At 47.3% G+C, this 121,973-nt stretch overlaps 1 protein-coding gene across 2 annotated transcripts; it reads right to left on the bottom strand.

Moving 5' to 3' along the window:
* Positions 1–52,883: 52,883 nt before the first annotated feature.
* UBE2H (ubiquitin conjugating enzyme E2 H) lies at positions 52,884–108,346 on the bottom strand. 2 transcript variants are annotated; one of them, XM_035126686.3, is made up of 7 exons: positions 107,918–108,346; positions 76,984–77,060; positions 75,101–75,175; positions 63,176–63,215; positions 61,849–61,901; positions 60,932–61,060; positions 52,884–57,252 (listed from the first exon to the last, which is right to left on the bottom strand). In XM_035126686.3, exons 1-7 carry the CDS (start codon positions 107,968–107,970, stop codon positions 57,128–57,130), a joined length of 552 nt encoding a protein of 183 aa, XP_034982577.1. In that variant the 5' UTR covers positions 107,971–108,346; the 3' UTR covers positions 52,884–57,127. The 2 variants fall into 2 exon arrangements, with proteins under 2 accessions (XP_034982577.1, XP_088532606.1); XM_088676480.1 differs by lacking the exon at positions 107,918–108,346 and adding an exon at positions 105,442–106,468 and having other exon boundaries at positions 54,741–57,252.
* Between the last annotated feature and the right edge of the window lie 13,627 nt (positions 108,347–121,973).

The following is a 121,973-nucleotide window of genomic DNA, read 5'->3' as shown; positions in this document are numbered from 1 at the left end:
CAACCAGATACCTGTGGGAAACCAGCAAGCAGGATCTGAGCACAAGAGCGACTCTCCCCTCCTGTGGTTTCTTCCAGCAACTGATATTTGAGACACTGCAAATATTGGAGGAAAGGTGGAATAAGTAAGTAGACTGGGGGACCAATTTATTGGCTATTTACAACAACAAACCTCACACACACACACACACACACACCAAAAAAACAACCATTAAATTGACAGTATGGGGTACATTCTTTTCTGAGAAGCTCCTGCGAATCCAGGACATTTAAATAACTCAACGATGGGGTTGGATTGCATGAATCTTCCCCATGCAATTGGGTGTGGAATAAATCATAGAAACATAGAGTTGGAAGGGACCCCGACGTTTGTGCAATGCGCAAACCTGATATCAAGAGTCTCGTGATCCACCGAGTGAACTGTGAAATTAATTGCTACTATTTTATTGCACTATTCTGAATAATGTTTTTTTAAAAAAATAGGGTAGGGGGCTCTGGGGTGAGCATATGGAACCAAGGGAGGGGGCATTGGCCAGAAAACGCCTGGGAACTACTGGTCTGAACTCCTTCCCGTGTAGATGGAGCAAGATTTTAAAGCCCCCCCCCCAAACAAAAACACCAGACTCATCTAAAAGGAGGAAGCCGACCAACACACTCAAAGCTGGAGCTTGCAATCTCCTTCACTTGACTTTGCCTCAGGATTATCCGAGTATTTGTCTGGTTGGCTTAAAAGGAAAGGCAGCCAAGCTGGGCCAACAGCCAAGCTCTCTCTCTTCCCTGCGTCCGCAAGTCTCAGCTTCCTTAGACCATGAAGGCTTAGTGAGATAGAGGTGGTGGTGGTGGGTGGGAAAATATGCGGCCCCTCGCAATGCCGCAGATATCTCCTGGGCGCTTTGGGTTCGATCCTGAGCTGGCTTTCCCACTCCCAATAGCCAACAGTTGGCAACTGTATCCCCAGAGACACTCGGGAAGAGGAATGCCAGGCCCTAGAGAGGTGAAAAAATCCCTGAGCGTCTCAGAGTCTTGGGTGAGATTTGTGGTGCCTTTATCTCAGTGTCCCTGCCTGCCAACGGTGCCCACTCTCAAGCAGGGCATCGTTGTAATATCCATCACCAGTATTTTGTAGCCAGTGACCCTCTTGGCTGTTCCTCTGTCCCCAGGTGCTATGGGGGTGGCGCCCTGGGCAGGTCCTTCTCTATGGTGGCCCCTAAACTGTGAAACTCCCCACAGAAATGCGCCTGGCACCAGTGAATACTATATTTAGCTGAAGGACAGAGAATCAGAAGTCTTATCATCTTTTTTTCCTTTCCTTTTTCCCCCTCTCTCTTTTTCCCTTTCCCCCTTCTTTTTGCTTCTGTTCCTTTTTAGATTCAATTTTTAAAGTGTTTCTTTTTATTCTGGCGCATTTTTTTTTTTAAAGATACTTTGTATCGGGTATGAACTTTTGTAGATCTTTGGATAAGTATAAATACAGGGCCTTTCCCTATGCATCAAGCAAAGTAGCATTTTGTCTACCTTAATAATAATAATAATTTTATTATTTATATGCCACCCATTTGACTGGGTTGCCCCAGCCACTCTGGGCAGCTCCCAAATTTTTTTAAAAACACAGTACAACATCTGTTGAGAGGAGAAGGAAGAGAGTACAGAGGAGAGGTGACATGAAAAACTAGGATGTTCACTTACCTATGGGAATACCTGTATCTTCGCCCCTGCCATAGTAATAATAATAATAATAATAATAATAATAATAATAATAATAATAATAATAATTTATTATTTGCACTGTCTGAGTCTCCCCAGCCACTCTGGGCGCTTCCAATCAAATATTAAAACAACGCAGCATTAAATATTAAAAACTTCCCTAACAGGGCTGCCTTCAGATGTCTTTTAAAAATAGGATAGCTGCTTATTTCCTTGACATCTGTTGGAAGGGCGTTCCACAGGGCCACTACCGAGAAGGCCCTCTGCCTGGTTCCATGTAGCTTTGCTTCTTGCAGTGAGGGGACTGCCAGAAGGCCCTCGGTGCTGGATCTCAGTGTCCAGGTTGAATGATGGGGGTGGAGACGCTCCTTCAGGTATACTGGACCGAGGCCGTTTAGAGCTTTAAAGGTCAACACCAACACTTTGAATTGTGCTCGGAAACATACCGGGAGCCAATGTAGATCTCTCAGGACCGGTGTTATGTGGTCCCGGCGTCCACTCCCAGTCACCACTCTAGCTGCCACATTCTGGATTAATTGCAGTCATCTCCTATTTGACTACCAGAAAGTGTTTCTGCCATTACATCTCTCTTCTTTAGCCAGCTCAGAATGCTTCTGCAAAAACTCTCTCGTTTCCGCCATTATGGTGATGTTCCTAAAACCACCCTGGAAATCAATACCAGCAAATTTCTTCAGTCCTTTTTCGCATACAGGAGTGACCCAACAGATGTGCCGATGTTTGTCCACATCAAACCGCAACATATCTTGATTCATCCCGTTTTTTCAAAGAATTCCCATGCTTCTTTGTTGACCTGACTCAGCAAAGTCAAATTCGCCCACGAGTTGAATCTGGTCAATCTCAACGGGCGAAATGAAGCAGTTTGAACTGGCGCCTGATATTCCTGCCTCTCTGTGGCCTGTATCTCTTCTCATGTCCTGAAGAGTGTCTGTAGCCCAGTCTTCCCCAACCTGGTGCCCTCCTCCTGTTTTAAACTACAACTCCCATCTTCCCTGACCTATGACTTTGCTGGCCGAGGCTGATAGGAGCTGTAGTTCAAGGCAAGAGGAGGGCACCAGGTTGGGGAATTGCTGGTGTAGCGACTTCCTCCTCGACTTCCTCGTGATCTCTCCTCAAACTTCAATTATTTGGCATCGCGTTACTTAGACAACTCTCATAGGATATCCTGCCTATGAACCATCGGGCTAGAAGCATGGGCTAGGATACTTAAACTTAAAAGGTAAAGGGACCCCTGACCATTAGGTCCAGTCGTGACCGACTCTGGGGTTGCGCGCTCATCTCGCATTATTGGCCGAGGGAGCCGGCGTACAGCTTCCAGGTCATGTGGCCAGCATGACAAAGCCGCTTCTGGCGAACCAGAGCAGCACACGGAAATGCTGTTTACCTTCCCGCTGTAGCGGTTCCTATTTATCTACTTGCATTTTGACGTGCTTTCGAACTGCTAGGTTGGCAGGAGCTGGGACCGAGCAACGGGAGCTTACCCCGTCGCAGGGATTCGAACCACCGACCTTCTGATCAGCAAGCCCTAGGCTCAGTGGATTAACCCACAGCGCCACCTGGGTCCCACTTAAACTTAACATTGCTATAAATAAATAGGAATCAGCAGCCTCTGTGCCTAAATGCACCAAAACAGCATCTAATATTTAAAGCAAACACACAGTGCAGAAAATTTTGTAAAGTAGAAAAGATAAGCTAAAAATTCTCACATTGCTGGGGAAAGGAGGTTCAACAGTTTCCCTCCTGTGATTACCATTTCAGCGCGATGGATTTATAAACCAGGGCCCTCCATATGTCACAGAATCCAAATTGTAGAGTTGGAAAGGACCTCAAGGGTCACCTAGCCCAACCCCCTGCAATGCAGGAATCTTTTGCCCAACGTGGGTTTCAAACCCACAGCCCTGAGATTAAGAGTCTCATTGTTCTACTGACGGAGCCACTCTGTCGCTTGAGTCCAACTCCCACCAAGTCCAGCCAGCATGAAGTTTGGGAGCTGTAGTCCCACAACACCCGAGGGGCTGGGATATACCCAACGCTGCTGTAACCTACAGCCTGTGCCCCAGAAACCTTGCTGCGTTATCTCAGGGTTAATTGGCGGGGAAGGAAAAAGCACTCTGCACGTGACTGTGCGCACCCTGTACCGCTTCATGAGATGTAGTGGTGAGCTCTAGCATAGATCCAGGAACAGGCCCTTGGCATGCTCTCCTGGAATCGCAGCTAAAGAAGTCTTGGCAGGTGTTTAAAAGTCTCCAAGGAAGGAGAGTCAGTCCACCACCTTCTGAGGGAGTCTGTTCCACTGCCAAGCAGCTCTTGCCATCATCAGGAAAGCTCTTCCTCATGTTTATTCAGAAACTCCTTGTCAATTGCTCTGCTCCTACCCTCTGGAGCAGCGGAAAATAAACTTGCTTCTTCTTCCTCCTGCTTGGAAGCTTCTCTTGCTACCCATGGCAACCCTGGATATCTATCCCTATCCTCCCTCTTAAATTTTATTTATGCAAGCCAGGGCCAGTGTCAAAGCATCTTTCGTCACAGAATCATAGAGTTGGAAGACTCCAACTCTCTGCAATGCAGGAATCTCAGCTAAAGCATCCTTGACAGGGGGCCGTCCAACCTCTACTTAAGAACCTCACGTAGCAAAACAGAGGGGAAGGTGAGGGTGTATTGCTATGGGGCAGCGAAGGGGGTTCCATACCGAACAGGAGGCACATCTTTTCTCCTTTCTATAGCTTAGGCAAGAAGTTGCTAAACCTCCATCGAAAAACTTGGATAAAATATAAATAACAATTATGGTGCTGGAGGAGACTCTTGAGAGTCCCATGGACTGCAAGAAGATCAAACCTATCCATTCTGAAGGAAATCAGCCCTGAGTGCTCACTGGAAGGACAGATCCTGAAGCTGAGGCTCCAATCCTTTGGGCACCTCATGAGAAGAGAAGACTCCCTGGAAAAGACCCTGATGTTGGGAAAGATTGAGGGCACAAGGAGAAGGGGACGACAGAGGACGAGATGCTTGGACAGTGTTCTCAAAGCTACGAACATGAGTTTGACCAAACTGCGGGAGGCAGTGGAAGACAGGAGTGCCTGGCATGCTCTGGTCCATGGGGTCACGAAGAGTCGGACACGACTAAACGACTAAACAACAACAACATAAATAACAAGTCCAAAGAAGTAGCTTTCCTTGACTTCACTAGGGTGGCACAAATGGAAATTGAAGCAGCATTTTCCCGATAAGGAAGGGCCGAGATGGCGTACCCCCATGGGGAGGGTGGGGAAATACCCATAGGCCATGGTGCAGTGGTAAAACACTTGCTTCGCCTGCAGAATGTCCTGGGTTCGATTCCTGGCACCTCCACATTGGACTGGGAATGACCTCCTGCCACAAGACCTGGAGAGCCTTCGCAGGTCAGGGTGGGGAATAGTGAGCTAGATGAAGCCATAATCTAAGCTGGAAGAAGGCAGATTCCTGCCTCAGAACAGTGTGGACTTGCAGCTGTTTTTTGTTTTTTTAAATCTCTCAAAACAAAAATAACACAGAGTATTTACTTGGCCCTGAAGCCAAATGCATCTAATAGCTCAGATACCGAAGAGTATGGCCCAGGCCATATTATTATCCGCCGTTTGCTAAGGCACACTTAGGGCCAGCGAGAATGTTCGTGGCAGACGCAAATGGGTAATTTGTTCGCCGTCCCTTAGTGGCTGTGTGGCACAAAATCTTGGCAGCCTCTTTCCCCCCCCCCATAAGATCAAAAGTCCATTCACACCAGCATCTTGTGTCCAGCCCTGGCCAGAGGGATGCCCCAGTGGGGAGGCCACCAACAACAACACCAACCCCAGGAAGGAAGCCAGCAATTCTCTCCCACCCTCTACTCTTTTGCCCCGCAGCAACTGCTTTTCCAGGGATTTATTGCCCCTGAAAGCCATATCCCGTGGCACCACCAGATTCCGCAAGTTAAATACAAGGTTTAACCCCATGGTCTTCTCCTGCCCTGAAATCACTGCTGATCCATCAGTTTCAACAGCATGCCCCCCCCCATTCCAAGTTCACATCCTCCAATGTTTCTCCAATGAAAATAGGAATGCCCTATTCCATTTTTATTATTTATTTATTTATTTATTTATTTATTTATTATTATTATTATTATTATTATTATTACCCCACCCATCTGACAAGGTTGCCCCAGCCACTCTGAGCAGCTTCCAACATATATAAAAACATAATAAAACATTAAACATTAAAAAAAACCCTCCCTATACAGGGCTGCCTATGTCTTATAAAGGTATAGTTACTTATCTCCTTATCAGAAACCCGGACGGCTTGTTTAAATCAGGGACAGTCCCTGTAAAATAGAGACACTTGGAGGGTTTGCAAGTTCTAAGTCCTCTTATTTGCTTTTGCTTCAGTGTGCATTATCTTACAGACAACTACGATGTCTCCCCTTAGCTGTCTCTTTTCCCATGCTAAAAGCATTGGGAGTGAAACCTCTGTGTGCAGGATTGGACCTCATCTCACACAACAGGTCTCTCTGCCTTCCTCATCGCCCTTACAGCCCCCCCCCCTGGCCAAAATCACTCCTCCTACTGGCAAACAGACGTGACTTCACGTCACCCATTTCCCATACATACACTAAAAATTTAGTGGATTATAGAACCGGTGCATGTGTGTGTTACTGCATTAAAGATTTTTTAAATCCTCACGGGCCCTTCACTGAGTAACTTTGAACAAATCACTTTCAAGGCTGCCTTTCTGAGCTTTAAGGGGGGGAAAACGAATTAAAAACTGGACCTTAATATCTTCCGTGACCTGTCATTTACAAAGTTGGAAACTGATTAAATGATAACTGTCTTTCTCTGCCCAAATGATAGACTGCCCACAATACAATCATTAACATTATGGTTACTACTTATTAATATTATGGTAATATTAAGCCTAGCTTTATTATTTTATATGCTGGCAAAAAACTTGTTTTTGGCATTTGCTAATTTACCTTTGTTTTATTTATATTTATTTACATTGTTTTGTGTATATCGCTAAAGAGATTTGGTTCTTTTTTTATGAAGCCGTTTATAAATCTCTCTGAATAAATAAATTAAAAAAGCACAATAATAATTGCACGTGATTTGAATCACATAAAAATAATACAGTTGTTACGTCGATAATGGACTTTACAGAGTTCAAGCAGGCAATGAAATCTGCATTTTTGGAAACCAAAACCTTGATTCTAAAGAGCCCCAACAACAACAACTGTAAAAAAAACTCTCACAGAAGGCATAGAAAATGAAATAAAGGCACCATTCTCTCTGTGTGGCTTGAAAAACGACACAAGTTTTCCTGCTGTTCGTCTTGCCAGATGTCACAGTTTGACCTGAACAAGTGGCATTTTTGTGTGTGCCTTTTTTTAAAGCATCGTGAAGGTCTGCAGGCCAAAAATCTATGGTCAGCATTTGGGCCAAGCGACAGCTGGCAATTTTTACCCAGTCCTAAAATCTGGCACCATATGGACCGTCTGCTAAAGGAGCAAAAACTGCCTCAGGAACTCCTTGACACCGTATATGGGGGCCAAGCTGCTTACGAGGTTCCTCTCCATGCCTCTAGGATACACTTCCTCGCTTCCTTTCCTCCCCCCCCATCTTCCCTATCCCCCCCACCCCTTTAAATTCAACTTGGCAGGCACGCAATTGATCCAAAACCCTTTAAAATACTCTAAAGTATTTTGCGGGCTTCTGGCAGAAGCATCGCCACCCATTTCTGCAGAAATCAATCTGGACAGGGTCAAAGGGAGAAGAAAAACAACCGCCCGCCCCCCTTCTCTCTGCCCCCCCCAAATGTCCCGCTTTGTCAGATTACAATCCTCCCTCTCTCCAAACACACTTATTTTCTTGTATGGATCTCCTAAGGGCGCAAGTTGGGGAGGGCGAAGCGGGGAGATCAATTAGAAGTATTATTAATATTTTACAACCTCTAAGCGGTCTGGCCTGCCCAGTTCCCCGGGTGGCAGTCGTGATTTGGGAGCACTTAGATTGATTCAGGGGAAGGAGGGGGGGCTAATGTGCCCCCCTGACACAAATGGGCCCTTGCAACACCCCCCCACCCGCCACTAAAATGCACAGGAGCATCTGTTGGCTCCTCGTGGCTTCTAGATGCTTAGATGGTTACAGGAAGCTCTGCTTGCAACATGGGCTTAAAATCCAATACGTTGCTGTTGTTGTTATATTATTTATATTTATATTTATATACCGCCCATCCGACGGGTTGCCCCAGCCACCCTGGGCGGCTCCCAACTAAGTATTAAAAGCGCAATAACACATCAACCATTAAAAACAGAACAGGCTTGCCTTCAGATACCTTCTAAAAGTCAAATAGTTGTTTTTTCTGTCTGACATCTAATGGGAGGGTGCCACTAGCGAAAAGGCCCTGTTTTCCGATCAACTCTAGGTACGACAAAGCATAAGAGCATGAGAGGGGGCTGCCGGATCAGGCCCATATAGCCCATCTTGTCCAGCACCCTGTTCTCACAGGGGCTGAGCAGTTGCCTGGGGGAAACCTGCAAGCAGGATTCGAACACAAGAGCAACTCTTCCCCCTCCTTTGGTTTCCGGCAACTGGGATTCAGAAGCATTGCTGACTCCAATTGTGGTAGCATTATAGAGCCATCGGAGGTGGTAGCCACCAGGGGCAGACTTTGGTCATCTTGTGTAATAGGGCACCCTATGCATGGCCAAAAATTGGCACCCCCAAAGGGTCCTTCTCGATGATAGATCTTCTCCCTTGGTTGGCACCCTGTGTGGAAGAACCGCCCTAAATCCAAACAGTCCTCTCTTCCATGAACCTGCCATATCCTCTTTTAAAGCCTTTTGGGCTGGTGGCTGTCATTGCCTCTTGTGGCGGGGAGTTCCATGGGTGAATGCTTGCAGGCTCCTCAGAAGAGGATGGATGTTGTGCCGGATGGCACTTTGACCTCACCCATCCTAAGCGCAAGGTTTCATAAACCTTGACTCTGGGCTCATTCATGGCAAAGGAGAGGTCTATCAACATCTGCTAGCCAGCCATGGTGACTTAACAGAGCCTCCTTGGTCCAAGGCAGTATACCTCTGAATGCCAACTGCTGGGAAGCAAGCAGCTGGGGAGATCTGTTGCCTTAATTCCCCCGTTTGCGGACTTCTGCAGAACATCTGCACCCCTTCCAAGTGTTCCTATTTTCCTGGGACAGTCCCAGATTTACAGAAACTATCCCGGTTCCTGATTTGATCCTGGAATGTCCTGCTATTCCTTAGGACATCCCTATTTTCATCGGAGAAATGTTGGAGGGTATGGAGTTATGTGACCCACCAAGTCAAGGAGATAAGTAACTATGCAACCGTTAGAAGACATCTGAAGGCAGCCCTGTATAGGGAAGGTTTTTATATTTAATGTTCTATTATGTTCTTATATATGTTGGAAACAGCCCAGAGTGCCTGGGGCAACCCAGTCAGATGGCGGCATATTTTTTAAAAAAATGTATTATGGAATAGAAAGTCCCTATTTTCATTGGAGAAATGTTGGAGGGTATGCATCTGGTTGGCCACTGCCAGAACCAGCCCTTTGCATGGTCTAACTCAGCAGGGTTATCCATGTCCTTGCCACAGGTCGCAATCCTGCACCATTAGCAAGGACACTTTGACTTCATCCCTTGAGATGAACCTAGCTTGCACGGGTTAACTCAGAGGTTTCCCCCCAATGTATTCACTGCAACCCGATTTCCTTCTCGACAAAGCAAGCCTAGGTAAGCCTACTCAGATGTAAGCCCCATTGACGTCAATGGGATGCATGCTGATGGTCAAATCAGTGTGCAGAGGACTGCAGCCTGAAGACCGTAGTTCTGTATGCAGTTATCTGGGAGAGAGCCCCATTGAAATCAGCGGGGCTTACTTCTGAGTAGGCTTGCCGAGAATTGCATTGTTAAGCAGCACCCCTAGACGCACTTCCACTGGAGTCAATTTCACATACTGTATAATCAAAGGGCCTTGGTTGAAGATTTAGGACAGGGTTCCCCAAACTAAGGCCCGGGGGCCGGATGCAGCCCAATCACCTTCTAAATCTGGCCCACGGGATCCAGGAATCAGTATGTTTTTACATGAGTAGAATGTGTCCTTTTATTTAAAATGCATCTCTGGGTTATTTGTGGGGCATAGGAATTTGTTCATTTTTTCCCCCAAAATATAGTCCGGCCCCCCACAAGGTCTGAGGGACAGTGGACCGGCCCCCTGCTGAAAAAGTTCGCTGACCCCTGATTTAGGATGTAAGAGTGGGACACAAAGCTGCTTAAATCTGGCTAGTCCTGAAGAGTTTGAGAGGTGATGGGGAGGGGGGGGGACTTTAAATTTGCTACCTTCTTCTTGGGAGGCTTCCAGTCACAAGGGCTGAAAAATTATTACACAATTGTGTTTGAACAACTGGATACAATCGTGTGATTTTTTTTTAAGATCTGGAAATGTTATAAGCTGCAAATAAAATATTTTAAATACTTAAAATAAATCATAGCTACAACAGGAAAAAAGGACCTGCAATATTTTTAATGTATGTACGCTGATTTAAACTGTGTTTAATGTTGTGCTGGGACGCGGGAGGCGCTGTGGGTTAAACCACAGAGCCTAGGGCTTGCCGATCAGAAGGTCGGCGGTTCGAATCCCCACAACGGGTGAGCTCCCATTGCTCGGTCCCAGCTCCTGCCAACCTAGCAGTTCGAAAGCACGTGAAAAGTGCAAGCAGATAAATAGGTACTGCTCTGGTGGGAAGGTAAACGGTGTTTCGTTTCCGTGCGCTGCTCTGGTTCGCCAGAAGTGGCTTTGTCATGCTGGCCACATGACCTGGAAGCTATACGCCGGCTCTCTCGGCCAGTAAAGCGAGAAGAGCGCTGCAGCCCCAGAGTCGGTCACGACTGGACCTAATGGTCAGGGGTCCCTTTACCTAATGTTGTGCTTTGATGTCATAACCCGCCCTGGTGAAGGGGGAGGGCAATAAGTAGTATTCATAATAATAATCAGGAGTTGCAAAATGAATAAACAAAACAACAGCACAATCTTATGTATGTCTACTCAGACGTAATCCCCCCATATGCATGCTTACTCAGAAGTAAGGCCTATTGTATTCAATTGGGCTTAAAAGGCAGCTTTGGGCTGCAATCCTAACCCCACTTTCCTGGGAGCAAGCACCACTGACGTCAATAAGACATTGTGTGTGTGTGTGTGTGTGTGTGTGTGTGTGTGTGTGTGTGTGTGTGTGTGTAATTTTCCAGTGTACAAGAGGGTTCTGCTCATTGCCCTGGGTGAAAAGGCAAAAAATCAATTTTCTTTTGACGGGATGGCCAATTACAAATTTAGAAAAATTGATGTGTATAAGGTAATATTTTGGCAGTAGCCTGAGCGGTCGTGCAATGCTGCCATCACAATGGGTGGTATTTCCCCAGTGGACTTGCGTAAATCGAGTCCACGGGTTTCAATAGGTCTACTCCGAGTGTAAAAATGGCTATCACCCAAAATAAATCTAGACATTTGGCGCATATTCTACGGGCAATATTCAGTGCTAAAGCCATACTCCGAGAAGACCCATTGAAACCCAATTGCCTACTCCAAGTGTGGCTTACATGGATGAATTTAATGCAAAATTATTAGAAATGCCTGGATGCTAGAACTTTTTGTTTTGTTTCATTTTAAGCTTGCATTTCAGGCTGGTTTTGTCTTCCCCAGCTTGCCTCTCAAAGCCCAGGCTGACACAAAGCCAGCTGAAATATGACCCACATTTCCCCATGAGGCAGAGCAGCTAATGTTTGGAAGTGACATCATCTTCCGCCAAATCTACTGCATAGGCCTGAACACCCAGTTGAGACTCACAGTGAGGGAGGGAGCCTGAATATTTGACAGCAGATGGGAAATCGCAGGGTGGGGAGGGGGTAGGATTGGGCTAGACAAAAACCCCATCCAAGGATAAGACCAAGCAAGTTGGGGTCCCGTTTAATTCAATGGGAGTTAAGCACCTGCTCAGTGAAACTGAAAGTGCCCTAACCTTATTTCTCTTCGCCTTAAGCATATTCCAAAAGAAACAAAAGGCAAATCAGTTTGATTTTATTTCACATTTTCTCCGTCCTTTGTGCTTTGTTTTGGAGGGAGGGACGTTCTAATAGACAGAAGAACAGCCACTTTAATAGACAGTTGGCTTGTGCAGGTAACACCCTGTTGAAGTCAAGGGCACGGCTCCTATAGACTGAAATGGAACCGGATTACAGTCTTACAAAACAATCCATCTCGGATGAACTAATCATCTTAATAGCCCCAGGAGCCTTGCAAGTCCACAAGCTTCCTCAGTGGCAAGGGAGACCCAAGTAGTCAGTTTCACGACAATTTTTCTCTAGCTATCTAAGGAATCGATGCCGAAACTGAAAGCCTGCAGGATTTATTTTTTAAAAAGTCAACCTGGTCTATTAAAAGAACAGCAACATGGACCGACAGTAATAACAGCAACAACCATTTAAAAAGCGCTACAATGATTTTAATTGCAAAGGATATGTTTTCCTTTTGGGGACTTCACTGATTGAAAAGCAAAGCTGTATCCTTTAAAATGTGCGTTTCCAATTTTTAAAATAGCCCTTTTCATCATTTGGAGATCTAAAGTTACGAAGGGTTTTGTATAGGGACGGAAATATTACAAGTCCTATCATACCAGAGTTTCAAGGTCAGATAAACTGGCAACATTTGCATTATCCATAGCTTCATTTCACCATGAAAGTGTTGAGCCAGACAACGTAAGGTTGCCATCATCTCAGTCAATGTTTTCTGTTTTCAGAGGATTATTTAAAAATAATCATTTTATACTTTATTCAAAATGGATCTACTATTATCATACCAACACCATTAAAAATTCAGTCTCCCAGTATGTAGCAATGCAACTTCTTAAATTCACACTCGAGCCATAAAATATACTCAAGTGTTAGTATAGTTATATAATTTAATATTGCATTTAAACTAAAGAATGGCAAAGCCTTGGTTTGGTAGCTGATCAGATAGATTTGGGTTTCAAAAGCACAGGCTGGAATTTACGTCTTAATATTTAAATCAAACGCTTAAGAATATGCTGCGACTTTCTTTTCGGAACCAAGTTCTTATCTTCTTCCTTGTAGGGCTAAAAAATCCACAATAATTTTATCATGCCAACCTGCCTATTCATTGCAGAGCTAAGAGTTGGACAAAGCTTTGCTCTTCATTGCAACCCCAACCATAAAATGCTTTCTGTAATAAATACACAAAAAGAGAGGCAAGACACATAAAGATTGCTCCAACTGGCTTTTTAAAATGTGGGATTTAAGAGGCTTGCGCTACCGTCTAAGAATGCCAGTTCCTTTTCTCGTAAACACACACCTTTCCCCCCCTCCCCTCCCCAAAACCCACTCTTTTTTTCCCTCCTCCTCCTTCTAGATCTTAGGTTTGATCTGACTTTGACTTTCCGGTCTAGAAAGCAAATACAAGCCAACCTTGGTCTCTTTGCCAGAAGGGTTAAATTCCCCTCCACACACTCAAAATCCACACAAACCCAACATCCCAGTTCCAAACATCTTTGCCCTTAATCGCATTTAACTGGGATTATAATAGGCTCTACTACGCCAGTGTTTTGATTTATTTTTTTTAAGGTGGGTGCTATTTCGAGAGATGGAAAGAGATTTTTGGGTTGGCGTGGAGGAGTGAGGGAGGGAAGGAAGGAAGGTGATAGGAAGCGGGGAGAGCTTGGTTGGAGACTAAAAAGACCTCCGCAGGTACCCACTAACCTTTCAAAGCCAGGAGAGAGAGATGCAGAGAGAGACACACAGAGAGGGCTGGTCAGAGAGGAAGGCTCGTCTGGCAATGCCTACCCCTGGGCTGTTCCACCAGCAAGAAGGCTTGGCTGCGCTCCTCCTGCCCCCATCCACACCCCAAACTCAACTCCACCCTCCCAATCAATCACAAGGAAAAGACGCCACTGCGGTATCTCTCAGGCTTCCTGCAGCATCTTTGGAGAAGCATCTCCCGACGGCAGCAAGGCAAAGGCCCCTCCTCCTCTTCTCCTCCATGCCAACAGCCAGGAGATGGTTGGGTGAGAGGTGACAGTGGGCTATCATTTGCCTGCAGCAGCAGCAGCAGCATCCACCTCCCGCAAAAATAACAATAAAATAAAACAATAATAATAAACCCGCCACCCCGACGATTTCTAGAAGATTGCAACTTGGCCATGGCCACTTCTGGTTCCAGGTCCAATGGCGCAGAAGACTCTGGACAATTTCAACCGGGGTTCAAACAAAGAATCTGGGCGTGGGGGTGGGGTGGGGACACCAAGAATGTCATAGTGGTATTTGCAGCTGGTGACGTGGACTGCAGTCTATGAAAACTTAGGGCACCATCCATAATAGGTCTGCCTTTTGTAAGGTACCATGACAAAACACTACTTATTCTTTTAGGAAAAAAAGAAAAAGCTACAACAGACTTAACATAGGGCCCAACCTTTCTGAAAATCGTTTTCAGTACAGTACAGAGTTGTTCTCTCCTTTAGTCAATTTCAACAGACTGGAGTCTATTGCAAAACGGAAAAGCAATCTCATTTCTTCTGCGCAATCGTCGGGTTAGTTTCTTCCGGCCTTCTCCTGACTCTTTTTTCTTATAGGTCAATCAGAAGAAGATACAACAGTTTTCTACCGCTCTCTTGCCCAGTTTAGTCTAGGCTGGGCTCCTTTTTTAATGCCAACAAAATAGCCCAAGCAGAGACCCGCGTCTACCTAGGAAACAGACACGTGAACCCTTGCCTTTAAATTCTAGGTGGGGGTTGCGCATATTCCATCCTTCTCCACTTTGCATAGCATCAGAGGCACCCATTTATTACTGCAAGCATTGCTGCCTCAACATCCTGTTAATCAGATCAGGTTCCTAAGCTGAACTGTCTCCTTAACATAACTTTCAGGGTCGTTTGTTTACTTCTTGTTTGTTTGTTTGTTTGTTTGTTTTGGCGGGGGAATTAAGTATCTTTGGGGTGCCTCCATAAGCCCCGATCCCCCAACTCCTAGAAATTCGGTTGCTGCGAAGTTATTTTCAAGGTATTTTCTCAGAAACATCCAGAAAATGAGGGGAGAGAGAGAGAGAGAGAGAGAGAGAGAGAGAGAGAGAGAGAGAGAGAGAGAGAGAATGAATGAGATGCGTAGCCTTGAAATGCCTCCAGCAGGCCTGATTCCGCCTCTGAATTAGTAAGGCGAACATTTAATTTTTTGACAAGGACAAAGGGTGCCACAGCGTGGGTATCTTAGCCTATAATCCAGTGTTATATTTTAAACCAGAAAAGAGACAGGCGGAAATCGTGAGGAGGAGGGGGGAAAGATTTGCCTTATTTCATAAAATTTATATACCACTTATTATTATTATTATTATTATTCAAAATTGCCTCGGACCCCATAAAAGAGAGCAGAAACGAAACAAGTTGGGAGCCATCACCGCCCTAAGAAAAGTCTCCCAGCATTATTTGCTAGAGGTAAGGCGCACTGATTTCAATAGGGCTTGCTCCCAGGTAAAGCGTGTGTAGGGGCGTCGCTGCGCTTTGGATCCTAGCCTTGCTAAAGCATCTCCCTTGCCAAATAATATTTCAATGCAGTCTGTGAGTGATGCCTGCGCACAGGCGCATCACAGATACCGGGCGTGTAGTAGGTGGGTGTAAAATATAAACATGTTAGTGGGTATCTTCTGCAGAAGGAACTTCTGCGTGTTCCATTGAAGGAAAGCACTAAAATAAGTTGATCGCCCATGTATTATTATTATTATTATTATTATTATTATTATTATTATTATTATCCTAAAATAAAAACAAAAGCCAGACAGGAGATGCTCCCCCGGCTCCTCTTTGTGCAATTTTTGCAACGAACTTCTGAAGAGAAGGAAATATTTCGTTATGTAATTTGATCTCGGCTGGCGCCCAGGAGCTTCGCTGCTATTTATATACCTTCGCGGTTCAGGCACGCCTGACAAGAACACAATTTCGGTATTTAGAAAGAAGACCGAAGAAGGAGGGAGGGAGGGAAAAGGAAAAGGGAAGAATTCCTCCTCCTTGGATCAAAACCAGAAAGACATCAAGCGAGGGAAATAACCATTATCTTTTTCTCTTTTTTTTCTCTTTAACTGAGTCACTCTATCTAGCGCGGTAGCAGAATTCTGTAATACGAAGCTAATAAAACCACCCCAATAAGAAAAATAGCCTCGACCAGGGATAGATTCCAAGGACGATCACAACACAGAACCTGGATAATTCCACCACATTATTCCCCTGAAATTGACCCGTCTTGTTCTCCTAAACTCATCCCCATTTGGGGTCAATTGGAGAAAGAAAGAAAAAAGTCAAAATATTGTTTTCCGAGACTCGCCATCAAAAAAAAAAAAAACCCCTCCACCAAGAATGTGATCTGGATATGCTGCAATTCATTCACCTCGTTCAATCTAGCTAAATACCCCCCCCCCAAAAAAAAAATTGGAAAGACTCTCTCTGCCCGACACAACAAAAATCTATGGTGGGAACAGAGCGCAGAGAAAGGCAGGTGACCACCTCCCGTGAAGACAACACTATCCAATTCTCATTTATTTCCAAGCAAATATTATTGCCCCCTCCTTTTGCGTGCGCGCGCGCGCACACACACACACACCCTCTGGAAACTCTTACGAAGAAGATGCCCCTCCAATTTCCCAGAAAATCGGGTATAATAAAGAGGTGAGCTTTGCCAAACCACCAACGACGACTTATTTGGAAACACTTTTAAAAAGGGATAATTCCCGTGGTCCCCCACATTCAAAGACCCCCCCCCCACACGCCACGAAAGGCTAGGCGGAGAGAGCCTCCTTCCACGGGGAAAACCTACGCCCAGCGCCGGTCTTCTCGGAAGTAAGCCCCATTTTAAGTTCAATCGGACTTACTCCCTGGAAAGCGCGCGTAACCTGAACTCGGTTAGATAAAATGGGCTCCTGGGGGGGGGATGCGCTTAAAGTCACAATTACCTGCATTTTCCAATTCCCTCCTCCTCTCCCCAAACAAACATAAAGCGGATTTATTTTCTTTTTTTCTTTTATAAAAAAATGAACTTACCAGCTCCGCAAGACGGACCGAGAATCGCCATCCTCCTTAGCACGGGCTGCTGCTACGCGCCTCTGAGAAGCATCTTTCAAAATACAGTAGCTTCTTTTTCAGGGCAAAATTGAAAACGTGTTTATTTTTTAAGGATCTTCTCACACAAGAAAGAGGGAAAGGGGAGAGGCGGCGGTGCGTTCGTGAAACCGACCAGTCATGCTATTGAAGCGATTTCTTTCCCAGCATATAATATTTTGGAGGGAGGGAGGGAGGGAGGGAGAGAAACAAGTACGAGAATTATTCGTTCCCTGGAGCTGAGAGGGAAACAAAAAGGAAGGGAGCGAAGATTCCACAGGTGAGTCTACAAAGGAAAATATGCTCGAGTCCTAACCAAAACAACAACAAATTTTCACATAGCGTCCCCTGGACTCACGCACATCGCTTGCAAGAGAGACTATGGTGTGGTAGTGAGCGGTGGGTTTTTTTGTTTTGTTTGGGGGTGTGTGTTTGAAAATGAGAGATAAAGAAAATGAGCTCTTCAGATGCGCTGACTTCCGGGGTATCAGATGTCAGCTAAAAAGCCCCAGGGCGTGCAAAGAGCCTCCTGAAAATGAGAGGTTGGAGGAGGGGGGGGAGGAAAAGAGGGGTCTGAGGAGTCCGACCCAATATCCTTCCCTCCCTCCCTCCCCTGCTCCCCTCCCCCAGCTTATTCCTCCTCCTTCCAAGCTGACCGACCCTCTTGCACAGAAAGGAGAGGTGGAGGGGCGCACTACCTGCGCCTCTCTCAGGTTCCCCCCCTCCTCCTCCCTTCCTTCCTCTCTCCCTCCCTCCAAGCTGACGACCCCCCCTCCTTGCGCAAAAAGTTGGGGAGGGTCCTATTTCCTCTCCCTCCCCAAGCAGACGCACTTCAAGTGCAAAGCTCCGGCTTGGCTAAATGGAAAGAAAGAAAAAGGGGGTAGAGAGAGAGAGAAAGAAGAAAGAAAGAGAGGCGCGGGGGTGGGTGGGTGGAAAAGCCAGGAAGATAATTAGTTGGTAATCACCTTACCTCCCCCGCCGCGGACATCAGTAATCCAGTGGAGCGTCTCTGGAGGGGGCCTAGCTGGCTTTTGCCATTGGCTCAGGTGCCCGGGGGGCTAGCTGGCTCACCTGTGTGGGGCGGCGGGGTGGGGTGGAGGGGGAGAGAAAGCAGCAGACTCCTCCTCCTCCGCTCCCACGAGGCCGGCGGCCCGGCCCCCTGCATGGCTGGTCTACTCAGAAGTAAGGCAGAGAAAGAGAGAGAGATCTCAACTGGGGTGGAGACCTGGCTTCACCTCCAATTCCTTGATGCTTGCTGCCTGCAAGGCGAGGTGCCTTTACTCTGGAGTAAACGCCGTTGGCTTCAGTGCGAAACGGGCCGAGATTCTGGGGCGCACAGCTGCAGGTTCAGGCCCGAGCGATGGGGGAGCAAAGGCTGTGAGCGTGCGCTGCCCTAACCCGGCCCTTCCTGGTCTGATGTCATTTCCAAAGCTTTTGTTAAGTATTTTTGGCGCTTCCCGGGACTGGGGCTGAGGGGGCCCCAGCGCAGCCCCAACCCCTCCCAAAACAAAAGATTGCTTTTGGACTCTCTCCCTCTTTTCCTTCTGGGGTCCCCTTTCCCCCTCCGCCCCAGGGCCCACCTTCTTCTTCCCAGGTGTGCAGCTCTTTTCATTGTTTGGAAAGCGGTGCCGTTTCAAAGGAGCGCGCTCTCTGCAAAACGCGCTGCAAAGGCAAAGCCAGCAGCAGCCAGGTCGAGAGGAACGACGAGGGGCTGTTTCTGAGCTTCGTGGGGGACAAAAGGACGCCTCGGGCACGATCCACCGGGCAGTTCTCCCACGCAAGCCCGGATCCTTCGAGGCGTTTGCGCAGGAGAATTTCCCCAGGGTGCACATTTTTCCAGTGGAGGTTTTTATTTATTAGATCTTGACACTTGAAATGGAGGGGGGGATACATTCTCGCCTGGGCGATTTCACCTCCAAGTACCCTCCTCATTTGTCTCTCCCAACCTATACCACCATTAAATTTGGTTTGCATAGCACCAAAGGATGCTCGGGGCGCTGCCCACCCCCCATAGCTGCCAAGTTTTCCCTTTTCTCGCGAGGAAGCCTATTCAGCATAAGGGAAAATCCCTTTAAAAAAGGGATAACTTGGCAGCTATGCCACACACACACACACCCGGATGTGGGGCTGGTTGTTCTGTTCAAGGTGTTCGGCTGGTTGATCTTCAGATCACCCCAGACATTTAATTAAGCCGCCACCATCGAAGCTTTTTGCAAATATCTGTGCTCTCGTTAAGTGGGTGACACCACCAACCAGCATTTTTTTCACGTCCCAGCAGGTCTACTCGGAAGCAACCCTTCCTCGCTGCCATGGGGCAGGCTTCCTAGGGACAGCAGCCCTTTCCAAGTCCTACGTTTCGGTTACTTTGTTTTTAAAGGACAAATGAACAAAACAACAAAAACAAAAAACGGGGGGAAGGGTTCACTCGCCTGTTGGAAATCAGGAAGGAAAGCCGAGCTCCGGATTACTTCGGGAGACGAACTTGGGAGAGGAAGATCCAGCCAGGCCGCTTGCTCGCTACCTGAATTCCCCCCCCCTTTTTTTTTGCTCCACAGTGGACAGACAAAGAGCAGTTTTGTGTCTGCAGAATTAGATCTCTCCCTCTTTGCCCCCACCCCCAGCCTTGAACGAAAAGCAGCATATATAGATTGTGTGTGCGTGCGTGCGTGTGTTCTATAAACACACGCACGCACAATAAATAAATGCGCACACACAAAATTAAACAACACATCCCTCTCTTGCCTCTCTTTGCTTTCCCTAAGCGTCAAGATTATAGAGACGGTTCTTCTACCCCACCTTCTCCCTCCCTTGCGCAAAATAAAACCCAAACCCGACCTCGGGCTCCTTTCCCGGTCGCGATCCACGCGCGTCCCCATCCCCACCTCTTCTCGCCCCTTGCGCTCTGCTTCCAGAGCCCGCCTCGCCCCACTGCGCCACCAGTTCCTTACTGGGCTCGCTCGGGCTTACTGGATGCCAGTAATTGCAAAGGGCTTAGCTGGCGTCGTGCCCGCGCCACAGCAGCTGCAGAGGTGGAGGGATTTGGCAGAGCGGGCGGGCGGGGGGGGCAAAGGGAAGGAATTCGCAGGCAGCAACGGATAAGGGCGAGGGAGGTTATATGCCAGAAATAAAAGCAAGTCACCGAGAAATACCGTAATGTAAAAATGAATAAAAAACCCTCATTCACTAGGCTCACCTACATCGGGTCGAGCAGCTCTGATGGGGTAAATCATAATATTGCTACTTTTATTATCCTGTGAAATCCTTTACTGCCGCGTTATTAATTATTTCTAGGGTGACAGTGTCGTATAAAATCTATTATTATTATTATTATTATTATTATTATTATTATTATTATTTTAAAAGTTCAGATAAACGCTTTTGTATTATGATGTGGTTCATGGGGACAGGAGAATGATCCCTTAACATGTCAAGAGGGGGAAAATAAAATAATAAGAAAGATATCGCCATCATCATCTTCATCATCATACTTCCATCTTGGCGTGCTAAGGGCCATTTTCCTTCCCTCTTTTTTTAAACAAATGAAAACCAACCATCCATGAACTAGATTTCTTTCGAATGGAGCAAGATTTGACCAAGGTAATCGCCTTCCCGTTGAGATGGATTTCCAAGGGTCTTTTTCTGTAAAACTAACCTATGGATCGGGCCCTTTAGGTGCAAACATACAGCAGCAGCAGCTCCTAAGTCTTGGAAAGACTCTGATGTGATCCCTCCTTTTATTGGGGGGGGGGGCGCTGCCTTGCAAGCGAGGATCCTTTTACGCCGAGAGGAATCTCCCGTTGCATTTACAGGGGGCCCAAACCGGATGGGGGCACGATCCAGCCAAGCACCAATCCTTTCACGCAATCCGTTCAGTGCAGTGGGAGAGACGGAGGGCTGGGACCCGATCCTAGGTAAGCCTACTCGGGAGTAAAAGCCCCCCCCCCGGGTTCAACGAGGCTTGCTCCCGATCCTGGGCACTGTTTGCTGATTAGCGAAACTCCAGTGAGTCGGAAGAAATTCCCACTGACATCAATGAGAGTGGGGGGGGGCTTACTTCCGAGTAAACATAACTGGGACCACCAGGCTGCTAGTCCTGGGGTGCTTTCCCTCCCAAACCTCAGCCCAGAAGCATTCGGGGGCCGGGAAATCCTATGTATGTTTTATTTATCCTCCGCCTCAATTTTCCCACTTTAATCCCTCTTAGGGGAAACGGACTTCGATGCAAAGAGATGATTAAATTCTGCTCAGACCTCCATTTGCAAAGCGATGCTTTGGGTCTCTCTGCCCGCCTCCCTGTCTCGCATTTAGAGGTACAAATAATGAAGCCAAGGGGCAAATGAATCAAACGCATCGTGATTTCAAAAAATGCGAAATATTCGGATGGTGATTGTGCCGCGCAGCTACTTAGAAGGGGTTAAAGCATTGCATCGTTGATTCTAAGCAATCTATAGCTTGCAAACAAAAACACCCGTCTAAGTACTGTCAGTTCTATCGAAGTAGTCCTCCAGATTGACTCACAATTATTTGGGAATATTCCTTTGGGCTGCAAGACACTTAACTCACCCCCCCCCCTCCCCAACGTCCTTTAGGGGACAGAGCTATTTGCAATAAAAGCTATTTGCAATCAAGGTTTGATAACATTTATAAAATCAGTGCAAGATTTTAAAATAAATGCATAGGTTTTAATTACACGCGAAAATACGTAGGAGTTCCCCCCTCAAAAAAAAAATTGTTACATCACTATTTGCCTAAATGTACACAGACACACAATAATAATTTTGTGTGTGTGTAGGCAAACAGGGATCAAAAGTTTTGTGTCCCTCTTGTAGGAAATGTATACATTTTTTGTGTATTCAGCCCATCCCATAATTATAAAATAAAGTGACGTTTTTCATAACGACTATTACCAATTATATCGCGAGAAAGGCTGAAATCCTATGTATTTCGGAGAGAATACCGTCGAACTCAGGATGGCGTGTAACGTAAGGGTCGGACTCGGGCCGCAAGCTTGTTGGGTTTTGCTAGGTCAACCAAGTTAAGCACCTGCGTAATGGTCCCTCTCCGCCCCTTCTCTCCCTCCTCCTAAACTCCCCTTGGACTTCCAACTGTCTAACCCTGGAGGAAGGAATCCCACCAATCTAGTGGTCTGGGGGGGTGGGGAGGAAGATTTTGGGAGAGGCGACGGGGAACACACAAAAGCGCGCGCACTAAAGCGCCCCTCTCCAAGGGCGCGGGTCCCGCCCTGCCTTGGCCTGGATGCAGCGCCATCAGCAGGCAGCTGGCCCTTTAAGACAGGCTTCCGTCTTCCGGGGATTTAGGAGGCTCAAATAGCAGCAGCCAGGTGGTGGGGGCGCAGGGGGGGGCAGCAGATGAAAGCCGCGCCTTCCCTAAAGCTGGGGCTACGAAATAATATGTTTCAGCTGCAACTCTACCGATAATAATAGTGATTTTAAAAAAATCAGAGTATGTATATTTATTATTTTGATGCAGTCATTTCTAGAGTCGCCGTCATTAATGCTTTGGGCGCGATCCAGTCAGAACATCTAGCCTAGTAGCATCCTGTTCTGGCCAAGGAGAAACGCGCTAGCTGTGGTCCGTGCGCAAGAGCAACGACCTCGCCTCCTGCGGGTGTTCAGAAACATTGCTGCTGCCTCCAGCTGTGGAAGGAGAGCGCAACCATCGTGCCTAGGAGGCATCGACAGCCCTCTCGTCCCTCCATGAATTTGTCTGGAGGTTAGTTAGAGGTTAGTCATCACCGCCGCCTCCTGTGGCAGCGAGTTCCGTAGTTTAAAAGACAACGCGAGTGGGAGAGAGGTGCAAAAAAGCGCCCAGTTCTGCTCTGGTTGTCCCCGGAAGCGAGTCTCACAGAGTCCCCCTGAGGACGGCAGCCTCCTGCACAGGCTGACCAGCGGGATCCTCGTCTTGCCTCCTTCCATTGCAGCGGGTCGGGCTAGATGACCCTCGGGGTCCCTTTCCAATTCTACAATTTTACGATTCTATGATTAAGCCCCGATGAGTTCCATCATGGGATTGACTTGCAGACCAGCTTTCCCACAAAAACCACTTGACAGACCGGGCTGAATCTTAATAACAGCATTCCTAAAACATTATTATTAATTGTACAATATTAATACCAAATTATACCAATTAACAGTGGAGCAAGAGCTGTATGATCTATGGAGCAAAAGTCCAGCCGTGGCTACTGGAGATGATGGCGAGATGTGAACCTCCCCCTCCAGTGGCAGTGTACCTCAGAATTCCAATGTTTCGGGAAGGCAGAGAGGGAGAGAGCTGTTGCTTCTGCTTAGCCCCTCTGAGAATCAGGGGCGTCTGATCCTACGGAGATCTCATGGTTATATAGCGGGCATCTAGTCCAACCCCTTGCCACGCAGGAGCTCTTAAAAAATTAAACACTGATACTTCCCACTCCCAGAAGCTTCCACGATTATGCTGGGCTCCAGACCGGTAGATGGGGGGCCTCGACGCCTACCTTCTCCTGGACCCTCATGGGGAGGAGGGTGGAAACAAGGACCTCTTTGGTGGTGAACGAAATGCGATTTAATGGTGTTGTCAGACCCAGGAGAGTTCAGAACCTCTCTCGTGCCAGTGCCACCGGCTACACAGCGTAGGAACCCCAAAGAAAGCAGTTTGGGAACACCAATAAAAGCTGGAGGGGGTTTCAGGTGGTAATGAACGCGGGTCTGCGGGGAACGTGTGAATGAAGGTACCCACACCAAGCTTGCGCTGTTTGGAAAGGAGTCTGCGCAGCGGTGGAGAGAGAAGAAAAGCGGGACACACGCAAACGCACCTCCCACCCCACCCCCAATTATCTCTGCAATAGGAATTAAATCCGCAGCTCTGGAATATCTATTCCGCACAGTGCGCCGGACTGCGAGACCCCTTATCTTATTTCCATGCCTGCCTGACCCTCGTTCACTCCCAGATTTCCTCGACAGTCCCCTTCAGACGTTCAGCTCGCCATTCATGAGAACACGGCTCTCTCGCTACCCTCTCTCAGTACAGGGAAGGAGGGAGCCATCGTGCGCTCTGCGGAGCCACTGTCGCGCGTCCTGCTTAACGAGAAGGGTAGGGCAGCCGTCGCCAACCTGGTGCCCTCCAGATGTTTTGGACTAAAACGTCCCGATCCTTGTTGTCCAGAACATCTAGAAGGCACCCGGCTAGCCTGGCGACGGCTGCGGGTCACGAACGCCTCGCCTTCCCGAACCCTGATGGCTCCATATGGGTTCTGATCGTGTGGAAGCGTGTACACGCGAAGGCTTCTTCCTTCCTTTCAAACGTGTGGCCTGCAGGGGGCGCCCTGCTCGGCCTCGCTCAGGGAACGCGTGTTCTCTTGACTGTGGGGGGGCGCTTTCCACTTTCTTTCCACGCATCCCTTTCTCCCCCTATCTCTCCCGTTTCTCTCCATCCATCTTCTCCAGTCTTCATCCATCCATCCCCTTCCTGTATCATTCCTTCCCATCCTGTTTCACTCCCTTCGTTTCTTCGGCTAACGTTTTGCCCCAACCCACGTGAACTAAAGGCGATTCTCGGAAGTATAGCTCCAGCCTCCAAGCAGGATTTGTCCCGCGCACTCGCTTGGAAAGGACACAGACATTGGCACAGAAGCAGCGCGCGGGGATTATGGGTGGTCACTGCGGGCGCGCGTAAAATGATCCCCAACTCTCTTGCTTTTCTCGCGACGCTGCTTTGTGGGGAGAGACACCTAGTCTGTGCTTTGTTCAAGAGGGGACGCGCTGCGTTAGTTCCTGCTGGTTTCTAGAGTTTATTTGTCTGCCTACTTTACAAAAAACAACAACACAAACACAATGAAGAAGTATACAAAATTATATTTAAACTATCAGCGTACTCGTTCTCTCCCCGTTTTCTCCCTCCTTCTCTGTGTCACCCACCCCACATCCATATGCACCCAAGGGTGCCAATTTGGAGAAAATATGGGGGGGGCAGATAACATCCCCCGCATAATCGATCAGACGCAGCACACACACTTTTTGAATGGCGATGCCTATCAACTTTGGGGTGGGGCGCGGGCCTCAAATTTTTTATTGGGATGGGGGTGCCAAGGGACCTCGGCCCCTAGGAACTGGCACCTATGTATTTACCCGTTTTTTATCCCACGCTTCTCCTTCTCCCCCCGCCCCCTCTCTCAAATACATCTCTCTGTCTCCCTCCCTCCCTCCCTCTCTCTCCCACCCCTTTTATCTTCTTCTCTGGTACAGACAGCAGCAACAACGCGGTCCAGACTCCCTCCCATTTGGCGCGGGGCTCCACGTCACGCCCAGCCCTCCTCCCGCCCCACCTGCCAAGGAGACGACCCCCCCCCCCGGAAGCTGCTCAGGCCCGTCTCTCTTCCCGCTGCTTCCTCCGCTCAGCGGCCGCTCTAAAAGGCCCGGTCCCCAGCCGCCTGCCCACAGGCGGACGCGTCTTACCTGTCTCTGGGCAGGCGCGGGCCGCCTCGTGGCCCCCGCGGGCCGGGAGATGCTGGGCAGCGGATCCAGCGGGTGGCCCCCGAGGGCGGCCCGAGGGGCCCTTGTGCGTGCGGAGGGAGGGAAGGGAGAAGAGCGTGTGTGAGAGAGAAAAGTCAAGGGCCGGAGCCACCTCCGGAACGGCCCCCGACGACCCTTCTTGTTCCTCCACCGCGTCCCCGCGGCTCGCCGACCGGGCTGCCTTTGGGGTTCGGTCCAGGGGGAATTTATACAGCTCCCCAAAGCCCGAGGAGGGGGGCCGCTCCTCCCCTTTGCTCCGCTTTGTGTCCACTTACCTGCTGTCGCAAACCGGACACCTTTGGCAGGAGAAAAGAGATCCCCACGGCAGACACCTGAGCCGGGCGCTTGGCCGGCCCGGCCCGGCGGATCCGGTTTCCTCGACGGGACTGTGGACCACTTTCCGTCTCTTTGGAGCAAAACCGGGGGGCGGGCAGGATGGAAACGAGATCTTCTGCCTCCCCCGTCCTTTTTTTTGGTCTAAAGGGAGCTGTTTAAAAATTTAAGGCTGCCTTCTTCCTACTCTCCACCACCCCCGACGGGTCGGGCAACCTTAGAGGCGGCGCGCCAGGAGGGCGGCTAGGAAAGCGCTGAATATTTCAGAGGCTGCCCGGGCAGCCCCTTTGTCCGCCCCGAGGCGTCGCCAGAAACACGAGCGCACCACCGCCCGTCTGGCCTCGGGACCCCCACCCACCCACCCACCCCCTTTGTTGGGGCCAGGAGGGAGGGGGAGGAGGTGGAAGGTGGGAGGGACGGATGGTGGTGGGGTAGTTGCTGCCGTCGGGCGTGGCGGGTCGCTTCGCACGACCCCCCGGGGAGGGGGGTCGTAGGCGCAGGAACCCGAGGGATGGAGAGGGGCGCGGAGGGGCTGGCGAAAACAGAGGGAAGAGAGTAAAAGGGGAAATTTTATGCATGGGTAAGCGAGGGGAAACCATGTCGAGGAAGAAGAATGAATGAGTATTGCGTGAGAGGGAGAGAGATCATCAGATCATAGCAGATCAGCTGTTGTGCTCTAAAATATCTGGAGAGGAGCCGCAGATATCTACCTATTGAGTCTATGCAAACCCACTCCTCCCCAAATAATAGTTGATTTTGAAAAGTGCCTCTCACTAAACGTAAATTAATTGTGAAAAAGACTCCATGCGTAGAAAGTGGAAACGATAGATGTAGCCTGTCTATACCGGTATCTGTTTTGTAACTTAACAACAACAACAACAACAACATTTTTGAAATATCTAGGAGGCCGCCATCCTATGTCCACATCCCTTCCCTGGGAATCTGGGGCTCAGTTTTGAGTAGTGGTGGAAGAAAGCAAAAACAGCCCTAGAGCCGGATCAGGCCTGTGACCCATGGAAGCCAGCACCCTGCCTTCACAGTGTCCAAACGCCCCAAAGAACCTAGAGATCAAGATAGACTGCTCCTGGACCTGGAGGTTCCTTCAGAAGAGACTGGCCGCTAGATCAGGCCAATCAATTCCCGCCATCCTGTTCCCACAAGGACCAGCCAGATGCCCCCATAGGGGGACCCCCAAGCAGGATTTCTGCCCCACAGCAACTCTCCTCTCCTGTGCTTCCCAGCTGCGGCAGATGTAAGCCATCCTGGCTAGTACGTAGCCCAATTGGTAGCTTTGTCTTCCTCGGGTTTGCCTAATCTTCCCTTTTAAAGCCATGCATGCCTTTTCACTTTCCATTAAATGGGGACCTGTGGTCCGCGGAGGGTGGTCGAGTTGTGTGCCCAGCCCTCAGGCTGACAGACGCCTTGCCTCTCCTGATCTCGCTCATCTTCAATGCAGGACACGCAAACAGCCCTCACTGGTACTGCCACGCACGATCGTGGGGCTGCATCAATGAAACGTGTACGGTTTTGAACGACAGCAGTGGTCAACCACGGATGCTGAGATCTCATACCGAAGTCCTTCATCAGGTCCTTCCGAGGTGAGGAAGGAAGGAGTAAGCCCAGTTGCGTCGGGTGATGGGGTGACTTATCTGACACGGATACGCCTTTAGCCACCCCACCCCACCCCAGCGAGCCGGGGAGCCCAGTACTTCGAGCAAAGGAGGGTTTCCCTTCTCGTTCACGAAACCGGGCCGATTCACACGAGCGCGCATGCAGGGCTCCATCTCGGTGCACGTGTGAATGGGCTGAATTCCAAAACACGGCGCGTGAAGAGAGTTGGACGTTCTCTAAGGTGGCTGCTGTGAGAGAGCCAGGGTGGGACGTGGGAGACTCTGGTTCAAAGCGCCACTCGGCCATGGAAAGCCAGTCACTTGGGCCAGCCTCTGACAGCCTAACCTACCTCACAGCTCTAGTTACAGGTAGGTAGCCGTGTTGGTTTGGCGTAGTCGAAATAAAATTTAAAAATTCCTTCCAGTAGCACCTTAGAGACCAACTAAGTTTGTCATTGGTATGCGCTTTCTGAAGAAGTGTGCATGCACACGGAAGCTCATACCAATGACAAAATTAGTTGGTCTCTAAGGTGCTACTGGAAGGAATTTTTAAATTTTTGTTTCATCTACCTCACAGCTTTGTCGTTCTCCTCTTTTTTATCCTTAAGCTGCTTGGAAGATATAAAAGTGGAACATAATGAACAGCTTCCTATTCATAGAATCATAGAATCATAGAGTTGGGAGAGACCACAAGGGCCATCCAGTCCAACCCCCTGCCAAGCAGGAAACACCATCAAAGCATTCCTGACAGATGGGTGTCAAGCCTCTGCTTAAAGACCTCCAAAGAAGCAGACTCCACCGCACTCCTTGGCAGCAAATTCCACTGTCAAACAGCTCTTACTGTCAGGATTTTCTTCCTAATGTTTAGGTGGAATCTTCTTTCTTGTAGTTTGAATCCATTGCTCCGTGTCCGCTTCTCTGGAGCAGCAGAAAACAACCTTTCTCCCTCCTCTATATGACATCCTTTTATATATTTGAACATGGCTATCATATCACCGCTTAACCTTCTCTTCTCCAGGCTAAACATACCCAGCTCCCTAAGCCGTTCCTCATAAGGCATCGTTTCCAGGCCTTTGACCATTTTGGTTGCCCTCTTCTGGACACGTTCCAGCTTGTCAGTATCCTTCTTGAACTGTGGTGCCCAGAACTGGACACAGTACTCCAGGTGAGGTCTGACCAGAGCAGAACACAGTGGTACTATTACTTCCCTTGATCTAGACGCTATACTCCTATTGATGCAGCCCAGAATTGCATTGGCTTTTTTAGCTGCTGCATCACACTGTTGACTCATGTCAAGTTTGTGGTCTACCAGGACTCCTAGATCCTTTTCACATGTACTGCTCTCAAGCCAGGTGTCTCCCATCCTGTATTTGTGCCTTTCATTTTTCTAAGGTTCCCCTGGCCTCGGATCTCATCGGCTGCAGATAAAATACACACCTTTTATTGTTTGCATTTTTACTGTATATTTTGATTATGTATATATTAATATTTTTGTATATTCTAATTGCGGGTTTGTTTGTTGTTTTTAAAGTTTTTAATTGTCTGTTTTATTGTATATTTGGTCTTTTGTGTATTTCGATTAAGGATATTTTAATGTTTTTGTATATTCTAATTGTGGATTTTATTGCTTTTTATTGTCCGTTTTATTGTATATTTCATTTAAATGTTTTTTATATATTCTAATTATGGATAGATCTTATAGCTGTCAAACGCTTAGGAGCCATGGTTGGTATATAAGCGATATACAAAATAATAACAATGCCAGCAATAACTTTATAAGGTTTCAGTTGCTGCTGCACAATAGGAGAGCAAAAATAACCCGATATTTATTTTAATTATATATTCCCCTTTTTGTCATGGCGTTCATACCAACACTTCGCCACGTGGAACGATTTCCTGCCTAGCTCCTGTCTGTTTCCTGCTTATCATGATTTATGAAGGTTTACATTTTATACTCATTTCGTTCGAGGAACCTGTCTTCGTCTTGCAAAGGAAAACAGTCCCATCCTATCCGCGCCGCCATCCTATGACCCTGCGCAGATTCCACACACCCCAACTGATTTTAGGGGCAGGCTGTGCTTTTTTAACCGATGGCACCCGCGCCCTGTGACCGTACAGAAATGTCCAAATAAAGCAATGTCGGGAACCTCCCCCCCATGACCAAACAAATGTCGAAATAAATAGATAACACCCCCCCAAAAAAGTGCCTATATGAAAAATTAGTATTTTAATAGAATCATAGAGTTGGAAGAGACCACAAGGGCCATCCAGTCCAACCCCCTGCCAAGCACGAAACACCATCAAAGCATTCTTGACATATGCCTGTCAAGCCTCTGCTTAAAGACCTCCAGAGAAGGAGACTCCACCACAATCCTTGGTAGCAAATTCCACTGTCGAACAGCTCTTACTGTCAGGAAGTTCTTCCTAATGTTTAGGTGGAATCTTCTTTCTTGAAGTTTGAATCCATAATAACGATACTTAAAAACATAGAAGTATCTAGATAAAGGATTTTTCATGAGCTCTGTGTTAGCGACGGATAAACCTGAACAAGCAAACAAAAATATATGTATTTTTAAAAATGTAAAATAAATACATAAATATAAAATGAAATGAAATGGAAGGCTCTGATAGATATCGAGGTGTGTGAATCAGCTTCATCGCTTTTTATCTGGAAGAGAATGGATGCGTTTTGGAGAGCTGTCTAGCTAGCCGGGTTGCGCGTCTGTTTGGGTAACGCTTGTGCCAGCCTGAGTGTCTTGTTTGGCCTCTGTCTGTGCGCGCTTGGGTAAGGTTGGGGGACTCGGGGAGAGAGAGGAATATATGGCGGAGAAGAGAACCTGGTTTGTGTTGGTCTCTATAGAAATGTGTCCAGGAAGGCCTTGGGAATTCAGGAAAAGCAAACCAGTCGAACCAGTTACCAGTCGGCGGGGAGAGGCGGCCGCGCTGCCCGAGGTGGGATCGGATTGCTAAAAGCCTGACCTGCCGTTTAGGATTAAAGCGGAAAAGCATCAGACGCGCGCGGGGGGCGGGGGTGGAATCCGCTGCAGAGACAAATAATTCGATTATTTGGGAAGCATATCTCTTCTCTCTCCTCCTCCTCCCCCTTCGCCACTGAAGGTTCATTTGCTTCCTTCCCCTCGAAACACGTTGATGACGTTTGCAGCAGAGGGAATCCAAACAAATAAAATGCTAAAATAAAAATAAAAATAAGAGGCAGAAAAATAAAATACTTTGTAAATGACCTAGATCGTAGTGTAGGAAGGGTTTTTTTTTAAAGTAGTAGCAGCAGCAGCAACAACAACAAAATAAAATAAAATAAAATAAATTCCTTCAGTAGCACCTTAAAGACCAACTAAGTTTTTATTTTGGTATGAGCTTTCGTGTGCATGCACACTTCCTCAGATACAACAAAACAGACATTTATGCGATATTTTTCCCCGGGTGACAAAGAGGTTGATGGGCTTCCGGCTGGAGAAAACTGACCCACCTGTTCGCAAAAATTAAGGAATGATTCCAGTTTTTCTCTATCCTTTCTGGTTGGTATTTGCCTATCACGGCTGTTCAGCTAAGTACAGGCAGGTCTTACTGCGCACTTACCTGGGCGTGTCAATGAGCTCAGAGGGAGCCTTACTCCCGAGGAGACATGCACAGAGCGCTGGTCTCCATTGGTTAGCACATGGTTTGTTTGTTTGTTTGTTTGTTTGTTTGTTTGTTCTCCCTACCCTGATCGGACTCAGGGTGGCTTACACAAAATAAACACAGAAAGCGAAAAACGTATAAAAGATAATTGCTAAAAAGTGCTACTTACAGGTAGGTAGCCGTGTTGGTCTGACGTAGTCGAAACAAAAGATAAAAAAATTCCTTCCAGTAGCACCTTAGAGACCAACTAAGTTTGTCATAGGTATGAGCTTTCGTGTGCATGCACACTTTTTCAGGTATAGTTGGTCTCTAAGGTGCTACTGGAAGGATTTTTTTTATTTTTTTGCTAAAAAGTAAACTGTAAGATAATCAAAACAGTGTTTTGACATCAACATAGGAAATTAAAAATGCAGATGTGTTTGAAGAAAAAACAGAATGAAGGGCAATATCTAAAAGAGAATAAGGGGGACAGAATACGAACTCAAGCAGCCTCCGCCAACCTGGCGCCCTTCATATGTTTTGAACTACAACTCCCAAGGAGGGAGCCAGGTTGGCAAATCTTGAATTCAGGTCTGCAGAGCTGCATTTGCTCACATCCATTATGTTGGTGTCCATAATCCCCTCCCCCTCCCTGCTACTGTTGAAATTCAGATTGTAAACTCCTTGGGGCAAGGACATTTTTGCTTATTTACTAAGTGAAGCACTCTGTGTGTGGGGAGTACTGTAATAATAATCAGAAGGAGAGAAGGCTTGTATGGATTTTTAAAACGTCAAAAAAATAATAATAACAGCAACCATTTATTGAACTCTGAATTGTGTCAGAAGAACACTCATTAAGACTAGCAGGGTTCATGTTGTTTCCAACTCAATGCTCCAGCAATGCATCTTCTGAGGCCACCATCAATCCAACGCTCCTGACCATGTGCAGAGAGCATCATGTGCCAATGTGCGATTCCAGTTTATTTTAGCAGCGCACAACCTTGTCACAAACATGGAGGCGTCTTGGCAAAGGGCAACAGAGGAACTGTTTTGCAGGCAGGTCTCTGGTCCAATGCCCACAGCTGTGAGAAACTCCCCTCCGAAACCCTGCAACGCGTCTGCCAGTCAGTGTAAACAATATTGAGCTCAATGGCCTGACTCAGTAGAAAGCAGCTCCCTGCGTTCCTTATTGAGCAGACCATTTATTTGTTTAACTTAGGGGTCAGCAAACCTTTTCAGCAGGGGGCCGGTCCACTGTCCCTAAGACCTTGGGGAGGGCCGGACTATATATTGGGGGGGGGGAAATGAACAAATTCCTATGCCCCACAAATAACGCTGATTCCCGGACCTTCTGCGGGCCGGATTTAGAAGGTGATTGGGCCGGATCCGGCCCCAAGGCCTGAGTTTAGCTGGCTGACAGACACCACCTCTTCAGGTTTTCAGCTACCGGACATTCCCAACCCTATATTGACGATTGGACCTGGAATTTTGTGCATGCAGAGAAAGTGCACTGCCACTAGCACCAAATTTAGGGAGTCGCGGGTGCCCCCCCCCTGGGCAGCTCACAAGAGAATATTAAAATACAATAATTCACCCAATATTAAAAATATTAAATATCAAACATTAAAAGCTTCTCTAAACAGGGCTGCCTTCAGATGTCTTCTAAAAGTCAGATAGTTGTTTATTTCCTTGACAAGGGATGGGAGGGCGTTCCACAGGGCTGGCGCCACCACCGAGAAGGCCCTCTGCCTGGTTCCCTGTAACCTCACTTCTCGCAGGGAGGAAACTGCCAGAAGGCCCTCGGAGCTGGACCTCAGGAATCTCAGCCAAAGCATCCATGGCAGATGGCCATCCAACCTCTGCTTAAAAACCTCCAAGGAAGGAGAGGAGGAGCTGCTGAGAAGATTAAAAAAAACCCAACTGTACCAAAAGCAATTTTTGGTGTGAAAATAATAAATATTGAGGGTGTCAAATTTTTGTCCTCGTTCAGGGCACCATATTACCAAAGTCTGCTTTATCACTGAACCATGACCCTCCCCAAATGGAAACATAGGAAGCTGCCTTATCCCATGGCCGACCACCGAGGTCTATCTTGCTCAATACTGCCTACACAGACTGGAAGCAGCTCTCTGGGGTTTCAAGAAAGGGGACCTTCCTTGCCCTGCCTGGAGATGGAATGAGGATGGAACCTGGGGCCATCTGCCTGCTCTGCTCCTGCTCTAACAACTGAGCTGCGATGAGTTTCTCTACACTCTACAGGTTGTCAATCAACCTGGAATCTAAACACTGCAAACCTGGAAGAAAGTGTTCCAGTTTGCGAACTTTCTCCGGAAGCTGAACGTGCTCCGTTTTTAGTGTTACGCTTCCAATGTGAGTGCCACATTTCCGTTCTGAGTGTTACGCTGAGGTCAATTTTTTGCTATTTATTTTGCATTTTTGTTTATGCGGCTCTTGTTTGTTTTGTTTTTGTGACTGTGTGGAACCCAGTTCAGCTCCTGATTGGATTGATTGTGTGACTGTTTATTGCTTTCATTTTATGGATCTGTGGTCTCGTTAGATAGTAAAAAGCCATGTTAAATTGCTGTTTGAGGGGTTGTTTTTAAAAGTCTGGAAGGGATTAATCCATTTCTACGGGAAAGCGCACCTTGGTTTTGGAACGCTTTGGTTTTGGAACCGACTTCCGGAACTGATTGAGTTTGAGAACCAAGGTACCGCTGTATCCCCCAAAACGATTCTTACATAAGCAGTGGCAGCTCTCCTGCTAGAGAGACTCAGAAATAGAAAAAAGGCAATTGCTTTCAGCAGAAATCAATAAAAGCAGAGGGGAAGAGCTCTTTCCGCATCTGACACAGTAGGCTCTTGCCTGTGACGTCACTAACTCAGCCAGCTACCGGCTGTCACAAGGCTCTTTGCTCTTTGCAGAGGGTTGGTCTAGATGACCCCTGAGAGACCCCCTTCCAACTCCACAATGCTTTGGTCCGACTGGGAGCAGAGGGAACACCCCTTCCCAACACAAGCAGAGCTCTGTGGAGAACCAGCTCCACAGTTGGGAGGCAGAGATGCTTCTGAATGCCAGTTGCTGGAAACGGCAGGTGGGGGGGGGGGAGAGAGACTTGCTCTTGTGTTCGAATCCTGCTTGCGGATTTCCCACGGGCATCTGGTTGGCCCCTGTGAGTGCAGGATGCTGGGCTAGGTGGTCCCTTGTCTTGATCCAGAAGATGCTCTTCTCATGTTCCGCTATCCTTACATAAGAAGAAAGTGTGTGTGTGTGTCTTGGGGTGTGTGTGTAAAATGGCATTTGAATGCTGTCATTTTGGATTTCAATAAAGGGCAGGCTATTACCAGACTGGCAGAAGACAGAAATTTAAACGGATTAATGGACCCGGCTGCAGAGTGGGTCTCCTGATGGCGCTGTCAGGCCCCGCAGCCCCCCTCCCCTTCCTGCTCTGAGTGATGATCATATCATGTTACGGGCACGCTCTCCAGAGTCTTTTCTCCTCTCTTCTTTCCCCCTCTCCCTCTCCTCTTTGTATGGATGGCAGATGCCACAGGATAGCATTGCTGCTATAGAGAAGATGAGGGTGGATTTGTTGTGTTGCATTTGTGTGTGTGCTCGCCCAGTTTTTAAGCCATTGTTTCCTTTAGGGAGAGGATTAAATCCGCCGTTCGCTGGGCTCAAATGGAAGGAGCGAGGCGGCGGATATAGCAGGGATATAATATTAATGGGGCGAGGATAGAAAACTATACTGATAACATTTCTCAGGTGGCAATGCCCAGCCCATCCTCAGTGGCCATTTCAGGGCTCTCTCGCAAAGGCCTCAGAGCAGCTCTCTGTCCAGGTTGCAAACACTCCTCCTTTATATTGGAAAATAATATATATATATATGATAAGAAAAATATTGGAGAAAACTGGATATTGAAACCCGCTTAATCTAAATCATATATCCCAGTTTTACAGCGGCCCTTTAAAGTACGCTTCACGCAGAGTATACACAGTCAGAAGTTGACCTGGCTAAGAAAACACCACCAAGAGCGTAGGGAACTATCTCCCTTATATGAAACCCCTTACTAGCTGCACACTTGTAAAAGTATGCAGATGAAAATACAAACGGTTGGGTTTCTTTAACTGAAAAACAAACTGACTCTAAAGAGACTTTAAACTAAAGATAAATGCTTTCTCTCTTAGCAATGTTATCTGCCCACTTTCCAAACCTCCCACAAAACTCCCATTAAACTACCCAAGAATTAACAGCAAACTAGCATTATAACTAAGTAACTCTCATACTAAGATTCAACTAAGGAATCTCTTAAACTGAGAACAACTGAGAGAGTGATCTACTACAAGATGAATCAAACTGAAAGATCTAACTAAGAGATACAGAAGGCTTTCTGGCAGAGCCTTATATACAAAAAGCAGAGCCCACGCCTGTGAGCAATTAACAGAAACACCGGCACCTGTTTCTCTTAAACAGACAGCATTTACATTAGACCGGCTCTAAAGTAACTTGACTATTCAAAAAATCCAACACTTTTCTCCTTTCTCCCTTTTCATTATCGATTGTTTACACTTGTTCTTCGCCAGTGTCTCAGTCAGATAATTTTAGATTCTGGATTTCGTGATCCTATAGACGTCCCAGCTCTTTAGATGGTGACGGGCATTACTTCCTTACTTATTCGGGTTTCACGACAACAAAAACACTGGCGAGGAAACAAGAGCAATCATTTCATGCATTAAAAAAAATGTAAAATGATTTTCATATACGAAAGCAGTTGAAACCATTTCACAACGAAAAAGGAATTAAAACAGTTTCATATACAAATACAATTCCAAATCCAGTTCTGTGGGAGATTTGCAGAGAAATCTAACAATGCAAATTCTCGCGGGTTAGCGTGTGAAGGGGTTAAGACCACAGAGCCACATTGCTGATAGGCAGACTCAGGCCATAGAAATGTAGTTGGTAGAGAAGTCTCTGTGTGACATCATTTCCCCTCCTGTCTTGGGCGGGAAGAATCAAAGAAGTATTTCCTGTTCCTTCCCCCCCTCTCCTTTTGTCTTCAACCAGCAATGGGACCAGACGTATATCCAAAGTGCCTGAGGCTGTAAATATAAGCATTATTCCTGCATTTATTTTACTGCTGTTGCCGCTGAGAACAAATGCACGGCTATGAGTAAGTAAATCCTCTTTTAAACTTCCTTCACAATCTGTTGTCTGATTCTTTGTTAAGCAGGCTAAGAAAGGGGGAGCCAGTTTGCTTGGCAGGTGGACTCTACCTCTACCTCTGTTTCAAATCCGAACCAGTGAAGGCGGTGAAGGTCCTGTGTGAGTGCCTGGAGGCCGTTGGAGGATGGATGGCGGCTAACAGATTGAGGTTGAACCCTGACAAGACAGAAGTACTATTTGTGGGGGACAGGAGGTGGGCAGGTGTGGAGGACTCCCTGGTCCTGAATGGGGTAACTGTGCCCCTGATGGACCAGGTGCGCAGCCTGGGAGTCATTTTGGACTCACAGCTGTCCATGGAGGTGCAGGTCATTTCTGTGTCCAGGGCGGCTGTCTACCAGCTCCATCTGGTACGCAGGCTGAGACCCTACCTGCCTGCGGATTGTCTCACCCGAGTAGTGCATGCTCTGGTTATCTCCCGCTTGGATTACTGCAATGCGCTCTACGTGGGGCTACCTTTGAAGGTGACCCGGAAACTACACCTAATCCAGAATGCGGCAGCTAGACTGGTGACTGGGAGCGGCCGCGGAGACCACATAACACCGGTCTTGAAAGACCTACATTGGCTCCCAGTATGTTTCCGAGCACAATTCAAAGTGTTGGTGCTGACCTTCAAAGCCCTAAATGGCCTCGGTCCAGTATACCTGAAGAAGCGTCTCCACCCCCATCGTTCTGCCTGGACACTGAGGTCCAGCGCCGAGGGCCTTCTGACGGTTCCTTCGTTGCGAGAAGCCAAGTTGCAGGGAACCAGGCAGAGGGCCTTCTCGGTGGTGGCGCCTGCCCTGTGGAACGCCCTCCCATCAGATGTCAAAGAGGAAAACAGCTACCAGATTTTTAGAAGACATCTGAAGGCAGCCCTGTTTAGGGAGGCTTTTAATGTTTAATTGTTTTATTTCATTTTTATGTTGTAAGCCGCCCAGAGTGGCTGGGGAAACCCAGCTAGATGGGCAGGGTATAAATAATAAATTATTATTATTATTATTATTATTATTATTATTATTATCATCATCATCATCATCATCATCATCATCTGATCCCCTCCTGAATCCCTGCTCAGCTGACCAGACACCACCCCATCCTGTGGCACGATGCCCCCCGGTTCTCCTCAATTGCAAGAGCTTGCCTGCTTGGCAGGCCGACCAATCTGCTGTCTGGACCCTCCATACTTTTCAGCCCGCCTCTTCCCCCTCATTCTCCCCATCTCCCTTGCCTCCTCAAGGCGGTGACTTCATTCCCTCTCTGTGCAACGGGGAGAGGCCATCAATATTTCACGACCGCAAGGCTATTGTATTGCGCAGGCCAGGGAGGGAGAGATGGCCTCCGCTGGCGATGGGGGATGGATGGGCAAGCTAAGAACACAAGAAGATGCTCATCTAGACCAGCATCCTGTTCTCACAGAGGCCCAACAGAGGCCCCTGATAAACCCGTAATCAGGATCCGAGCACCAGAGCAACACTCTCCTCTCCTGCGGTTTCCAGAAACGGGTTCAGAACCATTGCTGCCTCCATCAAGCAGCCATTGATAGCTCCCCACCTCCATGATCATTCCTTCTATAAAATCCCCACTCCTAAATGCAAAGACGTCTCAACCCAAGAGATGCTAAATTATGATCATACTGAGCACAGGAGCCAACACCCGAGGGCCCCTGGGTCCCCCAATATAATATTCGAGGGCCACTCCAAAGTGAATGGGCATTGCCATTCAAATGGTGTGTGCATGGCACATCTTGCGATCAGTTATGTGGGGGCGGAGCTGACCTAGACCCCCAATATTTTATTCAGGTTGGCAACCCAGTACTAAGCAGGGCTGGCCCAAAACCTGAGTTGCTGGGCAAGAGGGTGGTTGTGGGGATTCAAGGAGGAGGGGGGAAGAAACCCATTCACACCATCTTGACCCCCTTGGAGAAAATAGTGGCGTATGGACGCACTAAATTAATAAGAAATATTACCCCCCCCCAATCGTGCTGGTAATAGAACCAATTTTATTTTATTTTATTTTGCAAACAAGCCAACACTTTGAAGTGTTATGTTTGCTTCGGGCGCATCATTTATTCTGATTGCAGAAGCTGAATTTCTGGTGCAAGGGCCTTTTGGGGGGCAGGGGAGGAGATGCTTGCATTATGATCCCCCCCTCCCATCAAAGACCCTCTCAGCCCCGCTGCATGCTTCTTCCAACGCTAGGCTGAACGTTGCAACTTGTTTCCACCCCTCCCCTTATTTTTGGTTTTTTCTTTTATTCTCCCCCCCCCGCGCGCAGTTTCCACCCCCCTCTTTTCGAGCGCCTCCCCTCCATCAGAACATCATGCATTAATAACAGCCACTGATCTGGCCCAGCTCTGACAGCCTTTTTTTTCCAGCTGGCGGAAAGGTTAGAAGACGTAACCCGAACTCGTGGCTGAGGGACCGGCTCGGGTGTCATGGCAGGTCTCACTTTCCTGGCTGGTTTTGATCCAAGGCGAGTGTTAACAGGCGGGACTGGCATGCCAGCAGCCAGCAAGCAGCAGGGGCAGAGTCGTACCCCCTTAGAATCACAGGACTGTCTGAAGGGATCCCCAGGGGTCATCTAGTCCAACCCCCGGCAATGCAGGAATTGAAGCTACGGTACCCCTGACGGGTGGCCGTCCCAATCTCTGTTTAGAAACCTCCAAGGAAAGAGAGCCCATTACCTTCCGGGGGAGCCCATTTCACTGTCGAACAATTCATACATGGCACATCATAATGTCCTCAAAGAATAAAAATTTACAGAGTCCGAATTCAATAAATTTGCCAAATGCCACAATGGCTGCTATGGTGTGTTTGCTGGAAGCAGATGGAATAAAATTCCTGCAGGTGATGCAAAGGGATTGAGGTTTCTCTTTTCCTTGCATAAACTGGATTTTGCTGCCTGAAATGATTGCATCGTAGAATCATAGAGTTGGAAGGGACCCCAAGGGTCATCTATTCTAGCCCAACCCCCTGCAATGCAGGAAACAATCAGGGCCGTCTTTATCCGGGTACGGGGCACCCGGGTGCCGAATTCTGGGGGGCACCAGGCACCCGCCACTGAAGCCACCTAAGATCTTAACCAGGCATCCCCAAACTTTGGCCCTCCAGATGTTTTGGACTACAATTCCCATCTTCCCCGACCACTGGTCCTGTTAGCTAGGGATCATGGGAGTTGTAGGCCAAAACATCTGGAGGGCCGCAGTTTGGGGATGCCTGCTCTTAACTATCTACCTGATTTGAAATAATAAATAATTTTGTTGAAGCTAGAAAAACAAAATACATATATACCTAGGTATTACCAAAATGTATACCTACTGTTTCACTAAAGCAGGGGTTCCCAACAAAATTTTCTCGAGGACCCCTCATCGAGCCGCTATTGTGACAAGGACCCCCATTAATTCCTAATCCTAAAATTAAAAAGTGAGAGCCAAATTAAGAGTCTTTTTATATTTTATATTTATACGTTTTTTACAGTTACAACAGAGTACTCCATCAGTATACAGTTAGTTTTAATTTTCAGTTCTTAATGAGATGAACCACTTTTTAACCAACGGTCCATTTTTAACTACGCGAACTGTAGCTTCCGCGAAAAACAACGTTTTGTTTACAAACACTACTGTTTTGCAAAGAGGCAGCGCGCGCCAGGGAGGAGGGAGGGGAATGGAGAAGACAGGGTACCTGCGCAGTAGCGCACAAATGAAGCCGACGCGCGCAAAGCATCTTGGGGAGGTGAGCGTTAGTAGAATGCGCGCGCTGCCTCTTTGCAAAACAGTAGTGTTTGTAAAGCGCCACCTAACGGCATACAGCAGAACTACTGCCTCTATCTAATTCTAGTTTTGCGCTAGACTCTGCTCATGCAGGAAGCGGCCAAAACAAAAAATCTGTTATCATACGAAATATATTTAATATATTTTTTATTCTAATAGCATCTTGCGGACCCCTCTGGCATAGCTCGCGGACCCCTGGGGGTCCACGGACCACCTGTTGGGAACCACTGCACTAAAGGACTTTCGACTTTGTGCGGTCATTTACCAAAGATGCGCCGCGCCAGCAGTGGGGCTTGTCATTCACAACGGCGGCGCTTGTCAGACTCAACAAGTATAAGTGTACAGTGGTACCTTGGTTTGCAACCACTTTGGATTACAACTACGTCAAACCCGGAAGTGTGTGTCCCTTTTTTTATATTACAACCCATTTTGGGGGGGATTACAACCCATTGGGGGGGAGACCCCATTGGCGAAAGGGCGCCTTGGGTTACAACCTGTTTTGGTTTACAACTGGACCTCCAGAACGGATTATGGTTGTAAACCAAGGTATCGTAAACAAATGAGCATATAAAAAAGTTTCTTTTTCCTCCCTTCTTTCATAAACAAGAGATAAGGCATAAGCGTGGTGTCTGACATAAGCATAATAAAAGTTAATTTGGGGGCTAAAATAAATTTGGGGGCGCTGGGCGGATCTTTGCACCCCAGCGGCACATATGCTAACGACTCCCCTAGAAACTGACAGATGGTCACCCAATCTCTGTTTATAAATCTCCAAGGAAGTAGATTCCACTGCCTTTCATTGTCAAACAGGTCTTACCGATAGCAGCATTAGTACTTCCTAATGTTCAGTCCGAATCTCCTTTCTTGTCATTTGAACCCGTTGTTTCCGGTCCTAGACTCCGGAGCAGGGGAAGGCAAGTTTGCTCCATCTTCCATGTGACAGCCTTTCAGGTATTTGAAGATGGCTCTCAGGCTTCTCTTCTCCGGGCTGAACAGGCCCAACTCCTTCAACCGTTCCTCATCAGGCTTTGTTGGTTTCCAGACCTGCTACCATCCCGGTCACCTTCCTTTGCATACTTTCCAGCTCGTCAATATCCTTCTTTAATGCCCTCCTTGCTCAGATGACTGGAAGGGGGAAAGGGTTAACTGGACAGTCTGAAAGTCTCAGGAGGGGGTTCTCGAAATCTCGCTTCCCTTGCCTTGCATTCAGCTCCTTGGCCATCTTGGCACATCTATTAAAACAATGGAATATGGAGCAAAGAGTTGCAGCAGAATTAATTGACCCAAATGTATTTGTTGTTGTTGTTGTTGTTGTTGTTGTTTAGTCGTTTAGTCGTGTCCGACTCTTCGTGACCCCATGGACCATAGCACGCCAGGAACTCCTGTCTTGCACTGCCTCCCGCAGTTTGGTCAACCTCATGTTCGTAGCTTCAAGAACACTGTCCAACCACCTCGTCCTCTGTCGTCCCCTTCTCCTAGTGCCCTCCATTTCCCAACATCAGGGTCTTTTCCAGGGAGTCTTCTCTTCTCATGAGGTGGCCAAAGTATTGGAGCCTCAGCTTCACGATCTGTCCTTCCAGGGAGCATTCAGGGCTGATTTCCTTCAGAATGGAGAGGTTTGATCTTCTTGCAGTCCATGGGACTCTCAAGAGTCTCCCCCAGCACCAGAATTCAAAAGCATCCATTCTTCGGCGATCAGCCTGCTTTGTGGTCCAGCTCTCACTTCCATACATCACTACTGGACAAACCATAGCTTTAACTATACGGATTTTTGTTGGCAAGGTAATGTCTCTGCTTTTTGAGATGCTGTCTAGGTTTGTCATTGCTTTTCTCCCAAGAAGCAGGCGTCTTTTAATTACGTGACTGCTGTCACCATCTGCAGTGATCAAGGAGCCCAAGAAAGTAAAATCTCTCATTGCCTCCATTTCTTCCCCTTCTATTTGCCAAGGAGGTGATTACTTATTATATTTGCATGTCCCTTATCTCCAGGGAGCTCATGGTGGACTCACACACGTCTCCTAACCATTTTGTTCTCACAACAGCCCAGTGAGGTAGGCTAGATCACAGTGAGTGATTGGTCTCCAAGGTCACCCAAGTGAGCTTCACAGCTGAGTGGGGATTCGAACCCAGGTCTCTCCCAGCTGCTAGGCCAGCACTCTAACGATTACACCACCACTGCATCTCAATGTGAGGCTTGGTTGTTGTAAACATTAGGGCAGTGGCAAATTCAGCAGGACAGTGTCGCTTCATGAAAGTCACAGCCACGACCCCTTCTAAGATTAAGCAGACTTCTAAGATTCCACCATAAACTTATAATTATACAAAAATTATAATTTAATGATGCATTGCAATGATCAGTGCAGAACTTCCCGTGCTGCCCTTTTAGCCAAATCCTGCTGTTTTCTGTGCATGTACAACATGGCCAAATGATTTGGAGTGCTCTAATACCGTCTTCATTTTTATTTTATTTTAGTAAACTGCTTTCCTTGTTTTAAAGAAGAAAGGGTGCAAGAATCCACCACAACTGCAAAAGGAATACCCAAACAAGCTGGTAAATTGCATGGGTAAAAACATTTGTTTATTTTTTACTCTCAGAACATCCAAAAAAGGCTAGCCAACAGTGACAGGTAGGTAGCCATGTTGGTCTGCCGTAATCGAAACAAAATAATAAAAAAATTCCTTCCAGTAGCACCTTAGAGACCAACTAAGTTTGTCATTGGTATGAGCTTTTTTGTGCATGCACACTTCTTCAGATACCACACAAAAGCTCATACCAATGACAAACCAAGGTCCGTATAGTTAAAGCTATGGTTTTCCCAGTAGTGATGTATAGAAGTGAGAGCTGGACCATAAAGAAGGCTGATCGCCGACGAATTGATGCTTTTGAATTATGGTGCTGGAGGAGACTCTTGAGAGTCCCATGGACTGCAAGAAGATCAAACCTATCCATTCTGAAGGAAATCAGCCCTGAGTGCTCACTGGAAGGACAGATCGTGAAGCTGAGGCTCCAAGACTTTGGCCACCTCATGAGAAGAGAAGAATCCTTGGAAAAGACCCTGATCCCAACCCCAGCATCTCTCACCATCAAAGGAAAACAAGCAAACAACAGAGAACCTATGCAAGTGTCGCTGACAAGAAAAAACCCACCCCATCCCACCCACCCTCCCTCCACCTACTATCCTTCCCCTCCCCTCACCAATGTCTCAACAAACGAAACTGAGTTGTAAAAATGTTAAGAGAGACATTGCTCTTATCTTTGTAAACCAAGAAAACCCTTAATAAAAACAATTTTTAAAAAAGGAAAAGACCCTGATGTTGGGAAAGATTGAGGGCACAATGAGAAGGGGACGGCAGAGGATGAGAATTTTTTTTTATTTTGAATCAACCGTGAGTATTGCATAAGAATCGAGATGATGGGAGAAGTTACTTGGTTTTCCATGCAGGTAAGTAAAAGAAAGAAGAGCGAGATAAATAAATAAATTACCCCCCCTTTTTTAAGGAGAGCGCCAATATCTTATTTCTTAAAGTGACTTGGGTTGCACTTTCCGTGACGTTCCGTTGCATGTCAGAGAACTTGCTCACCGCTCTCTTCAAAGTGAAATGCCTGGAGTATTCAGTTTTCTTTTGGAGCATCAGGTGGGTAAAAGAAAAAAAGCTCTCCATTAATACTAATTGGGCAACTCAGAGGTTGGAGACCTTGCAGGGACCCTGCTTGAGACCCCAGACCACTACGCCACTGGTGGTAGAAACCTCTAAGCCAGGCTTCCTCAGCCTCGGCCCTCCAGATGTTTTTGGCCTACAACTCCCATGATCCCTAGCTAGCAGGACCAGTAGTCAGGGATGATGGGAATTGTTGTCTCAATAATAATAAAAAACATTAAAAGCTTCCCTAAACATCTGGAGGGCCAAGGTTGAGGAAGCCTGCTCTAAGCCCTTTGCAGGAAATCTAAGCAGGAAATCTCACTCTCTTGGAAGGCGACGAACTCGCCTTCCTTGGAGGTTTTAAAGCAGAGGTTGGGTGGCCATTTTGTCGAATCATAGAGTTGGGAGGACCCCCAGAGGTCATCTAGTCCAACCCCCTGCAATGCAGGAATCTCAGCTGAAGCATCCATGACAGATGGCCATCCAACCTCTGCTTAGAAACCTCCAAGGAAGGAGTGCCCCACATTTTCCGAGGGTGTCCGTTTGAGTGTCAAACAGCTCTTGCTGTCAGAGAGTTCTTCCTGATGTTTGGTCAGAATCTCCTTTCTCGTAACTGGAAGCCATCGGTTCGAGTCCTGCTCTCTGAAGCAGGAGAAAACAAGCGTGCTCCATCTTCCATGGGAAAGCCCTTGGGATATCTGAAGATAGATGTGATAGATGCTTTAGTACCCTTGGTGCGCCTTACAATTCTACACTTAAAGTGTAAGGTGCAGTCACGGACGACTCTGTGGTTGCGCGCTCATCTCGCTCTATAGGCTGAGGGAGCCGGCGTTTGTCCGCAGACAGCTTCTGGGTCATGTGGCCAGCAGGGTCAGCCCTACAGCAAGGCTGGGGCACCAGGGGGGCGCCGCGCAGTTGTGCCCGTGGCAGCCGCGCTGCACCCGCCAGACAGCCGCGCAGCGAAACGGGGCTGAGGGGGCGCCGGAGAGAACTTCGCACCACGGCGCCAGGGTGCCAGATATACTTAAGACGGCCCTTGTGGCCAGCATGACTAAGCCGCTTCTGGCGAACCAGAGCAGCGCACGGAAAGGCTGTTTACCTTCCCACCAGAGTGGTACCTATTTATCTACTTGCACTTTGACATGCTTTTGAACTGCTAGCTGGGCAGGAGTTGGGACCGAGCAATGGGAGCTCACCCCGTCGCGGGGATTCGAACCATCGACCTTCCGATCGGCAAGCCCTAGGCTCTGTGGTTTAGACCACAGCGCCACCCACGCCCCGCCAATTCCACACTTACTATGTTACGATTATCTGTTCTTCTGGAGCAGGAGGGGAGGGCTCTGTTTTGCCAAGACAAATTGCCCCACTTCTGTCTTCCCCCCCTTTCAACCCCACCACCCACCTCTCCTTCCCTCTCAGTATCTGTGACCCAGCCAAGCCAACCTGTCGTCACCCTGATAAGCCTCTAAGCCGGCTGCTTGCTTCCCGCTGCTCATTAGGAGACAGGCCTGTCAAAGAAAGCAGGTTAAGCTCAGCACACACACACACACACACACAGCCCCCATCTCTTATGCAACCAGGAATTAGGGCAATTAGGTAGGTGGGGACAGCTCTCGGGGAACACAAAACTGTAGCACAAGGTTAAACTGTGGAACTCACTCCCACTCTTGCGTTCAAATCCTGCTTGCTGGGTTTCCCATGGGAATCTAGTTGGCCCTTGCGAGGGCAGGATGCTGGACTTTACTGGGCCAACGGCTTGATCCAGAAGGGTTCGTTCTTCTGCTCTTAAGACGTGCATCTTTCCTCTCACTGAAATGGTGCAGAGTTCTGCCACCATGATCTCAGCGTTGCTAAAGAAATGAGCATTCGTAGTGAAAGAAGAATCCATCGCCTCTGTCTAGATCTGAAGGGTTAGAACCTTTGATTTAGGGAAGTAATAGTACCACTGTATTCTGCTCTGACATCAATACCAGGAAAGATTCTAGAGCAGATCATTAAGCAAATGGTCTGTGAGCACCTAGAAAGGAACGCTGTGATCACTAAAAGTCAGCATGGGTTTCTGAAAAATAAGTCATGTCAGACTAATCTGATCTCATTTTTTGACAGAATTACAAGCCTGGTAGATGAAGGGAACGCTGTGGATGTAGCCTATCTTGATTTCAGCAAGGCCTTTGACAAGGTGCCCCATGATATTCTTGTAAAGAAGCTGGTAAAATGCGGGCTAGACAATGCTACCATTCAGTGGATTTGTAACTGGCTGACTGACCGAACCCAAAGGGTGCTCATCAATGGCTCCTCCTCATCCTGGAGAGTAGTGACTAGTGGGGTGCCACAGGGTTCTGTCTTGGGCCCAGTCTTATTCAACATCTTTATCAATGACTTGGATGATGGGCTTGAGGGCATCCTGAGCAAGTTTGCAGACGACACCAAATTGGGAGGGGTGGCTAATACCCCAGAGGACAGGATCACACTTCAAAATGACCTTAACAGATTAGACAACTGGGCCAAAGCAAACAACATGAATTTTAACAAGGAGAAATGTAAGGTTACTATACTTGGGCAAAAAAAATGAGAGGCACAAATACAGGATGGGTGACACCTGGCTTGAGAGCAGTACATGTGAAAAGGATCTAGGAGTCTTGGTAGACCACAAACTTGGCATGAGTCAACAGTGTGATGCAGCAGCCAAAAAAGCCAATGCAATTCTGGGCTGCATCAATAGGAGTATAGCATCTAGATCAAGGGAAGTAATAGTACCACTGTATTCTGCTCTGGTCAGACCTCACCTGGAGTACTGTGTCCAGTTCTGGGCACCACACTTCAAGAAGGATACTGACAAGCTGGAACGTGTCCAGAAGAGGGCAACCAAAATGGTCAAGGGCCTAGAAACGATGCCTTATGAGGAACAGCTTAGGGAGCTGGGTATGTTTAGCCTGGAGAAGAGAAGGTTAAGGGGTGATATGATAGCCATGTTCAAATATATGAAAGGATGTCATATGGAGGAGGGAGAAAGATTCTTTTCTGCTGCTCCAGAGAAGCGGACACGGAGCAATGGATTCAAACTACAAGAAAGAAGATTCCACCTGAACATTAGGAAGAACTTCCTGACAGCAAGAGCTGTTTGACAGTGGAATTTGCTACCAAGGAGTGTGGTGGAGTCTCCATCTTTGGAGGTCTTTAAGCAGAGGTTTGACAGGCAGATGTCAAGAATGCTTTGATGGTGCTTCCTGCTTGGCAGGGGGTTGGACTGGATGGCCCTTGTGGTCTCTTCCAACTCTATGATTCTATGATTCTATGATTCTAACCAAAAGGAAGTCTTCCCTTTGGAGGTCAGGAGCAAAAGTCCTTGAGGAGACGGATGTCGCTGAATTGTCAGTGAATCAGGGCCAGATTTAGGTTTGATGAGGCCCTAAGCTACTGAAGGTCATGGGGCCCTTTATATGTCCAGCTGTCCTTTGTCAACAACAAATGGTCGCTGTTTTTTTTTTGTTGAATGTATACTATATGGTAGTTTATGGACCTCATAGGTATCTCAAGCCTTTTGCACATAAAATATGTATTTTATCAAAGTAATATTTATCTTATATTTTGGAAATGTACATCCAGTTTATTTCCCTTTCATTTTTTTGCTCCCCCCTCCCCACAAGAGTGGGGCCCTAAGCTATAGCTTGTTTTAGCTTATATGTAAATCCAGCACTGTAGCGAATAATACAGACCACAAATGTTCTTGAACACACTTTGTTTTATTTTCACTTGCAATGGGATCCTCTCTTTTTTTGTGTAGAGGGGAAGCCCTATCAGTGAAAGGCAAGGCCAGAGATGGAAAGCAGTGGGGCCAGGGACTAGCTATGCTGTGCTGTGCAGTACATTGGGACCCTATATTCCGCCTGTGCCAAACTCAGAGGTTTGCATCTCTCCATCCTCCAAGCACAAAAGCAAGACCCGTGATTATCACAGTTCAAGGACACAATAACAGCAGCTATAAAATTTAAACGCTATTTCTTGACGCAACCAACACAAGCTTTTTACCATAAGAATTCTGGCGTTCATCACTAGAAAACAAACGTTTTCGGTTTTTTGATGAACAAAACACACATTTTACCTGAGATCTGGCTGGCACAGGTGGAGCGTGAGCACCACCTACTGGCTGAATGGAAGACTGCCCGCCCCTTGGAGGGCAGAGGAACCTCTGAGGGACTCCGGGGTGGGGGAACCTCAGGCTTGGCAGCCCAGCCCAGACTTCTAAGCCTTTCCATGCAGCCCCCGGCACCCTCCCTAGGTTCTGCCAACCTGGACACCCCCTCCCTCCCCAGGCCACGTCAGTAACCAGCCAGGCCATAGTCTCTCAAAGGCCCCACGCACCCACATTGTGCACCAGGCTCTGGTCGGCAGACTTCAGGGTTCTTGGTTGTTGTTTTTTTATGCACTCCTGCAAGCTTAAAATCTCCAACTTCCAGATGTTGACAACCAATTTGCTCAGTTGTCAGCAAAAACTGCAGAGGTGAAAGAGAGACACCTTGTGGTGGCGAGCAGCAATTGCCACATGCTTCCAAGGATCTGCATGCCTTATATAGAGTCAGACCATTGGTCCATTTTGCCCAGGGCTGCCTACACTGACTGGCAGCAGCTCTCCAGGGATTCAGGTAGGGCTCCCCCCCCCGCCCTACCTGGAGATGGGATGTTCTGCTTGCAAGGCAGACACTCTTGCCACTGAGCTACGACGGTCCCTTTACTCTTTGCTTGGACAAACCTTCCCAGGTATTTAGAACACTGATGTGTGCTTTAATCTGTTTTTAGTTTAATGTTTTTAGTTTATTGCCAATTTGAATTTTTGGAACGCTTTAGCTGTTTTTACTGATAAATCGATTTCTTCCTTTTGCAAATTGCTATCGCGCAGCGTATAAATTTGACAAGAGGAGGAAGTAAAATTAAAATGAGGTGCAACCCCCCCCCCCGCATTTAGGAGTTTCCCCTCCACTCCACCTGGTGCCCAGTCCAGTGTTGTTACAGCACCAGGCAAAAGTCTTTAAATAAAATTTCTTGAGCTGATCTATTTATTGCTGTGTTTTGGTCTGCTGTTTTGATAGTTTCTGCTTGAAGATTTGGGGGCAAACCACCCTCATTTGTGCCAGCTCCAAGTTAGGGATTTAAGAGAAGCGGACACGGAGCAATGGATTCAAACTACAAGAAAGAAGATTCCACCTAAACATTAGGAAGAACTTCCTGACAGTAAGAGCTGTTCGACAGTGGAATTTGCTACCAAGGAGTGTGGTGGAGTCTCCTTCTTTGGAGGTCTTTAAGCAGAGGCTTGACAGGCATATGTCAAGAATGCTTTGATGGTGTTTCCTGCTTGGCAGGGGGTTGGACTGGATGGCCCTTGTGGTCTCTTCCAACTCTACGATTCTATGATTCTAAGACACTTGTGCTTCTTGCACGGATAGCATGCTGATAAATGCCAAGGTTGCAGGTTCGATCCCCATATGGAACAGCTGCATATTCCTGCATTGCAAGGGGGTTGGACTAGACAAGCCTCAGGATATGTTCCATCTCTTAGGATTCTAACGAAGGAAGATTGAGAAGTTAAATGTCATGTAACCACACTATGCCTTCCGCTGTAAATGTATTTCCACCTCGCTTGGTCAAGGAAGTTGAAAGATCAGTAACACACACAGCTTCCTTGTAAAGTTCAACAACTCCGTCCTAAAACATGCTGGACTTGTCTCTCCCTTTTGAGTGACTCTCCCTGACCCCAGTGACAGATTTACGTATAAGCTAAACAAGCTATAGCTTAGGGCCCCACTTTCTTGGGGGCCCTCAAAAAATTTAAAGGGGAAAAAACTGGATGTAAAACCTACGTTACAGAAAGAGTGTTTTGTGTTGTGTAGGCTCCTATGATGTAAGTCATGGGCCCCGCCTGCTCGCCTGCTCCCTAAAATATCCCTGGTTTGCTCATTTCTATAAATAGGGTGCCTACATAACAAAATGTAGGGACCCAGGTGGCGCTGTGGGCTGAACCACCGAGCCTAGGGCTAGCTGATCAGAAGGTCGGCGGTTCGAATCCCTGTGACGGGGTGAGCTCCCGTTGCTTGGTCCCAGCTCCTGCCAACCTAGCAGTTCGAAAGCACATCAAAATGCAAGTAGATAAATAGGAACCACTACAGCAGGAAGGTAAACGGCGTTTCCATGTGCTGCTCTGGTTTGCCAGAAGCGGCTTTGTCATGCTGGCCACATGACCTGGAAGCTATACGCCGGCTCCCTTGGCCAATAATGCAAGATGAGCACGCAACCCCAGAGTCGGTCACGACTGGACCTAATTGTCAGGGGTCCCTTTACCTTTACCTAACAAAATATGTATTTTATGATAAAATACATATTTTGTTGTGTGCAAATGGCTTTAAATACCTATTAGGTCCATAAATTACCATATAGCATATATTCAACATAAAAAAACCAGCAGCAATTTGTTGTTGACAAAGGACAGCTGGACATAGAAAGGGCCCCATTACCTTAGGGCCTCATCAAACCGAAATCCGGCCCTGCCTGACCCTGCCGCCTTTTAAGATCCTGACCCTGCAAGGGTGGCTCATCTGTGGTCCTCCAGATGTTCTTGAGAGTTGAGAGTCCCATCAGCCCCAGGTAGCATGGTGAAGGATAATGGGAGTTGTGACTCTCCTGGTGTAGGGGGACTACAATTCAGCCATCTCAGGGCTCAGCTAATGCCAACTGGCAAGATTTAGAAGCCTCGTCTTTAATAATAATAATAATAATAATAATAATAATAATAATTTTATTTATATTCCGCCCATCTGGCTGGGTTTCTCCATCCACTCTGGGCAGCTTCCAACCAAATAAAAAAATACAACAAAACATCACTTAAAAAACTTCCCTGAACAGGGCTGCCTTCAAAAACTCAGTTGTTTATTTCCATGACATCTGACGGGAGGGCATTCCACAGGGCAGGAGCCACCACCAAGAAGGCCCTCTGCCTGGTTCCCTGTAACCTTACTTCTCGCAGGGAGGGAACCGCCAGAAGGCCCTCGGCGCTGGACCTCAGTGTCTGGGCTGGACGATGGGGGTGGAGACGCTCCTTCAGGTATACTGGTGCTGAGGCCGTTTAGGGCTTTAAAGGTCAGCACCAACACTCTGAATTGTGCTCAGAAACGTACTGGGAGCCAATGCAGGTCTTTCAGGACCGGTGTTATACAGTCTCGGCAGCCGCTCCCAGTCACCAGTCTAGCTGCCGCATTCTGGATTAGTTGTAGTTTCCGAGTCACCTTCAAAGGTAGCCCCACGAAGAGCGTGTTGTAGTAGTCCGAGTGGGAGATAACTAAAGCGTGTACCACTCTGGCGAGACAGTCTGTGGGCAGGTAGGGTCTCAGTCTGCATACCAGATGGAGCTGGTAGACAGCTGCCCTGGACACAGAACTGACCTGCGCCTCCATGGACAGCTGTGAGTCCAAAATGACTCCCAGGCTGCGCACCTGGTCCTTGCCCCATTCAGGACACTCAGAAGATCCCACTTAGCAACCCCTGGCACATTCAGCACAAATTCTCAGGCAGCTGGCAATGGCTGAGGCTTTCTTCCCGAGGCCAAGGACAATTGCTGCCAGACAAAGTAGGCAACATGGGGCTAGATGGGACAAGCCGCCTGATCACATGTAAGGCACCTTCCTGTGCTCCTTCCCGAGGTCGTGCCTCTTCAGGCAGGTGGCGCAAGATCTAGGAACATGCGCAGAGCCAAAAACAACAGAGAAGTGCAGCGCATTGCCCTTCCGGCAGGAAGCAAAGTTCTCTGCATAAAAGAGAGCTGCTCTTGACAAGAAGGTGCATGACTCCTGCGATCGAAGCCTAAGGAGTGTGAAGGCAGGGAGTATTTCAAAAAGCAAACCAACTAGAAGGGAGGGCAAGCGTGTCTTCAAATGGTCATTCAAATCTAATGCCAGCCAGATTATTTTAGACTGCAACCAATCCTAGTCTTGCTGTACTAGCTGCCAATGAGTTTCCGGCCTCAATTCAAAACGCTGGTTTGGATCTATAAAGTCCTATGTGGCTCAGGACTCCAGTACCTCAGGGTACTGCCTCTCCACACAGGAACCAACCCAGACCCTGCCAGTGTCATCAGAGGCCCCCTCCATGAGAGGTCTAGAACAGGCATCCCCAAACTGTGGCCCTCCAGATGTTTTTGGCCTACAACTCCCATGCTAACAGGACCAGTGGTCGGGAAAGATGGGAATTGTAGTCCAAAACATCTGGAGGGCCGAAGTTTGGGGATGCCTGGTCTAGAAGGTGACCTTGCAAGAACAGCCTTTCTCAGTGGTGGCTCTGAGCTAGGCTTGTCTGGCACCATCAATGCACATCTTAGGCACCAGGCAAAAACTATATATTCATCAGGCCTTTTGGCTTTTAACTGAGGCCCTTTTGCATGGGCAGGATGTTTTTTTATGCAGTTTTTAAAATTTGCCTTTTAGATATTTTTTATGGTGGTTTAATGTGTGTATGTAAATCACATTGAGTTACCATAACAAAAAACATTGGTTTTTTTTTGTTAATCAACGATAACGAGGATAACATGTGGGCATCAGCCCAGGGCAGCAAAGCGGATGTTGAGCTGCTGTTGAAATGATTCTGAATTATCATTGGGGCAGCTCAACTCTTAAGAATTCCAGCATTGCAACTTGCCCACATCACCCCCTGAGCTTGCGCCCTGCCAATTCACACCTGTGACCGTAACAAGTAACAATTTGTGTTTTTTTTAAGTGGTCCCTTACATATTGGGGCTGGGATAAAGCATGAGACTCCTAATCTCAGGGTCGTTGGTTTGAGCCTCTTGTTGGGCTAAAGATTCCTGCATTGCAGGGGGTTGGACCAGGCGAACATTGTGGCCTCTTTCAACTCTGCAATTCTAAGATTCTACATTCTTAAAAAACAAAACAGTGGGGGGCAATGAAAGTTTCGTGCTGGCAACTTCTGAATCAATATACAAAAATCCATTCATCATCTTCACCACCAAACTGTTTCCTCCACATTACCCTCCTGCCTCCTTGTAAGGTCACAGGCAGAGGTGGCACAAATGTGCACGTCACAAAAAGTACACCCAAATGGGACCTCATTTTAGGGGATGTGTATATCAGTACTGTATATCAAGTTAGGAGAGAAATATGGTGGTGCCACAGAATCAGAAAGTGGTTGCGGGGGGGGGGGGGAGATGCAATTTACCGTATTCCAATTTTTTAAAAGCCCTGAGAAGCGTCGTCAGAAGCAGTGATTCACACCCCCAATCTCTCTCTCTCTCTCTCCTGGGGCAATTACCAGTCGAGGGGCCAAGGTATATACATATTTTATTTTTTAAAAAAGTTTACAGTTTCTTTAATTATACACAACTATTTTGAGAGGTTATAATTCTTAGAAGAGGCAATTGCCGTGGCGCCAGGCATGCCCACTAACATCATCACAATGCAAAGAGGGTAGGGCGGGGGGGGGGGGTATAAGAGAGGAAGCGGAAACGAAAACGGAAAAAAAAACCAACCAACAAAAAAAGGAAAAGAAAAACCCGGAGGAAAAAAAAATGCAAGGACTCGAATGGAAAGGGGCTGGGTGCCCACCTTCATCTCTTCAAGTATTCACACAATATGTACCAAACACAGTCAGTAAAAGAAAAGGGGGGTGGAGGGAAGGAGAATGGCCATTTCTCATGCGGCAAGAGACTCCTGGCTCCAAGGTGCCACAGCAACTCAGACGAGCAAAAGGAAGCGAGCGAGCGAGAAAATATTATATATATATATTTATATAAAACCAGCGCACGCTCAGATCACAGGAGTTGCCTTCAGACACTCCACACGCTTAACCACTTCCACCGCAGTCTGTTCCAGATCTAGCTGCAGAAAGCTACCGTAGCATGGACCCCTCCCCAAGAGGATAAAAGCTTCACCCCCCTCCCCTACAAACCCACTTTCTTTGTGGGAGTTCCCACCTGCTGCCCCAATGGTAGGAAAACATCAACCGACCACACAAGCCGGGGAGCTTTTGGGTTTTTCTACAAGCTGACCTGGCCGACAAAAAACTCCAGGGCCATTTGCTTTCGCCACCTGCCATCACCTTCAGTCTCACCTGGGTAAAACCCCGTGGCCCTCTGATCCATGCTTTCTGCCTGTTTCCAGGTCCCCACTCTCTTATATCAAGCACAGGATGGTGTGGCAAGAACAACTAACAGAAGGTCAACAGGTGGACTTGGGAGACTGGCACGGAGGGCCCAGTGGGATAAAAACTGTGTGCTTCAGGGGTACGTCTCCATGGGTGATTTAAGAGTCATTTTGAGGAAGGGGAGTAAGATCAAACACCAAGGTCAATGTGGAAAGTTTCGTCTACCGGTGCTGAAATACTCGAAAAGCACAACGGAATTTTAAGGGTGGGGAGGGAGAAGGGCAATTGCCGGTGCAAGCACTTAAGACCCCATTAGTGTGTGTTCACGTAACAAGGCAACTCACAACACATGCACAAACTTTGCAGCTTCCAAGGGGCGGCTGCGTTGGGAGTCGGGTCTGAAGCCTGAAAGGTGTTTCGGAAGGGATGGGCAAGTGGGCTGGCGACTGAAAGTGGCGCCCAGCCTTTCCGTCTGGTCTGGCTGAGAGAGGAGCAGCTCTCTGAGCAAAGGGGATCTCGGCAGGCCAAAAAGAGAGAGGGGGACAGAAGGAACTGTGCTTAGATCAGTGGTACCAGAGGAGAAGGGAGTCTGGTCTAGTTAAGGTCGGTCCTCACAAACTCTTCTTTCCAGGTGGAGCCCATCACACTAAGGGCATTTTGCCAGCCTTCCCTGACACCTGGAAAGTAAATGCAGCAGAAGAGATCTTTGCAACTGCAACCCACAAACAGGGGTCCGATCAAGCAGGAGGTGCGAAAATGTCTCCTTTGCACACCAGGGGTGTGCGAAGTGTGTGGATGAGTCGGTGCTGCTTTTTCTTGGGGGTGGGGCTTCCATTTAACACGGACAGTGTCTGCATTTGGAATCGCTTTCGCGCGTTTAATTTAAAAGCGAGGACTGTTGAAATTAAGAACGGGTGTTTGCTTAGGAGAGAAGAGCTGTGGACGTCAGAGTTGTTAAAAACTGACTGTGCACCAGAATTGAGGGTTCCCCCCCCCCAAGAAAAAGTTATCTGCATAAAGGGAATTCGAACACTAATATTTGTATATACAATATTGAAAAAATACAGTTTATTTTGTTTAAATCGGTACCACCATCACCACTGCCACCTCAGCACTCAAATCTATACCTAAATAGCACCTAAGAGGCCACCACACAAGCAGAGAGCATCTCTAAGGCCAACTTCGCCAACCTGGTGCCCTCTGCAGGTTGTTGGGGCTACAACTCCCATCAGCCTCAGCCAGCACGCTGGCAGGGGCTGGTGGGAATTGTAGTCCATCTACCTCTGGAAGGCACCGGGTTGGTGAAGGCTGGTCTCAGGAGTCCTGCTGCAGTAACAGAGCTCTCCCCACCCTTCTCCAGAGTCAAGGAAATGGCACAGTTACATGTTCCATATTAATACTAACCCGCCTGCCCCCCAAACAAGCCATACTTGCTTAAAGGAGAGAACTTCAGCTCAGCTACTATAACCACATTACTGCTTTGTTTTTTTCTTTTAATTTAGAAAGAAAGAAAATAAAAGGTTCTCGGTTGTTGTTGTTGTTTTCTTCATGCCCGTAATTCAACTTCTTGGTATGCTTTTGCTTTATTAAAGGAAAATGATCATGCCAAAGTTAAATTCTACTTTACATAAGATCTTTTCAAAAGGGGGGAGGGGAAAGCAAACTGATTAGGCTTTAAGATTGTACTCTCTCGACACGTCTTCCCCCCTTGCACCCCAGAACAATCCACAAAATTCTGACGGTGCTTTAGGGGAATCTGGGAAGGAAATACAATGGACTGGGCTTAGCTTGATATTCAGAATTCTGCTCATGTCACCCGAGTTCAAATTCCGTTTACTGACCCCCACCCCCACCCCACCCCAAGACATTGCACCAAAACTGCCCTCCCCACATCCTGTCCAAAAAGAAAAAAGAAAAAAAACTCTTTACAAATACGTCAGAGGTAATGTCCAGATTGCAAATCCACATCTTGTCGGGCGTTTTCTTTGCCATTATCCATGTTCAAGTAACATCGACATCCCAGGTAGGCATTCAATGTATGAGGGGGTTCTCTTACCATTCCATTTTTGGGGGGTGGAGGGGAAGAGGGAAGGAACATTTGTGTGTTCAAAAACGCACAAGAAATGAAAAGGGGGGGGGAATCTAATTCAAAAAAATCTCTGAAACCAGCACTCTTATTATCAATTCCCCTTCCAAAACAGACAAAAAAACCAGACCCACTTCCCAAACCCTTTATACTGGATTTTCCTAGATTGTCTGGCCTGCTTTATAGAAGGGCCGCAAGTGAGCAGAGGAAGGAACTAGCAAACTTGGGAGACCACCGATGGAGTCGTGATCAGCGGCAACTCGGGTGGGGTGGGGGGGCAATGAAACTGTCCACGGGGCTTGCAGTACTCTGACAAATCCGGCTGGTAAGAAGACCCTCTCCTCAGGAGGTCATGCGCACAGTGCTTGGAGAGACATAAAAGGAGTGGAATAATTACAACTGCCAGTGGTTTTAACAGTGGGACCAAAAAATGGATTGGGTGTGATGCACTCCAGGAAAGCGAAGACAAAGTTGGACTCCGCTTGCTTTCTGTCCCTTAAGAGTAGTAACAGCAACAGAGGCAGACGGACACCGAGGATCCAGACCAGTAAAGTTGATGTTAACTGTCCAGTTGCAGGTTTTCAAGAGGCCACCCGAGCAAACCGGACCGATCGCCAGTCTCTAGCAGCGGACAGGAAGTCCGCACAAAATGTTCTTTAAACCAAAGAAAGGCGCCTTGTCAGAACCAGACACTTTGAAGAACTTGGCGTATTCTGGCGGCAGGGGTGTTTCGTTTCTTAAAAATGGAACTCCGTTTAAAGTGTAAAGCAGCCGAGCTGAATCGAAAAAGCAGCTTTCCGACTTCACTGCCTCTCGCGTTTATCCCCCAATATTTCTCTTCGACGTTCTGCAAGCGCTGCTCTGCTTTTGCATCTGAGGGTGTCCTGCCATCTTTGGAACCATTAATAATAATAATAATAATAAAAATAAAAGTGGGGGGCAGGGAGGGGAAAAAAGGAAACATCCAGACCCTCTCCCTAGCAAAGCAGCTGTTTTTTTTTTGTTTTGTTTTTTTAGGTTGACAGTTCAGTAGCCTACAAGTTGCCTTTGCTCAAATGGAATTATAAACGGCTGCCTCGCATGCATCTGGGCTGCATATTGCTACCGAGTGGAATGTGGGAAATGCGCTACGATGCACTTTTGGGCTCTGAGAAATGACCAAAAGAAATCAAGATCTAAAGGGTGATATATATATATGTATATATATCTTCAATGCTATTATTCATAAAAACCTTGTTTAGTAATAAAAAATTGCTTTGTTTAAATATGAATATTATAGTCTGCTTCTCAGCGCGTGGTTAGGAAGTCAGTCTCTCTGAAAAGCAGGGCGCTGCTTCTACTACAACTCCATATCCTGGGCCTCGTCCTCTGAAAAGTCAGACATGGAGCTCTCCGAAGAGCTGTCCCCAGTGCCTTCTTCCTGCTCTTTTAGCGCTTCCTCTGTTGCATATTTCTGAATGTATTCTGGATGGGGCGAAAGAGAAAGGTGGGGGGGGGGGCAGGGGAAGAAAAAGAGGGACGATCAACATACACATTAAAGGAACACCCTGAGGTCGCTCAAAACGACATGGCTAAGCAGACCACAAACTGCTTCTCGATTAAGGTGCTTTTTCGACATGCCTGCAGACGCCCGCCCACCAAAATGACCCCCAGATTTCAGCAAGGACAACCCCTTGCTCAAACATTAGTACTTGTCTGAAAAATCTTAAAAAGCAAGATTTAAGAACTAATAATAATAACAACAACAATAATAATAAACAGTCAACATTTGCACCTGTGATAATCTTGCCCATTTTTCTCTGCTTTTGTGCCTTCCGGTGTATTTATTTATTTACTGCCGTTATAACCCCACCTTCCTCTCCAAAGAGAACCTGTAACTGGTTCTCCCCCTCCTTATTTGACCCCAACCACAACCCTGTGAGGTAGGGTTAGCTTAAGGGCAGTGCCTGGCCCCCCAACGAGCTTTTCGTGGCAGAGTGGGGATTTCAACCCTGGTCTCCCAGGTTCTGGTCCGATGCTCTAACCAGCACACCACCACTGGCGTTAAGACAGCTGGGACTCGAATGACGTGCTCGGCTTGGTAACGCATCTCTGCGCAAAACACATAAAAGTCCTGAAGCTGGAGGGGGTGGGAAGAGGGAGGAAAGGCTCAGCAGAGCACACTGTAAATGAATGGAGAAGGTGGACACCTGGGCTATACGACTTCAAAACTGTAGGGAGGTGCAAAAACATGTTTCTGAATTATTTCTGAAGCACATGCGTGTTCTGGGTGCTGGACATCAAACAGGGCAGAAGGCAGAGATTGCATGCCTGAGGGGAGGGGCCTAAGACAGACCAAGAGACACAAGGACTGGGGAGGGGAGGGGGGCAGAAGAGATAGCGGAAGGAGACCAGTTAGTGGGAAAACAACAGAGTCAAGACGTGAGTTTTTAAAGCCTGGTGTCTAACTATAAAAATGGGAGGATGGATTCCAGGAAGTAAGGAGCACCAATGGTGGGGGAGCAGCAGGGCAGGTGGGGAGCAGTCAGGGGAGCTCCCAGAATATCAGGATTCTGTGTTTTGTTTTACACAGGAGAGCATTCAGAAAAGTGGCACCCACCCTCCTCCTGAGCTCTGAAGTGGTACAGTCTACCAGTTCCCTCTGTGCCAATGTAATCTAGCAGGGCTCTCCGCATGTCCTCAATGCGCTGGGTGATGCTCAGAACTGGCCTCTGGGTGCAAATCTCCTAGGACAGCTCTACTGCTGTAGCCTCTCAAACACGCATCTTTGGTGCGTGTCAGAACAACCCACAACCCATATCCCTTCTTTAAAAAGCCATTCACACAAAAAAAGCAAAAAAAGGCTTCCAGTTTCAGGAAGCTGCACCAATTACTATATATCCCAGGGAGGCTGTATGTTACAAAGCTCCGAGCTAGGAAAAGAGGCTCATTGGCCTGTGGGATGTTGTATCTACGCAAATGAGGCCTAAATCTCACAGCCTGCTTCTCAGTGCTGGCGGGACAAGAGCTCACTCTGCACCCAGAGAGAGACCCGGGAGGAGGAACGGCAACGAAAGATTGCTGCCTGCTTCCCCACAATGTGGCCCAGCTGTGCCAGAGTTCTTCTGAGCAGGCTTAAGCGCAAGGGAACTGGAGAAGAAGTACTTGCCACTGACCGCCATCTACTGCTGCGACCAGTTAAGAGGCAGGTTTCCTGAATTCTAGCTCCAACACATTGTGGGCTGATTCCTCTAAGACAGGCATGTCTAGCTTTCAAGAGACTGAGATCTGCTCCCCACAATAAAGAAAACTGGCAGTGATCTACCAAAGCCTTTTTTTTTTAGTGGGGTATGTGCGCGATCTACCATGATCCCCTGTGATCTACCAGTAGATCACGATCTACCTGTTGGACATCCCTGCTCTAAGGCAACGGGGCCTTGTGGTCCTTCCCCCAGGGTTACACCAGAAAGACTTTCTACAGCTTCATCAGTTAAAAAGGAAAGACAAGATAAATTATGCATTTACAGAACCTTGTCTCCCAGCGCAGAGGAGCTGCTGCAACTCAAGGCATCGGCGCAGAGGCTATTTTTAAGCGCCGCTGTCGCCAGAATGCTCTTTGCATCATGTCAGTGCCTGAGCAACTCCCAAGTTGTAGCTGCCTGCCTGTCACGCAACTGGGGGTTGTGGGGAAAGGTGTGGCAGGGCATCCCGGGTCTACCAGCCGATGTAATGCATAGCAAAGCTAAAGCAAGGGATATTTTCATGGTGGCAGTGATCATGGGGAGTGGCTGATTGATTTTGATGCGCATACTCAGTGGTGAAGCTGGGAAAAGGACACAACTGTCCATTAGTTCCTTCTCTCACCAATCTTACACACACCTTGAGCTGGGGGCAATTCTTCTCTCTCTCCCCTAGCTAGTGTAGTGGAAGTTATAGCATACACTTTTGATAGCCTACAACTTGTAAAAACCATCAAAGGGAGTCCTTGGAAGAATTTGCTTGTTCATGCTCTATTACGAATGTGTCAAGGAGGTTTGTGCGGGAAAACCCCAGCCTTGAGCTAGCCTAATATAAAGCAGGTTCCCTGTTATTTGCACTGAACTGAGCATTCAGAAGAAGAAGAGTTTGGATTTGATATCCCGCTTTATCACTACCCGAAGGAGTCTCAAAGCGGCTAACAATCTCCTTTTCCCCTCCTCCCCCACAACAAACACTCTGTGAGGTGAGTGGGGCTGAGAGACTTCAGAGAAGTGTGACTAGCCCAAGGTCACCCAGCAGCTGCATGTGGAGGAGCGGAGACGCGAACCTGGTTCCCTAGATTAGGAGTCTACCGCTCTTAACCACTACACCACACTGGCTCAATCAAGACCTACTATGCCTCTGGGATTGTGACTTAATTCCTACACATGTGCAAAGCTAAGGTGAGGGAATGCCTTTCTACAGGCCCGTGCAATTTATAGGTCTGTTGTTGGCATCTGTCTGTCTCGAGAGACAAGGGAGTGTGCCTCTGGGGATGAAGTCAAACCATTGCATTAGCAGCACTGAAGTGACCTCTCCCGGGAGCAAGCCTGGGCAGCGTGTGTGGAGGTCCTGGGCTGCCCAGATGACAAGACCCCCCCCCCCAGCCTTACTGATGTGGTCCAAAGGAAAGCAGAGCAAGGCGCTTGGCACCAGCCGGGCTGCAGGAGTCACTGGAAGAAGGTGTACTGGGATCTCCCCTTTTGTGGGTTCTCCAGCGGCCACTGCAATTTGTTTATTGAATTGAATTTATTTATTGGCTACAACCAAATAAAGTTGCTTTAAACAGCACTGTGGTGTGGTTACACAAGAAATCCACCACACTAGGCGCTGGTTCACCAAACTGAAGCTTGTTGCCCTGCTTTGCTTGTTTCATAATTGAGCAAGCCTCCTTTCCCCAAAATAAGGCCTAGTGATCCCCCCCACACACACACTGCCTTTCCTTTTAAGGCTGGCTGGCCTCTCCCAAGTGAGATGGACACCTCAGTTAGATGATGCTTGCCTTCACCTGTGAGGTTAGCAACTGGCTTGCCAAAGCCGCAACGTAAGCAAGACGATGATGCCGAGTTCTTCAGATCCAAACGCTGCCTGCGACAAGAGTTCCAAGACAGGTTGCTAATCGTTTTCGAGCTTCCAAAGCCCTTACCTTTAATTTTCTGTTTGTATTCTTCTGGTCGGTGAAGGTACATGGCTGCCGCATCACCATTGAGGGGGTCTATGGGGTTGGGATAGGCCAGCAACTGGGGCAGGAACGACTCAAATATATTGGTAAGATCTGAAAATTATCAACACAAAAAAGAATTTGACATGTAACGTCTGAAGCTGGCCTTCAAAAGAGCCATTTGCCTTTATCTCTACTACCACGACAACATCTATTTGGCGAAAGTGGTTGTGCCCCCACCTCACAGGACTTACCGTTCCAGTAAGATGGAACCAGTACGATGGCCCTGCTCACCCAGACAGCCGGCTAGCTAATCTTATCCATTGATCAATCTATTATTTCCCACCTTCCTTTTAAGGACTTCAGTGAGGTATACATGCGTCTCCATATTATCCTCACACAACAACCCTGCGAGGTAGGTTAGGCTAGGCTGAGAGTTGGTGACTGGCACCACCCAGTGAGCTTCGTGGCTGAGTGTGGATTTGCTCATACTTGGTACGTGGGGGAAGTAAATGCCAGCTCTTCTTAAATTATCCTATTGCTGGAGTACCGCTTGTGAAGGTCTGTATGTCAGCTGGTTTTGTTTAACACCATTTTAATGTATTTTAATGAATATGCTAACTCCCTTTTGGTACTATAGAAGTAACTGAAGTAATCTTCGTCGCCCTTGACAGCATTCACCCCTGGGATGCCAAATTCTAGAGCGTGCTATGTTCAAGGTTAAAAGAGTTCCTAAAATGGGTGCCAGCGTTGCAAGGGGGGACTCTTGCAATCTGCACACTTCAAAGCACATGTGAAGACCGTGCAAGACTGCGCTCTCAGGCAGCAAGCTAAAATATGTGCGCGTGGACCCACCCCTTGTATTGTACAAAACCACCGACACCATAGACTTCTTAACTCACCATAGAGAGCTGTCCAAGTCTGATTAATTACATCTAGACATACAGTTCCTGACCTGAAAGAGACAAACAAGGGTTGACTTCCATTCGCAGTTAGGCAGTGATGGTCTGGTACAGTGGCTACATGAGTCCAGATCTCCCCTTCCCTATTAACACCCAATACGTTTCACGAAAGTGGAAGCGGGCAAAAAAGGCAGACTGGAATCTACAGGAAGGCCTTTGGGGGACTGGAAAGGTTTATGGCACCCAATGGTTTACCTAGTTCACTTCCCCTAAATTAAGTCGCTGAGACACAGAAAGGGGTGTGTGTGTGTGTGAGAGAGAGAGAGACAGACAGACAGACAGACAGACAGACAGACAGACAGACAAGAAGAAAAGGAAAAAGAAAGACGCAGGATTTGAAATATGAGCAACAGTGTTAATTATTAAGATAAATAGGTTAAAATGGATGTATTGAATAGTTTACGTGAAATTAGGCAGCATTCAAGGGTAAATATGGGAACCATGGAAGGGGAGGATTGGAAGACAATGGATAAAGTAATTTATGGTCTATGTTAAAAATCTGTAAAGGTTTTTTTTTGGGGGGGAGGTAAAAAATCAGGAAGGAAGGAAGGAAGGAAGGAAGGAAGGAAGGGAGGAAGGGAGGAAGGGAGGAAGGGAGGAAGATTCAGGAGTAGATTTTTGTGTAAAAGGACAGCTCACTTCTGGTACTGAAAAAAGTCCCAGGGCTGAGCATGTGCTATTATTGCCCCAGCTCCAGTTGGTGTACTTTGATCCTGCAAGCTGGAAGTCTGCCCACAGGTATGCTAGAGCATTTGACCTAGTCTTAACCAAGAGGGCCCCCAAAGCCACAGTTTGCATGGATTACATACAAATGCCTATCCACACAGACTGATAAATCCAGACAATATGAACTTGGGTTACCATTTTAAGCCATAGCGCTTTAATCTTCTGTTTAACCCTGTAGGGCACAGGGTTTATCCAAAGCTGTGCCCGGACTGAGCAACCTGCCTGATGCTGGCACCCTAAACTGAGTCTCAAGAATCTTCTTAAACACTAAGGAGCTCCCCAGTAGAGAACAGAAAATGGAAAGGGTTCTCTACTGGGTTAGGGTATTTGAAAACTTGCATAAGCCCCTTGCCTTATCCTCAACAGAGAGGGTGAATAAATTGGTCTTCACAATCTTTCCAACCTTTTTAAATAAATAAACTCATCACATATCCATTCTCTTCCCCTTCCTGCATTAGAAAAGAAGCTATGCATTGAGGTTAAGAGACACCCCTCCCCTCTAAATAATTTTGTTTAGTACAAAACATCTTCAATCACTTACGCTTCGTCAATGTTGGGATGGAAAATTTTATTCATGAATCCTGCAATGGAGACAAACAAAGGAGATGTTAGCAACCTTTATCACCATTATCTTTTATTTCGTTAAGAAAACCTATATATGATTGTAGTGAAGCCTCTAAATGGTTTACAAGAAATATTAAAATGATCAATAAAAAAAGCTGAGAACACTTAAAAGTAATTAACTGTAAAAAAAGATCAAAACAAATCAAAATCTACATTTCCGGACAGGCTTGCTAAATGAAAATATTTTAAGGAATGTCGTTGCGCTGAACAACTAAAAAATGGCATACATGTCCCTAGTTTTGTTATGGTGGAATGCCACTGATCCCTAAAGCACACTGTGTTGCTCAGCTCCTGAATTCTGTCATTCAGACATGGAAAGGAAGGGCGGAGGAATCCAAAACTACAGCTTCCCACTTGAAGTTGAGCAAAACCTACTGTCAGCCAAGCACCACCAAAGCAGATGAGGGCTGGCTTTGGAGCTGCCACCACCGCCGCCTAGAAGCACTCAAGAAATCAGAAATCACCGCATTATGTTTACTGCGTCTCATGAAGTCCATCTTAACACTTGTGGTTAAGATGTGTTGTGTTGTGTGGGGCCTAAGGGTGTCTTAAGACACAAGCATCACGCTGAGATGCAATGGTTGGGAGTTCCCAAGGCTTATTAAGAGAGACACAATTCACTGATTTGCGCTTCCCAGAACCTTAGTATCTGCCCCTGTCTGAAGCCCAGAAATGGCTGCAGGCTCAGCAGCTGTGCCCATTTCCATGAAAACCATTAGCCAGTGACTGAACACAGGTGGGCCTGCTCTATGAACTTAACTCTCCTGGGCTGCATATTGACTATAGCTCTGTGCTAATCTGATGCCGATTTAACAAGCCGACAGGCAGGGTCAAAACACGCAAGACTCAACACTTGTGCCACTGAAAGGTGCATTTGTTCCTCTGTTTTTTGGAAAACTCAACCCTAAGCGTCTCTTCCAAATCACAGACGCTGCTGCTGCCAAACTCTAGAATTCCTGGCTCACAGACACAGGAAAGCACCTGGGGGTTCAGAACTTCTTGTCCGCCTTGAACCCATAGCCTGAGGGTTATCAGACAGGGGCCGTTGCCAAATACACCACATTCCAGGCCATTTGGCAGGTGCGGAACTTTACATAGCAACAGAGAGCAAAACAGCAGGAAGCTAGCACCACAGGCTGGTAACCTCCCTTTACATGGGAGGAGGAGGCTTAAGCAGCGTTGTAAGAAATGTAAACATTCAAGAGCAGAGGACTTGCCTGCCACGTCTTCGTTCCAGTCCTTCATCCTCTTTTACCAACTCCCAATTCAGCTTGGCCTGCAACTGGCTCGCCCCTTGAGCTCTGTCCAACTCGAGTCACTATTTAGGTGGGATGTGCACACCAGCTCCCTACACCTTTGCTTGGTCACCTAGGATCCAGTGCCAAGCAGATACTGCTTGAAGGCCTTGCAATTGGGACTTCCCGGCCTGACCCGCAACTGCCATGGGCAAGTGGGGGGCAAGTGTCCAGCTGACTGGGTGAGCCATGCTCCTCTTGGGAGCGCAAGGTCAAGTTCTTCTCTGCACTGGGTTTTTTTTTGTTTTGGCTTGACGTTCCCCCATCCAGAACAGAAAGAGTTTCAACTCGCAAGCAACGGAACAGATGCCAGCGGGGTGAGGGACATAACACCCTTGCGTGGAATCATGTTGGTGTTTTGCCTTGTGCTCTTGACAAGCAGGAAGACACTTTTCGGGAGTGCTGGACACGTTCTTGCCAGCCCATTCCAAAAGCACAGCAAGCTCGGCCGTTAATGTTCCAACAACCTCATCAGATGATCAGGAGTACTGGCTAGCTGCCCTGTGACCTGCTTTGAGCATCCAAGCAGCCCACCCGGTGCTCTGCTTGCACATATTATCTTCTGCTGCCTCCACCCCAAACAGTGTTTCTGTCTCCCCACCCCACCCATGGATGTTGAGAGATTATCACAGGTGGAAGACTACCCGGGCAGAAATCTAGCATGCCCCTTCCACAGCAAGGCACACCCAATTTCCAATTCACCAGCTTCCGGCTGCAAGGCAAGAGCCTGTTTGTAGTTAAAGGAAGCTAGCAGCCTTGCAAAACTCAAGCCATCAACCGAAAGCTTCTCATATTCCAAACTTGGATCAAGAAGAAGAGACAGCCTCAGCAGGAGCACTGGAGAAGCAAATTCGGCGGAAAGGTGGCCAACATTTTTTTTTTGACCGTATGACAAGAGTGACAAACTCTTGAACTGGCACAGCAGGGTACAAATGCCAGCTGGAGGCGAGGGTGTGCTCAGGGCTTCAGGATCAGACCCACTTCCTTCCAGCCCTGAACTGGGTTCTTTTATTTCCTGCCTTACAAGCAACAAGGGCTGACACCCAGTCCTATGGGGAAAAGCTCTACAGCACTACAGAGGTCACCCAAAACCTGCCCACTGCCACTGTTGGCAGTCCCCCTCCAATTCAGATGCACCAGATGGAAAAAAAGCACTTATTATTGTAGTATTGTGGAACTCGCTTCTAGCTGAGGTCACACTGAGGGCTCCCTCCCTGTTGAACTTCTGCCATTTATTCAAAACTTAAAAATAAAATAAAAAAGGCTTTAAAAATTCATTTTCGTAGAATGCTCACCCCAGGGAGGCTCGCCTGGTGCCTTCATTACAAAAAACATTCCTCTTCTCCCAGACCTCTGGCTTATTAAACAATCTATGGCCTTTTAAACTGGGAGGCAAGGGAGGTTACTGCTTGTTAACATGATGTGTATTTTTTGTGTTTTTATATTGCAAACTGCCATGTGATCCTCGGAAGAAGGGCGACAGAGAAATTTAGTAAGTAATAACAACAACAAGTGTTCATTTTCAGTCTTGGTGTATCAGGTCTCCTGCACACCCCTTAGAGAAGACTGATTGAGTGGTATACAAATTGTTGAAATAAACAAATTAATAAACAGAATTGCTGGCCAGCCACCAGCTGGCAGTAAAACAGCCTGGAGGCAGGGCACAGAGTTTTCTCGTCTTCTCATTGAAAATAATAATTATGAGGAACAACAGACCACCCACATCTTGTGGACATATTAACCAGCCTTCTGACGTCAGTATTATAACCATTATTACCACCAATTGCCAACCACAAACAATAAAAAGAAGCTGGATGTTGTGGTGAAGCCTGGTGGGATCACACAATTATAACTATTTTATTAGCCAGTCAGCCAAAGTTTGTGGGCATATCGGTCAGCCTTCCAGCTTCAGTATTACTAGGTCTCATTATTATTCACTATATTACAATTAAATATTTCTATTTTCCCTCACTGCTGCTGGCTGACAGGGTATCCAGCAAACAGACTTCTGTACCTGCAACTATTTCCCCCGCCTTCTGCAATACGCTATGAGTATCGTTAACTAAGGTTTGTAATCCAAGTACAAACCTTGGCGGATAAAAAATCTTTAACCACGGCCAATGAACCATGGTTAAGTTGCTGGGCTCCATTCGCACATAACACCGAGCCATGGTTTAGCACATAATCGACAGTTTACACAACATACTCCTATGCTTTTCTATACGGGGTAATTCACAGTGTGTCCTATTACAAACCTGCTCCCCTACATCAAAAAAAATAAAATTTTAAAAGCAGCAGAAAGGCACTTTTAAAAATTTGATGTTTATGTCAACCATCGGGTCATGTGAATCTGGTTCTGTAAGCTACACTGAGAGCTTTTAAAGTCAAAAGGTGGGATATAAATTCCTTGAGGACGTTACGCAGAGTGACCAAGGGGGAAAAGGTTCAGTCTTCAAGGGCTGTGATCAATCAGGGAAGACAGCCCTCCATCCCAGGAATTCCGTGGGGTGGCTGCCAAGGGGACTGTTGTGCCAAGGGCAAAACCAGCCCTCCAGCACCAACTTGATTCTGGATCTGCGCCCACACAGAACCTGTGAAGTGTGTATGGGGTGGGGTGGGGGGGAGAATGTGCATTTGTGCAGAGGTGCACTGCACTCCCAAAGAACCCTTCGATGGACACCTCCACGTGAAAAGCTGCCCATCACAATGACAGGCATTTGCAGCACAAACAGTAATTAGCAGCAGCAATGCCTTGGAAGCAATTAGCATCTCGTCACCACGGAGACCCGCCACCTTTTTCTGCCCGATTACCTTGGGTTCCCTCGCTGAAAAGCTGGTGGCGCCTCCCTTAATGAGGTGCTGAGCAGCGCGGGCTGTTTCAGGGAGTCTAGACAGAGCCTCATGCCGTCCCTCTTCCCCAGCCACCAGCCTCCCAACCTCCTCCGTTATCAGAGCTCTTTTGAAAAATAAATTAAAGGATCTTTTTATAGAATCCGTATGGAGGGAGAGAGAGAGAGGCTCTGGACCAGCCTCCTCTGGGAGGCAGGCAGGCGACTCTGCCGAGTCTCTGTGAGGTGCAAGGAGAGGCACAAAGCCAAACTTGCAGAAGGGCAAGCCGTCCTGACAGCAACGCGGGCGGGAGCCAGAGGAAATCCTGCATGGAGGCCAGTTAAGAGGCGATGGCTTCAGGCAATGAATTTGGCACGCTATTGAAGGCGGTGGAGGGGGAGACACCTGAGCCGTGGGGGCCACAATTCCCCAAGGAAGTTCTTCCACGTCACAAGGCCCCTGCGTCACCACCTGCCTTTCTGCAAAGAAGGGTGGCAACCCCGCCACTTATAGCAGCGTTTCTCAATCTTGGGCACCTGACTGTTTTCAGACTACAGTTCCCATCATCCCTGACCACTAGTTTTGCTCATTAGGGTTGATGATGATGATGATGATGATGATAATAATAATAATAATAATTTATTATTTATACCCCGCCCACCTGGCCGGGTCTCCCCAGCCACTCTGGGTGGCTTCCAACAAGACATTAAAATACAACGATCTATTAAACATTAAAAGCTTCCCTAAAAGTCCAAAAAATAGCTGGAAACCCAAGTTTGGGAAACACTGGTTTATAGGCATCAACCAGGGCTGGGCACTCTGCAGCCCCACTCAGTGTTAGGACTCCAGAGCCCACCAGCCACAGCAGCAAGCATAGCCAAGGGCGACGGGAGTTGTAGTCTTGAGGCTCCTCATCCCTGCTATAACCCTCCCATGGCTTTTGCCCTCTCCTCCTCAGGCACTGAATCTTGCCTGCAGCCATCGCTGCTTGGTGTCCCCCTCCCTTCTCGTATGAAACCCTCCGACAGGAATCCTGCATCCTTCCTCCTCTTTGCCACCTCTCTCTTCCTCTTCTTGGCTGCAACACACCTGGGACCACTTCCCTGGCCTGCCACTCTGGAGGTCCTTGGCTCCTCTCTCTCGCCCCTAACATCTACTAGCCACGGTCTATGTTCTACCACCACTGCGGGTGGCAAGAAGCCTCTGAACGCCAGTTGCTCGGCATCACAAATAGAAGGGGTGCAGTTGTGCTCAGCTTCTGCTTGTGTTGTTTGGGCATCTGGTTGGCTGCTATGAGAACAAGATACGACATTCAAATATATAAAAGGATGTCATATAGAGGAGGGAGAAAGGTTGTTTTCTGCTGCTCTAGAGAAGTGGACACGGAGCAATGGATTCAAACTATAAGAAAGAAGATTCCACCTAAACATTAGAAAGAACTTCCTGACAGTAAGAGCTGTTCGGCAGTGGAATTTGCTGCCAAGGAGTGTGGTGGAGTCTCCTTCTTTGGAGGTCTTTAAGCAGAGGCTTGACAGGCATATGTCAAGAATGCTTTGATGGTGTTTCCTGCTCGGCAGGGGGTTGGACTGGATGGCCCTTGTGGTCTCTTCCAACTCTACAATTCTAGGATGCTGTACTACCGGTAGATGAGTCACTGGCCTAAACTCAGCAAGGCTGTCCTTACTGTCTTATTCTCTGACTTAGCTGAGCCCTCTGGCAGCTTCTCTTAACACAGGCTTTCGGCGCCAGCTGTTGCTCTGGGCGCTACTTCTTGGTGCTTCCACACGGGCTCTGCTGCTTCCCACAGAGCTGCTCACACATTAAAATGAACCGGAACTGTGCAAGGAATAGCACTGCATGACTCCCATTCATTTCAACGAGGACTGAGCAGGAAATTTGCGTTCCCCATATTAGCAGGACAGAGGTTTCATTCGGCGCTCTCCCCCACTCAAACTAGTAAGTTTCGGTTCAAGCTAAATCTGGAACCCAGAATGAGTTGAGCGAGGTAACTCTGGCCAGATCTGTGTCTTGTTACCTAGCAGGCTGAGGATCCCGTGCGTTGCCCTCTGAACAAAGCCCAGCATTTCAGACTTGTCCATGGCTATGAGAGCCACAGCTGGAAGTCGGCCTCTCCTTACTGTAGAATCTCCATTTCGGTGGGCAAAGATTTGGCAGGGGCACTGATGGTGCCAGGAGTGAGCTACCAGCTATAGGCGGCTCACAAATCCTCTACCTCAGTCTGCCGTTGCTATTGGAACAGACAATATACTCTAAAGAAAGATGGAAGTTCAACATCATCAAGGTAATGTAAAATCTGTACTGAGGAAAACTGAACCCTGCCAATATGCAAGGTTTAAAAAATGTGCATACTTTGTCTTATCTGAATGATCTTCTATCTGCACTTAAAAGAAAACTTATTCCCATAACCTTTCATGGCTTTAACAGTCTTTAGGAGGGGCAAGGAGATGGAAGCCCCAGTCCACTGAGAACCCCCTTTGGCTTCTCCAATTTCAAGTAGGCATTGCCTGTTGCCCACATTTTAAGTATCTTTGTGGTCATAGGGACTAGGAATCTGCTGTTCGGAAAGCTTAATTACACGTGACAGATGAGGGCAAGAGAAATATTTGCAACTGCTTGGTCCCAGCATCTAATATTTAGTCCTATCCCTATAGCAGATGGAAAAACGAAAACCACATTCATAGGTATCAGGATCAAATTTCTAGGTGCTCGAAAGAAAAATATTCCATCTGCGGCAGGTGTGGGGAACCTCTGGCATTCCAGATATTGCTGAACTACAGCTTCCATCAGCCCCAGCAGGCATGGACAGAAGACTGAACCCTACGGTAGTTCTTGAGTCCAGCCCTTAGAAGGACTTCCCTCCTTGTTATTTATTCTGTTTAGAGTATTTATATACCACTTTTCAGGCAGACCTCACAAAGCTGAGGTTTACGTAAGATTACTACAATGGTAAGGTAAAGGTAAAGGGACCCCTGACCATTAGGTCCAGTCGTGACCGACTCTGGGGTTGCGCGCTCATCTCGCATTATTGGCCGAGGGAGCCGGCATACAGCTTCCAGGTCATGTGGCCAGCATGACAAAGCCACTTCTGGCGAACCAGAGCAGCACATGGAAACGCTGTTTACCTTCCCGCTGTAGCGGTTCCTATTTATCTACTTGCATTTTGATGTGCTTTCGAACTGCTAGGTTGGCAGGAGCTGGGACCAAGCAACGGGAGCTCACCCCGTTGCAGGGATTCGAACCGCCGACCTTCTGATCAGCAAGCCCTAGGCTCAGTGGTTTAGCCCACAGCGCCACCTGGGTCCTACTACAATGGTAAGAATTGCTTAAAAATGCTACAACGGAATGGAGAAGACAACTTGTTTTGAAAAAGCTGCTATGGCAGGCATCGTCTTGATTTCCCCCTCAGGGCACGATGTTCCTTCAGCTGCCCTGGTGGTGCCAGAAGGGGGGGGGCGAGGAGGGAGGCCGCTATAAGAGTTGGATTGCTTAAAGAACAAGGTTGCATTCCACCACTGCTATTTTACTAAGACTTGTATTTGATGCTCTTATCTGGCTACTTCTACAGGTACGTTTTTGGAAAGCAAGAAAAGCCAAGACTACAGGTTCTTTAAAAAGCCAGACCAAGGGAATAGCAGGAAGATCAGCAGAGGGAAGTGAACCACGAATGTTCTCCCTTGGGCAATTCCTGTACGGTACTTAAACCATGGGTAGGCAAACTAAGGCCCAGGGCCCGGATCCAGCCCAATCGCCTTCTAAATCCTGCCCGCGGACGGTCCGGGAATCAGCATGTTTTTACATGAGTAGAATGTGTCCTTTTATTTAAAATGCATCTCTGGGTTATTTGTGGGGCATAGGAATTTGTTCATTCCCCCCCCCCCAAAAAAATAGTCCAGCCCCCCACAAGGTCTGAGGGACAATGGCGCCCTGCTGAAAAAGTTTGCTGACCCCTGAAAACCGATCTAAAAAGAGCAAACTGACAGTTACACACATCAATTGGTTCCCTAGCCCATGTTTGCTAAAGTTGGTAGGGAAGCAATTCCAAAGACAGTGGATTTCCAAGGGAGAGTAACTGTGAGGCTGCCCTTACCACAGAGCGATGTGAGTCACCTCTCCATTTAGGTTGCCGAACCACCATTTGTGTTTGTTGGGAAGAACGTGGCAAGAATACTGAGATGCAGGTTCTGTCAGGAAGGAGCTAAAGGCTTGGGGACATCCTTTAGTCTCCTGGAGATGTGTGAGACATACTGAGCAGTAGGCGCCAACAACTGTTGGATGTGAGATGGGGACAGCTGAGTGGGAAATTCCCAAGATTCTGCAGAGTCACACCTGTAAAGTGCTACATGCATACAAAATGGAAAACATTTGACGGAAAAGAAGAAGTTGCCCTCATTCTAGTCCAAATATTTCAAGGCTTAGATGCACACAGCTTGTTTCTAAGTGAAGTCTAGCATTCAGATCAAGGGAAGTAATAAAGGTAAAGGGACCCCTGACCATTAGGTCCAGTCGCGAACGACTCTGGGGTTCCGGCGCTCATCTCGCTTTTTAGGCCGAGGGAGCTGGTGTTTGTCTGCTCTGCGGACAGTTTTTCCAGGTCATGTAGCCAGCATGACTAAGCCGCTTCTGGTGCAATGGAACACTGACACCAGAGCACATGGAATTGCTGTTTACCTTCCTGCCGGAGCGGTACCTATTAATCTACTTGCACTTTTTGGCGTGCTTTCGAACTGCTAGGTTGGCAGGAGCTGGGACCAAGCAACAGGAGCTCACTCTGTTGTGGGGATTCGAACCACCAACCTTTTGATCGGCAAGCCCAAGGCTCAGTGGTTTAGACCACAGCGCCACCAGCACCCCTAGGGAAGTAATAGACCCACTCTATAATGCCTTGGTCAGACCACACCTGGAATACTGTGTCCATTTCTGGGCGCCACAATTTATGAAGGATGTTGACAAGCTGGATGATCAGGGGTCTGGAAACCAAGCCCAACAAGGAGCAGTTGAGGGAGTTGGGGATATTTAGCCTGGAAAAAGGAGACTGAGAGGAGCTCTGAAAGCTATCTTCAAATATCCAAGGACTGTCACATGGAAGATGGAGCAAGCTTGTTTTCTCCTGCTTCAGAGAGCAGGACTCAAACCAATGGCTTCAAGTTACAAGAAAGGAGATTCTGACTCAACATCAGGAACAACTTTCTGACAGTAAGAGCTGTTTGACAGTGGAATGGACTCCCTTGGGAGGTGGTAGAATCTCCTTCCTTGAAGGTTTTTAAGCAGAGTTTGGATGTCATGGATGCTTTAGCTGAGATTTCTGCATTGCAGGGGGTTGGACTAGATGACCCCTGGGGGTCCCTTCTGACTCTACAATTCTATGATTCTATCTACCTGAGTGGTTAGTTCCGAGTGCTACTAAAAGTCTGGCATCTGTACACATTTCCCTTCGACAAATGCAGCGTTGGGCTTGTTAACAGGCAGGTGTGCGGCCAGCTTAGCTTGTCACACACTGCACAAACTCAGCTCCACCCTAGGTGGGTTTTTCTCCCAAGTGGCGACACTTGAGTTGGCTGAGGACACAAGCCTGGGCCCGCCCTAGAGAACACTGTGTGTTAAGTGGGCTGACAGTACTTGAAAAGCAAATTAGGGAAGAGGCAAAGCACACTGAAAATAGAATGCAGATACACTAGGCAAAGGTCTATTTTAAGTAATGAAAACAGCCACGGCCTGCTGACTCAAACCAGGATGTAAGGCTGGAAGAGGAGGCCGCCTGTCTTGTCCAAGCATCTTTAAGAGACTCATGACGTCTCCACACCGCTTCTCCCTCAAGCTTCTCCTGTTCCTTAGATGGAAGAGTCCTCATAAGCACCTCTGTGGGTTGACATATAATCCTGCCCTTAAGTGGAAATGCCGAGTCACTGCTGAGTTAGCATCTCCCTTTTCAAAACTCCAGGAAAAGCATGTCGAGGCTTTGCCGTAATTCACTGCTGCCTCCAAGTTCGTGTTTTAAAACTGAAGTTTAGCAACAAAACCCGTTGCCTGGAAACTGTAAACATGGATTTGTCCCACCCTCGGAAAGGATACTCAAAGTTACATCTGCTAAGAAAACAATGAAAGCAAGTCCCAGTGCTCTGTCATACTCTAATGCAGGCATCCTCAACCTTTGGCCCTCCAGATGTTTTGGACTACACTTCCCATCACCCCTGGCCACTGGTCCTAGGGATCATGGGAGTTGTAGGCCAAAACACCTGGAGGGCCGCAGGTTGGGGGTGCCTGCTCTAATGGGACCGACCAAGACACAGAACCCAGGGTGAGAATTCGTAGAGAAGAGCTGGCTTGATGCTCAGCAGCTGTGTCACCGTGGACCAAGAGAAGATTTAGCCTGTGTCCTTAGATGAACTCCTTTACTTTAAATCCGGGGAGTATGGGTAAGCCTTCTCACTGCTTGATCACCCCTACCGTAGCTTCCAATCTGTTGTGCCCTCCTGTCCTGTAGGTGGCAACCACATATCATCCTATTGCCTTCTCCCACTCAAGTACGCAAGAGCTGGTGACTCATACAGGAGGTCTGGCAGTGGGGGGCACCAATGAGGAGGGAGGAAAGCTCTCTCCCAAGTGATGGGGGGGCTGTTTGGAGAGAAACAACCACACTCTGCCCTGCCCTGAATTCTATGGGCTCTTATTTTGGTCATAAGGAAGAGAATTTTGTAGGAAAGAATAAACACTCTTTGGGGAGAGTGAGACAAACACCATATAGTACTTTTAACACCTGTATCATTTACCGCAAGGAAGCAACCTCATCCTCAGTGAGCATAGAGCTACTGAGCTTTCAACTTTGGCAATACTTAAGAGAGCCTGGTTAGTCAGGGCGACGATATTTCCTGCATCCATTTGGAGAAAAATGCATGGTTCCTAGAAATACAAGCTTCTACAGGCATATCTCATGTTACGTCCGCTGTGGGTTACTTCTTTTCAGGTTACGGACGCGCTGAACCTGGAAGTCCTGGAATGGTTACTTCCGGGTTCGGTGTGCATGCACAGAAGCGCTAAATCACACTTTGCGCATGTGCAGAAGTGCCAAATTGCAAAGTGCACAGACACGGCGCTTCAGGATGCGGCCTTTTCTTGTTGCGAACGGGCCTCCGGAGCGGATCCTGTTCGCAACCAGAGGTACCACTGTAGTTCTCAGGCCTACAGAGGTGCTTTCCCCTCTCACTGGACGATGCCATGTTCACTGCAGAAAGCCAGCTGTGCAGACTGCACATGGACTGAATGTCCTGCTCAGACGCATGGACCAGTCAACACACCTGCACCCAGTTCTGATGGTGTGTGTGTGTGTGTGTGTGTGTGTGTTGTGGGGACTAGTAGTGCTAAATACCACTTCGAATTCTTAGTCTGGAGCTTCCTGGTGATGCTCAAATGCAGAGAGGCGAGTAGAAAGAGTGCAGAGAGAAGATCAAAGAGAAGGGCACATCAGCTTCATATATGAAGCTTGTAGTCTAGAGACCCGAGGTTCGATCTCTCAGCTCCTGGATGGGTGAGTCCAAGCTGTGGAACATCTGACCATTGTTCAGACATTGTTATCTCACTTCTTTACTTAAACAACAGCAACAGCAACGTTGCCAGAGTGTTATCAATAATTTGGGAAAGACTGTGCAATTCCTCTAGGAGTTAAACAAGCAAGAAAAATGGTAAAAATTTGAATCCGTTACCTATAGATGGGGATTTGAAGGGGTATTTGTCAGGAAGGTCCACTCTAACTTTCCACACGCCACCTTCATACGGTGCTGCAATCAGGGAAGGGAAACGGTGTTAGCTGGACAAACACAAACTGAAGAAACATCTTCAAGCATGCTTTGCATTCTTAACCATCAAAGCACATAAAAGGACTGAACGGGAACCCACTTGTTTCCAATGGGGCTTTTGCAGGAGACCTTCCCAATGGCATTGTGCCTTCAGCTTTTTGGACTACCCTATATTTAATGTTCTCGAAGCTACCAACATGAGTTTGACCAAACTGTGGGAGGCAGTGAAATACAGGAGTGCCTGGCATGCTCTGGTCCATGGGGTCACGAAGAGTCGGAAACAACTAAACGACTAAACAACAACAACATATTTAATGGCCACACACACACACACACACACATACTTGGCTTTTCCAAGGGGCCTGGGTAAAAACCTAATCCAGAGCCTTGTGATTTTCCGCATTTACACAGGGTCGTCCCCCCAAACTCACCATCAAATGAAAGCTCACAGTGATGGACTACACAATAAAGATCAGTTCTGGTGCTTGCTGGCATCATAAAAATATTGATCCACAGCATGGATCCTCATGATTTTGATTTAGGATTGTGAAAGCCAAACCACCAGCAGAGCACAGAACAGAACCGTATATGCAGAGGTGACCTACAATTTGATGGTGCTTTTGAGGGGGTCACTTATGAGAATCCATAATTTTCGGTGCCCCAGATCCATGATTCTTATGGTTTGGTCAGTGGAGATTGAGGTGACCTGTGATTTGATGGAGGTGGCAGCAGGGAACCTCTCTGTGTGTGTGAGGGACAAGGGATACAGGGAAGTCCCTCCCATCTTAAGTTCCAGCCCATCCCCAAGCGCTGGAGAGAGTAGGGAGAGCTCTGCCTCCAGCGGAGAGTCAGGAAGTGGTGTCCGAGGCTCAGGCAAGGTTGCGGAGCCCATGCCCCAGGTGGGACAGGAAGATGGGAGCACGGGGGGAAGGCCAATCCCCCCAACTCCGGAATTGCGTCGCAAACGTAGGGGGAAGAGGTTGGGTCTCCCAAAGCTTCTTTGCTGGAAGAAAACGCGCCAATCGCCATTCGGAGGTTCTGACACCTCACCTTAAACATGTATATAGATCGTTCTGACCACTGTAAATAATCAGCACTTAATAAAAGCCTAAAAAGACTATGCTGGAGTCGTTACTCTAGAGTAGCCACATCAGGCCCTCTGACAGTGTGGGGGGGGGGAGGGTTATGCCATTTTAAGAGGATCCATTCTACTTGGTCCAAAGTGTGTGCAGGTGCCCCTTCTCTCTTTCATCCAATATTCTCTCCCTCCCTCAACTGCTTCCTTTTCCTCTTCCACCTTAAGTCCCAGTTTCCTTTCCTTCCCCACCATCTTCTTGGCCTTCCATCCAACAGCTCTAGTGCTGGGCTGAGCTTTGAAAAGTGGGGGAAAGGTATGATAACTCTTTCAGCTTCTGCTTCTGCGTACTTTTCCAAGGTGGTGGGGAGTAAACCACCCTTGCCACCTCATGGTGACCAGGGCAGTGAGCTGGAAGCATGGGAACCTAGAGGCTTTTGTAGGTGCCAGGCAAAGTCTGGAAGGGCACCAATGCACCCGCAGATGCCAAAGTGTTAGCCCCAGCCTCACAGTAAGACAGGACATGTTTCATGAGAGGCACAGGGGATGGGCATTTTTGTGAAAAAGAAACAGGGGGAAAAACCAAAAAACCATCCATACCCCTTCCTTTCTTCTCAGTGGTACGCTTTCCTGGCAAATCAAGAAATTATGTAGGGAGTGCTTAAAAAACAACACCTTAAGTATCACAAAGGGCGGGGAATGTTTGCATACTTACTTCCTTGTGGTCCATAGAACTTCACTACAAATTCGTTGAGTCCTCCTAGGATGGTGACTTCATGTTTACTTTCGATACTAAATGCACGCAAGTCAAGGAAACATTTGTCACGTGCGCAAGGCTTATTAAACCTGCCTCTCGAGAACCCTGGCACCCCAGGAACAGCAGATTGTTAGAATTCCTTTACCAGCAAAATCTGAAATAATCCTCTCATAAATGAAGCGCATTCAAAATACGTCTGAGGCTGTTTGCCGTGGTTTAAGCGGACCCAAAGTACCTGCCAGACAACACAGGTGAAACACAGTTCGGGATATAAAGGCTTGAAACCTGTAAATGACTTCAGGTTACAGATTCTAGCAGTGGCTTCATTTCTGTATCAATGTATCTGGAGCTTTAAGATCGGAGGAGCCTGGTGGATCAGGCCAGTGGCCCATCTAGTCCAGAATTCTGCCTTCATAGTGGCCAACCAGACGCCCGTGGGAAACTCGCAAGCACAAGAGAAACTCTCCCCTCCTGTGATTTCCAGCAACTGGTATTCAGAAGCATTGCTGCCTCCATCGTGGAGGCAGAGCCGAGCCATCATGGCTAGCAGCCCTTGTTAGCCCTCTCCATGATGGCCCTTGTGGTCTCTTCCAACTCTATGATTCTATGAATTTGTCCAATCCTCTTTTAAAGCCATCCCAAGTTGCTGGCCATCACTGTCGCCTGTACAAGCAAATCCCACAGTTTTAACCATGGGTAGGCAAACTAAGGCCTGGGGGCCAGATCCGGCCCAATCACCTTCTCAATCTGGCCCGCTGAAAGTCCAGGAATCAGCATGTTTTTACATGAGTAGAATGTGTCCTTTTATTCAAAATGCATCTCTGGGTTATTTGTGGGGCCTGCCTGGTCTTTTTACATGAGTAGAATGTTGCCAGAAAGGGAACTGGATGTGCAACTTTCAAGAACAAAGTTGTGTATCCAGGCTCCCCCCCCCTTTTTTTTCATTTGGTCTGCTTAAGAAAGCAATACAGTGGTCCCTCGACTTACGAAGTACTCGACTAACGAAATTTCAAGTTACGAATGGAAAAAAATGGCCACGCGCTTACGTTTTTTTTTTACATCCGAAAGGAAAACCGTTGTGGTTTAGATGGGGTTTTCTCGACCTACGAATTTTAGATGCGGTTTACTCGACTTACGAATTTTTCCGTTTCCAATGCATTCGTATGGGAAACCGCTTTTTTCGACTTACAAACTTTTCGACCTACGAATGTGCATTCGGAACGGATTAAATTCGTAAGTCGAGGGACCACTGTACTCAAATCTGGAGAAAGTGGAAATTCAGACACAAGTCAAATGTCCCAAAAGAAACCAACAGACTGACCAGAGTGCAGATTTAGTCTCCCCCCTCCAATCTCAGAGCTTTAGAGAATAATAATGATAATTTATTTATATGCTGCCTATCTGACTAGGTTGCCTCAGCCACTCAGGAGAGAAGTGCTCGTACAAGGCAGCCTTGGTGCAAATACCTCTGTGGCGTTGCTAGACTCTCCCACCCAACCCTGTTCCAACTCTCCACACCACCTCTACCAAATACTGTATTATTCCAAGAAATGTGTCTGCAGAACATAACGCAGTCAGGATTCTGATGCCGTCGGAAGGATGCAGAAAAGCCTGTGCAAATATTTGCTGGCGGGAGAAGATCTACGTACGGCTCTTGGAAGAGAAACAAAGAAGAGACTCCAGGTGAATTCTGACTAGATTGTAAGCCACCATCTCTTGACCTTGGGAAAGTTTCGCTCTGCTGTGGAGGAGGAGGAGGAGGAGGAAGAGATACCAGGCCCAGCACAACCTCAAGCCGGATGTCATAACTATGGCTCAAAACATGCTTGTGCGAGTAGAAGCTAAACTTATGCATGGATGCGTGTGTTCATGCATGCATGCATGCATGCGTGAAACTCTGATATTCCCCTACCGCAGCTGCAGTCCTCTGTGCCACATGGCATGTTGTTCCAACGAACCCTTCATTTTTCTTTTTCTTTTTGAGAGGAGGGTTAGATGAGGGACTGCTAGTGAGAAGCAAAGCACTAACCCACCCCACCCCGCCCTCAATCAGAAGCATTTTACAGTTTTGATCAAAGTCCGTATTTACAATGCACTGCAGGAACATAGACATCCAAGAACAGTACCCCTTGCAAAATATCTAGTATATTACATTTCTATCATTGCTGGAATCACCATTCAAACGACAGTCCTTTCCTTTTATCCTGACCCAGGTTGGCCAATTGGGGTATATTACAGCCTTTGGAGACGATGTTTTCTAGTCCAGAGCTCTTTTGATTGCACTAATGATAGCTATTGATTGACTGACTGATTATTTAATTTCTATACCACATGATATATTAAAAATATCTCTAGGCAGTGTACAAAAAAACGAAGCGACAACAGAAAACTTAAGTATTACAAAACTAAACAGTCACGTATAATTTTTTTACATTAATATCAAGTTACTAATGTATATAAATTAGTATCAATTCATTTTCCTTCTGACGCACCCTCCCTCTATGCCTCCAGGTTCTCACCCAGGGTCCAAACAAGCACTCAGCTCACCCACAGAAGTCTCACAATAAGAAGAGGTCGTGGAAACAGCGGCCGCCACCCTAGTCTCTCTCTCTAGACTTGCTTTTTTCTAGGCAGGCCCAAGGTGGATGAGAATTCCTCAGACTCCCCTTAGCTGTGTCTCATTCAGCTGCAGCCTCTCCCCACCCAGTTCCAGGAGCAGCAGGTTGATTGAATTTCCCAGGGGGTCCAAAGGATGGAAAAGCCCCCTGCTCGACTCACAGCTCTTTTTTCTCCTACTCCGTCAGCTCCACCCTGGGAGCTTTCGTCACCTCACAACTTCCATCAACAGGGAACCTCTATACGTGGACTGGCTACTGGCTGGCCTTGTTTACACATGACGCTAAGCCATACTGAGGCTTAGCACAAATAGCAAGCACAGTAAGAAAACTGTGGCCAGTTTATTTAACAGAGTCTGTAAAATAAAACCTATAAGCTTCGCTCCTCGCCCACTCCTGCACCGCTACAAGAAGATAAAGCCACAGTACGGCTTAGCAGTATACGCGAAGCCAGGCTCAGGGTTTTCCGTCCTAACAAACGATGCATGGCAAGGCAAACCATGGTTACAGCTTGCAATGCGCTTGGGGTGAGACAAACCACGAGCCCAACAAACCACAAGATGCAACCAAGGTCTACAATCTGGGCTCGACTCTGCACAGCTCCTCGACCATTTGCAGATGCAGCTCAGATAGGATTTTCATCCACAAAGCCTTGCAACGGCTAGATGAGGGAGCAGGAAAAGGCCTTGTGTCATTCTTCCTCCGATCTAGAAAGAAGAGGGCCGAGGAGGAAGGTGCTCAAAGCAATGAAAGCGCTATGAGGCTGCTGTGTACATTGTTCTCTTTTTCGGATTACAAGACATGACTTCTACATTACGTTCAGCAAATGCACTTCACCGCCTGCTGAGATTTCTACCAGAGACCTATCAAAATCCCCAGAGACGCCCCCCCAGGCAACCTGAGCCCTTAACACACAAAGAAAAAAAAGAGAAAAGTACACAGCTCGCCCCCCTCCCCCAGAGGGTCTGCAGGAAAAAGCAGCAGTTAAGTTGAGCTAGGAAGAATTAAGCTCGCAAGTCTAAGAAATTCCTTTGCCCTCAAATAACCTGTTGAAAGAGACTTTTCCTAAAGTACAGATCATGCCAAATCTGAAGCAATCCATGAGACAATAGACGTGTTATTTTCAGAGAAGGCAGCTGCTGATTTCAGTTTCTTTGAGATGATTCCTCCCCTTTTTTATTTTCTTGCTGGGCCAGGGCGGGGGGGGGGGAGTGGAGAGAGAATGCAAAAGTGCATTTCGCAGAAGTGCTGTAAGACTTGACACAGGCTGGCTTCCAGGAGCTGAAGCAAAGGCAACAAAAGGGGCATTTGGGAAAGATGGAGGGCACAAGGAGAAGGGGACGACAGAGGAGATGGTTGGACAGTGTTCTCGAAGCTACCAACACGAGTCTGACCAAACTGCGGGAGGCAGTGGAAGACAGGAGTGCCTGGCGTGCTCTGGTCCACGGGGTCACGAAGAGTCCGACACGACTAAACAACTAAACAACAAAGCAGGGGAGCCCTGCGCCCTGCTCTATGTTCCTGGAGCTAGAGCCCTCAAAAGCCCAGCATGTGTACTTAGTGCCCAAAGGACCTCTGTACCCAAACATATTTTGAACACAACCCCATGAAACTGACTCATAACTTAAAATGAAAGCACAAGCCTCCTCGCCCTAGTTCTCACAAGACCCTATACTAAGCACTTTGCTCCTATGTCACAGTGCTTTATTTAGGGTCGCTGCCGCAAGCTTGCATCCATGGAGCCATGGGTTCAAATCCCATTTCCATCATGCCAGAGCCAGCACAAGCCTCAACCTTCGGTGAGGAGCCACAGTTCAGTGGGAGTGCCTAAGCTATGCATCTGTGGCACCTCCAGTTTAAAAGTTCTCAGGCAGCAGAGCTGAGAATTTTTTATTTATTTATTTTGCTGACGGCCCTAGAGTGCCACTGCCTGTCAGAGAAGCGGGCTAGAAAGATGGCTCAATAGTCCAAATCGATACAAGGTGTGTTCATACTGGCTCCAGACTGCCCAACTCCAAAAAACTCAGAAACTGTGCCACGTTGTGCCATCTTAACCTTTAGCAGAATACTGATTTCTGCAAAATGTGGCGACTGGAGCAGAACACAGGAATCAAGGCAGTTGAGGAAAATGCATTGGGTTTGCTGGATCAGATCACAGGGTCATCAAAAACTTCTGAGCACCGGGTGAGGCCGTGGAGAGACAGACAGGCAGTGGCAAATTGCAGAGCAAGTCACAGCGCTGGGCACTGAAGCCAAGGCATCTGTCCTACCAGCAGCAATAATGTGGCTCCCCCAAGTAGTCTTTGGGCCATGTACAAACTGTGGGTGTGATAGCAGCCCTAAAGACGGGGGCAGGGAGGGAAGCTAAGGATTGAGTCTGTGGAGCCATAAAGGTTTCCCACCCGTGATCTATGTGGAATTATATTAATAGCCACACCAGCCTTTACTGGCAGCAGTCTCCCCTAGCCCTGCTACCAAATCTCTTTTCATTTGTCTGAGATTCCTGGATTCTCAGCATGCAAAGTGAAGTGAAGTGTCAATGAGCTATGGCCACTTCCCCACTGAAGAGAGTAGCTTTCATTGACAAAGAGGTTTGATACAGCAAAAAAATTCTACTACCTTGGCAGACCCCACCCAAGTCCTGGCTATGAGCAGACTTCCTAGGGGTGTGGGCCTCTGAATGACTCTCTCTCTCTCTCTCTCTGACTGACACACACACACACCAAAAACTTACTGCAAACTGCATTTTACTCTCTTCCACCACACTGTACCACAGAGGCAATGAAGGCAATACAAAGCTCTCCTTCTCTATTTATAAACTGTCTTTCCATAAGTGCCCATAGCAGTCCACAGGCAACCATGGTAATAACACAACATACAAAAATGGCAAATCTGATTGCACACAGCACTATCTGACTGAGCCAACGTGATTCTCTTCCCTTCCCTACCCGAGGAAAGTCGAAACGAGCATGACAAAAACCAGCAGTTCAAACATTCTAAGCTTTAAATTCATCCAAGTGAGAGTCCTAAGAGCAGGTTAAAGGCATAAAGCCAGAACTGGGAAAATCCCAGATACCTCGCTGCTAAGAAAAGTAGTGGATTCTGAAATATTTGTTCAGCTCTGTCCAGTGCTGGAAGCTTCAAAGTTGATTCACTCTGCCAGGCTTGGTTAAAAACAAACAGCATTAAAGACATTTCATACCACTGTATCTTAAGCACTAAACAGGAGATTTGCACAATTAAGACTGGGTTTCCTGCAAGCTTTTAGCAAACTGTTTTCCATTCTGGTTACAGGTAGGTAGCCGTGTTGGTCTGGATCGAAGTAAAATAAAAAAATTCCTTCAGTAGCACCTTAAAGACCAACTAAGTTTTTATTTTGGTATGAGCTTTCGTGTGCATGCACACTTCTTCAGATACGAAGAAGTTATCTGAAGAAGTGTGCATGCACACGAAAGCTCATACCAAAATAAAAACTTAGTTGGTCTTTAAGGTGCTACTGAAGGAATTTTTTTGTTTTCCATTCTGAATTTAGACTTGAAGTTGTCCTAATCCTGGAGATACCTCTCTGGTCCTGAGCAACAGCTCCAGGGGAGTTGGTTCAGCCTTGTAATATGCCACTCGCTCATCCAGAGAGCAGCACCAATTGCCTCAGGGCAACTGTGTACACACAACATCCCACTTCCAACATAGGCTTGGACAAGGGACAGCTTCAGTGGGAGCAGCAGGGTATTCTGGGCACTTTTCCCTTTTGAAAAACTGACCAACTCAGCGGCATTTTCCCATTCTTAGCAGGTAGGAGAATCACAATACAGTGGACACATGATCTGTGCGGGAGACACGTTCGCAACCCGCAGCGCCGCATCTGCACACACGCATGTCACAATTCGACGCTTCTGCACATAGCGCGATTTAGTGATTCTGCGCATGCGCAAGTGCCGAAACCTGGAAGTAACCCGTTCTGGGACTTCCGGGTTCGGCGCAGTGTGCAACCTGAAAACGCGCAACCTGAAGCAGCTGTAACCCGAAGTATGACTGTAGTGAAAGAACTGGCACAAACGCATGCATGCACAAATAGTTTTTAAAAGAAACATCAGAGAGAAAAGCAGGGGGGGAGGAAGAGCGTAATCGCTGGGGAGCTGAACCTCTGCAGGCTCGAAACAAAGTACATTTTGTCCAAGGTAGGAGATAACAAAAACAGACTGAATCTGCATGCTGAATTCTCCAGTAACATTCTTTTGCCACGTTGTCATTCGCCGAGGAGAGATCGCTGAAATTCTTAGCAATCAGTCATACCTCGGTTTAAGTACGCTTCGGTTTGAGTACTTTCAGTTTAAGTACTCTGCGGGCCCGTCTGGAACGGATTAATCCACTTTCTATTACTTTCAATGGGAAAGTTCACTTCAGGTTAAGTACGCTTCAGGTTAAGTACGGACTTCCGGAACCAATTACTGTATGCAATGCAATACCAGGAGCGTCACTGTCCTCAAATTCCTCTGTTTACATCAGCCTCCCCCAACTTGGTGCCTGCCGTCCAGATGTTTTGGATGAAACTTCCATTGGTTGCTCTGGCTGGGACTGATGTAGCCCCCAAAACATCTGGGGGACAAGCGCAGGTTGGAAAAGGCTGGCAGATGCAGTACCAGTACCAGTTCAACCACATAGGAAGCTACACCACACCCCCACAAGCAATGTATCCTGTTGGACTACAACTCCCATCACCCATGACCACTGGTTGTTAGCTAGGGACGATGGGAGTTGTAGTCCAACAACAGCTGGAGACCCAGGTTTGAGAAAGCCAGTCTAGCCACTATGTTAAGAGAACCTTAGGTGCTGCTTAGTGTCCTCAGTTCCCAGGGACAACCTTCACTTGACGCCCCCTCTCCCCACCCCGTTCTTGCAGCAGAGTTGATTTGCCTCCAACTCTGCCCGATGGCGGCTGGATAATGTTCTGACAGCTGTTGTGAAACGTCCGCGGACACCTCGAGTTAACCAGCTGGTGCATCTTATAACAGAATATTGTGCTGCTTATTCTGAACAGAATGCTTTTGCTTTAACATGTTTGTAGATGTTCTTAAACAGTTTTGAATGCCACGAGTATGTTTTCATTTCTAATTGTACTGTTTTCGCTGCTTTGTTTTCTTGCCGCCCTGGGCTCCTTTGGGAGGAAGGAGGGGGGGGGGATACAAAACTTAATAAATGGTAATAACACAAATACCCCTCCATGGAGACCTGCGGGAAATGCCCATAGATTCTAGCTGAGCAGGGGAGCAGCTGCTTCTAAGCAGCCTGCGAGGCGCGGCTTCCTAATTTCCTGCTCCAGAGTAGAAGAACGGTTGAAGTACCGCATGCAGTCCCCCAATATCTTTAAAATATGAAATGCAGCTTGGGGGTGGTGGGACTGCAAATTGGATCTTTTAATTTAATTTGAAATTAAAACTGCCCTTCCCATGCTGCTTTCCCACCTGTGGAGGGTGGGGTGCAAGGCACCCAGCTCCATTTTGATCTACAGAAAACTGGCCAGATGGAAAGAATTAAACTGCCCCACCCCCCGTCACTGCTCTGACGACATCTGAAGCTGCCCACAATTATTATTTCAGTATCAAATGGTAAAGGGTCAGGAGATCGCCCCCCCCATCTCGTGCCTAGTTTTACCCTGGTACCCTCTACCCAGTGACAAGGGTTCACATAGGATGTGGGGTTTTGTAGCAGCAGAGTCTCCCCACCCCACCCATGGGTGACACTGGTGCTGGATCCAAGCTGACACCATTTGGGAACAAGCTCGCTCTGCTTCTCTGTTCTGCCAGAAGCTTTTCAAGATTTCTTAAGTCCTGTCAGGCAGTGTCTCAGAGCCTTTCCCCCTACTAGTCAGGATTAAATGTGCAGTTCCAGCTCACTGCTGTATCTGTAGAGTCCGCCTCCAGATAAAGATGGCAGCCCTGGCGAACACCCAGTTCTTTCACGAAAACCCACCAGGTGCTCATGCAAGGATGATGCATTCATCCTTCCTGAAAGGTATCATGGGAAGCCAATGATTTGTTTCCCCAAAGAGTTATTTGGAGGTAGTGTTTTTCAGACGCTGTCTTCCATGGTGTGCACACTCATCTCTTTCGTCTCTGGTCAAACAGGTCTTACAAGTTTTCAAATCCCTATTGGGGAAGCGCTTGCAAAACCTGATTAGCCTATGACAACAGTGGGGCAGGGAAAATGGCTCTAGCAAACCAACTCCAAACGTATCACCTGCCTCCATATTTAATGGAAACTCCAAAATGAAGGATTTGAGGGAGGAGATCAAAGTAGTTTGCTTCCAGTTGCTCCTCATTTTAAGGTCCAATAAATTAAAGGCTGCCTTCTCATTCCCCCTTTGGTCCATGAGGAGTGGCGTGCAGAGCTTTTCGAGCAGTAGATGCAATCTCCCGTAAAATGGGCCATCCTGGGAAACCTGAAGAGCAGCTCTGATAAACATATTAATGCCTGAAGTGGCCTTGAATAACCCTTTGGTCACGGAAAAAGGCAGATTGAAGAGAATTTAGGCGGCATTATCTCAGGACAACTATGTAAACAGGCGCAGAAATGAGGCTAGAACGGGGCAGAAAGAAACAAGCAGAAGGAGAGAGCACCTGGGTCCCACAGTGGCCAATTTGGTGCTTCTGGGAAGCTCACAAGCAGAGCACGGAGGCCTAACCACACCACACATTTTTGCCCCTTACACAACTGGGATTCAAGGGGTATACATCCCCTACAGATGGAGGCTCCATTCAGTTACCATGCTGATAGTTGATGATAGGCCTATTCTCTATGGACAGATATAATCCCCTTTTGTCCAAGACCTCTGTGGAGCTGTTCCACTGTAAAATGTAGGCTTCCCCCCCAGATTGTATGGACCTTCAGTGCACCTGCCAAGCAGACTGAATTCATTGTTTGAAGGCAGGAAGTTGGCACAACATGAGAAAAACACGCATAGACACACATTCTTCTCCTGACCAGCATCCTAAAAAGAATAGCTATTGAACTTCCAAGGTCAGAGTGAACGCTGGCATCACACTGCCTCCCTTCCTTCCTCTTTGGAAGAACTGTTGACAAAAAAAAAGGATTTTTTTCAATATGCTACTGATCTTTTAAAAAACAACAACAGTAAATGCAAGAGGAAAGGTGTGTAGGCATTTACGGCTCAGGCCAAGCAGTTGCAAGATGTCCTTTAAGCATCTGCTCTAATAGCTGGGCAGCAAACTCCCAATGTAGGCTGATTCCCCAACATTATCCATTCCCCAACAGTGGTGAAACAGAGGACATGCTTTGTCTCCCTGCCCTCCTGCATATACCCTGGAAAGGCCTGCCAATAAGACACAGAGTTTACAGTGGTACCTCTACTTACGAATAACTCTACTTACGAATGTTTCTACTTACGAATGGAGCTCCGTCCGCCATCTTGGATGCGGTTTAGATAGGATTTTTCTACTTACGAATTTTTAGATAGGGTTGCTTCAAATTACGATTTTTTTTCTCCCAATGCGTTCCTAAGGGATTCGACTTACAATTTTTTTCGACTTACGAATGTGCGTTCGGAACGCATTAAATTCATAAGTAGAGGTACCACTGTATTTTTATTTATTGCATGAATACCCCACCTTTCCTCCAAAGAGCTCAAGGTGGGACACAGGCCCCCTTCCTCCCCATTTTATCTTCACAGCAATCCTGTGAGGGAGGTTAGGCTGAGAAACTGCAACTGGCGCAAGGTCTCCCAGTGAGCCACATGGCCAAGTGGAGGTTTGAACCATCCCAGGTCCTAGTCCAACACTCTACAACACACCTGTGTAAGCCGGTAAATGGGACCAGCTTACGCAAGCATCACTCAAGAAAAACTGTGTGAATGATGGGCAAGGAGCCCCCATGGAGAGGCTACAGTTCTGTCAAAATCAGACTTGCCCCTGAGAGCTGCTCAGCACGCTCTGAAGGCATTAGAAGAAGAGTTGTTGTTTGGATTTGATATCCCGCTTTATCACTCTGAAGGAGTCTCAAAGTGGCTAACATTCTCCTTTCCCTTCCTCCCCCACAACAAACACTCTGTGAGGTGAGTGGGGCTGAGACTTCAGAGAAGTGTGACTAGCCCAAGGTCACCCAGCAGCTGCATGTGGAGGAGCGGAGACGCGAACCCGGTTCCCCAGATTACGAGTCCACCGCTCTTAACCACTACACCACACTGGCTGCCAAGCCAAGTCTAATAAAACACAGCATCCAGTTGCAAGGCATGGGATCCCACAGAAGGGTCTGCGCCACAACTGCCCGCAACAATCCGGCGCAGGAGGATACTTTGCAATGAGCCTTGCAGCTGTGCTGGGAACTGGAAAATACTCAATGCCTTCCGACAGCACAGGGTTTGAGAGCGGACAGGACTTTCCAGAGATTGGGAAGTGCAGCGCCTGCAACAGGACCCCCAAGCATGAGCTCTAGGAACATGCTATTTTTAAAAACGAAAGCCGAGAGCCTTCCGCCCTGGCCAGTTCCACACCGAGTGCCAGAAGGGGTGTGGGGCAAGTACAGCTTTTTCTATAGGGATTTCGGCTCTTGCTGTCAGATACACACTTGTGCTCTTGCTTGCTCTTTATATTTCCCTGCCTGCCCCACCTCTGCCCGTACACAGCGTGTGATTTGCCAGATCTAAAGCTGATGTATAGCTTTGGAAGTGGGGAGGTGCAAAAACACAGACCCTGCTTCCAGGGGGGGGGGGGACGTTAAGGTTACATTGCTACCAAAGCCAAAACACTATTGAATTCCAGCTCAGCTCAAAAACAAGTTTGGCTCCTTTTCAACTCATTGCCATGGGGGGGGGCTTTCAGGGCCGGCGCCTCCATTTAGGCAAACTAGGCCATGGCCTAGGGTGCCAAAATGGAGGGGGCGCTGTTGAGCCTGCCTGCCATCTGCCCACCGCTCGCTGCCGTGGCCGCTGAAGAGCTCACAGCGTTCCCTCCATAGGCGGGAGGCGCGCGAGCCAAAATGAGAGCTCAGCGCCCTCCCGCCTATGGAGGGGATGCAGCAGCGTCAGCGGTGTTGTGCACGCATCATGAAGCATGTGCCGAGGGGGGGGCGCCAGAAGGTGATTTAGCCTAGGGCACAAAAAGACCTAGCACCGGCACTGGGGGCTTTTACCTTTCCAGCAGCAAGGAACCCTGGTATTGTAGCTTGGTATCCATTGGCAAGGATCCTTGTGCTGGATACCAGTGAGGCTTTAGGGCCTTATGAAGTTTTGAGGAACAGCCTGTTCACTGCTGCCCTTCCCAACTGCTGCTACGAGAAGATATGTTTTAAGGAAGCGGAAGAAGGCCTGCAAAAACGGGGGGGGGGGGGAGAATGGGGGACAAATGGCCGCAGACCTGATAATTTGGAAAATGACACACCCCTGGGAACACATCAAGGTCTGGAGTTCAGAATGGGGCAAGCTTTAAAATGAGCGGATTCGGCCCCAACCTGACTTAAGCCCAAGGTATCTTGTTCTTGGGAGAACTCATCCCAAACTGAGAAAGGGCAAACTCACTGCTAAGTTTATCCCAAACATTACTATGACTTTTATAGCACAATCCATTAAAAAATACTTGCAGCTAAACTTCCTTACATGACAACAGAGGGAAATTCAGTGTTGGCGCATAAAGTTCTCAAGGGACCACATAGCAGGGACAGGAGAGGCCGCTCTGGCTGACAGCAGCAGCACCAACCATTCTTGGTCAGAACTGCTCTGACAAAGTTCAGAGCCGTAAGCGTTCTTTCGTTCACCAGGCCTAGGTGCTTAATGCTGTAATTAGCAGAACAGGAACCACCACTGCTGTTTTGCTGTTTAACTCTGTGTGTTTCTCTATAACTATAACTCCTCATAATAGCAAACTCTGCTGGGCGAGTACCTCCAGGATTGCAGCCAAGGCAGGGCTGTCAATAAACAAGAGGGAGGCGTCGGAACACTTGGAGGAAGTATAAAAAAAACATGGAATATACCTGAGGGGGACCTAAAAACCAAACAAAGCTACAAACAACACAATGAGGACCAATAATGCCCACTAGGCCATGTGACAAATGGAAAAGAAAAAAGAGACTCGGGGGGGGGGTGCTTGCTGGAACACTGAACAGGAGCTCTCTTTTCAGGATGGGAGGACAAACTGCAACACTTTGTTGCAGGCCCCACTTATGTACACATGCCTAGCTTTGTAATTTGTTAAGTTTTCATCTGTACGCCATTTTGCAAGCTAACTTGTAGAAGGCAGTCTATAAAATTTAAAGGCTGCAGAACATTGCAGCTTTAGTTAGGTAAGAGGAAGAAAATACAGTTCCCAGGTTTTGCAGAGGATAAACCATTAAAGAAATGCTAATCTGCAATATTAAGAACAAACGTATATATTTCTAAGGCTACCGTTAGAAAGTTCTACAAGGGCTGCTACATTAACGGCCATTCCTCATTACAGAAAGGCCAAGTTGGCTTTGCCACTGAGAGCACATTTAAGAGGTTGGGAAGGTTTTTTGGCCACCGCTTCAGGAACGTTTTGCAGCTGACTTCCGACTACCATTACTTGCAAGAGGGTCTTCACAGAGTTAACACTAAGCTGGTGCTCGTCAAATGACTTTCCTTTCAAGGAGCCTGAGAAAGTGGTACAAGACGACCCTGAGCCGAGTTCAGCTCTGTGCATTCTTGAACAAGAGGAATTTCCATGCCTGGTTCAACTGGAAATATATATACATATAAATTGTCCAGTAGCACCTTAGAGACAAACTAAGTTTGCTCTTGGTATGAGCTTTCGTGAGCATGCACACTTCTTCAGATACCAAGAACAAGATACTAAGAACAAACTTAGTTGGTCTCTAAGGTGCTACTGGACAATTTTTTAATTTCTAAAATATATTTCTACTGCGTCAGACCAACACGGCTACCTACCTGAATCTGGTTTAACTGGGGCAGCCTTCTGCGGACACAAATTCACCAGGCTGGCTTTTCACAACATCACATCGATGAAGGTCACAAGCAGCAATGCCTGCAGGCAAATGGCCACCAGGTCCCAGAGACTCTTAAACAAGCCCTCCACAACATGGTGCCTTCCAGATGTTTTGGGCCACATCTGGAGAACCCCAGGTTGGAGAAGGCTGCACTCGACAGGCAGCTCATCCCAAACATGGAACCTGGCATCTGGCACATGACCACAGTACATACCTGGAGTCAGTCAGGTCGTGCATCCACAGCAGTGACCAGAGGAGGAATGGCTGCTGGGAGGAGTGCAGAAAGAAGAAATGCCATAGTGCATCTGCAACAGCACAACTGGACACCTTCATCTGCCCCAGCTGCAAAAAAACATGTCTCTTCCGTATTGGTCTGTACAGACACATCAGATGCTGCAACTCTCCAATCATTTGACTTCACCCCCAAAGGCACACTCCTCCATTGCTTCTCGAGACAGATGGATGTCAACCTAACCTACGGTATTAAGTCTGCAATAGCTACAGGAGATGATAGCATAGCAGCAGTTTAATAAGCCTTGTAAGCATCCAAAGAAATTGCTCCCATTTCAGTTCAAGGATATCCAGATGATTTGTCCTGGATTCAAGCGGCCGGGGGCGGGGGGCGGGCGGGGAATTAGGTGCCACACACATACCAGACAGCACGGGATTAAGTAAATAATTAAGAGTGGAATGGCAAGCCCCTCTGCAGTCTAAAGGTTCTTTGTCGTATGTTAGCAAACATTATCTTTTCGATGCAGATTATCTTCTGAAGCGGCAACACAACTGTGTGTGTGTGTGTGTGTGTGTGTGTGTGTGTGTGTGTCAGGAGCCCCCGAGGTTCAGGCACCTAATTTCATACTTCCCCGGGCCACTGAGACCACTGTTCCATTGCACTGCAGTCAGTTCAAGCCAGGACACCGTGAATCATGTGATCCAAGAAAGGCAGGCCACCTGCTGTCGAGCTGCTAGATTCGCCACTATGCTAGCATACAACAAAGAGTGCTGCAAATGTCCCCTAGAGAAGGGGAGGCCCTGCACTGCTGTGAACAATGCAGCTCAATTCTGACAAATATTTGCAGGAAATGTGGGGGAAAGGGCTTCTGGCTCGAGCCTATCAATGTAATCTAATGGTGTGTTCCCTACTCCAGTAGCCAGGTTAGTTTGGGTGGTGCAGATGTACTTGCACGTTAAAAACATGGAGCATTTATGGTATACGGCATGTTTTCAAGTATTTTTTTCAAAAAAAATTTGGGGGGGGTAGGAAAGTTTGACATTTGTCTGAATTGATTCTGCATTTCAATCAAGATTTGAAGTTTGAAGCTACCATAGTTTCCATTTTCCTTGGAAATGAGACAAGCTAAAGCAGCGCCATCTCTCATTTCATTTAGCTTCTCATAGCTACGTGAGCTGCCCCTAGTCACACAGGCTGTCCTACGCCACTTGCTCCCTGCTGCTGCACCACCCACCCACCCCTTCCACAGATAACCTTTCATGCAAATATAGAAGCAAACCCAGAGGTGCCTATTCCGAGAGCGCCTCTGGCCTGGACAGATCATTAGCCCAAGACATTAGCTAAGCAAAGAGGCTGCCAAGACATTGTATGGCTTAATCCTCTCCTTGACGCTTCATGTAATCAATACCTGGCAGGTGTAATCTTGGGCATGGCCAGGTTTGAAGATTTTCAGAAAGGTCAGGGAGATTGCATTCCCGCCCCCACAGATCCACACCTTCCCCAAGCATGGATTTAAAAAGGAGACCAGTTAAGCGGTGAAAGTCATGAATGAAATACAAGAGAGCAAGAGAGCAAAAATCTGTGGAGTCCACAAACACCTGATTGGAGGGCGTCTGTGGAAGAGTCGTGGTTTTAGCTGTAATAATCCCAACAGCCAACAATGGAAAGGAGGAAGCGGGTGGGGAACTAAACCAGGTTCAAATCTCACGTCAGTAGCGAATTTGTTGGCTATTATGGAAGAGTAGAACCACTGGGTCCGTAACCTCATAGAATCATAGAGTTGGAAGGGACCCCACGTGTCATCTAGTCCAACCTCCTGCAAAGCAGAAATCTCAAATAGAGCATCCATGACAGATGGTCATCCATCTCTCATTAGCTCCAAAATTCATGGGTAATCCATAGAATGCATACAAGCCTCAGTTGCATTTATACTCCGCTCTTCTTCCAAGTATATATGGCAGGGGTAGGCAACCTAAGGTCCGTGGGCCCAATCGCCTTCTCAATCCGGCCCGCGGACAGTCCAGGAAATCAGCATGTTTTTACATAAGTAGAATGTGTCCTTTTATTTAAAATGTACCTCTGGGTTATTTGTGGGGCCTGCCTGGTGTTTTTACATGTGTAGAATGTGTACTTTTATTTAAAATGCATCTTTGGGTTATTTGTGGTGCATAGGAATTCGTTCATTATTCCCCACCCACCCACCCACCACATGGTCTGAGGGACGGTGGACGGGCCCACGGCTGAAAAAGGTTGCTGACCCCTGGTATATGGGTTTTATTCTGTTCTATTTAATTTATATACCACTTTTCAGGCAGACCTCACAAAGTGGTCTACATAAGATTACTGCAACACTAAGCACTGCCTAAGAAATAAAGAAGTTACAATAGAACAGGTAAGACAAATTGTTTAGAAAAGGCCGTTCCCAAGCTGTCACTCACACTGGAAATAAGCTAGGCCGAATGAGCGTTCTTTGAGACTCAGTCTGCAAATATGTCACCTGCATTCCTGGCCTGGCATAAACAGCGTGGGATGTGCTCATGCAGCTAGAGGGTGAGTTTGCATACTTCTCTTTTCCAATTCATCGGAGGATAAACTTTCCCAGAATATTGGAGGTTTGCACCTGCAGACTATGGCCTCCTTGTGTGGCCTTGGACTAGGCACTCTTTGTGCCTCAGTGCACAGTCTGTATAATGGGAGCACTGACGTACTTCAGAGAGTCATTGCAAAGGCCCACAAAATGAAGACTGCAAAGCAAATGTGCACCGCAGAAGTCCTGCAATTAATGATGACTAGTAGCACCTCACAATTCTTCCTACTTCCACCTCAGCTTAGAGCATTTCCAATTAAATTCCCCCTTGTTTGCAAAGCAAATGAAAGAGCCACACTGACTGAGCACATCTTAGTGCTACATCACTGTTGAAGCTAAGCAGGTGTTGACCTGATCAAGGCTTGAATGGGAGACGACTGCTGGACACCTGTCATACAAACACAGATAAAAGGTAAAGGGACCCCTGACCATTAGGTCCAGTCGTGAACGACTCTGGGATTGCGGCGCTCATCTCGCATTATTGGCCGAGGGAGCCGGCGTACAGCTTCCGGGTCACATGGCCAGCATGACAAAGCCGCTTCTGGCAAACCAGAGCAGCACACAGAAACGCCGTTTACCTTCCCGCTGGAGCGGTTCCTATTTATCTACTTGCACTTTGACGTGCTTTCGAACTGCTAGGTTGGCAGGAGCTGGGACAGAACAATGGGAGCTCACCCTGTCATAGGGATTCGAACCGCCGACCTTCTGATAGGAAGCAATAATTAAGCAAGTCAATGTCCGCATCATAATAACTCCTTGGTACTTCAATGATTTTCAGGTCGCGTGACCCTTTCTAACTAGTAGCAGTTAAAAACAGATGAAATTATTAAAATTAATTAAACAACTTCTTCTGGAACGAGGCCAGGCTCAATGAAGCTGTTTGTCCGATTTCCGATGCTCCCCGAATCTTTACGAGACTCAGAAAGAGGGCATTTTCTTACAACCTCTGCACCTACTTCATTAAAACATTCCAGCAGCATTTTGAAGTAGCTAAAGGCCCTGTTCAGTCACAAGCCAAGCACCAAACTCACAAGTGTTTATGCACTTGCTCCCAATTCATGACAGTTCTGCGATTTAAATTGATTCCACAAGCAAAAGTCAGAAGAAAACGGGGGCATATTTTCCTTTGCAAATAGGCTGCTAGAGGCTTCGGGGAAGCTGCTCCGAGCTCCACAGAGAAGGAATGGAATATAAATACAGTGGAACCTCGGTTTATGAACACCTCGGTTTATGAATTTTCAGTTTACGAACGCCGTGGACCCATCTGGAACGGATTAATTCACTTTCCATTACTTTCAATGGGAAGGTTTGCTTCAGTTTATGAACGCTTCAGTTTATCAACAGACTTCCGGAACCAATAACACCCATGCTTCGGGTTAAGTACACTTCAGGTTGAGTACTCCACGGACCCGTCTGGAACGGATTAATCCACTTTCCATTACTTTCAATGGGAGAGTTCGCTTCAGTTTATGAACGCTTCAGTTTATGAACAGACTTCTGGAACCAATTGTGTTCATAAACAGAGGTACCACTGTACAATTCGAGCATACCTTTGACTTTTAAAAAATGAACCTTTTTCGCACTTACCTAGAGAACTGGGTGTCTTGCTGGAATTCTGAATTCCACACCTGGGAAAATACCTATATCATGGAATCAAAGAATTGTAGAGTTGAAAGGGACCCCAAGGGTCACCTAGTACAACCCCCTGCAATGCAGGAATCTCAACTAAAGCATCCGTGGATCAACCAAAATGTCACAAATCCATGGCAAGCTTTCAGGTTCTCCAGCACTCTGCATCAGGCAGTGCCAGTTACAAAAAGCAGGGGATTGATGGGGGGGAAAAATAGAACAAGTACAGAAATTATGACGGGTGCTGTAGCCATGAGCTCAGGCTGCAGACTCAGTTCAAAGATGGAGGTTTTGGGATAACACGTCCCTCTCAGGTGCTGCACCAAGGATTCTGGGGTAAGGAAGCAATGGCTGCTCCCTGCTTGTGATAGCACAACACCTTGCTAGTAACCTGGATCTGTTCCAAACTATAAATGAGAAGCACAGGTTCCTGGGCAGACACAGTGGTGAAGAAGACAAACACAGCAGCCTTTCATTTAACAAAACCAGGAATGAATTTGGTTTGTGTAGTAGGTAGGCTGAAGCCAAGATGTTACACAATGCAGGAAATGAGTGGAAATGGAAATTTTATAGAAAGTATGAAATGTTAAGCTGCATGTTGTAGCCATGAGGTTATCTTGCCTGTTATCTTGAGCTCTAAAGAACTCAAAAGTTTTCCACAGTGTTGTGAAATTTTGCTTTGTCTTAATAAAGATATTGTCTGGGTTTTGGGTTTTTATTTGATGGACCAAGATGGCTGCCTTTGATTATTTTTGCTGTAAGGTTGCGTTAGATACCTTTCTGCAAGGGGTGGGAGTGGACTAAGTGATCCTTCTAGAGCTGCAGTTCTGTGATCCACTCGAGAGATCCTAGACCTATTGCTCTACATATAGGCAAAAACATATAGGCTAAAAAAAGTGCAAGTTGCACAGAAGGCACACTGGGACTCACCACCTCAGCCAAAAACACAAGTGACTGGTGATATCAATAGCTGTTCGGACACAAATTAATCTGACTTTGATCTATTTGTCTGTGGGACAGGTTCCCAGAGGCACATGGCAGAAGACCATCACCCTGAGCATTTTCTGATTTCAAGTACAGTACTCTGCTAGGATCAGTCAAATGACCAAACAGAAGCCGTAAAAAGGAAAGAATTAGTTGCGCACACGGGAGACACCCAGTGAGTGCTTTGTGTCCTTGATGTATACCGAGAGTCCACAAGAAAACAAGAAACAATAGCAGCAGGGGGGTTGCGCACACACTAAAAAGGTATTGTCCTGGTAAAATACCTACACACACACACACACACACACACACACACACACACAGCTGTAAAGCCATATCCAGTCTTCACAAGCAATTCAGTAAACAGTGCCTTTTCATCTTTCTTGCCAAGAGAATGGGCAGAGGTCCAGGAAAATAAGAGAGAAAACAGCCTACTCGGTTCCAAGCCATTTCTCCCCTTCTCACCCCACATTCTCAGATATACCTCTTCATTCCCCAGAAAGGGAAAACCCACTGGGTAGGTTCAAAAGGGCTTCACTGGTTGCCCTGTGTACAAGTTGCAAACATGGGACGCCTTTTGTTTAAGTCCCCTTTAATTATGACGTGTGGTCAAGCGCGAATTCAGGAGAGCACAAAGATTAACAGGTGCAAAGAATGTAGTTACTTAGCAACAGGCAGCCACTGCCCCACGGCCAGCCCAGAGCCTCCCGTTTCGATATCAGGAAAGCCCCTCCTCCAATTGCCAGTTTCCATTGGTTTTGCAAAGATGAATGGAAATGAAGCCAGGTCAGGAAAAGAAATCAGCTGGAGGGCTTCTGAGTCATTCAGCCAATCTAGTCCAGTGGATACAGAGACAGACTTGAACCTGAGAGACCTGGGCTTTCAAGTTCGGAATTTTTTTTTTAAAAAAAATTAAATCAAAGCATGGCTATGATCAATATAACCCCCCCAAAAAAACGATAGCTATAAATGGGGCACCCATATGTAGGGTATGTGCCCTCTCAATTTCACAATGTTTGGAAAGAACAAGAAGTGGTTACTCAAACATGGCCTGCATGTGAGCTTCCCAGGAGTAACTGGCTAGCTATACCAGAGGTAGGATGCTGAACTAAGTGGACTTTCATCTGGAAGTCCAGGAAGATTAACTAAGTCCCACCTCTGACACGCCTGCACCCCCCAGTCTATCATGGGCAGCCTCACAGAGTTATTGAGAAGGTGCAATAAAAGACTGCAAATTGCAAACATGGGGGTTGGGGAGGAGTTACTGGGCTTGGAGAGGGATGGTTCTTGTTTTTATTGTATGGTGTTTTGTGCTTTTGTCTTGTATTTTTATACTGTGAACTGGCCTGAGATATATGGATAAAGGGTGGCATAAAAAAAATAAGTAAATAGAAGGCAGCAGTAATAATTGTCTTGTTCAGTAGGAAATAAGGGCCACAGAGCTACAAGGTGGCAATTTTCAAAAGTGTGCATTTCCCGGCAGCGTAAGGTCCCAAATATAAGCCGCACTTTAACTTTTCACTGTCAGAATTGGGGGGGGGGGGAGTGCGGCTTATATCCGGCCAATACGGTATATTAGTATCTCTAGCAACACGAGAAGCACGTTTTAGTTAAGCAGTCACCATCTTTCGATCTCGCCTGATGAACAAAATATGTACATAGCTTGAAAACCTGCACACTCCCAAACAGGACCATTTAAAAACGACACACACATACAAATGCAATTTCATTTCACCTTGTTATTGCTCCCTTGTTCTCTAGATCAACTGTGACAATATCACATTAAGATCTGCTGTGGGCACAGCCCTGCCTAGAGTCCTCCCACCCCCACCCCAATTAATGAGAGCCAAGGGCACACAGCTCTTGAAAAAAGTGCTGTTCTGGCACCCGGGCCTTCAGATTAATGATCAACTTGAGGCCCCCCAATTACCACTGGTAGAACAATGGTTCAGCTTATAAGCTCTGGCAGATGCAGCCCTATCTTACTTGGGTACCCACAATGATGGGAGTCTAAACTACTATTTTCTAGAAATCTCTCCCCCCTAAAAACCCTCTAGTGCTTCAAAAACCTTCCCATATTGTTGACCAAAGGTCACCACACTGTGACTGTGCCCCAACTATTGGCGCTGGGGCTGGCAAAGCAGTTTGACATCTGCAGCCTGAGAGCAAGAGAGCGTCTTAGCAAAACCACTCCAGCATCATTATGCGAGGCATGGGAAAAGCCACCATAATAGCAACAGGGCAAGGACACAGAAAACTTCAAGGCCTCACTTTCATGAATAGGCCTTTCAGGAGTCTCTCTTTAGTGAGAGCTCAGCTATTTCCCCCTCTCTTCTCTCACCCACCCACCCCCATTTCTCCCCACCTTAACACAGCTACATTAGCAATAACAGAAGCCAAGCCTCCAAGCTTTGCAATCAGGTCCCAGAACTTAAAGAGGATGTTATCTCTGAAATTTCACAGGCAATGAAACACAATCCAGAGACCCTAAGGAGATGCGAGACAAATGCCTCCACATAGCGGGTCATCTAACTAGTATTAAACTGTTTTTTTTTGTAATTCCCACTACTGCTCCAGAACAACTTGTGTTTACACACAGGCAAGGTAGCGAGTGCCCTCTTAAGGAACAGCGGCTCCCCAAATCACTAGGTCCATCAGGAGAGGGCAGTTTGAGCTGCAAAGTCATCGACACAGCCAACTTCAAATGCTTTACAACAGGCATGTCCAAAGTCCGTTTTGGGGGCCTAATCCAGCCCGGACCCCATGGCAGTCTATGTCCTGGGGTAAGGTAAAGGTAAAGGGACCCCTGACCATTAGGTCCAGTCGTGACCGACTCTGGGGTTGCGCGCTCATCTCGCATTATTGGCCGAGGGTGCCGACGTATAGCTTCCAGGTCATGTGGCCAGCATGACAAAGCCGCTTCTGGCAAACCATGGCAGTCTATGTCCTGGGGTAAAATCCTTTAAAAAGCTCAACAACTTTGGTCGGCCCTCATGCATGTTCACTTCATCAAATCTGGCCCTCTCTAAAAAAGTTTGGGTTCCACTGCTTTACAAGCTTAGAGGCAGATCTCGCATCGTAACCAGAGCATAACTGGTACTGTATAAGGGGTCTGACCAGTACAAACACCTATGCTTTTAAAAAATGTGTAATTGATTGATTTATTTTTTAATGGTAAGGCAATTGATCTGTTTAATCAATGAGACTTGGGCTTAACTGTCTCCATTCCAAGCTATTTAATTCCAGTTCGGTCTTTCCTAGTTTTCAGGAGCCATACAGGTAATACCAGAACACGCTAAAGCGGCATCGATCTCCACTTCACCCACTGCTCTCTGGCTAAGCCACGAGTCCAAACTTTCCTGCTTGTTCTTATCAGCACTACTCACTTCTCTGTGGCACCCAGGGCAATCCACAGCGTTATTCAGACTTTCACCAGGAATCTGTCCTGTCCCCAATGGCCATGACCATGTTTGTGAGCACTGCAGAATGGAACAACTCCCTTCCCCCAGGGATTCACCCTCGTCCTCAGTTTGATAAAGGAATGGCTACATCGCGGAATAATCCAAATTCTAGCTCACCGGCAATAGGGCACTGCATGGGCAACAAGTCTCTCTTTCGGAGAAGCTTCCTGACTTAAGTGACCTTGCTAACACGCCCCCAACAAGCTTCCCAATCGTTCCTTGGAACAAGCCTGACTATCACTTGCTTAGAAGAGAAAACATCCAGGATGGATCTACAGAGTGTTTCTGGCCCCAGTAAATGCGGACAGAAAAGGGCAGGCGTTCTTTACATCTCTGCTTACCAAGAGACAGGAGTCTGATGCTGCCACATCTTGCATGTGAGCCTCTCAAAGTCATCATCTGCCCACAAGTCGGTGAGTGGTTAGACCTGACATGTTAATTCTTAATGCATAATAATAAGACAACAGGATATAAATACTGTGTGGCCAGCCAAGCCAGCTTTCAACCCATCCACTAGAAAGAATATTAGGATATTAGTGGTCATGTATTTTGAGTCCAATCTGCAATTACTTGTTATTATGATTATTATTGTTATTTATTAAATTTGTATACTGCCTTTCGTCTGTAGATCTCAGGGTGGTTCACAGCAAACACTGTTCAACTTGAGCTGTGCAATTGTTTCGGTGAGCAACGTCTTAGCTAGAGACCCTTCAATTCCAACTGTTTTGTTGTTGTTGTTTAAAACATATTTCATATCTCTGAAATCTGCTTAACGCATTAATTGCACTAACTCAATTCTTGCTTTCAGCTCCACTGGTTAATTAAGTTGAATCCACACAAACAAGCCCTTATTATAAGACAGACCAGAATGAAAAGCTTGCTAAGGCCTTGTATTGCAAGCTGTTCTAAGCCAATTCATATTAGGCAGCTCCAGCACCACATAACCATTTTAATGATATTATAAGTAGATGCAGCACTCTTTCAAGTCTGTGTTACAAGACTAAGCTTCAATGGGCTATGCAATCAAACTGACAAAGCAACAATGAGACAGTGAATTTAAAATCAAAGCCTTGTGCCTTCCACACAAGCAAGGAACTCAGCACAGCCTAGTAAGTTTATTTCTGAAAGCAACAAGGTAAGATCCTGGAAAACTATCATTTATGCACAGCGGATATCACATAAGCAATTAATCAACATGCTCAGGCAACTCATTAATTGCAGATTAAAAATATGAATTTTTAATCACAGCTGTCCCTCTGTGAAATGGTGTTCAATGCTTATGATATTGTTGTAAACAACTACTCAGATAATACAGTTAAGATTTGCCACATTATATGTGATGTGCCTGTGTCTGGCCAAGAAAGCTGGATTTAAATGACTTAAATTAAAAATACCAAAACAAAGCCTTACTTGGGCTGTTCCATGAAACAAACTATAAGCTTTTAAAATTGCCTGGTAGCCCTGTATATATAACCTATGCAAATTGCAGTTCATTTAAACATCGGTATTTTCAAAATGAGATATGGAGGCTCCAGTGTTTATGGAAGGTATTCATAACCAGCATTCTGAATACTTTGGGGTTTTCTGCAGCTACAGAGTGACATGGTTATTTTCCTGAAAAACATAAAAATAAAGACCGTATTGCAAAGTGTGACTCACTCAAACTGTGAGTTAAGAGGGGTATCTTGTGTCACCACAATCAACTATAGCACCACACAGGGTGGGAGGTGGGGGGAATCTGAACATTAATTCTGAACACCTCAACTGTGACGAAGCCTTCAAAGGATGTTTCACACATATGACTCCCCACCCCCCAATCTTTCCTTCCCCCAGCTTTGCATCTGTTCAAAAAAGGAGACCAAACACAACAACAAGCATTCCACCAGGTTTGTAACTTTGCATTCTGAATCAGGAGATTTCCAGAGCAGACTACCTTGTAACAACTAGGATAAGTTATTTTTTCAGTAAACTGCTTCCTGTTCCATGGCTTCTTTGTTCATATGAAAACTTCGGCATAACCCTGCCTTTGAAGCCAGACAGTTTATTTGCTTTAAATGCCATGGATGTACCCGGAGAGCTTTGAAAGCCAAAACGAATCGAAGTCTGTACATACTGAAGACCTTGTTGTCTGGGCAGGAATTTAAGAGCTGTTAAATGCAGGGGCTAAGCAGGTATGGGATTTGGGGTGTGTGTGTTATATATTATATTCATCCTATATATAATCCATCAAGGGTTAAAAATGAATACGCAAAAAAGATTTTGCTTCAGTTAATATGGGTCCCAATTTTAGTGTCATAGACTGGGACCAGCGAGATCTGGCATAGCTTGGTCACCATCTTTCAGCTTAACCTATCTCCATTTGCAAGGATAAAATGAGGAAGATCTTGTATGCCTTGAGCTCCTTGGAGGAAAGGTAAGAGATGAATGTGACAAACCTGGGCAATGCAGCAGTGTTCATGCTGGAGCCTAGCCTAGGTTCTCACCAGGACAATAAACATGCGGCTGGGTTGCATCTCGTACCAGTTCAGATGGGGACTCATGTGACTGAACGACTCTCTGTTCAAGAGATTCCCTTCACAAAGAAACGAGCATATCAGGTAGAAGAACTGTAGTCTACCTTCTCCCCCCAAACAGTAGTTTTCTATGTGAAGAGGTTTTTGTTTGTACCAAGCAGCATCAAACCACGTGAGCCCCCATTTCTGGTCTGAAGTATACCACTCAGACACATTTTAGCACCTCAGAGAGAACCAGGCCTCATTGTATTAGGGAAGTGTGAAGTTCAGATATGACAGGCCATCCACTCCACCCAAAATATTTCACACACGCTTCCTTAGAAGTAAGTCCACTGAAGGGGGAAGGGAGCTTCCTCTGTTCCTAACTGAGCAAGATACTTCCAAGCAGAGAAGCAAAGGATTAGGCTGCACAACCATAAACTGTGTTTTAAGTATATATTATAGTTTATCCAACACGCTGACCTGCCGCAAATGTATAAATGCCAAGTGAAATTAGTACCAACGTTTTAGATTACAGGAAACTTAAGGCAGCTAAAAAACTTGCCCACGGTTATCAAGCAAGTCTGTGGCATACACAAAGTCTGAATTCAGGTTTCCCTAGTCCACCCAAGCTCAACACAAGCACACAATTTATGGGGTGTTGTGTTTCCTGTGTTCTCTTTTCAAGGCTGTAGGTATTTTATCTGGACATAGTGCTGACGTTGGGGAAGCTGCAGCGAAGGATCTGAGGGAATTCTGCTAGAATTGGAGATTGCCACAGGTGCACCCAGACGTAATACAGATTTCATGGCAGAAAGACCTCTAGTTGCAGTTCAGTATTCAGTATTAACTACCAATAATTCATACAGCCTTTTGGATTCACTGCTAGTAATTTATTCAATCTTTTAGATTCCCAGAGCACATTTCAACCTTTTAACTGTCTGCCCTTGCAAAAACTGTGTGTTCGCTCTCACAGGGAGGGTTACCAAGACCAAGAAACTGTGTCTTGTCCAAAACTACCCCAGAGATGAGACATGAGTCTCCAGCTCCCATAATCCACACCCAATCTCTCTATTCATAGGTTTTGACATGGCCACTCTTCTGGAATTTGGTTCCCTATAGCCAACGCAGCATAATTCTGCAAGCAGTGATACATTCCCAGCTGCCAATGTGAGCTCCCCTCCCCATTTCCATATCCAAGGCCAGTTCAAGAGTGTGGAGTTACTTCCACACCTCTCCATTTCATCACACGTGGCATGGCTTCTTTGCCACAGAAGCGCTAGCCCTATTCCAAGGCAGGCTTAGCATCACGCTAGGTTCCCCCATTTTCAAGCTCGCAAAAACAAATCCAGTATCTTGCACCACCTTCCCATTTGTTGTGGAACTGTTTATACAGTTTTGATCCCTCTGCAAGTGACGGAGTCAATGAGGCCCAATATATATATATTTATACAGTATATATTTAAAGACCAGCCTGAGCCACCAGGAGAAGCACAAAAACAAACTAAATAAACCATGTCTTGGTGCTGGTTCAGACTGGGGAAGTTAAAGGCACACTACTCCGTGACCCAGAGGTATTTTAGATTGCTAGGAGTAAACTGCTGAACTCTCATTCAGCCCAAACTTTAGACTGCCTCAAAAATTACTGCAAACTTGGGGGTGGTGGGGAAACCAAACCCTGTCCCACCCCAGGCAGCCAGTCTTGTCCCTTGGATTAACAAGAGTTTGGATTAACAGCGACCTCCTTTTGCTTGCAGGACACTTTTCTTCCTTTCCTGCGCCAAGCAACCCCTTGACCCTGCACAGATTGTCCTGCTCTCTCCTCTCCTCTCCAAAGCCTTCCAGCCCAGGCCTCCCCCTTCCCAGCCCCCACGCTCCTGAATATAAACACACTCTTGTCACACACTCCATCAGCTGTTTGGGTTGCTCCGCCCAAGCCTCAGTTTCCGGGTAGTAACAGAACAGCCAATCGGCTGGCTCGCAGGCTCTGTCCGGAGGCCTTTTGCCTGCAAACACTTTTCCAAAACAAGCAGTCCCTGGGTTCTTCCGGAGCAAGAAGGGAAGCAAAGAACCATTAAAAAAAAATAGAAGGGGTGCTAGAAGGAGGAGAGAGGGATCCCTCCAGATTTGGAACTGAAAAAGATCACACACTAAGGCCATTGATGCCAGTTCTTGGTGATTTATTAAAGGCACTCTAGCCAGGACTAGAAAGGTGTTGAGAGTTGTTGTTTTTTTATATAAAACCCCCCAACACATTCTATTAGTAACTCTGCAATGCAAGAAAGAAACTCAACAACAAGGCAGCAAAACAAAAAAAAAGGCTGGAGCTGCGATTCCCCCCACAAGGTTAAAATGCAACACACACAAGCTTCTCATTTCTTTCAAGGTTTGCACAATGTTTAGAGAAGCGTCCAAAAAAGCAACCGAATGACTCAGAGTTTCAGATCACCGTCATGCAATTACCAAGAGGAGGTTCATTTCTTTTTAGCTAGGCATGCTAACAACTCACCCATGTAATACAGGACATTGGCCAACCAACCTCTCCCTCTTTGGGTTGCACAGATGTGAGTACACAAGGCCAAAACAGGGGTGGGGGAATGACAGCAGCAGCACCACCACTCCACCAAACCTGTCAGAGCAGTTAAGTCGACAGCTAGCTCCAGACACTTTCTGTGGGGCCATGCCTTCGCTCCCCACCCTATATCCCAAAGTTAGGCAGAGGCTGCAAATCAAGATGAGAGGCAAAGAGGTACTTTGAAAGCAGAAGAGGCTGTCCTACAAGTAGCGGCAGCGTACAAGGTACACAAGTTGAGGAAAGAGGCATCTCTTCTACTGGAAGCCACCAGAAGGTGTGCTGGGCTCCCCTCCACCTCTAGATTCCAGTGAGCAAACTTCATACATAAATTAAGGCTGCTCTGCTAAGCACAAAAATGACTTGGGAGCCAATCCCCCAATGAAAGCAAGACGACTTCCAAGTAAACAGTGAGGACTAGGCTGGGTCACAGTTGCTGTGGCCTGCATACCCAAACACTGACTGTACAGATGCCAAAGTGGGCCAGGAAAGCCACTGAAAACAAAAAGACCTATTTGTCCATCACACTCACAGGACAAACTGGTCCACATTGCTTAAAAATGCCAGGAATGGTAATAAGAACTCTGGTTTGAGGTCTTTTTTTAGCTGTTTAGTTTGCTTCTTTTGTCAAACAGAAAGATCAGCAGCTAACCATGAACCGGAGAGGAATGCCAGGCTATTCGCTTTTCTCCTATCCACCATCAAATTAAACAGCAACCACAGTACCAATAAGCCAAATGAAATCTTTTTTTTTTAAAAAAAGAGAATAACAAACCCTGCTCTTTGTCTCCTAAAATGCTATGATCTTTCAACATGCCAGCTACCAAGTGAACAGAAAGTGGGGGTGGGGGAGGCAAAAAAGAAAAAGGATACACTAGGAGGTCACAGTGGGCCTCATCGCTCCATAATCCGGCTGCCTTTTCAAAATTTATATATAATGAGAATCTCTTTTTTTGTCACTGAACAGCTGGAGTTCTATCTAGCCTTGCCTCAAACCAGGAAAAATTAACCATCAAATGAAGTTGGTATCCGAGGAAGGATATGTCATGCATATGCAACTGAAGCAGAGGATAAAAATAGCTTTGATTCCACAGCAATCACAAGCCACTTCCTATTTATTAAAAACAACAGTTTTAAAGGGGGAATCTATAGACAGTTATCAAACCAAACACAGGCTTTGTGTTTTTAAAAATGTACAGACAGACTGGGGAACTCGCTGTGCAGCGTCAACAATTGACTATAATAATTTCACCCCAGCAGGCCTAATCTAAACAAGTTTGTTTATCTCTGGAAACTAAATGCTATTTGTAACCCTCTCACCCTTCTACATAGTTAATTCCTTCCCGATTAAATTCTCCTGGGGGAGGTTAACACATTCAATAAACATATCTGAATGCATTTCAGTTGGCTATGTCAACGCCAACCCATCTTTCCTTCCCTCCCCACCACCTGATAAACAGAACTATTAATAAACCTATTCTATACGCAAATTCACCGCACTATTTCAGAAGCTTCACAATCTTCACATATGCACACAAGGACAAGGTAACATTCTACCGAGAGGCAAGAACAAAACATAATTTGTAAAACAAAAACAGATCCTTTGCGAAGGGATAAAGGAAAATCTTCACTGAACTGAAGTGTTACATAAACAAAACCAGCAGCACAAAAAAGGAAAAATGGGTGATGGATTTCCACAGCATTTCGATTATTTTTCTCTACTATTACTACAGTACTTCAATGTTGTTTGTTCTCCAGGTGCTCCCACCCGTATTAACTGCCCCCCCCCAGCTGCCATCAGAAGCTTCCCGAACAGCAGACTAAAACTGGATTGAGTAAATAGTAACACACCACCAGAAGCTGATCACTGGATTGCTAACTGTCAACAACTACCCTCCTCTCCTCAGCTAAATCTGGCCCATTGCCCCCCACCCCACAAAGCATGTAATAATTCTGGTTGGGGAGGGGAAAGAGAGCACATCTGAATCAGTGTGTGTAGGGGGAGTTGTATTATTATTCAAGCATTGTCACAATACCTGAAGGGGAGCACTGACTCTGGTCACAATCATTAGTGAGGCAGACAGAGAATAAGTGCTTCCCCCTCCCCCCCAACTGCCTATATTGCTTCCCTATGAAAATATTTTGGGATTCCTCTCCAAGACAAAGGGGATTTATTTATCGAAGGCAACAAGGGGCCCTGATCACCTCAAGAGAGTCTGGCTTTAGACACAGGCCTCTACAGACCAGAGAACAGCCCCCACCATCCACCAAAAGAACCAGTTTCTTGGGGTGAGAGAAGAAAGAACGGATTTGAAGAGGTCTATATATTTGGGGGCAAGGAAGAGGAGGGTAGAAAGTGAGTTCCTGATCTCCCCACAAAAAATACTAGAATGAAAAGTCCCCAACTGTGTTCTCATTTCTCAAAGAGGGGTGTCTGAAGGCCTCTCTCGTTTTACCTATAAATGAGATATCCCTTCAATGGTATGATGGCATTGTTGGGGTTTGGGGGGTGAGAGAAGAAAATATTTTGCTCTGTCTATACCTGGGGTGCCTCATCTCTCTCCTCCCCCCCCCAATTTCCTAGAGCCCAACAAGAACAACAACAAAATCACCTGGAGCTGCTAAAATTTACTACTCTCCAGGAGTTGCAAGTCTCTTCCCCTCCCCTAAGATTATTGGGGTGCCCTCACTCTCCAACCCTATTCTAAACATTTTACTCTTCAACCTACACTCTGCAGAAGGCTGCTTTGGTGGTGAGAATAATTCTATTCTCCTGCTGGTGAAAAGGAGAGAGAAGGGCTTTTTCTCCCAAACCCATATATTCCAGGAAAGCCTTTGTACACTCCTCAGTTCTAAAGGGTCTGTGATTCTGTGCCCCTCACCTGGAACTGGAGGCAGGGAAAGCAGAACAGAAATAATATTTGTTCCTCTATTCTCTGCAATGGAATAGGCATTCATTTTCAGCAAGTGGAGGGCACTGCCCCCCCACCCCCCACAAAAGTATCTGCTTTCACCCCAGCATTCCTTGGTGTTGTGGAGGAAGGAAACCTATTCTCTAGACCCCCACCCACCAATATGAAGTTCTATTTAAGACACCCAGTCCAGTTTTTTTGAGGGGGGCACACTCTCTCTTCCTGCCCCCCAATCATTCCAACAAAGTCTTCATTTATCTCCTTATTCCTGCCTCTCACTAACTGCCCCTCAACTGTGTTGTGTGTGGGGGGTGTCTGTGTACGTCTTACTGCTCCCCAATACACTTCAGAATGAGGGGGCTGTCCCCCATTTTACCTGCCTTTGCCCCCCCCACCTCACAAAAAAAACCCACTCTCCACATTCCAGGTAAGGATACAGCTTGACCACGTCGGTGTCCATCCGCCTCTTGCCCGGGCTGGGGGAGGACATGGTGGCCCCCCGGCCGGCGGCCCCTCCCGGGCGGAGTCTCGAGCTGCCTCTCTTGTCCTGTCAGGACCCCTTTCCGCTGGGAGAGGTGGGGGGGCGCTTCAGGAGGTGGGGGTCCAAGCCCCGCTCTGCGCCTGCGCGGAGGCCTCTCTCCCCCCCCCACCCGAGCCCTTCGCCTCCGCCGTCCCTCCCTTCACGAGCCGGCTCTTCCTGCCCCGCGGGCTTCCCCCCTCCTCCGTGTCTCTCCTCAGCCTCAGCTTCCTGACCCCCCTCACAGCTTCCTGCGCCCTCCCGCTCCCGGATTGCTGCTCCTGCTCCGGCCGCTGCCTCGGCTCTGCCGAAGCCTCTCTCTGGACCCCTGACGTCACCCACAGTGACCTCACCGAACAGCCCGCCCCGGATTGGACGCGGCCCCTCGTGACGCGGCGAGACGCGCCGGGCCCCGCCCCGCTCGCCGGCCTCCCTCGCCGCTAGGCATGCCGGGAGCTGTAGTCCGCCGGGCCTGAGGCGAAGTCGGTCAGCTGAGGCGAAGAAGAAGCTGCGAGGCGGCTCGTCGCGTTATTAGGCCTGCCGACTCTGCCCGTCTAGGGTTCGAGCCCCCGGTTCCCCCCAGGGCCTGGCTTTTTAAATTAAGCCCACATAACCATTTCTCCAGGCGAAAGTTCATGTCTGAATGCCGTTCTCTCTGCGCCAAGGCTCGGCCCTGGGTGGTGAGGTCATCTGAGCATGTGCAGAGCGCTGTGCAGGGTGGCACTCCACAAATGGCGGGCTTGAGGCCCGGAGCCTGTTTTCATTAACTGAGAGCCAGTGGTGGTGCAGTGTTTGGAGTGTGCGACTAGGACCTGGGAGAGATCTGGGTTCGAATCTCCACCACTTGGTGGTGAAGCTCCCTGCCTGGGGTAGGGTCACAGCCTCTCAGCCTGACCTTTTGCACAGGGCTGTTGTGCTCTACCAACGAAGCCAGGCATAGGCAAACTTGGCCCTCCAGATGTTTTGGGACTACAACTCCCATCATCCCTAGCTAACAGGGGCAGTGGTCAGGGATGATGGGAATTGTAGTCCCAAAACATCTGGAGGGCTGAGTTTGCCTATGCCTGAACTAAGCCCTCACAAGACTCTCTTAATATCTCATGGTCGTGGGTTCGAGCTCCATGCTGGGGGGAAAGTTTCCTGCATGGCAGGGGGTTGGACTAGATGACCCGAAGGGCCCTTTTCAACTATGATTCTAGGGGAGAGAGGGAGAACTATGAACCCCATCTTGAGTTCCTTAGAGAAAAAGGCGGTGAAATAAATGCAGTAAATATATAAATAGCTGAGTGATCTAATTCCTCGTTACGTGTCCTGATCGATTGGCGAAAAGAGGGTCACTGAGCACACACACACCATCTAGGATAAGAGAGTAGAGTTTCCTTCTTTTTCTGAAGGTCTCCTTTTGCAAAACTAGGCCTCTAGCAAGTGTGCTTCAAATTCCGTGGAGGCGAGTCAGGGAAATAAAGTATTGCTCTTATTTATTAAATGTGCATACCACCCTTCATCCAAGTATCCAAGTGTCTCATAACAGAAAAATACAAAATGAGAATACAAAATACAGAATAAAGCAAAAGCAAACCAATAACCACCACCCCGTCCTCCTACAAACACATTTAAAAAGCGTAAAATAAAATACCAGTGCTATATCAGTTTGGGAAGAACTGCTACTGACTCAGAGCAGAAAGCAAAGTCTTAAATGCATTGTTTTAAAGTCATGATTTTAAGAGACCCTTTGGATGAATTGAGGTTGCGGCCTGGCTGTTTGATGTCCAGGCCAGCTGCCCAACCTAAATGCCGGTAAAAGTAAGCTACTGCTATCATAACACTGATCAGCTGTTGGGCAGGAGCGGGGATGGAATCATAGAATTGTAGAGTAGAAAGGGATCTCCAAGGGTCATCTAGTCCAACCCCCTGTGACACAGGAATCAGCAGCTGGAGAATCCATGACTGATGACCATCCAACCTCTGCTCAGAAACCTCCAACAAAGGAGAGTCCACCACCTTCTGAGGGAGCCCATCCTGCTGTCAGAAACAGCTTGTACCATCGGCAAGGTGAGTCTGAATTTCCTTGCAATTTGAATCCATTGGGTTGACACCTCCCTTCTGGAACAGCAGAAAACAAGCCCACTCCATGTGGAAACATGGCAGCCCTTCTGGTGGGAATAACTCTAAGAAACTGAGTTTGGGACCCCTTCCCTTTATCCCTAACATTTGATCAAGCTGTAACTCCTTGTAGAACCCCACATTTTCTTTTACTGAGAGGATAGATCAGGCCGTTAAGAACAGGGCCTTCTCGGTGGTTGCCCCATAGCCAGGGAACTGGGAGAAGTTTGGTGATGTTTCTCTTCATTAGCCTTAAGGCAATAAGGCTCTCCTTTTGAAACCCAGCTTCAGGTGCTAAGGATAACTTGCCAGCCTCCTTTTTTGTGTTTAGGGAGGTATTCCTGGCTTGTTGAAACTGGAGGCACCCAGAGCCGAAGGCAGTGTACACATGCATTTCTGTTTTGCCACTCTTGCCTCTGATAAGCAGGTTTTGCAGGGTTTTTAAGCACCGAAACCCCCTACAAAACCTGTTTTCCAGACATGCCACGGAGATTAAATACATGCACCCCGATCTAGCTGTCTTGTCTGTCTCCCTGGGCCAAGCTAGAGATGCCACCATGGGGCACCTGTAATCAAATCTCCTGCTGCGTATGTCTTACAGGAAATGCAGTGGTGGGAAGGCCCTGATTTGGAAGGAGGCCCTGGTGCTGTGGGGAAGAGGAGCTATTTCTTTCCCTTGTACAATTTCCTGTTTTAACTTATCCCCCTCAAGCTGCTATTAGCAGCCTAGGGGAGGGAAAAGGCAGGTACAATAAAGGTGTGTGTCTGCCCCCCCCCCTACTCCCTGAATGGTTCATAGCTACAGTGGACTATTTAAGGTGGCAAAATGGGGGACGAGGTCCTGATTCAAGTCTCTCTCTCACATGCTAACATACCACAGCAGCTTTTAAGGGAAAAATAAAAATGAAGATGTCAAGACAGAGAGGTATCAATTTATTTTCAAGTTTTTCCACCTCGCCATTCATTGTAAAAACAAGATCTAACTCTGTGAAACATAGAAGAAGAGTTTGGATTTGATATCCCGCTTTATCACTACCCAAAGGAGTCTCAAAGCGACTAACATTCTCCTTTCCCTTCCTCCCCCACAACAAACACTCTGTGAGGTGAGTGGGGCTGAGAGACTTCAGAGAAGTGTGACTAGCCCAAGGTCACCCAGCAGCTGCATGTGGAGGAGCGGAGAAGCGAACCCTGTTCACCAGATTACTAGTAGTCTACCGCTCTTAACCACTACACCACACTGGCTCCTACACCATTACTCTTCCTGTTTTCCATTTTATTCACACCACAACCATGTGAGGTAGGTTAAGGTGATTGCCTCAAAATCACTCGGGGACATATATATTAGGAAGATGGGTGGCTTTTGAAAGCTTTTATGGTTGCTTGTTGGCTAATTAGAAACTTATTTTAAAAGAAAGATATATGTTTTAATCATGATGCTTTATGCTTCTATCGATTTCTTTTTTAGCAGAGCGGTTTTAAGGAAAGCAAATTTAAAGGAATGAAATAATAAATAAATAGATAATAGTAATAATTATGGGTCCATCATGTTTGTCTGGCCAATTGAATGACTGGAGGAGATCTTCTAGCGGTCTGTGTTTTTTTTGGGGGGGGGGGCGCAAACACAACACGTCCCTGGCCTTGCCACCTCTGCCACCTAGTCCAATAATAATAATGATAATTTATACCCCGCCCATCTGGGCGGCTCCCAACAGAAAATTAAAAACATGAAAAAACATCAAAGAATTAAAACTTCCCTAAACAGGGTTGCCTTCAGTTGTCTTCTAAAAGTCAGCTGGTTGTTTATTTCCTTGACATCTGAAGGGAGGGCGTTCCACAGGGCGGGCACCACCACCCAGAAGGCCTTCATCCCAGAGATGAGTGCAAGCTGTCAGTCATCATGGCTGCCACTCCTGAAGTGCCATCCCGGGTGATGCAAGTCGGGGTGAGTAGAGCCTGCTCCGCAGCTTGCCACTTCCAATTCCTTTGTAAGTGCTTCCTGCAACGTATTAAGTCGCGTGGCTCGTAGATGAGTTTCCCTCCTGCCCTCCTCTCTGCCTGCTCCTGTGCCACATAAAGATGGCACATCACCACATCCATCAACAGCCAGGCGTTTGTGACACACTTGCATCGCATCAGGCTGGCACCAGCAACTCAAATTCCATTGGCAGCTGGGCCTGCAGTGATGTGTCAAATGTGGGTCACGTCCACACCATGCATTTAAAGGGCTTTTACACTGCTTTATGAGTCATGATGCCTCCCTGCCCAAATAATCATGGAAACATGGAAGAAGATTCCACCTAAACATCAGGAAGAACTTCCTGACAGTAAGAGCTGTTTGGCAGTGGAATTTGCTACCAAGGAGTGTGGTGGAGTCTCCTTCTTTGGAGGTCTTCAAGCAGAGGCTTGACAGGCATATGTCAAGAATGCTTTGATGGTGTTTCTTGCTTGGCAGGGGGTTGGACTGGATGGCCCTTGTGGTCTCTTCCAACTCTATGATTCTATGATTCTAACTGTAGTTTAAAGGGTGCTGACCTCACACAGCTACAGTTCTCTGCACCCTTAACAAACTACAGTTCTCAGAGTTTTCAGTGACTGTTAAAAATGTATGGTGTACTAAAAGTGAGATGTGGCTTTGGCCAGATGTGCTAAACCTAGACCCGAGGAGTTTGTTCTTCAGCTCAGAGTCCAGGACATCAGCAGTTTTTGATGGAGTTTGGAATACAGCAAGCAGGAAGTTATTGTTCCCCTTGATCAGACAACAACATATGATCTGCTTGCAGAAATCATACTAGGTATAAGACTTTATTTCACCTTCCAATTGCAAGGGATGATGTTCCATTTCCCAATTCTCCACTGCTTCTGAAAAACGGCCTTACTACACATAGTTTTCAGTAGCTCACCAGGCTACCTCACCTCCTTCAGACCTGAACAATCTCAGTCTGAGTCCACAAGACATGGAACTGTAAATAACTTCTTTGTGTGTTCTTGGGCTCCCCGCCTCTCTGACTTACATCCTGGGAATGTGCAGCCTGTTGTAGCCAAGAAGAATGCTTTCAATTAACTCTAGATGTGTTTTTGGCATGTCAAAATAAACAATTCTCTCTCTCTCTCTCTCTTTTAGAAAAAGCATTCGTGGCAGTGCTATGACCTCAAAAATATTTTCTCGGAAGTACAACACAAACAGACAGCAGGTGAGTGCTGTCCTGTGGAACAGGTAAGTGCTGAGAGTCCCTATGTGCAGAGGAAACAGGTGTACAGCCTCAGGTGACCTTAGAGAGTTGCATTCTGGGAAACGGCACTCCTGCTGCTTCTCTGCTTTGCTTTCAAAGAAGTCGTTATGTCCAGAGCACATTGTCCCCTGCCCAGTTTTAAACCCACCTGGTCGCCTTTCTCCCTTAATATTCTTGATTAACTCACAGTACAGTCACACCTTGGTTTAAGTACGCTTCAGTTTAAGTACTCCGCAGACCCCTCTGGAACGGATTAATCCACTTTCCATTACTTTCAATGGTAAAGTTCAGCTTCAGGTTAAGTATGCTTCAGGTTAAGTACAGACTTCCAGAACCAATTACACTCATACTTCGGGTTAAGTACGCTTCAGGTTGAGTACTTCGCGGACCTGTTCGGAACGGATTAATCCACTTTCCATTACTTTCAATGGGAAAGTTCGCTTCAGGTTAAGTACACTTCAGGTTAAGTACAGACTTCCGGAACCAATGGTGTACTTAAACCGAGGTACCACTGTACTACCAAAGGCTCTGGAGGCTTGCCGTAGCATAGTTCACCTTGAGTCCCCTGTTTTGAGGACCAGCTGAACAAATGTCCATTTTACCAGCTTTGTCTTATTCTCCAACTACAACCGTCCCTGGACAGAGATAGCCTGACCACTGTATCCCATGCATTGGTAACCTCAAGGCTGGATTACTGTAATGCACTCTATGTGGGGCTGCCCTTGGGCCTGCTTCAGAAGCTCCAGCTGGTGCAGAATGCGGTGGCCAGATTGCTGACGGGAGCTTCTAGTTGACAACTTGTGACACCATAGTTGAAGCACCTGCATTGGCTGCCCATCTACTACCAAGCCAGGTTCAAGGTTCTTGTATTAATTCACAAGGCTCTGAACAAGTTAGGTCTAGGGTACCTTAGGGATCGCTTGAACCCTTCTATCCCAGCTCAGTCATTGAGATCATCTGCAGAAGCATCTCTGGCTGTTCCCCTGAGTTGGTGAGGCTCGTCGTCAACAACTAAGTGTCACCAGCTCAGACCTGTGGAACTCTCTGCCACTGGAGGTGCCAACTTTTTAACGCCTGCTGAAGACTTTTCTATTTCTCAAGGCCCATGTAGGCAATTAAGAGTGCACCCCCTACAATGGGTTGCTTATCTTCAGAGGTGTAGCTAGGGGGTGGGACGGGATGGGGCACTGGGCAGCTGGGTCTGAAGTGTGCCTGAGCCACGCGTCTCTCCTGGAAGTAACACGGTGGCTCGGGCGCCTGCAGGCTCCGCACTGCCCAAATCTGCAGCGCTCAAGGTATTGTTGGACTACATTGACCATCAACCCTAACCATTAGCCATGCTGGCTGCAGGTGATGGGAGTCTGAATTCCACAACATGTCAAAGGCTACTCGTTCCGCATCCCTGTGCTAAACTACGGTTTAGTGATACATCAAGGATCCTTTGGTTTGTTCATTCTTATACCCCCTCTCCTCCAACGTGGCCATGAGGAGCAGAATTTCGGAAGCATTTCCTTACTGGTTTTGTCAGTTAACCTTGGTTTGCAAATATGTCTGAACTGAGAGAGTCTGTGGTTAATTTTCAGTGTGATTTGTCCAAACAGCTAACTTCAAACCATGGTTTACAACCCGGACTTCTTCAGGCAAGCCATTGTTGAAATGAACCTAGCACCTGTTAATAAACTGTGATTAGTTGAAAACCAGTGCCAATGCTTCCGGTTTTTATTTATTTGTTAATTTTATTAAATTTCTGAAATCTGGAGAGCACCAGGTTGGAGAAGGCTGCCTAGTGACCCCCGGGATCTCAAATGCAAGGACCTCCCAATCCGGGTGCCTATGATTTTTTTTTTAATGCCATAGGTGTCAGGATTCAAACTCTGGCATGCAAACCTCAAAGCCTGGGCCACTTCTCATAAACATGGAAACTCCCTGCGTTAACTGGTGATATTTCAGTTGGATGTTTCCCCACAGATCTGCCTCTCTTGCTTTTCCACCCAGCTGAGAGAAAGCTATCTCTAGGCCCCTTTCATAAATCAGCTGCTTGTCCATCTGAATCCAGTAACCAAATCCTAACGGAGAGAGTCAGCCCTGAGATGGGCTGCAGGGCAAAGACTCCATTCCCCTGCCAGTCAGATGGAGGGAAGGGGATGAGTAAGGGCATTCTGCCCCCCTCCATCCTATTTATCTCCTAAGATCTGAACATGGTTGTATAGGGAGGTGAGCCATGTGTATGGTCCAGATTTCCCTTTGTGCTGAGCGAGGGTGGAGGTGGAGGAGGCTGCCCAGGCTTTCCCCAACATGAGAGGAAACAAGCAGCCAGGGGTCTCTCTAGGCCACTCTAGGCTCCCTTAATGAGAAAGAGGGCTTCATTAAGCACTGTTTATACAGATGAGCCTCAGAGAGAATTTTGCTGCTGCTAGTTTTTTTTTTTGATTGACTTCCTTTTCATCTTGTGAGCTCACAGCCATCTTCCTTTCCTCTTCCGTCTCTACGAGCTCCTTCTTCCTCTCCGTCTTTCTCTCTCACACACTTGAACATCAGAAGAGCCTGCTGGATCAGGCCAATGGCCCATCTTGCCCAGCATCCTGTTCTTCTCACAACGGCCGACCAAATGCCTGTGTGGGAAACGTACAAGCAGGATTCAAGCGCAAGAGCAGCTCTCCTTCCTGCCGTTTCCTGCAACCGGTACAGTGGTACCTTGGTTCTCAAACTTAATCCGTTCCGGAAGTCCGTTCCAAAACCAAAGCGTTCCAAAACCAAGGCGTGCTTTCCCATAGAAAGTAATGCAAAACAGATTAATCCGTTCCAGACTTTTAAAAACAACCCCTAAAACAGCAATTTAACATGAATTTTACTCCCTAACGAGACCATTGATCCATAAAATGAAAGCAATAATCAATGTACTGTACAGTACTATTAAATAAATAATACAGTTCAGTCGTACCTTGTTTTGTGGCCAGGATCCGTTCCGGAGCCCCGGCCGCTAGCCAAAAAGGACACAGGGCAAAGCGCTCCACACGCGTATGTAGCGGTTTGCGCTTCTGTGCATACGCAAGTGGCAAACCCGGAAGTAACCCGTTCTGGTACTTCCGGGTTTGCTGCGGATGTTCACTGGAATGGACGCTAGATGAGGCGGATGTTTGCAGAAGTATTACTGTAGTGAAGATGATAAAAAAAAAAATCATTATTTTTTCTTACCTGCACTGATGATAGTCATTGTTTGGAGGGAGGACTTTTATCCAGTTCCACAGTCACACAATCAATCAATCAATCAATCTATCAGCTGAACTGGGTTCCACAACAGTCACAAAAGCAAATTAACAGAAAAAGCCTCAAAAACGCAAAATAAATAGCAAAACCAAAAGCACCAAATACAGTATTCAGAAGCATTGTCCCCTGTAGCCATGAAACGGGCCTCATCTCCACTTAATGCCATCTAGGTTGGTGGCCACCACTGTTTCCTGTGGGAGGGTGTTCCATAGGGTAACGGTGTAAAGTCCCTTCTTTTATCCATCCTGAATCCACTGACATTCATGACCATGAGTTCTAGTGTAATGAGAGAAGGAGCAAAGCTTGTTTTCTTATCCACTTTCTCCTTGCCATGCTTCTTAATCAGTCTCAGACGTTGCAACCCTTTCTTCATAGAGGAGCCATTCTACGCCTTCGATCATTTATTTTCAGTTCCGTTCCCACCGATCTCTAGTGCAGAATTTGCCTTTTTAATGGCATCACACACTAGGTCAGCATTATGACCCCCAAGGTCTCATTCCTGGTCTGACGCCACCAGTTCAGACTCCGTGAGCGACGTAGATGTGAATTAAAAAAAAATTAAATATTATAAATAGGACAAATAAATTAAGGAAGGGAGTTTTCATGGACACAATCACTGCCTCTCTTCTCCAGCCAGATAGGCATGATCAGTTTTCAAAACTCCCATTGTTCTAGGTGCATTTTGCAACAGAGAATTTCATTACCGGTAGTGCAAGCAGTTTCTGAGTTCTGGGTGCAGTACTGCGCCTAAGATTTCAGATCGAAACTGCAGAGTGGAAGGAAAGGAGGACCTTTTTTTATGTCTCCCCACTTCCAGCTACTCTATGAAGACTGGAGAAGAGACCCTCTTAAGAATATTAGGAGGGGGTGAGCAGGGGAAGGACTAGACCAGGCATCCCCAAACTTCAGCCCTCCAGATGTTTTGGACTACAATTCCCACCATCCCTGACCACTGGTCCTCTTAGCTAGGGATCATGGGAGTTGTAGGCCAAAACATCTGGAGGGCCGCAGTTTGGGGATGCCTGGACTAGACCATGTAAAAAACAAACATAATATTTTAGCTGCAGTTCGTTCATTTTCAGCTTTGTATTCTTGTTAGAAAAAAGCATGCCTAGACATTCTGTTGTTGCTCCTATAACCTACGTTTAAGGTACCCTTTAGCTCCTAGCTTTCCTATCTTGGTTTCTAACACTGGTCAGGATATGCCTCGCCCACATTGCTTCCTGGGCGGCTCAGGCCCCCAGTTCCGCATCCAAACACTCGCCTGACTCTCTTCCTTTGCAAACTCATCACAGTGGTGTGCCAAGCAGGTGTATGTACGCTCCCTCCCTGGGGGCATCGTTAAGCACCCGTCAATTATGACAGAGATATCCTTCCTCTGTGCGCACCTGACCTCCAAATCCACAATGCTCTGTGCTTCCTGTCTCTAGCCACAACCCTGCACCTTAATTGTTGCGGGGTGTTGTTGTTTTTTGCAACATTAGGCTGCGTGCCCAGAGTGCATTCAAAGCGCACGGCTCCCCCCCCCCCCGAAAGGATCCTAGTAATTGTAGTTTACCCCTTACAGGTGAAACAAGAATATTGAGGGGTCCCTTCAAAGGGTTCAGCTTCTTAAGGAAGACTGGACCTTCAGAGAAAGCGTACCTTTTAAGGTTCAAATCGGTCGGGAAATGAACAGAGACCAGGATATACAAAAGCAAAGTGGCTATAAGCCTGATCTTTATTAACTGTTGCAACAGGGTGCTCACTGCCACACACAGGAGGTAGGAGGGACCCAGGACAAAGGTGTGCAAGCTCTTATATAGACTTTTGAATTGCCCACCCTGGAGCCCAATACATCATACCCACATACCTCCATACATCATACCTACATACGAGAAGGGGCGGACTACAACAGAAATCTGAGTGCTTTGTTTTTATCCTGTCTGACAGGTTACCTGATTGGATTACCTGGGCATCCTGGCCACTCTTTTGTTATGATAACTACTCAGTTCCTGTAGTTTCGTACAAAGATTACCATAATCAAGGACAAAAGTGGTAAGGACCTAACAGAAGCAGAAGACATCAAGAAGAGGTGGCAAGAATACACAGAGGAATTATACCAGAAAGATATGGAGGTCTCGTACACCCCAGGTAGTGTGGTTGCTGACCTTGAGCCAGACATCTTGGGGCGTGAAGTCAAATGGGCCTTAGAAAGCACTGCTAATAACAAGGCCAGTGGAAGTGATGATATTCCAGCTGAACTATTTAAAATTTTAAAAGATGATATAAGACCTTAACATTCCTATAACTCAGGGCTATGGTTCCCAGCACCCACACAAACTATGGTTCCCAGGAATCTTTGGGGGAAGTCATGTGGCTTAATGTCTAGTGTGTACACAGTCAGTGCATGGAAACCTTCCAGCTTCCAGGAGTCCTAAAGCAGGCATCCCCAAACTGCGGCCCTCCAGATGTTTTGGCCTACAACTCCCATGATCCCTAGCTAACAGGACCAGTGGTCGGGGAAGATGGGAATTGAAGTCCAAAACATCTGGAGGGCTGAAATTTGGGGATGCCTGTCCTAAAGGAATGGAAGCAGGGTTTTTTTCACCAGCATTGGAGAGAAATGTATTGCGTGACCTGGAATCTGCTTGAGTCAGCCACAGGGAAGTGTGGCAACCTGTGATGACATGGAAAATGCCCTCCAGCGGAACAACAGCAGGATATGGCTACAGAGAGGTTGTTTTGGTGGCCTTTCTGGTGGAGCCTGTGCCTCTCTCTCTCTCTCTCTCTCTCTCTCTCTCTCTCTCTCTCTCTCTCTCTCTCTCCTCTCCTCTCCTCTCCTCTCCTCTCCTCTCCTCTCCTCTCCATCACCCTCCTCTTCATGGGAATGGGTGTCCTTGCTTTGTTTTCTCTCTTGTGACTCACCACTGTGCCTCTGAGCAACATCCCAAATCCAGGACGCTTTGGGATGTGTGGCTCTTTTATCACCATGAAATCCAGTGCAGCTCCCTGTTCCCTGGCCAATGTGGGCGGCCTTCTTAAGGCAGCCTCGCCACTGAAGTCAAAAGTTTATCTGTGCATCTTCTTGCAGCATTTTTAGCCTGCTATTCAAAGCAAGTACTCAAGGCAGCAAACCAGTGTCACAGTCAGTACATTAAAAAAAAGTGTAACACCCACCTGCTTTCAAAGGGGCCACTTTTGCGGAAAGAACAGCAAAAGTCACCTTCCAGACAGGCTCCCCATTCACATACACTTGATCTCCTTCTGCAGGGCCTGTAAGACAGTTATTCCGCCTGGCCTTCAATTTAGCCTGATCCCCCATTCCTTTTTCCCTTCCCTTTTTTTATGAAGAAACCCTTCTGGGCCCCCACATTAAAACTCTTCCCTGGTCTCCTTGCTGGCCTTAGCAGGACTAACTTGACCAGTTAGCCCTGGCGATGCTACATTGATGTTGTATTTTATGCTGTTTTTAAGCTGTTTTTAAGTCGTTTTTAATCAATGTTTTATATTTGTTGTTAGCTGCCCTGAGCCTGGTTTCTAAACCGGGAAGGGCGGGTTATAAATAAAAAATTATTATTATTATTACCGTGTTTCTCATATTTTAAGGCATCCCCAAAAAATAAGCCATGACAGGATTTCTAAGGGTTGGTGAAAAATAAGACATACCCCGAAAATAAGCCATGTCGTGTAGCCCTGACCGAGCGAGAGGCGAAGGCGCGGGACCCAGCAGGAGCTCCCTGCCTGCTTCCCCGAGCCGTCGCGCATCGGGGGACAGAGCCGAAGATCGGCGGGCGCTCCTTGCTGGGCTTGACAAGCCCGGCAAACAGCGCCCGCCGATCTTCGGACCTGTCCTGTGTGACAGGCGGGGGTGGGGGGGGAAGCGGAGATCGTTCTCCGCTCTCCCCCCACCCCCGCCTGTCACCAAAGATCGGCGGGCGCTGCTTGCTGGGCTTGACAAGCCCGGCAAACAGCGCCCGCCGATCTTCGGACCTGTCCTGTGTGACAGGCGGGGGTGGGGGGGGAAGCGGAGATCGTTCTCCGCTCTCCCCCCACCCCCGCCTGTCACCAAAGATCGGCGGGCGCTGTTTGCTGGGCTTGACAAGCCCGGCAAACAGCGCCCGCCGATCTTCGGACCTGTCCTGTGTGACAGGCGGGGGGGAAGCGGAGATCGTTCTCCGCTCTCCCCCCACCCCCGCCTGTCACCAAAGATCGGCGGGCGCTCCTTGCTGGGCTTGACAAGCCCGGCAAACAGCGCCCGCCGATCTTCGGACCTGTCCTGTGTGGCAGGCGGGGGTGGGGGAGAAGCGGAGATCGTTCTCCGCTCTCCCCCCACCCCCGCCTGTCACCAAAGATCGGCGGGCGCTGTTTGCTGGGCTTGACAAGCCCGGCAAACAGCGCCCGCCGATCTTCGGCCCTGTGCTGTGTGACAGGCGGGGGTGGGGGGGGAAGTGGAGATCGTTCTCCGCTCTTCCCCCATCCCCGCCTGTCACCGAAGATCGGCGGTCGCTCCTAGCTGGGCTTGACAAGCCCGGCAAACAGCGCCCGCCGACCTGTGCTGTGTGACAGGCGGGGGTGGGGGAGAAGCGGAGATCGTTCTCCGCTCTCCCCCCATCCCCGCCTGTCACCAAAGATCGGCGGGCGCTCCTAGCTGGGCTTGACAAGCCCGGCAAACAGCGCCCGCCGACCTGTGCTGTGTGACAGGCGGGGGTGGGGGGAAGCGGAGATCGTTCTCCGCTCTCCGCCCACCCCCGCCTGTCACCGAAGATCGGCGGGCGCTGTTTGCTGGGCTTGACAAGCCCGGCAAACAGCGCCCGCGTGCACTTTATTAAAAAATAAGACATCCCTCAAAAATAAGCCATGTCGTGTTTTTTTGAAGAAAAAATTAATATAAGACATGACTTATAATATGAGAAACACGGTATTGATCATTTGTGGCCCAGCACATGAGAGAGAGAGGCTCCTCAAGAGCACTTTTTCTGTGAACCGCCCTGAGACCTCCGCATATAGGGTGGTATATAAACTCTAATAATAATAATAATAATAATAATAATAATAATAATGGCTGTCCACTAGCTGATTGTGCCACAGACAAGGCTTCCCAAGCACTAACAATTAACTATTAGTGTATAAAGCCCTTAACTGCTTGGGATCAATTTGTCTACAAGATTGCCTTACGGCTTACACCATAATATGCCCACTCAACGGTTTCGATCAGTGGAGCTGGCACCATCACAAGTGCCTCATAATAACCATTCTGCATATGTAAGATCTCAACATTTTATCGTGGCAGTACCTAAACTTTGGAACTCCCAGCCTATTGACATCTTTTTGGTGTTACTTTTGTTTTGGCAAGCCGACCCATACGTTTAAAAAATCGATGCAAGTTTAAACCTG

Source organism: Zootoca vivipara, chromosome 9 (assembly GCF_965207765.1).
Source record: "Zootoca vivipara chromosome 9, rZooViv2.hap1.1, whole genome shotgun sequence".
NCBI lineage: Eukaryota > Metazoa > Chordata > Lepidosauria > Squamata > Lacertidae > Zootoca > Zootoca vivipara.
Note: the sequence above shows the minus strand (reverse complement) of the source record. Positions and strands in the feature narration are given on the sequence as shown.

What these genes read in the sequence shown, in the direction of transcription:
- UBE2H (XM_035126686.3), bottom strand. Translation starts at nt 107,970, where the DNA reads ATGTCCTCCCCCAGCCCGGGCAAGAGGCGGATGGACACCGACGTGGTC. An exon ending in CATCCCAACATTGACGAAGC is followed by an intron (nt 61,902 to 63,175) that starts GTAAGTGATTGA and finishes TGTCTCTTTCAG; the next exon opens with GTCAGGAACTGTATGTCTAG. An exon ending in ATACAAACAGAAAATTAAAG is followed by an intron (nt 57,253 to 60,931) that starts GTAAGGGCTTTG and finishes CGCCCCATCCAG; the next exon opens with AATACATTCAGAAATATGCA.